Raw genomic sequence first — 121896 nt, forward strand, 5'->3', positions numbered from 1 at the left:
TTTTGTGTGCTGCTGCTGCTTTTGCTCAGGTGGCCATCCCATTGCTGTTTGTGCCTTTTCTCCAGGTGCCTTCGTAAGGCACTTGTCCCTACGTGAGTGTTGGCCTTTTCAAGGCTCAATTTTTGTTGGCAGAGCGAACAGATGGCTTTGCTCCGATCTGAGGCACACACATTAAAAAATTTCCACACCGCTGAGCCACCCTGGGATGTGGGCACTATGGGGACCTCAGCAGCTGATGCTGAAGGGCAAGTTGGCTGGCTGTACATAGGTGGCGATACATGGTGCCGGACACTGCCACCAGCTGTTTCTGACGAAGAGCTGCCCCAGCTTCTTTCAGCAACTTCTCTCCTCCTACTACTCTCTGACTCCCCCTCTGAACTGTCCCCCTCTTCATCTCCTCTATTGGGAACATACAGAGGATCCGTATCATCGTCATCATCGTAATCATCCTACCCAGCTTCGCTTGCCTCAGAAAAATCCAAACATGCACCATCAGTAGGTCCTTCATCCTCCTTACACGTTACATCCATAGTGTTGCTGCGTAACTCAGACATATGAGCTGGTGAAAATTCATCTGGCTGTAACAACAATGGCTGTGCATCAGTGATTTCCCCACTAAATAATTCTTGCGAAGTGTCAAATGCAGCGGAAGTGGTGCTAGTAGTAGCGCTGGTGGCTGAGCAAGATGAGGTGTTCTATGTCGCTAAATACTCAACCACGTCCTGACAATCTTGGGAGGTGATGGGACGTGCCTTCTGCTGAGCACTGTACTGTGGGCCAGGTCCACACGAAATTACATTTACACGACCTCGCACAGACCTGCCCGGTGGCCTTCCTCTGGCTCTGGCGCTACCTCTTCCCCTACCTGTTTTGTCCATATCGGGTATGCACGGAGTGGTATATCACACTGCGTGCACTCACGTAGGTAGGTGGGTTCACTTAACTGCACAGGTATGCGCACTGATGCGGTGGGTTCACTGAACAGAACAGGTATGCAGTGGCGGGTTCACTGAACAGAACAGGTATGCAGTGGCAGGTTCACTGAACAGAACAGGTATGCAGTGGCGGGTTCATTGAACAGGTATGCATTGGCAGGTTCACTGAACAGGTATGCAGTGGCAGGTTCACTGAACAGGTATACAGTGGCGGGTTCACTGAATACAACAGGTATGCAGTGGCGGGTTTACAGAACAGGTATGCAGTGGCGGGTTCACTGAACAGTACAGGTATGCAGTGGCGGGTTCACTGAACAGAAGAGGTATACAGTGGCAGGTTCACTGAACAGAACAGGTATACAGTGGCGGGTTCACTGAACACAACAGGTATGCAGTGGCGGGTTAACTGAACAGGTATACAGTGGCGGGTTCACTGAACAGAACAGGTATGCAGTGGCAGGTTCACTGAAGAGAACAGGTATGCAGTGGCGGGTTCACTGAACAGAACAGGTATGCAGTGGTGGGTTCACAGAACAGGTATGCAGTGGCAGGTTCACAGAACAGGTATACAGTGGCGGGTTCACTGAACAGAACAGGTATACAGTGGCAGGTTCACTGAACAGAACAGGTATACAGTGGTGGGTTCACTGAACACAACAGGTATGCAGTGGCGGGTTCACTGAACAGAACAGGTATGCAGTGGTGGGTTCACTGAACAGGAATACAGTGGCAGGTTCACTGAACAGAACAGGTATGCAGTGGCGGGTTCACTGAACAGAACAGGTATGCAGTGGCGGGTTCACTGAACAGAACAGGTATACAGTGGCGGGTTCACTGAACAGAACAGGTATGCAGTGGCGGGTTCACTGAACAGAACAGGTATGCAGTGGTGGGTTCACTGAACAGGAATACAGTGGCGGGTTCACTGAACAGAACAGGTATGCAGTGGCGGGTTCACTGAACAGAACAGGTATACAGTGGCAGGTTCACTGAACAGAACAGGTATACAGTGGCGGGTTCACTGAACAGAACAGGTATGCAGTGGCGGGTTCACTGAACAGTACAGGTATGCAGTGGCAGGTTCACTGAACAGGTATGCAGTGGTGGGTTCACTGAACAGGTATGCAGTGGTGGGTTCACTGAACAGGTATGCAGTGGCGGGTTCACTGAACAGAACAGGTATGCAGTGGCGGGTTCACTGAACAGAACAGGTATACAGTGGCAGGTTCACTGAACAGAACAGGTATACAGTGGCGGGTTCACTGAACAGAACAGGTATGCAGTGGCGGGTTCACTGAACAGTACAGGTATGCAGTGGCAGGTTCACTGAACAGGTATGCAGTGGTGGGTTCACTGAACAGGTATGCAGTGGTGGGTTCACTGAACAGGTATGCAGTGGTGGGTTCACTGAACAGGTATGCAGTGTTGGGTTCACTGAACAGGTATGCAGTGGTGGGTTCACAGTACAGGTATGCAGTGGTGGGTTCACAGAACAGGTATGCAGTGGCAGGTTCACTGAACAGGTATGCAGGTATCCAGTGGGCTCACTGAACAGAACAGGTATGGTGGGCTCACTGAACAGAACAGGTATGCAGCCAGGAACAAGCTAAGCCTAACTAATCTTTCCCTATGAGAGACAGTCTGCAGCAGCTCGCCCTACTCTCACTAACGCAGGCACACGAGTGAGCTTAATGGCCGCCGCTGCCTGCCTTTTATTAGGGGGGAGTGGCTCCAGGGGCTAGTGTAGCCTAATTGGCTACACTGGGCCTGCTGACTGTGATGTAGAGCAGTGTTTCTCAACATTTTATTGGTATGTACCCCTTTTAAAACCCTGTACTCACCAAGTACCCCCTAGCATAGTAAACATTATCACAAGTACCCCTTAACAAATATATATTTAATCATAGTACATGATAATTGGTTCTAAACAATTTCCAAGCATTTACTATTGCTTATAATTAGCTAAAATACAAATTTAGTGTTGTTTAAATGAGATTTATTATTTTCTAAAACTTTAAATTTGTTATTCTTGGTTATGTATATCAAGCGCGAGTACCCCCTGGAACCATCAGAAGTACCCCCTGGGGTACGCGTACCACACGTTGAGAACCTAGGAGGGTCAAAGTTGACCCTCATGGTGCATTATGGGGCGAACCGAACTTCCGCAAAACTTCGCCTGTGGGACGCGAACGCGAACCACTGAAGTTCGCATGGAACTGTTCGCAGGCGAACCGTTTGGCCCAACTCTAAGGACCAAAGAGGGATGGGAACTCAAACTCTGCTTCAGGGTACTTTCATACAGAGTGCTAAGAGGAGACAAGCAAGGGCCAGTCTTCCTGTTATTTAGAATTTGTTAGGATCAAGCACAGGGGTCAGCCATACTATCCCAGGAAAAAAAGACATATATTATTATTTATTAGATTTATATAGCGCCAACATATTACGCAGCGCTGTACAATAAATAGGGTTACAGACAAGGATAACAGGGGTGACAGAACAATACAGGTAATAGACAATAGATACAACAATACAGGTAATAGCAAAAGGTACACAACACAATGCAGACAGTAGTACAATGCCAGATCATAAACTGGAGTGGTAGTGGTACAAATTACAGGTTCCAAATTCTGGGTAAAGTGCACACAGTCAAGTATGATACACAAGGAGAGAGGGCCCTGCCAAAGGCTTACAATCTTGAGGGAGGGGTTGGTGATAGTGTTGGGCGAACAGTGTTCGGCACTGTTCGGGTTCTGCAGAACATCACCCTGTTCGGGTGATGTTCGCGTTCGGCCGAACACCTGATGGTGTTCGGCCTTTTAAGTTCGGGTTCGCCCCGAACTACTAAATGGCCGCCGAACAGGGCCGAACAGGGCCCCTGTTCGGCCAAACAGGGCCCCTGTTCGGCCGAACAGTGCCCTGTTCGGCCGAATACTGCCCCCCTATGGGGTCGCAGGCATAAGGGGGGAGCATGCCCCGATCGCGGGGGAGGGTCGGAAATTCCCCCCACCCCCTCCGCTAGCGCTCCCCCCTCTGCCCGCTTCCCCATACAAAAGTTTCAGGAAGTACCGGTCCGGTGGTAGTGGGTGGCTGGCAGTGGGCGGCACTGTGAAGTGTGTGACTGAGGAGGAGGAGTCCGGAGAGTGACGCGTTGAGGGAGGCCGGGCAGCGGGCGGTTCAGCAGTAGTACCGTACTACTGCTGAACCGCCCGCTGCCCGGCCTCCCTCAACGCGTCACTCTCCGGACTCCTCCTCCTCAGTCACTCACTTCACAGTGCCGCCCACTGCCAGCCACCCACTACCACCGGACCGGTACTTCCTGAAACTTTTGTATGGGGAAGCGGGCAGAGGGGGGAGCGCTAGCGGAGGGGGTGGGGGGAATTTCCGACCCCCCCGCAATCGGGGCATGCTCCCCCCTTATGCCTGAGACCCCATAGGGCCCCCAAAAGCGGGATGTTCGGGGAGTTCGGGGTTCAGCCCGAACATGCCAAACATTGCGGCCATGTTCGGCGAACTTTCCCGAACCCGAACATCCAGGTGTTCGCCCAACACTAGTTGGTGACACAAAAGGAGGGGGTGCAGCAAGAAGTTATTGTCAGAAAGGATTATGGCAGTGTTGAGTTGATGAAGGCCTCCTTGAAGAAGTGAGTTTTGAGTGCTTTTTTGAAGGCGTTGAAGGTGGGAGCGAGCCTGATGGGCAGTGGGAGAGAGTTCCACAGGATGGGGGCAGCTCTAGTGAAGTCCTGCAGTCGTGCATGGGAGTGCGAGATGCACTAAGTAGATAAGTACTTGTTCTAGTTGCATAACATATGTATTGTACTGTCCACTTTTGATTTCAGTCAATTTTATATGGTAAATAAAGAGAAACTGTTCAAGGCATTTTACATCTTTACTGCCTGTGACTGAAGTCAATCCTGATGTAATTTCCTCCATTACTCTTCTCTCTCCTCTGCCTGACATGGTGTATGCAGAACTGCATTGTCATATCTAGTTAGCTTTGTAAACACATGTGAGCAAAACATAGATCGGGTTTCAGCAGCTTCTGTAGAGGGGTGAGGTGATTTATCTTCCACTTCCCTCCTCAGCCTCCTGTCACACTGAACTGCCTTCAGCCAATCGGCAAGGAGCAGCAATGTAGGGGAAGAAGATGGCAAACTTCCCTTTCCCCGGCGATGTACGTGAAAAGAGCCAGGCTGACTGATATAAGATTCATTACAGCAGACACATTTCTGATTATATTGGAATGCTTGCAATGCAGAGTCAGAATGTAGACTATATAATAAACACAGAGCAGTGGGTAACAGGAATTAGATTTTATGGCTGCCAATCCCTTTTTAAAGTCTGATGACAGATTCTGAAACTATTCTGCCTCTGCTTTTTTTTTTTCCCACTGCACACAGCAAATTGAGTCTATTTGAGATCAGTGGTGGGCCAAGATTTCGCATATGTGAAATTTCGCAATTACACATCGTAATCGTAATGTAAAATTTCAGAGAAAGTCATAATTAATTTTGTATGTAATAGTAATATTTAATAATTTTGCAAGAATTTTCACGAAATTTCGCATAATTTGTGCTGACTTTAGCAGCTAATAGCAAAGCCCCCATACATGTGATTGCTACCAAAATTGCTAAGTATGTTAAGCAGAATAGTGGGTACAAGTAAAAAAAAAAAGAATTTTTAAAAAAGACTTTGTAGTTTTTGAGAAAATCAATTTTAAAAATGCAAAGAAAAATTATTTTTAAACGAATTTTTCAGTTTAAAAACATTTTCCTTTGCATGTTTAAAATTGATTTTCTCAAAAACTACAAAGTCTTTTTTAAAAATTCTTTTTCTGACTTGAACCCACTATTCTCCTTAATAAATGTAGCAAGTTTGGTGTAAATTTTATGCGAAATTAAGAATGACTATGCAAAATCAATTGAATTTACAACTTGTAATTACGTATAGGCGTAATTGTGAAAATGTACGCAAAATTTAGCGTAATCATACCGGCCGCATCAGCCAGTGAAAACGCTTGGCTATTGTATTTCAATGTGTAGTGCACACCGGCGGTTTGAGGTTTTTAGCAAACCGCAAACGTGCAGCAGGAGGCACGTTTGCGGTTTGCTAAAACCCTCAAACCGCCGGTGTGCACTAGCCCATTGAAATACATTAGCCAATCGGATTTGCAGGTGGATGCGGCCGGCGGATCGCATCCAAATCCGCTCAGTGTGCCCCAGGCCCGAGAGAGCAGTTTCTTTTCTCTGCCCTCTTCTCATCCTCCCGACTCTTGCTTGAAAAATAGTTTTCTTTGTTACATTTTTTTTGTTGCTCTTCCTGTGCAGTACTCACTACTCAGCACTGAAGCCAGCATCTAATTGCTCCTCTTGTCTGCTCCCTCAGGACTGGATCCAGCCGAACCCTATTTCCAGGGAACCCCAACTGACGTGAGACTGGACCCCTCTGATGCAACTTTCGTTGATGTCATCCATACGGACGCAGCTCCAATGGTTCCCAACATAGGTAATGTACAGAAAAGATCAAGGGGCTAGAAAATAGTTGAAACTACTTACATCCCATATGATACAACCACTTATCTGAACTGGTATTTATTAAAGAAAACACAAGGTGTAAATAAACAAATGAGATAAACAATTGTATCTATCCTCCTACTCCTGACGATTACTTTTTTAGATATCCCACAGTTTTATTTTATTTTTTCATCTACTTTTTAAGTTTTTATTGCTTCATTGCCTCTGCTCAATGACACATGCATTGAAGTACAGCAGAACTAAAATCTGTGAATTGTTGACCCTTTTTGGCCTTGTTCACATCTAAAACCATTTTTTTTAATCCCTCCTGGTGCTCCACTGTGCGCTTTGGTTTTTTTAAAAAGCGCTTTTCTAAGCTCTCTTTCAGAGCGATTTTTTAATTAATTCCCTGATGCAAGTCAGAAAGTGAACTCTTTGATCCAGAAAATAATAAATACAATGTATTTATTCTTAAAAACGCGAACTCAATCACTGCACAAAGTGATTTTCTGAGCATTTTGCGTTTTTCCTATACCTTCCATTAAGGCAAAATCACCTCAAAAATGTTATAGGCACCGCTTTGCAGAGCAAAAAGCAGACGAAACGCGCTGATATGAACCTTCACATATGGATTCATTGCGAAGCGTTTTGTGGGCGATTTTTACAAAAGGCCGAAACCCACCTAGATGTGAACGAGCCCAGTATCTCTTTCCTGCTCTCATTAGCTATTTTGTGCCAGGATGTAATTCCTTATCAAATGAATCATTTGGCCTATGCTTGTGAACATAGTGGGGTATGTTGACGAAGATGATAATGTACTCTTCCTGTATATTGAAGGTCTTGGAATGAGCCAGGTGGCCGGACATTTGGACTTTTTCCCAAACGGTGGAGAAGAGATGCCGGGATGTGCGAAGAACGCCCTCTCTCAGATTGTTGATATTGATGGCATCTGGCAAGGTAACACACTGTGTCCTCTGCACCATGGACAGTCATAACACAGGGATATAACACTGGACTTCTCCATGGTAGATGCAGAGACTGGCCTGATCCAACTCACTTCTCATAAGTTTTCTCAGAATAATTTTGACAACACGTTTTTACCAACTTTTTGGTACGTTTTCAATTACAGAGTGCTGGGAAGATATTTTAGACAGAAGATGATAAACTTTCTCCCAGGAGAAAACTAGGGATAAAAAATGAATTGGGTAAAAGTCCACTGCGCTATTCAGTACTTTTGCTTAGACACCAGCTGCTGTGCACTGTAGCCCGCCCTCCTGCACAGATAATTTGGGCGCAGGAATCAACAGGCATCTAATAGACATCAGTTTTAAATATCGGAAATTGGACACCCAAGCATTGATTGCAGCACATGATACGAGCAGCAGTCGATCGGCCACTACGTAGGAATCAACTAGCGGTCGTATGGGCTCCGGGACTGGGAGGAGTTTCAGTTTAAGCCCTTGGGGGGGGGGGGGGTTAGGCATTAGGTGAGTGTGTGCGTGTGGGGAGGGGGCAGTTTTGACACTTGCAGGGGTGTTAGACATTTAGTACGGAATACAGTTTTGGCACTTGGAAATAGGTTAGGCATCAAGTGTGGGTGTTTATATGGGGGGGTTGTGGATAATTAGGCACTTAAAAGTGGCGGATCAAGTGAGAATGGGTGCGAGGTAGTGCATTGTAAATATCCTTAAATTAAATTGCCAAAATTTTACTACTCGGGCCTCCACCTGGCGCCCAAAGCAGTTTTGCCACTATATGTACAGGTCTATGTTCAGGTTTATGGTAAATTGATTAAGATACAATGGGGCCCTAGGCATGGTAGTAGAATTGGAGCCCACTTGTGGTCCTTTTGGTAAGCTGAAGTGGAGAGAGTTCAGGGAAGGTGGCAGGTGGGCCGTTTGACACCCACTAGGCCCCAAGCAGCTGTCTAAATTGCCTGGTAGATAATCCTGCTCTGGGTAATTCAAAGAAATGATAGTCTGCTTAGTCGACCACACTCTGCCAAGTTCTTCAAACATATCACACATCACTCTCATAGGAAGATTGCTGACAATACGCTCCAGCCATCAATGATCATTTCAGGTGATGAAAGTCTACCATGTTTAGAAAGCTGTAGCTTTTCTGCTATTCTTAATAAATGTACTCACTTTACTGTTTATCACCGGTCTCCACGTTTGCTTCTTGCAGGAACTCGAAATTTTGTGGCCTGCAATCATCTGAGAAGCTACAAGTTCTACACAGAGAGCATCCTGAAACGTGATGGTTTCACCGGATACCCTAGCTCCGCCTACAGCACATTCTCTTCTGTAAGTTGCTGACCAAATGCTGTAGCCAATTAGATTTCATCGTAGCTGTAAAAGGGCAGAGCAAGCTGATTGGTTGTCGTGAGCAACAAAACCAATTTTTTTTTTAGCATACTTTTCATACATAAGGTATTTCTGACTCTTGGTTAGCAGTACACAAAACAGAAGGTTGCCAGAGCTTTATCCTGGATATAAGTGTAGAAAACAAGGAAAGATTGAGAGCCTCTGATGCTGTAGTAGTATGTTCAAGACACTCTTAAATAATGAGACTTACTGACAAATATGGGTTGCCACCAAGGCAGCCACTGTAGTTGCAGGTGGGGAGATTAGGCCCAACTCCACTCAGGCTTAAAGTCTGTAGAACGGAAAAAAGATGGGTTGTCCCCCTCCACCAAAGGGTAGACTTCTGAAGTAATACAAACTTATATGACAGAGGTGCCAAAATAGAGTAAAAAAAAAGTTTAAAAAGCATTTAAAAATGGAAGTAAAGGTGGACTTACCTCCCACAGTAGACTCACACAAGTCAACTTACTCATCAAAATCGCACTCGTTACCCGACTCATGATTACGAGTTACTCGAGATCACTAGTTGGTATTCGTGATTAACAACCCTCCAACTTTAGTGGTCAATAGCAAAGCCCCCTTACATGCTAGAAACACCAGTAATATGTTAAGAAGAACAGTGGGAACATGAGGATTTTTTTTTGCAAAAAGACCTTATATTTTTCGAGAAAATCGATTTTGAAGTTTCAAAGGAAAATAGTATACATTTAAATGCGGTAAATGACAGTTAATGTATTTACCTCATTTGAATGTATATATTTTTTTTCGATTTTCTCAAAAACTATAAGGTCTTTTTCTCTTGTTCCCACTGTTCAATCTTCTTAACATATCTGGCAAATTTTGTATTTCTGGCATGTAAGGGGGCTTTGCTATTAACCGCTAAAGTCGGCGGGCTTTTAATCACGAATACTTTTTTCCTTTGAAACTTAAACCATTTTAGTCGCCTGGACGTGATTGTCACATCCAGGTGGCTTCTGTATAGAGATGGCCCAAACCGTTTGCCGTCGTAATTGTTTGCACGAACAATGGTGGGCGAACCGTGAACCTTTAGCGAGTTTGACCCCCTATACTAGATCATTGGGCTAAACTTTGACCCTCTACATCACAGTTAGGAGACACATGGCAGCCAATCAGGCTGCACTCCCTCCTGGAGACCCCCCCCCACTTCCTTATATAAGGCAGGAGTGTTGGTCATGTTCTCACTCTGTGTGCTGCTGTATTAGTGAGAGAAAGGAGAGACATTGGAGAGATAGGGAAAGCGATAGTTAGGAGGTCTGTTAGCTTGCTCCTTGCTGATATTTGTTGATGAAAAGCACCCCAAAACAGCTCTTTTGAGAGCTAATGTTCTTGAGATGTGTTTTTTTTGTGTGGCCCACTGACACTGCATATACAGCCCTGTCTGTCGCAGCTGGCCCTTGCTAATTGCTATGTTGTGCCAGGCCCAGCACATTCAGTGCCTAGTGTGACTGCTGCACATTGTATTATAATACCAGTCACTGCATACCTTTCACTGCTCCTGTGTGACTGCACACTGTTTTATATACCAGTCACTGCATACCTTTTACTGCATCTGTGTGACCACACGCTGTTTTATATACCAGCAGTCAGTGCATCCATTTTCACTGCAACTGTGTGACTGCACATTGTTATACCAGCAGTCACTGCATCTGTGTGACCGCATGCTGTTTTATATACCAGTCACTGCATACCTTTTTTACTGCACCTGTGTGACTGCACGTTGCATTATACCAGTCAGTGCATACCTTTCACTTGAATGGATGGCAGACTTGCCCTCCATAACAGATTCTCATTATAGGATTTCAAGTGTATTCGTCTCATCATTATACAGCAGTCAGTGTATACCTTTCACTGCATCTGTGTGACTGCACATTGTATTATACCAGCAGTCAGTGTATACCTTTCACTGCATCTGTGTGACTGCACATTGTATTGTATTCACTTCATCCCCCCCGGTATGGACAAAACAACAGGCAGAGTCAGGACACCCGGCAGGTCTGTTCGAGGTCATGCTGTCGTGATTTTGTCTGGCCCTCGACCAAAGTACAGTGTTCAGAAGAAGGCACGTGCCATCAACCCCCAGTATTGTCAGGACGTAGTTGACTATTTAACACAGAACACCTCATCTTCCCTAAGCTTTCGCACCGAAGCGTGACATATCTTCCTCCTCCTGCTCTGATTCTGGCACCCCACTTAACACTCCATCGGCAGCCATCACCAAAGTGCCATCCTCCCAGGGCTCAGCGGTGTGGAAATGTTTTTGGTGTCTGCCTCAGATGAGAGCGATGCCATCTGTATTCTCTGCCACCAAAAATCGAGCCGTGGAAAGACCAAGACCCGTGTAGGGACAACTACCTTACGAAGGCACATGATGAAAAAGCACAAACTGCAATGGGATGACCACCTGAGGAAAAGCAGCACACAAAAGCAAATCCACACACCACAGTGGAAGATACCAGGCCGCAATTATTTCTCAAAAAAGGCGGTACTTAAACTGTACCGTGATGTTGAAAGGCAAGTGGTGTCATCTCTGGCACACAGTGTTGGGTCAAGGGTCCATCTGACCACGCCTGGTCTGCAAAGCACAGTCAGGCCTGCCCGAAGACTAAGTCAGTCCCCACACGCAGCATCTCTGCCTGCACGCTGTGTGACTGACTGCCCCAAGACTAAGTCGGTCCCCACACAGCATCTCTACCTGCAGGCCGCTTGACTGCCTTCTCCGCCACCACCAACAGGGTCCAGGACTCCAGGTGGATTTGTGAATTTTTAAGGCCGCTGCTAGTGGCGGCCGGTATAATAATTTTTCTGGTGCGTGTAAATGCCTGCCTAATTTTTCTGGCTGCACTGCGGCTGCGACAACAAAACAAAAGGCATGTACGTCTGTCAATTCCCCTTCTTGATCGTTACCTTGCCGCGGTGAAGGGGCTTGTGTATCACAATGAAGCAATGACTTATAGGAGTGTATTGGGGGGCACACCCAAGATAATAAGGTCGTTGCTTCATTGTGGACAGACCAAATTCAATCAGCTGGACAGTCACTGTTGTTCTGTCATTGAGCTACCTCAGCCCGACCATATGGGCTGGAAAGGTGCCATCGCCTGCACTCTCGCCAACGTGCGCACCAGCACGGCCATCTGTTTGCGGTGCGCTACACAGTGAGGTTGGTCTGTCAGTGTGAAGCAGTACTCTACTTACACTACCTGATCCATGTCTACACACGCAAGATGTTTTCAAGCACTTTAGGTCCCCAAATTAGGAATGCAATGTGATTTCTGCCTTTTAGGGATTATAACCCTGCTGTGTGTCAAATGTGCGTTTTATTCCCGGGGACTTTTGGCATGTATCCCACTCTGCCATGCCCCCCTCCATGTTTTAGACCCCTGGAAACATCTTTTCCATCACTTTTGTGGCCAAAAACAGCAGTGTTTGTAGTTTTCAAGTTCGCCTGCCCATTGAAGTCTATTGCGGTTCACAAAGTTTGCCGATTCCCGAACCTTTTGCGGAAGCTCGAGAACCGAAAATCGGAGGTTCGAGCCATCTCTACTGCTGTAGCACTGCTGCGCAATCCTGCAGTCCTTCTGAGAAAAAAAAGTTTCCCGTCCTCCTTATACTTCCTGGAAGCAAGAGCGTTCGCTTCCAGGATTAAAAAAAAAAATTGACTGTGGCCATCTTGTGGCCAAATAGTAAAACTACATCCACATACATTTTTTATTAAATAATCACATATTATTAAATTTAAAATTAACTGTTTACCACACACACCAAAAATTACCCAAATAAATTTTTTTATGAAAAAAAAAATTTACAATTAAAAAACAAAAACATAAATAGTAACTTAAGGGTCTGAACTTTTTTCATACATGTGAAGATGATATATTACTAATATTTTTTAAATTATAAGCTTGTAAATAGTGATTGGTGCAAAACTGAAAAAAAAACGCACCTTTATTTCCAAATAAAATATTGGCGCCATACATTGTGATAGGGACATAATTTAAATGGTGTAATAACCAAGACAAATGGGCAAATAAAATACATAGGTTTTAATCATGGTAGCATGTATTATTTTAAAGCTATAATGGCCTAAAACTGAGAAATAATGAATTGTTTCCATTTTTTTCTTAATATTCCTGTTAAAATGCAATTAGAAAAAAATAATTCTTAGCAAAATGTACCACCCAAAGAAAGCCTAATTAGTGGCGTAAAAAACAAGATATAGATTAATTCATTGTGATAATTAGTGATAAAGTTATTGGCGAATGAATGGGAGGTGAAAATTGCTCGGATACAAAAGGTGAAAAACGAGGGCTGAAATGGTTAAAATCGATTTTCTCAAAAACTATAAGGTCTTTTTGAAAAACATTTTTTCTCTTGTTCCCACTGTTCTTCTTAACATATCTGGCAAATTTGGTGTTCCTAGCATATAAGGGGGGTTTTAATCACGAATACCACTAGTGATTTGTGATTACATGCGGTTATTCGACTCAAAACTCGAGTGAGAAATCTCTTTCGACTCGTGATCGTGAGTCAATTCTTAAGTGGGCGGAGTCGAGTTCGTGATAACGAGTCAATTTGTAAGTGGGCGGAGTCGAATTTGTGATTGGGGGTATCCGAGCACCACTACTTTTACTCTATTTTGGCGCCTCGGTTATATTGTTTGTATTATCCTGGATATATGTCCTTCTGGATCATTTAAGGTGCCCATTCACAATATTTTCCTCAGATGCGATCATTTGATCAGATTTATTAGATCAAATTGAGCGGAAAACAACTCAGTATGTGGAGAAAATCGACACTGAATGATTCTACGTTCAATGGGAATGCAGAGTTTTGTTGATCAGAATGTTGGAATTTATGATCGCATCTGATGGGAGGAAGTGCCTTAATCGACACATCTATGGGAACAGTTGATAATTATCTTCTAAATACTTACGATCCTGCAAATCTGATCAAATGATAGCATCTAAGGAAAATATTGCACCATTAATGGGCACCTTTAGACTTAAAGAGAGTCTGAAGCGAACATGTTTTGCTATATTTACCTTTTAATTAGCATTGGTAAACTGCCGCATTCCCCCCAAAAAACGAGGGCAGTAGACCCCCAAATCCCCAGGGGGGGGGGGGGGGAGTCTGGCCGGCGCTTCCTGGAAGGGGCAGAGCTCTCTGCTGTAGCTCTGCCTCTTCTGATGTCAATCGCGGTGGATCGCCACCCCGCCCCTCTCACTCTTCCTTCACAGAGAGGGGCGGGAGGAGGCGGCGATCCGTGCGGCGATTGACAGCAGGAGAGGCAGAGCTATAGCAGAAAGCTCTGCCTCTCAGAGCAGCACAATCCACGACCAAGTTGGTCGTGGATGTTTGCCCGGGGGTTTGGGGGGTCTGCAGCCCTCGTTTTTCGGCGGGGATGCGGCGGTTTACCCCTGATGAGATTTCTGAAGCTAATTAAAAGGTAAATATAGCAAAAACATTGCTTCAGAGTCTCTTTAAGTTGTTGGAGAAAGTTTATGTAAGGTCACCACTGAGAGAACAATTTGGGCAGGAGCCGCCCTACCATGAAGCAGACTGAATTACTCACTCAGTGCGGTAGCTGAGCAGCTATGGGCCCCGGTGCAAGTTTTACATTGGGGCCCCCCCAGGACTCTATACATAACAATTGATACGGTGCACCAAAACCTGCCAAGGACAGCCATAGTGTCTGAGGTGCAAGAAGGGGATGGGGAACTGTTAATCATCACTACTACCGTGTTTCCCCTAAAGTAAGACATCCCCTGAGAATAAGCCCTAGCAGGAATTCCTAGCATGCTTGAAATATAAGACATCCCCGAATGTAAGCCCTAGCAGCAGCCGCCCACATGACACCAGCAAGTCACCCTCAATACAAAGCCTGGATACAGGAGAGCAGCAGTATAATGTGAGTTCTACTGTCCTGTATATGTGTCAGGCAATTTGTGTTTTTGTTGGAGCCAGCCCTCCTGATCTGTCCTGATAAACATCAGCAGTGCTTCACCCTTTCCCAGGACACACAGCTTATCCTATCATAGCTCTGGGGAGCCTGACAGAGTTCTCTGCCTGCAAGAAATAGACTTTTCCCCACATGAGCAGCAGAATCAGTTTCTTGCAAGTGAGAGCCAATATCTGCAAACCACAAGCTCTGTGCATGCTGCCTGTGTTTCAGCATGGCATGCAGTATATACATTTTGTACAGGAAAATTACCAGTGTTTCTCCAAAAAAATAAGACATACCCTGAAAATAAGCCCTAGCACATCTTTTGGAGCAAAATATGACAGTGTCTTATTTTCGGGGAAACACGGTATTCAAAGCACCTTTAGTAGTGATTATTACAAGCGCAGGACCAATAAAGAGCTAATATAGCGGTTGAGAGAGGGCCCTATGGGGCTCCTCTGGCCCAAGGGCCCCAATGCAGTAGCTACCTCTGCAACCCCTATTGCTACACCACTATACTCACTGGTAACCTTGTCAGTAATGTAAGAAGTTTATTTTTGTTTTATTTTTTTAATTTGATGTCCCATGTGTTTATCTTCAGGGCACTGGCTTCCCTTGCCCCAGTGGAGGGTGCCCCGTCATGGGCCACTACGCTGACACATATAAAGGAGTTACATCTTCCAGCCAGAAGTTCTTCTTAAACACTGGTGAAGCGTCCTCATTCGCACGTGAGTCTCAGCCATGGGGATGTAACACATCTGATGCATTTTAATCTTAAAACCCATCTACTGTGAATTAGAAGAACATCGCTGGGATAGAACAATTAGTCCAGCACAAGCAGGGCAATATGACGCGTGGCAGAAGGGATGGGAACGGAGGAAGAAGAGGCCAGGAAGCCTGCGCATGCGCAGAGAGGACCCTACAGGCTTTCTGTTCCGAGGTCACTCACAGCGCGACTTTTGGGACTGTCGCTGCTGCAATGTAATTTAGAACGAGCAAACCGTGAGGCAGAGAGTTTAACACAGGGCATGGTTAGTGTAACGACATTACCAATTATACATGGATATGTAAAGGGAAGGTCCAAGCAATTTAAAAATAAAAAATCCTCTTACCTGGGGCTTCCTCCAGCCCCCTACATCCATCCTGTGCCCTCCCCGTAACTCTGGTGGCTCCCGGTCCCCTCCGGTGCAGATGCTGACCTCGTCAAGTCGGCTTCCTGGTCGGCTTCTTTTGCGCTCCAGCATGCGGCTCAATGGTCGCTCTGACGTCATCCGGGCTGTACAGCTCAGGCACAAAACGACTTCGCCTGCGCAGTACAGTCGGGATGATGTCAGTGCGACTCTGAGTCTGAGAGCCGCTCGCGCAGGGACAGTGGACATCCTGCGCCAGAGGGGACCCCGGACCATTGGCGGTGAGCGGAGCTGCGGTGATGGCACAGGACGGCTGGCAGGGGCTGGAGGAAGCCCCAGGTAAGTGGATTTTTTTAAATTTTTAAATTGCTTGGATGTGTCCTTTAAAGGATACCCGAAGTGACATGTGACATGATGAGATAGACATGTGTATGTACAATGCCTAGCACACAAATAACTATGCTGTGTTCCTTTTTTTATTTCTCTGCCTGAAAGAGTTAAATATCAGGTATGTAAGTGGCTGACTCAGTCCTGACTCAGACAGGAAGTGACTACAGTGTGACCCGCACTGATAAGAAATTCCAACTATAAAACACTTTCCTAGCAGAAAATTGCTTCTGAGAGAAAGAAGGAGGTAAAAAAGGGCGATTTCTTATCAGTGAGGGTAAAACTGTAGTCACTTCCTGCTGAGTCAGGACTGAGTCAACCACTTACATACTTGATATTTAACTCTTTCAGGCAGAGAAAGAAAATAGTTTTATGTGTGCTAGGCACTGTACAAACACATGTCTATCTCATCATGTCACACGTCACTGTGGGTATCCTTTAACCACTTGAGGACCACAGTCTTTCTACCCCTTAAGGACCAGGCACTTTTTTTCCATTCAGACCACTGCAGCTTTCACGGTTTATTGCTCGCTCATACAACCTACCACCTAAATGAATTTTGGCTCCTTTTCTTGTCACTAATAAAGCTTTCTTTTGGTGCTATTTGATTGCTCCTGCGATTTTTACTTTTTATTATAGTCAGCAAAAAAGACATGAATTTTGGCAAAAAAATGATTTTTTTAACTTTCTGTGCTGACATTTTTCAAATTAAGTAAAATTTCTGTATACATGCAGCGCGAAAAATGTAGACAAACATGTTTTTGATTAAAAAAAAACCCATTCAGTGTATATTTATTGGTTTGGGTAAAAGTTATAGCGTTTACAAACTATGGTGCAAAAAGTGAATTTTCCCATTTTCAAGCATCTATGACTTTTCTGACCCCCTGTCATGTTTCATGAGGGGCTAGAATTCCAGGATAGTATAAATACCCCCCAAATGACCCCATTTTGGAAAGAAGACATCCCAAAGTATTCACTGAGAGGCATAGTGAGTTCATAGAAGATATTATATTTTGTCACAAGTAAGCGGAAAATGACACTTTGTGACAACAAAAAAAAAAAAAAAGGTTTCCATTTCTGCTAACTTGCGACAAAAAAAAATGAAATCTGCCACGGACTCACCATGCCCCTCTCTGAATACCTTGAAGTGTCTACTTTCCAAAATGGGGTCATTTGTGGGGTGTGTTCACTGTCCTGGCATTTTGGGGGGTGCTAAATTGTAAGCACCCCTGTAAAGCCTAAAGGTGCTCATTGGACTTTGGACCCCTTAGCGCAGTTAGGCTGCAAAAAAGTGCCACACATGTGGTATTGCCATACTCAGTAGAAGTACTATAATGTGTTTTGGGGTGTATTTTTACACATACCCATGCTGGGTGGGAGAAATATCTCTGTGAATGACAATGTTTTCATTTTTTTTACACACAATTGTCCATTTACAGAGTTATTTCTCCCACCCAGCATGGGTATGTGTAAAAATACACCACAAAACACATTATACTACTTCTCCTGAGTACGGCGATACCACATGTGTGGCACTTTTTTGCACCCTAACTGCACTAAAGGGCCCAAAGTCCAATGAGTACCTTTAGGATTTCACAGGTCATTTTGCGACATTTGGTTTCAAGACTACTCCTCATGGTTTAGGGCCCCTAAAATGCCAGGGCAGTATAGGAACCCCACAAATGACCCCATTTTAGAAAGAAGACACCCCAAGGTATTCCGTTAGGAGTATGGTGAGTTCATAGAAGATTTTATTTTTTGTCACAAGTTAGCGGAACATGACACTTTGTGAAAAAAACAATTAAAATCAATTTCCGCTAACTTGTGACAAAAAATAAAAACTTCTATGAACTCACCATACTCCTAACGGAATACCTTTGGGTGTCTTCTTTCTAAAATGGGGTAATTTGTGGGGTTCCTATACTGCCCTGGCATTTTAGGGGCCCTAAACCATGAGGAGTAGTCTGGAAATCAAATTCCGCAAAATGACCTGTGAAATCCTAAAGGTACTCATCGGACTTTGGGTCCTTTAGCGCAGTTAGGGTGCAAAAAAGTGCCACACATGTGGTATCGCCGTACTCTGGAGAAGTAGTACAATGTGTTTTGGGGTGTATTTTTACACATACCCATGCTGGGTGGGAGAGATAACTCTGTAAATGGACAATTGTGTGTAAAAAAATCAAAAGATTGTCATTTACAGAAGTATTTCTCCCACCCAGCATGGGTATGTGTAAAAATACACCCCAAAACACATTATACTACTTCTCCCGAGTACGGCAATACCACATGTGTGGCACTTTTTTGCACCCTAACTGCGCTAAAGGGCCCAAAGTCCAATGAGTACCTTTAGGATTTCACAGGTCATTTTTGTTTCAAGACTACTCCTCACGGTTTAGGGCCCCTAAAATGCCAGGGCAGTATAGGAACCCCACTAATGACCCCATTTTACAAAGAAGACACCCAAAGGTATTCCGTTAGGAGTATGGTGAGTTCATAGAAGATTTTATTTTTTGCCACAAGTTAGCGGAAATTGATTTGAATTGTTTTTCTTCACAAAGTGTCATATTCCGCTAACTTGTGACAAAAAATAAAATCTTCTATGACCTCGCCATACACCTAATGGAATACCTTTGGTTGTCTCCTTTCTAGAATGGGGTCATTTGTGGGGTTCCTATACTGCCCTGGCATTTTAGGGGCCCTGAACCGTGAGGAGTAGTCTTGAAACCAAATGTTGCAAAATGACCTGAGAAATCCTAAAGGTACTCATTGGACTTTGGGCCCCTTAGCGCACTTAGGGTGTAAAAAAGTGCCACACATGTGGTACCGCCGTACTCAGGAGAAGTAGTATAATGTGTTTTGGGGTGTATTTTTACACATACCCATGCGGGGTGGTAGAAATATCTCTGTACATGACAATTGTTTGATTTTTTTTACACACAATCGTCCATTTACAGAGAGATTTCTCCCACCCAGCATGGGTATGTGTAAAAATACACCCCAAAACACATTATACTACTTCTCCTGAGTACGGCGATACCACGTGTGACACTTTTTTTGCAGCCTGGGTGCGCTAAGGGGCCCAACGTCCTATTCACAGGTCATTTTGAGGCATTTGTTTTCTAGACTACTCCTCACGGTTTAGGGCCCCTAAAATGCCAGGGCAGTATAGGAACCCCACAAGTGACCCCATTTTAGAAAGAAGACACCCCAAGGTATTCCATTAGGTGTATGGCGAGGTCATAGAAGATTTTACTTTTAGTCACAAGTTAGTGAAAAATGACACTTTGTGAAAAAAAAACCAATAAAAATCAATTTCCGCTAACTTTTGACAAAAAATAAAATATTCTATGAACTCGTCATACACCTAGCAGAATACCTTGGGGTAGTGGTGCTCAGCAGAGCTCGAATATTCGAGTAGCTCGAATATTCGAGCTCTTTTTCAGCTATTCGAGCTCGGTATTCGAGCTCCGAATAGCTGTAGCTATTCGAATGGGCTATTCGAGAACACTCGAATAGCCCATTCACTATTCGAGCTATTCGAGCAAACCGGCGCTATTCGAGCTCGGTACCGAGCTCGAATAGCGTCATAGCCCAGATTGATGTGCTTAGAGCCAATCAGAGGGCTCCCAGGCCCTCTGACGGCAGCCAATCACAGAGGGGGACCCTGGCCAGCCCCTACCCTATAAATAGCGGCCGCCATGTTCGGGTTTTCCATGCTTGCCTGAGACTTGTACAGAGAGAGATCTGCTCCTTTGTGCTTTGGCTTAGCAAGTGCTCTATTGTGTTCATTTACCTAGCGTTTTTGCTCACCTACACCTGCCATATACACCTGTATTGTTGTTATTTAGATAGACATTGTATTTTAGTTAGTAGCTTGTGTGTTACATTAGAGACAGGCAGCTGCTGCAAGCTTACAGGTTTAGGCCTCAGGGGGGCCTTGCCTCTGTGGGCAGCTGTCCTCTGTTTATTTCTCTCATCATCTATACCAGTATTTCTGCTGTCCTTTACTAATAGTATTGTAGTTATACTGTACTAGGAGTAGGACACTCACTGACTGTCACTGTTTATAGGCTACTAGCTAGCTCCTGCGTGTGTGCACTCACTCACTGTCTGTGTGTACACACACTCTATTTCCTTCTGATTACTGATTGATTATTGTTAGTTGTACTTACTTACTACTTACTCTTACTGTACCCGTAGGGACACTCACTGTCACTGTTCATATAGGCTACTAGCTCCTGCGTGTGCGCACTCACTGTCTGAGTGTACACACACAACACACACTCTATTTCCTTCTGATCGCTGATTGATTATTGTAATTAGTTAGTTCTACTTACTGTTACTACTTACTCTTACTGTACTAGGAGTCTAGGACACTCAGTCACTGTGTTCATAGGCTACTAGCTCCTGCGTGCGTGCACTCACTGTCTGAGTGTACACACACCCACACTCCATTTCCTTCTGATCGCTGATTGATTATTGTTATTAGTTAGTTCTACTTACTGTTACTACTTACTTACTCTTACTGTACTAGGAGTCTAGGACACTCAGTCACTGTGTCCATAGGCTACTAGCTCCTGCGTGCGTGCACTCACTGTCTGAGTGTACACACACCACCCACACTCCATTTCCTTCTGATCGCTGATTGATTATTGTTATTAGTTAGTTCTACTACTTACTGTTACTACTTACTGTACTAGGAGTCTAGGACACTCAGTCACTGTGTCCATAGGCTACTAGCTCCTGCGTGCGTGCACTCACTGTCTGAGTGTACACACACCACCCACACTCCATTTCCTTCTGATCGCTGATTGATTATTGTTATTAGTTAGTTCTACTACTTACTGTTACTACTTACTTACTCTTACTGTACTAGGAGTCTAGGACACCCAGTCACTGTGTCCATAGGCTACTAGCTCCTGCGTGCGTGCACTCACTGTCTGAGTGTACACACACCACCCACACTCCATTTCCTTCTGATCGCTGATTGATTATTGTTATTAGTTAGTTCTACTTACTGTTACTACTTACTTACTCTTACTGTACTAGGAGTCTAGGACACTCAGTCACTGTGTCCATAGGCTACTAGCTCCTGCGTGCGTGCACTCACTGTCTGAGTGTACACACACCACCCACACTCCATTTCCTTCTGATCGCTGATTGATTATTGTTATTAGTTAGTTCTACTACTTACTGTTACTACTTACTGTACTAGGAGTCTAGGACACTCAGTCACTGTGTCCATAGGCTACTAGCTCCTGCGTGCGTGCACTCACTGTCTGAGTGTACACACACCACCCACACTCCATTTCCTTCTGATCGCTGATTGATTATTGTTATTAGTTAGTTCTACTACTTACTGTTACTACTTACTTACTCTTACTGTACTAGGAGTCTAGGACACCCAGTCACTGTGTCCATAGGCTACTAGCTCCTGCGTGCGTGCACTCACTGTCTGAGTGTACACACACCACCCACACTCCATTTCCTTCTGATCGCTGATTGATTATTGTTATTAGTTAGTTCTACTTACTGTTACTACTTACTTACTCTTACTGTACTAGGAGTCTAGGACACTCAGTCACTGTGTCCATAGGCTACTAGCTCCTGCGTGCGTGCACTCACTGTCTGAGTGTACACACACCACCCACACTCCATTTCCTTCTGATCGCTGATTGATTATTGTTATTAGTTAGTTCTACTACTTACTGTTACTACTTACTGTACTAGGAGTCTAGGACACTCAGTCACTGTGTCCATAGGCTACTAGCTCCTGCGTGCGTGCACTCACTGTCTGAGTGTACACACACCACCCACACTCCATTTCCTTCTGATCGCTGATTGATTATTGTTATTAGTTAGTTCTACTACTTACTGTTACTACTTACTTACTCTTACTGTACTAGGAGTCTAGGACACCCAGTCACTGTGTCCATAGGCTACTAGCTCCTGCGTGCGTGCACTCACTGTCTGAGTGTACACACACCACCCACACTCCATTTCCTTCTGATCGCTGATTGATTATTGTTATTAGTTAGTTCTACTTACTGTTACTACTTACTTACTCTTACTGTACTAGGAGTCTAGGACACTCAGTCACTGTGTCCATAGGCTACTAGCTCCTGCGTGCGTGCACTCACTGTCTGAGTGTACACACACCACCCACACTCCATTTCCTTCTGATCGCTGATTGATTATTGTTATTAGTTAGTTCTACTACTTACTGTTACTACTTACTGTACTAGGAGTCTAGGACACTCAGTCACTGTGTCCATAGGCTACTAGCTCCTGCGTGCGTGCACTCACTGTCTGAGTGTACACACACCACCCACACTCCATTTCCTTCTGATCGCTGATTGATTATTGTTATTAGTTAGTTCTACTACTTACTGTTACTACTTACTGTACTAGGAGTCTAGGACACTCAGTCACTGTGTCCATAGGCTACTAGCTCCTGCGTGCGTGCACTCACTGTCTGAGTGTACACACACCACCCACACTCCATTTCCTTCTGATCGCTGATTGATTATTGTTATTAGTTAGTTCTACTACTTACTGTTACTACTTACTTACTCTTACTGTACTAGGAGTCTAGGACACCCAGTCACTGTGTCCATAGGCTACTAGCTCCTGCGTGCGTGCACTCACTGTCTGAGTGTACACACACCACCCACACTCCATTTCCTTCTGATCGCTGATTGATTATTGTTATTAGTTAGTTCTACTTACTGTTACTACTTACTTACTCTTACTGTACTAGGAGTCTAGGACACTCAGTCACTGTGTCCATAGGCTACTAGCTCCTGCGTGCGTGCACTCACTGTCTGAGTGTACACACACACCACCCACACTCCATTTCCTTCTGATCGCTGATTGATTATTGTTATTAGTTAGTTCTACTTACTGTTACTACTTACTTACTCTTACCGTACTAGGAGTCTAGGACACTCAGTCACTGTGTCCATAGGCTACTAGCTCCTGCGTGCGTGCACTCACTGTCTGAGTGTACACACACTAAATTTACTTGTGATTACTACTACTGATTATTGTAACTGCTAGTTGTACTTCCTGACTGTTAATACTTACTTACTGTACTAGGGGACACTCACTCAGTCACCTCACCAACCAACCCACTCCATTAAAGTACCCCACTTTTCACCCGCCCTTTTACAAAACTTTTGTCTATACGCCCAAAACATTGAAGATGTCTGGAAGTGGCAGCCAGCGCGGTTTGGGCAAGGGGAAGGGCAGCAAGGGAATCAGGAAGAGAGGGAGCAGCATTGTGGCAAGCCGCGGCCGCGGGCGCGCCACCATGCACAGTTCCGCAGCAGCAGCAGCAGCGTCAGTGGCTAACATTCCTCCCATAGCCACTGGCCGTGGACGCCTTGGGCGCCGCCCAGGAGGAGCATCTGCAACTCACGCTGCAGAGACACAGCAGCAGCAGCGTGTAGCACCTGCTCCCATTTTCCTCCAGCCGGGTCGGAAACGTCCCATTGAGGAAAAGGATGCAGACACTGTGGTGCAACTCATGACGGAGGATGAGCAGCCCGCCATCAGCTCTGCATCCGAGGCCTCCACCCTCACCACCACCACCCCTGTTCGCAGCAGCCGCCCAGCAGGGCCTGGGGAGGAGGCCAGTTCACCGTCAGTCGCCGACCTGTCACTCAGCACTCTTTTGACCCCAGGCATGATGAGTCAATTGAATGCTGTTGTTGGCGATTTGGAGGAGGAGATGCTGATGGGCACTTTGGGGGAGGAGGGATTGGACAGCAAGACTGTGGCGACAGTCAAGCGTCCCATCCATGCATCAGCAGAGGAGTTTGGGGGGTCATCATCAGAGCAGGACATGTTTCAGGAGGGGCATGATGATGATGACCCGGTGACAGACAGAGACTGGGTGCCAACACATCCAGAGGATGTCGTCCTCAGCAGCTCTGAGGAGGAGGAGGAGGATGCGGTTGTGGGCCTTGCAAGGAGGCGCATCATTGCAAGCATTGGCAGCGTCCCACAGCCTGCTGGTGTCTCAGGCTCAGCAGCAGCAGCAGCAGCATCAGCCAGTACCACCACCAGCCGCACCCAAGACCCCCCCCCCCCCCCCAACCACCACAGGGAAACAGGCAGCAGCGCTTCCATGCCGTAGGGGGATGTTTTTGTCACCAATCTGGCGGTTTTTCACCATGCCCACAGTGTACAGCAAGTACGCCACTTGCAACCACTGTCAGCGGAAGTTGAGCAGAGGTGCAGACCCCTTGAAGTTCAGCACCAGCTCGCTGATCAACCACCTTTCTGCGAAACACTTCCACCAGCATGAGGAGTTCCAGAGGCTGAAGGCATCTGGTGCTGGCAGTGGCACCAATCCCATCACTGCACAGCCTTCAGCAGCAGCAGCAGCAACAGCAGCCACCCGCCCTCCTGCTCCTCCAGCAGCACCAGCAGGAGTGCGGAAACGCCCTGCTCCTCCCCCCTCTGCAACTCCTGCCGCCGACACTGAGGCCTGTTCTGGCAGCCAGTCCTCAGTGGCCTCCTCTGCTCCGTCTGCTGATTCCCGTGCCAGCAAAAAGGCACGCCAGAGCCTTTTGAGCGAGTCCTTCCAGGGGGTGGTTAGGGCTCTGCCTCCCAGCAGCCGTCGCGTGCGGCAGCTGAACGGCTTGCTGGCACGGGCCATGTGCTCCCAACTCCTGCCGTACACGCTCGTGCAGGAGGGGAGCGACATGCGGGCGCTGCTTGCTTGTGCAGCCCCAGACTGGCAGCTCCCCAGCAGACACTTCTTCGCCCGCAAGGCCATTCCTGCACTGCACCGCTTTGTGATGGCCAATGTGGAGCGAGGGCTGGAGCACGCGGTTGGTGAAAGGGTCCACGTCACCATGGACTCCTGGAGCAGCCGCTTCGGGACAGGCCGCTACCTGTCCTTCACTGTCCACTGGGTCAGCTTGGTGGAAGGGGGTGAGGATGGGAGAGCAGCAGCGGGCACAGCAGCAGCAGCAACACAGTGGGTGGTGCCACCCCGCAGGGTCAGGGGAACTGCAGCGGGTTCCTCCGATCCTCTGCCATCCTCCGCCACACCTGGCCAAACCCCCCGCCTCAGCAGCAGTGTGAAGGCCCGCCACTGCCAAGCGCTGCTGCACTTGGTCAGCCTTGGCAAGACCAAGCTGACGGCAGCCCACGTGTTGGCCAAACTCCAGGAGCAGGAGCGGATTTGGCTGACCCCCAGAGGCCTCAGAGTCGGAGAGGTGGTGTCCGACAATGGGGCCAATCTGGTTGCTGCCATAGACAGGGGAAACCTGACCCACATCCCCTGTCTTGCCCACGTGCTGAACCTGGTGGTGCAGAAGTTCCTGCGCACCTACCAGGGGATGGACGAGCTGCTGGAAACGGCAAGGAACGTTGTGCGTCACTTCCGGCGCTCGGCTGCAGCCTGTGCGAGCCTGGAAGACGTGCAAAAGGAGCTGGATCTGCCACGCCATCGGCTGATCATTGACGTTCCGACTCGCTGGAACTCCACCCTGGCGATGTTGGAGCGTCTGGTTGAACAGAAGCACGCTGTCAACCACTACCTTGCCCTGGCCACTGTTTCCGCAGCTCAGAGAAGGGACAAGACCAGCAACATCCCGTCCATCGTCCCCGATGATGACTGGAGGCACATGCAGCAGGTGTGCTTAGTGCTGGCTCCCTTCCTGCAGGCCACAAACATGGTGAGCAGGGACCATGCTATGGTCTGCGAGTGGGTGCCCCTGGTTTCTCTGCTGAACAGGGCACTCGATGCTTTGCTGGCACAGGGAGCGGCAGCCTTGGACCAGCAGGAGCGGCAAGCAGCTGCACAGTCCACCTCTGAGGGGGAGGAGGAGGAGGACTTGGTGGAGGTCCCTGACCTGGCTGCTGATGAGGGGGATCAGCGCAGTGCAGCTGAGTTGGTGCGGGGGTGGAGAGAGGATGAGGCAGCAGAGGAGGAGGATGAGGAGGACAGCACTGACGTCGATGTGCCAGCAGACGTGGCCCGCCTCTTCCCAATGGCAGCGCACATGCTGACGTGCCTGCGCAGGGACCCCAGGGTGATCCAGATGAAGCAGAGGGAGGACATCTGGATCAGCATGATGTTGGACCCACGCCTCAAGGGGAAGTTGAGCCAGTTCCTGCCGCCTGCAGGAGGAGACCCAGCGCAACAAATAAGGAGCTTGCAGCAGGCCCTTGTTGAGCGCTTGGAGGAAGCCTTCCCCCAGCCTTCCACCCCCACTGTCCAGCAGCCAGCACAGAGGCAGCAGCAGGTGCCTGCATCCAGCAGCAGCAAGCGCCCCACAGACCTGCTGTCTCTCAGCCACGAGCTCTACAGGACTGTAGAGGCTCCGGCAGCAGTGACTAGAGAGGAGATGCATGCAGCAGCATCCTCCTCCGGTCACAGCCAGCGCCTGACCCGCATGGTGGCTGACTACATGGGGTCCTACAGCGGGCTTGACAGCGATGCCCCTGTTGATCCCATGGAGTATTGGGTCAAGCGCATGGAGATCTGGAGCGAGCTGGCGCAGTACGCCCTGGAAGTGCTGTCCTGCCCCCCTTCCAGCGTGCTGTCCGAGCGCTGCTTCAGTGCAGCTGGTGGCGTGGTCACCGAGAAACGCTCACGTCTGTCTCACAAGTCTGTGGACAGACTGACGTTTCTCAAGATGAACCAGGCGTGGGTGGAAGGCGAGTTCCTGGCCCCTGTTGTCGGCGAGAGGGGGACATGAACTGGCTGCCGGAACTTAGTACCATCGTTAATGTGCCTTACCACCCTTTACCACCTCCTGGCTCCTGCTCACTAAGCCAGCCTGGTTCACTTTGACTATTACGTCGCCTGCAGCCACACATTTCACACCTACAGTGGGCTGCTGCTGTGTACTGCCCTTCTGCTGTCTGTCTGTGTTTCCCACTGCCAGGGTACACAGAATTACCTTCTGCTGCCACTCTGCCACCAGCTATTACGTCAAAACAATAGCTATATTGGTTGTAAAACCAAAACCAAAAAAAACCAATAAAAAAAAAAAAAGGTTTAATTTTTCTGAGGTGCCCGGGTTGAAAACTGTGTTGTCCCAGTTGTGTATTGGACACAATGTGGGCTGCACGACCGCTGTCTGGGACCTCCTGTTGTGTTTATTTACAGCCCTGGTATCACCGCTAGGTACCAGGGCTATTATGTCACGCTGCCTACCTGCTGCCACACTCACACTGCTCCTCCATTCCTCCTGCTGCTGCTGTCTGTCTGTGTTTCCCACTGCCAGGGTACACAGAATTACCGTCTGCTGCCACTCTGCCACCAGCTATTACGTCACAACAATAGCTGCTCACACTGCTCCTCCATTCCTCCTGCTGCTGCTGTCTGTCTGTGTTTCCCACTGCCAGGGTACACAGAATTACCTTCTGCTGCCACTCTGCCACCAGCTATTACGTCAAAACAATAGCTATATTGGTTGTAAAACCAAAACCAAAAAAAACCAATAAAAAAAAAAAAAGGTTTAATTTTTCTGAGGTGCCCGGGTTGAAAACTGTGTTGTCCCAGTTGTGTATTGGACACAATGTGGGCTGCACGACCGCTGTCTGGGACCTCCTGTTGTGTTTATTTACAGCCCTGGTATCACCGCTAGGTACCAGGGCTATTATGTCACGCTGCCTACCTGCTGCCACACTCACACTGCTCCTCCATTCCTCCTGCTGCTGCTGTCTGTCTGTGTTTCCCACTGCCAGGGTACACAGAATTACCGTCTGCTGCCACTCTGCCACCAGCTATTACGTCACAACAATAGCTGCTCACACTGCTCCTCCATTCCTCCTGCTGCTGCTGTCTGTCTGTGTTTCCCACTGCCAGGGTACACAGAATTACCTTCTGCTGCCACTCTGCCACCAGCTATTACGTCAAAACAATAGCTATATTGGTTGTAAAACCAAAACCAAAAAAAACCAATAAAAAAAAAAAAAGGTTTAATTTTTCTGAGGTGCCCGGGTTGAAAACTGTGTTGTCCCAGTTGTGTATTGGACACAATGTGGGCTGCACGACCGCTGTCTGGGACCTCCTGTTGTGTTTATTTACAGCCCTGGTATCACCGCTAGGTACCAGGGCTATTATGTCACGCTGCCTACCTGCTGCCACACTCACACTGCTCCTCCATTCCTCCTGCTGCTGCTGTCTGTCTGTGTTTCCCACTGCCAGGGTACACAGAATTACCGTCTGCTGCCACTCTGCCACCAGCTATTACGTCACAACAATAGCTGCTCACACTGCTCCTCCATTCCTCCTGCTGCTGCTGTCTGTCTGTGTTTCCCACTGCCAGGGTACACAGAATTACCTTCTGCTGCCACTCTGCCACCAGCTATTACGTCAAAACAATAGCTATATTGGTTGTAAAACCAAAACCAAAAAAAACCAATAAAAAAAAAAAAAGGTTTAATTTTTCTGAGGTGCCCGGGTTGAAAACTGTGTTGTCCCAGTTGTGTATTGGACACAATGTGGGCTGCACGACCGCTGTCTGGGACCTCCTGTTGTGTTTATTTACAGCCCTGGTATCACCGCTAGGTACCAGGGCTATTATGTCACGGCGAGCTGCCTGCCTCATTGACTGCCTGCTGCCACACACTCATCCTCCTCCTCCTGCTGCTGAATTTACCTCCTGCTGTCTTTGTGTTTCCACTGCCAGGGAGCACATACAATGGCGCTTCCAACATGCGTGCGCCCACCAGCTATTTGTTACGCTCAAAAATAGCTGCATTTCTTTAAAAAAAAATTTGAAAAGAGAAATACGTGAAGAAGAAGAAGAAGACGATATTGAAAAAGAAGGAGAAGGAGAAGATGAAGAAGAAGATGAAGAAGAAGATGAAGAAGAAGAAGATGAAGATGAAGAAGATGAAGATGAAGAAGAAGAAGAAGATGAAGAAGAAGAAGATGAAGAAGAAGATGAAGAAGATGAAGATGAAGAAGAAGAAGAAGATGATGAAGAAGATGAAGAAGAAGAAGAAGAAGATGAAGAAGAAGAAGATGAAGAAGAAGAAGATGAAGAAGAAGATGAAGAAGATGAAGAAGAAGATGAAGAAGATGAAGATGAAGAAGAAGAAGAAGATGATGAAGAAGATGAAGAAGAAGAAGAAGAAGATGAAGAAGATGAAGAAGAAGAAGAAGAAGATGAAGAAGAAGAAGAAGAAGATGAAGAAGATGAAGAAGATGAAGAAGATGAAGAAGAAGATGAAGATGAAGAAGATGAAGATGAAGAAGATGAAGATGAAGAAGATGAAGAAGATGAAGAAGAAGAAGAAGATGAAGAAGAAGAAGAAGAAGATGAAGAAGAAGATGAAGAAGATGAAGATGAAGAAGAAGAAGAAGATGATGAAGAAGAAGAAGAAGAAGAAGAAGAAGATCTAGAAGAAGATTAAGAAAGATAAAGAAGAAGAAGAACAAGTATATACAGTAACACTACACTACTGAACCAAATTAAGGACACAACTTCTCTTTCCACATTTTTTTTTAAAGGAACATCCCCACATAATCACTTGCTGTTGTTACTTGGAAAAAAAGATGTTTCTTGCATCATTCACCCTCAAAACAAGTGTTGGAAGCTATTTTGGGCCAATTCGAATAGTCAGCTCGAATAGTGAGCTCGAATACCGACTCGAATAGTGAGCTCGAAGTCCGAGGTCGAATCGAATAGTAAAAAATATTCGACTCGAATATTCGACTGACCTCGAATAATTTACTATTCGAATTCGACCAAATTCGAATTTTTAAAAGGGGTATTTGAGCACCACTGCCTTGGGGTGTCTTTTTTCTAAAATGGGGTCACTTGTGGGGTTCCTATACCGCCCTGGCATTTTACAGGCCCAAAACCGTGAGTAGTCTGGAAACCAAATGTCTCAAAATGACTGTTCAGGGGTATAAGCATCTGCAAATTTTGATGACAGGTGGTCTATGAGGGGGCGAATTTTGTGGAACCGGTCATAAGCAGGGTGGCCTTTTAGATGACAGGTTGTATTGGGCCTGATCTGATGGATAGGAGTGCTAGGGGGGTGACAGGAGGTGAATGATGGGTGTCTCAGGGGGTGATTAGAGGGGAAAATAGATGCACTCAATGCACTGGGGAGGTGATCGGAAGGGGGTCTGAGGGGGATCTGAGGGTTTGGCCGAGTGATCAGGAGCCCACACGGGGCAAATTAGGGCCTGATCTGATGGGTAGGTGTGCTAGGGGGTGACAGGTAGTGACAGGAGGTGATTGATGGGTGTCTCAAGGTGTGATTAGTGGGGGGAATAGATGCAAGTAATGCAATGGCGAGGTGATCAGGGCTGGGGTCTGAGGGTGTGGGCGGGTGATTGGGTGCCCTAGGGGCAGATGGGGGTCTAATCTGATGGGTAGCAGTGACAGGGGGTGATTGATGGGTAATTAGTGGGTGTTTAGAGGAGAGAACAGATGCAATGCACTTGGGAGGTGATCTGACTGCGGGTCTGCAGGCGATCGGATGGTGTGTGTGGGTGATCAGATTGCCCGCAAGGGGCAGGTTAGGGACTGATTGATGAGTGGCAGTGACAGGGGGTGATTGATGGGTGGCAATGACAGGGGCTGATTGATGGGTGGCAGTGACAGGGGGTGATTGATGGGTGATAGGTGATTGGCAGGTGATTGACAGGTGATCAGTGGGTTATTACAGGGGAGAACAGATGTAATTAATGCACTGGTGAATTGATAAGGGGGGGTCAGAGGGCAATCTGAGCGTGTTGGCGGGTGATTGGGTGCCCGCAAGGGGCAGATTAGGGTCTGATCTGATAGGTAAAAGTGACAGGTGGTGATAGGGGGTGATTGATGGGTAATTAGTGGGTGTTTAGAGGAGAGAATAGATGTAAACAATGGATTTGGGAGGTGATCTGATGTCGGATCTGCGGGCGATCTATTGGTGTGGGTGGGTGATCAGATTGCCCGCAAGGGGCAGGTTAGGGGCTGATTGATGGGTGGCAGTGACAGGGGGTGACAGGGGGTGATTGATGGGTGATAGGTGATTGGCAGGTGATTGACAGGTGATCAGTGGGTTATTACAGGGAAGAACAGATGTAATTAATGCACTGGAAAATTGATAAGGGGGGGGTCTGAGGGCAATCTGAGCGTGTGGGCGGGTGATTGGGTGCCCGCAAGGGGCAGATTAGGGTCTGATCTGATAGGTAACAGTGACAGGTGGTGATAGGGGGTGATTGATGGGTGATTAGTGGGTGCTTAGAGGAGAGAATAGATGTAAACAATGGATTTGGGAGGTGATCTGATGTCGGATCTGCGGGCGATCTATTGGTGTGGGTGAGTGATCAGATTGCCCGCAAGGGGCAGGTTAGGGGCTGATTGATGGGTGGCAGTGACAGGGGGTGACAGGGGGTGATTGATGGGTGATAGGTGATTGACAGGTGATCAGTGGGTTATTACAGGGAAGAACAGATGTAATTAATGCACTGGCGAATTGATAAGGGGGGGTCAGAGGGCAATCTGAGCGTGTTGGCGGGTGATTGGGTGCCCGCAAGGGGCAGATTAGGGTCTGATCTGATAGGTAAAAGTGACAGGTGGTGATAGGGGGTGATTGATGGGTGATTGATGGGTAATTAGTGGGTGTTTAGAGGAGAGAATAGATGTAAACAATGGATTTGGGAGGTGATCTGATATCGGATCTGCGGGCGATCTATTGGTGTGGGTGGGTGATCAGATTGCCCGCAAGGGGCAGGTTAGGGGCTGATTGTTGGGTGGCAGTGACAGGGGGTGATTGATGGGTGATTGACAGGTTATCAGGGGGGATAGATGCATACAGTACACAGGGGGGGGGTCTGGGGGGGGTCCTGGGGAGAATCTGAGGGGTGGGGGGGTGATCAGGAGGGGGCAGGGGGCAGGGGGGGGGGATAAAAAAAAATAGCGTTGACAGATAGTGACAGGGAGTGATTGATGGGTTATTAGGGGGGTGATTGGGTGCAAACAGGGGTCTGGGGGGTGGGCAGGGGGGGGGGGTCTGAGGGGTGCTGTGGGCGATCAGTGGGCGGGGGGGGGGCAGATCAGTGTGTTTGGGTGCAGACTAGGGTGGCTGCAGCCTGCCCTGGTGGTCCCTCGGACACTGGGACCACCAGGGCAGGAGGCAGCCTGTATAATACACTTTGTATACATTACAAAGTGTATTATACACTTTGTAGCGGCGATCGCGGGGTTAACATCCCGCCGGCGCTTCCGTATGGCCGGCGGGATGTTACGGCGGGTGGGCGGAGCCAGTTGCCGGGGGAAGCGCGCGTCATCAATGACACGATCGCTCCCCCGGCATAGGAAAAGGACGCAACACCCTAAGGCGTATTGCGGTCCTTAAGGCATCCACTTTGCCGCCGCCCATGGGCTGTGGGCGGTCGGCAAGTGGTTAAGGCTGCTTACACACTAAGACGTTACAGGCGCACCTTAGTGCGCCTGTAACGCTCCCCCAACGCACAACAATGTAACACAAGTGTGCTGTTCACACAGCCCACGTTGCGTTACATGTAATGCTGCACGTTGTTCGGAAAGTGCAGCATGCTACGGCGTTAGATCGGCTATAGCCGCGTTAGACTGTTTGCACATGCGCAGTGGGGGGTGAAAGGAGGCGGGGAGATGCTGCTACAGTTGCCGCGCACATGGCTACTTAATATTCACTGCACTGGCGGCCGCTGATTGGCCGGCGGGACCACGTGATGCGACCTTAACGTAGCATTAGGTGCACGTTATGCGACCTTAACGTAGCACCTAACGCAACGTCTTGGTGTGCAAGTAGCCTTAAGGTATACTTAAACCATGATTAAAAAATAATTTTTACTTACCTGGGCTTCTACCAGCCCCCTGCAGCCGTCCCGTGCCCTCGCAGTCACTCATGGATCTTCCAACCCCCCACCGCCAGCTAGATGCGTATTCGCCGAAAGGCTTACTGCGCCTGTGCAGACCTGGCCACGCGTAGCCTTCTTTACATTCCCCTCCGCAATAGTGTCCTGTGCAGGACGCTATTACGGATGGGAAGGCCAGGCCTGTCGGGCGAAAACGAAACTAGCTGGCGGCGGGGACCAGAGGATCAGTGACTGTGAGGGCACACGATGGCTGCAGGGGGCAGGTAGAAGTCCAGGTAAGTAAAAATGATTTTTTAATCATGGCTTTAGCATCCCTTTATATGCATGCTCAGGGTCCCTTTAAAGAAAACCTGACCTGAAAATTAAAAGTCAAAATAACCATGCACAGGTCATACTTATCTCCTGCGTCGTCTACTTCTCAATCTTTCTCCTCTCCTGTGTCCCGTTTGTCCACTGTGATCAATGGAATTCTTCATCCTCCATTTTGAAAATAGCCATTACCCCATAACAGCTTCCTGGTCAGCACACTGTTAAACTGTAACATCGCCCACTTGAGCCATAGGGAAACATGGACATTATCTGGCACATCAGTTGTCCTCTCGGCTATAACTGACAGCAACTGATATATTTCAGTTCTTACAAAATGTTGTAGGGATTGCTGTCAAAAGAAAATGTTGAGCTTCAGAGAGGAAATGATGGCAAAGTAACTATGTAATGTTTATTTGAAGTTACCTCATGTGTTTATTTTAAATAATTTTACTCACTACAGGTTCCATTTACTGTAAGCATGCTTTAAATAGGATAATATTTTATATGAGACATCCATTAAAAAGTTTTGCAAAAAGCATTGTTTTGAAAATTAGAAAAAGGAAGATAACTGCTGCCCCAGTTCACAGATCTTCATCTCCTCCTCATTTACCTGAAGCTGCCTGCTCATGCCTCCTCTTTTCTCCCCATCAAACTTAAACCATAATAGGCCAATAGTTGGCAGAGAGTCATATCTTCACCTGACAAATCAATGGCTCTTGCCTGCATGCCCAACCTGACTGAATGTGAGCAGGCAGCCGACAGTCGCTGAGAATCTATGAAATGGTACAGCCAATAGTGTCATCTTTAGTTATGCAAAATAATTTTGTTTTAAAAGCTCAAAAAAAATGTGGCTGAACTAGGGTCACTATTGTGTTATATCATTGCTTTATATAATATATTAATAGATTATCTCAAAATGATATTACACCTGTCTGGTGTTTCTAATGCTTAATAACCTTTAGATAGGCTCTAGGCCTGATTTATACTTTTTCTGCCCCTACCCCAGGTATGTGTTCATGTGCAGTAGGTGCAGTAGGGGCCCTCATTCCATGTGCAGCCCCACCATTCCATGTGTATCATCCATGAACTGTAGCCCTTCTCATTCATGGACAGCTCCCCTGAGCTTCAGTTTCCCTTTTTCATGTGTCGCTCCGCATTTTAAAGTGGACCTGAACTCCTGCACAGGACACAAGAAAAACATAACATAAATGCACCCTGTATGTATTTATAGAGTTAAGCCTGTGTAATTACCCCTCATTTGTGTCTAATCACTAGTTGTAATTTGATATCCCCCCTGTGCCACATGACTGCCTATGGCAGATAGCTGATAAGCCCATTTGAAAGCACAGGCTGTAAACAATATGTTTGCTTCCATGAATCAGGAAGTAGAAACTGTGCAGATTTATTTTAGGACTTGTATTGGCTGTAACAAAGAAGTGTTTTTTGTTTAAAGGTTATTATGATGTTGTGTAACTTTTAGAGCAGAGAGGAGTTCTGAGTTCAGGTCTGCTTTAAGGCTCTTTCCACCCAAGGCCCGGGCCTCTGTGGCCTTTCCAGAAACGTGGCCCTGCATAGGCTATTTCCGTATTATGTAAGTAACTGTAAATCGTGTTGTTCCTGCAGGTTTCCGGTATAAAGTGACTATATTGACCTCTGGCTCCCGTACTGTGGATGGATACATGAATGTTGCTTTATACGGGCCAAATGGAAACACCCGTCAGTATCGCATATTCAAGTAAGAGAGCAGCTGGGTTTGTACTGAGGATTTGGGGGAATTAGTTTGAAAGGAACCTGTGATTGAACAGTGGGTGTGTTGTGGATAGATTCTAGTTCAGAACTCCAGTGAAATTAACATAATTAATAAAATTGCTTATTTTTATGTTTGATTATTTAGTCAGTGGTTGCCCCATTGTAAAATCTTTCCTCACCCTGATATATACATTCTGAAATTTATCACCGATGGCGACATCTTTAGTCTTGCCAAGGGAAGCTCTGCGGAATGTTCCTTTGCTGTGAGTTCCAAAGCCTGTACAAACTATACCTGGTCTCACAGAATGCTCTGGAAGGAGAATTTCACATTGGCCATTACCGCCGCGAGTGATCAACCACTTTTGACCGAGATCTTTCCAACATTTCTAAACAACGCATTTCACCGACTTTGGCCCAAAATCGGTCAAATCATCGATCTGTCATGCTTGTTTTGCGGCACTGATTGTCATCTGAATCAATACAGTTATTGAATCGAATGGCCAATCGGGCCGCAATATCAGTAGATCTATAAATGGTGCCTGTACATGGTACAATTTTTTTTCTATTACATAATTTAGTTAGATTATTCTGTTAGATCGAACATAAAGATTTTCCAACATGTCTGATTGGATTTTTATTGACAAAAAACAGGATCATCGTTTTCTTGATCGAAAAAAAAAAAAGATTCTTTTAGATTTGATCCTTTTGTTCAAATAAATGGGAAAATCAAACGTTTTTATTGTACTGTGTATGGGCACAATAAGAGTTGTTTTGGAGATCACAGTGGAGTTTACCCTATTAATTGTTCAAAACATGAGAGCTGGCCACCTCTGCTGGCTGCTGTGCCGTACAGGTGTATTTGGCCCACCAGTCTTAAAGTGGATCCGAGATGAAAAACAAACTATAACAAGTAACTTGTCTATATATCTTACCTAAAGTTTAGATAGTTTACACAGCAAATCTAGCTGCAAAAAGCTTCAACAGTTTATAATTATGTATTCCTGGGATGCCATGAGAGTGGCAATGTTCTGTTTGTCACATTACACACAGGAAAACTGCTCTGCATCTCCACCCCTCAGCCTGTGAAAGCATCACTCCCCTCTCCTCCCTCACTCCTCCCCTCTGCCTCTGAAATCTCTGGCTAGTAACCTCCTCCTCCTGCCCAAACTGAGCTCCCATAAGCCCTTGCTACATGAGTCTGAGAGTGCCAAGGCTCTCTGGAGAAGCTGTGGGTGAGACTTGTTTAGTTTATAGAGAATTAGATTATTAAAAAAAAAAAGGGATTTGGCTTGAGGAATGCCCTATAAACTATATGAAAGGGACACAAATATGCAATGAGTAAAAGTTTACCACTTTAACAGCTCTAAAGTACATGTAGATGCATTTTATTTTACACGGCACCAAGTTGCAATACAGGTGGTATGATTGGCATTGTGTCTGTGAATGGGGGAGCCCATATCGTGATGGGGGAGAGGTGGCGGACAGCAGTGCAATGCAGCTTCAGTGAACAGGCACTAACAATATGAATGGGAAAGAAACATTCCACGTTGTTTTTTTAAAGGGGAACCTGGAGTGAGATGGAGGCTGCCAATGTTCATTTCCTTTTAAACACTGCACATTTCCTGGCTGCCCTGCTGGTCCTCTGCCTTTGATACTGGCCTTGCAATGGGGGCAGAGCCACAGGCTGCTTGGGCAGTGGATAGGAATGAGACACACAGTGATAGTGAAATGAACATTATTTAATTATACATTATTTATAAAAATACATTTTTTACTCAAGTGAATATTTTGTCTTTTAGAGGAAGCATTGGAGTCTCCAAATCCTTCACAGCCTTCATTGATGTAGAAACTGATGTTGGAACACTTAATAATGTGAAGTTTCTCTGGAACAATGACATCATCAACCCTCTGCTGCCCACACTGGGCGCTTCATCTATAACTGTCCAAACCGGCAAAGACGGCAAGACGTAAGTATTCAATTACCATATGTTTCTTATGCCTTAGGTTATACATATAATTGCATAACACCCACTTTTATGCACCCACATTTACTAGCACTTTTAAAAAGAGATTAAGAGTGGCATATATTACCAGGGCTGGATTTCTGTGAAGGCCACAAAGGCCCGGGCATTAGGCGGCTGTAGCCCATGAAGACACCTGGCTATGAAAGTTGCAACATTTGAAAGAGAAGCCTATAAATGGGGAGCAACAGAAATAGGGAAGCTAAGTGCCCCAGGAAGGTGTTTTTTGAAAGAGAGGGGCTGCAGTACATGGATGTTACACATAGAAGAGGGGGCTGCACATGGAAGGGGAGGGGGGATGCTGTACATGGAAGGGGAGCCACAAAATACTTGGTCTAGGGGCAGAAAACGTATAAATCTGGCCTTGAATATTACACCATGTGAATGGCCGCCAATGAGGATGACTGGATGAGTACTGTATATCGTGAATTGGAACATGAAAGTGTTTCTGTGTCAAAATGCATATATAAATGTAATGAGTAATGACACTTGTGTGAAGTCTGTTTACTTTTAGTTATAGATAAGCTTTAAAGTCATCAATTAAATCTATGATGTTTGTATCAGGTCATAGGAAGTGTGTGTCGCTGAGTTTGCTTCCCCCAGTGTATATGAGAATAGTTGTTGGTTTCCTTGAATGTGTGTCCTGTTTGTGGTATTATTAAACTTTGATTAAACAGAGTATGCATGGTAAATAAGAGCATGAACGACTTACACCTTCCGCACATGTGACCCTAGGCCTAGAGGCATTGGACATTTTGTAATATAAATTCATAGAAGAAAGAGCCCTCAACGAAATGATTCTGTCTAGTAAACTAATTAAATAATTCTAAGATATGTTTCTCATCAAAATGATGTAAATGTTATGTTTATTTTATCAATAAAGCAAAATAATGACCTTTTGAACGTTCCTTATCTCAAGCTGTTTCTCACTGTTTCTTGGCTGTTTAACCCTTTGCCAACCGATCCAGGCCAATTGGCGTGAAGGCAGCGGCAGTCCCAGGACCGCTCCACGCCGATTGGCGTGAACGGCCGTCTGAGGGGCTAGCAGGAGATCACACGTGCTCCAAGTGCGCAGTGCGCCGCAGCAAAAATAAATGGCTGTCACCATGCACTGGAACATCGGCGTGGTCATGATAAGCCATGGGCAGACTTAAAAAAAAACCACACAAAATAAGTAGCGCTTTTATTCACAGAGATTAGGTCCGACCAGATACATTGTAGATAAAATAATCAAGTAGTTACATGCCACATGATAATTCATCAAGCAGTCAAATGGCAGCACATTTTCCTACAAAATGCAATCAGATTGGCAGCAGATATCCCCACAAAATGCAATCAGATTGGCAGCAGATATTCCCACACAATGCAATCAGATTGACGGCAAATTTCCCCACAAAATGCAATCATATTGGCAGCAGATATCCCCACAAAATGCAATCAGATTGGCAGCACATTTCCCCGCAAAATGCAATCAGATTGGAGGCAGATAATCCCACAAAATGCAATCAGATTGGCAGCAGATACCCCCACAAAATGCACTCAGATTGGCAGCAGATACCCCCACAAAATGCAATCAGATTGGCAGCAGATATCCCCACAAAATGCAATCACATTGGCGGCAGATATCCCCACAAAATGCAATCAGATTGGCGCAGATATCCCCACAAAATGCAATCAGATTGGTGGCAGATTTCCCCGCAAAATGCAATCAGATTGGTGGCAGATTTCCCCACAAAATGCAATCAGATTGGTGGCAGATTTCCCCACAATATGCAATCAGATTGACAGCAGATACCCCCACAAAATGCAATCAGATTGGCAGCAGATTTCCCCACAAAATGCAATCAGATTGGTGGCAGATTTCCCCACAAAATGCAATCAGATAGGCGGCAGATTTCCCCACAAAATGCAATCAGATTGGCGGCAGATTTCCCCACAAAATGCAATCCGATTGGCGGCAGATAGCCCCACAAAATGCAATCAGATTGGCAACAGATATCCCCACAAAATGCAATCAGAATGGCAGCAGATATCCCCACAAAATGCAATCAGATTGGTAGCAGATATCCCCACAAAATGCAATCAGATTGGCAGCAGCCAGCAGATTTCCCAGTTTAGGTAGGCAGGTATATAGGTGTCCCCAGTATAGATATACCCAGGTCTAGGGGTCCCCAGTTTAGGTAGGCAGGTCACCAGTTAGTGGAGGCCCCCATGCTGGTAGGGGGGCCAGTGTAGCTGCCTCTCAGGCTGCTGAGTCACTCACTCTTGTTGTCTCCACTGAGTCTCAAGCAGCGTTCCGTTCCCCCTGCGGGCTGCGGCGTCTCCAGCCAGGCGGCGGACGCATTGATGATGCGGTGCGTGCAGACGAATGTCACGTCTGATGCCTCTTATAGGCCTGCGGACCGCACCGCACTAGCGTTGTGACATCCCCATGCAGCGCCAGGCTGGCTGCATATCTCACTGGCGCTGGCTGCCGCAAGATAAATGGAAAGAGGGGAGGGGGGCCCTTGTGTCATGTGACTGGTGACGTCACACTGCTATCAAAGGGCCTACCGATTTTTACAACGGTAATTCGGTGGGCCAGTACAACGCTGGACACGGCTGTCCCCCTGGGGCACACAGAAGCGATCTGTTGTGATAGGCTGAAGCCTATCACAGCCGATCGCAGTAATTGGCTGATGGGGAGAGGGAGGGAGTGAGGAAAAAATAAAAAATAAAAATACAAAAATGTAATTAAATAAATAAATAAATAAATACTTAGAACAAATAAACAGACATGCTAGGGGTGATCTGACCCCACCAACAGAAAGCTCTGTTAGTGGGGAGAAAAGGGGGGGATCACTTGTGTGCTGACATGCACGGCCCTGCAGCGAGGCCTTAAAGCTGCAGTGGCCTATTTCATGAAAAATGGCCTGGTCTTTAGGGGGGTTTAACACTGCGGTCCTCAAGTGGTTAAGTGCTTCAGAAAAAGGGACTGTATTCCACCCAGTGGGTCCAATAGCTCAGAGTCAGAGAAGTTCTTTTGCATAGATAACAACTGAAGTTTTTTTTTAACTCTTCCTGTACTCGAAAATAATATGAGACTATTTTCTTTGCTATTCTTAGCTGTACTACACATACAATTCATTATCTCATAAGTGTATTTTCGCTTCAGGTTTGCTTTAAGGCCTGTACACATGTTAGATGGATGTCACCCAATGTGAATTGGGACCCTGACCCCTCAGGCAACACAGCGGAGCCAAGACTGTACAGACGTACAGTATAGTTGGCCTGTAGGCCTATGACATGTTCTGTTGCAATGCGGGGGCAGAAGGCTGATGAAGTGGTGCACATGTGATGTCACGCAGAGGGCGCGACAAGCTGTGAAATCAAAGCTATAATTCGTCGCTCGGCCAGGTGGCAGGCAAACGCTGCTATACACACGCCAAATTATCAGTCGTTATTGGCTGCCTCAGCTGACTTTAATCTAGCATGTGTACGAGCCTTAACCGTTTAGTGTGTTTATCCCTAGAAGAAAGGCTAATTTGTTATCATAATGTATTTGTCACAAACTGGATTGTTTGATTCCTTTACAGGTCCACCTTCTGCAGCAGCGGAACCGTGAGAGAGAATGTTCTTCTGACGCTGAGTCCTTGCTAGAATGTGAAGACTTTCTAAAATAAAATATTGTTGTGCAAACTGTGTCTAGTCTGCCTTCATGCATATTCCACCTCTGGTCTTAAAGTGAGTCTAAGATCTTAAAGTGCACCCGAAGTGACATGACGAGATAAACATAGGAGCATATAATACTCGTCCTTCTAAGACATTTTTTGAAGTCCCCTTCTGCCTTGTCCTGTCCAGCAAGTGTAAAAAAACTAGAGCGGTTGGCTACACAAATTAGATTATTTATCAGCTTCTTAAATGTTACAGAGTACCCAGCAAGCTCATGGTAAACCAGAACGTGTGTAAGGGGTTACAATGGACCAAAAAGCCCTCTTAGTAAGTATTTTAGTAAGAGGGCTTTTTGGTCCATTGTAGCCCCAATGTGTTCTGGTTCACCATGAGCTTGCTGGTTAGTCTGTACCTCTGGGTGTTTCAAGTCCTGCTCCCTAGAGCCACATTAATCCATGGCATGCACTGATGAGGATCAATCACTACGTAACAGATTCTATGCATGTTGGATTATTTCAGCTCTGTAATATTAATAAGCTGACACATTATTGCATTCGAGCAGATCTGGAGGTGTCACAGCTCCATGACACTTCATATAAGTTCTCATTTGCACAATTAATATTGCTCTAAAACCAGTCTCTCCAAAAGTCTCGATATCTTTTCAAACACCTAATGGATGATACAATTCTTCACCACATTAGCTTCACTTTAAAACAATATACGCTCACCAGAAAGCTTGGCTGACCAAGTCACAGGTCAGCATCAGCGCTTGTTGGGGATCCTCCCCTTGTACACTGGCAGTCTGCAGCTTTAGCTCCTTCATACAGGGAAAGAACTCCACATAGCGTAATACTGTTACACATTTAAGTCACCTCCTGTGCTTAAACATGAAAATAGGTGATAGCAGCCCTCCACCATAAACGCTCTGAGCCGCTCACCAGATCTAGTGGCGGACCCTCTGTGGAACCAGCAGACAGCGCTCAACTCCTCTGGGCAGATTCAATGATCACCAGTACCTTAAACTCAAAGATAAGCCTCCATAGCGCAATACCGTTTTTATGAAAAAATAATAAGTTAAAAGATTCCACTCACAAATAGCTGTTCAAATGCGTATTGTAAAAGTCCACGTGGGGTTGTTGTCTCACAATGTTAGAGGTACAGATAGCTGGGGACAAAAAGGTTTTTTTCCCTGTAGAAAATGCACACCATGTGAAAAATTCTGTGGAGTGAGAATGGGGAATATTATTACCAAATGGGAAAAACGTATGATATTAAAGATTTCATCAACTGCTGCAGTACCCACGTGGTGTACCTACTGTGGTGCCCATGTGGGCTGCAGTATGTGGGAAGAACTAAGAGGAAATTAAAAGAAAGAATAAATGAACATGTTAAAAATATAGAGAGAGGCTTCCAGGGACACAGTGTGTCCAAACATTTCAAGATTAAACATGGTAGTGACCCATCCCATTTAAAATGTTGTGGTTTTCAAAAACTTGTGCCGGGATGGAGGTGATGCCATAAGATTCAGGAGATATCAAAGTTAGAAACAAGATGGATATTTGAATTGAAAACTCTTACACCAAGAGGGTTAAACATGGAGTTGGACTTATTCATTTTAGGTCCCTTGCACACTTGATGTGTTGCGTCACATCGTGGTAGCTGATCAGAGAGAGATCTGTGGCTTCCATAAACCGTAGGCTGATTCCCCATCATTTTCAGCGTGAAATCTTTTGGGAATTGGCCTAGTGATGCTGCCTCACCACCTCATCATTCCTGGTGCTGTCCTCCCTATTGTAAAATGTGCCCATGCATGAATACTTTACCTGTCCTCCTACTGCTCTCTCCTCCCTCTTCCTCACACACACATGTCCCACTTGCTTGCCGGCGTACTGCACGCAGGAGCTTGTGTGATGTCACACAGGCAGCCAATGTTACACCGCCAACCACGCTGCACGCATGTGTGTGAGGAAGAGGAAGGAGACAGCAGTAGGACGACGGATAAAGTATTAATGCATGGGCACATTTTACAATTAAGGGGGGACAGCGCTGGGGGTTCTATCACATTCATCGCTCATCCTGATATCGCACACCAGTACTGCCAGAGATTTTGCAGCATGTCGCATTGATACATGCAACTAATTTCGGCCCCAAAAGCCGCCTGATTTATGGCCACCTTTAGCAAACTATGCTTTATAGGATTCCTATACACAACTTCCAGTCCATCAACCATTTATGCCTTGCGAATCTGAGCTTCACGTCCGCAGCGGCAGCTGCTACAGCCGCAGGGATGCGCTAGTCATGTCCCTGAAGTTTGGGGTGCTGTGCCGGCGATCCTGCGGGCAGATGCCCGCAATTGCAAAAGTCACCTGCGCCAATCCGAGCATGTCTGCCGAGAATAAATACTGTTATTATTCAAAAACAGTGTTTATTCTTTATTCTCCCGCTGGTTTCCACCGCCCAATCATTACATTTATGAATGGGAACAAAGTTCCCATTCATTAATGTCCCCGCAGGCACTGTGATTTCAGGCTTCCAATGGAAGCCTGTGTCCCTTCCCTAGTTACAATGTGGCAATACATTGTTTCCTAAGTGGTGTACTTTGTACGCTAATAAGATTTTGCTCAGTGGGGACATCTTGTGGCCAAATACTAAAATTACACCTACACCTTTAGGGAATAAAAAAAAATATCTATGTCAAGATGGCATATTATTATTATTATTATTATTAAATAATGGACTAAAAATTAGTGATGTAAAACTGAAAAAATTCACCTTTATTTCCAAATAAAATATTGTCACCATGCATTATACTAGGGATATCATTTTAACGTTGCAATAACTGGGACAAATGGCCAAATAAAATGTGTGGATTTTAATTATGGTAAGCATGAATTATTTTAAAACTGAAAAATGAGAAATAATGTATTTTTTCCATGTTTTTCTTATTATTCCGCTTATAATGCATTTAAAATAAAATCATTCTTAGCATAATTTACCACCCAAAGAAAGCCTAATTGGTGGCGGAAAAAACAAGGTTAGATCATTTTGTTGTGATAAGTACTGATAAAGTTATTGGGGAATGAAAGGGAGGAAGGCTGAAATGTGAAAATTTCTCTCGTCCTTAAAGCGGATCCGAGATAAACGTTTACTCATTGCATAATTGTGTTCATTTCATATAGTTTATAGGGCGTTCCTCAAGCCAAATACTTTTTTTTGTTTTGTTTTAATACTGTAATTCCCTATAAACTTAACAAGCCTCGCCCACAGCTCCTTTTGTGCCTTGGCACTGTAGCAAGGGCTTATGGGAGCTCAGTCTGGGCAGGAGGAGGAGGTTACTAGCCATGGATTTCAGAGGCAGAGGGGAGGAGGGAGGAGGAGGGGGGACTGAATTTCCACATAGGCAAGCTGATAGCATCTCCAGCCCTAAGCCTGTGACAATGTGACAAACAGAACATGGCTACCCTCATTGTATCACAGGAATAAATAATCATAAACTTTTGAAGCTGTTTACAGCTAGATATGCTGTATAAACTATCTAAACTTTAGATAAGATATATAGACAAGTTACTTGTTATAGTTAGTTTTTCATCTCAGATCCGCTTTAAGGTGAAAAATACCCGCGGGCTGAAATGGTTAAGAAAGTTATGGATGGCAATCTTAACTTCTAAATGGACACTGCTTATTAGCATAACAAATTAGGCCTGAATATCAGAACAATTATAGTGCTAACCAAGCTTTAATTGTTTAAGATTTGGTCTGTATTGACTGCAGCAACTCCCTTGGATTTCTGGGACAATATCCTGACCTGTAAAGTCCCTGGCTTGAAATAAGCATTATCATTTCTTGTAAAGTGGCCACACCCCCTCATATCAGTTATAGGAAGGATTCAGGTTCAGCGACTTTAAAAAGAACCCAAGGTGTGAGACCTAAGGAGGATGCCATATTTATTTCCTTTTAAACAATACCAGTTGCCTGGCAGTCCTGCTGGTATTTCTGGCCATTAGAGTCACACACCTGAAACAAGCATGCAGCTAATGTTGTCTGATTTGTCATAGACACCTGATCTGCTGCATGCTTGTTCATGGTTCGCGGCTTAAAGTGTTAGAGGCAGAGGATCAGCAGGCCAGCCAGGCATTGCACATTATCTAAATGGAAATGAACATGTCAGCCTCCTTATCCCTCTCACCTCGGGTTCCCTTTAAGCCAGTGAGGTGCATCTGTGTATCCTTTGAAGACTTATTTTTTTAGTGATGATCTTAGCGTGCTAATTTCACGTATGCAAAATTGAATGTATAATTTCATAATAATGATTTTGAAATTAAATTAATTTTGTGTAATCCATTCCTAAATTTCCCATTTTTTTTTTACAAAATTACAAACTCAGCCGTCATAAACAAATTTTTTTGCGTAAATTGTGAAAAAAAAGTTTTCGCAAACCAGAAATAAGTGGGAATAAGTAAATTATTTTTCAGCAAGACCTTGTAGTCGTTGAGAAAATCAATTTTAACCACTTCAGCACCACAGGATTTTTTGCTTAAAAACCAGAGCAATTTTCACATTTCAGCGCTCCTCCCATTCATTCACCAATAACTTTATTGCTACTCATCAGATGTAAATGATCTATATCTTGTTTTTTTTGCCACAAATTATGCTTTGTGAGGGTGATATTTGCTTTTAGTAATTATGCTATTATCTGTGCATTTTAAAGGGAAAAATGAGGAAAAAATACACTATTTCTCCATTTCCATGCACTATAGTTTTCAAATAAACAATGTTACCATAGGTAAAACCCACACATTGTATTTGTTAATTTGTCCTGGTTATCTCAACATTTAAATAATGTTCCTAGTACAATGTATGGCGATAATATATTAGTTTCTGGTTTGTGTTTTTTGTTTTCTCATTGTACTCTATCAGTAATTAAAAGCCCTTATCTTCATGATTTACAGTAATACACTCTCATGGCATACATATTTTAAAAGCTAAGTCCCTAGGGTAACTATGTATTCTCTTTTCAATGCTGTCACTTTTGTTTTTTTTTACAAGTATTTATTTAGGGGTACAGAGTACATGAAAATAACAGTTTTATTGCTTTTCATTCAGTTTTCCGGTAAAAAAAATCACATGACTAAGCCCTCAGTTGTCAAACAACACAAAATCTATTCTCTCACTTGTCACGGTTAAAATGATACCCTATATACATAATCAGATAGCTTATTGGGCATACAGCACACTGTTTACCACAAGTACGCCTATCTACTCCCCTGAGCTTCAAGTAAAGTTTTGTGGGGAGTAGATAAGCGTAGCAAGGGAGGTAAAGTGGTTAAAGTATTCAAAGAAAAAAATATTTTTTAAACTCGGTAAAATGACCTTTTGCTGTAGAACACTTAAATGCACTTAAATAGATGCATATTTCCGAGATCTCCATGCACATTTTATACATTTTAAAATCACATACTTACCTCCCGAGTTTCAGACAGTCCAGTTAGCTCATGGCGAACTAGAAATCCTAGGAGTGTGCAAAGGACTAAAAAGGACCAAAAAGCCTCCTTACTACAATGCTATGCAATGTGCCTTCTCAAAACAGTAGCTATTTGCGATTACTCAGGTTGGAGTGAGTATATGAGGTATCCCACAATGCATCACCGCTGACTATGCAAATTGACCTTTTGTTGTCGCTGATAACTAAACACGTCTCCAGAACCGCTAGAATGCAATTATGTTTCAGCTTGTTAATTGTACAGAACATTTTGGATTAGTGTGCATTTTTTTTAAACTGCCTCTCCTTGCCCTGAATCTGCGCTGAATCTGTCTATTAGTCTTTCTAAACAATCTATTTAATTGCCACAGCTTAAAAGAACTTCAAGAAATGGTACACATGCAGGCTTTCTGATGTGAAATTTATCTTAAAACAGGTACCCAAGGGGTTAAAAAACACAGCCGTGGTATTCTGGGGTGCCTTGTTTGCTCTGCTCTCACTGCTGCTGTCTGGGAGGTCTGTCTCTATTAGCTTGGCTGTTATCCGCTGGTGTATCGCATTATCTAAACAGTCAGGATTCTCCGTTCACATTCCGCCTGTTCTAATCTTTATGAATTGACATTAGTGACATGTGTTGTGATAATCACCGCATAAGGCGGTAATTTCCCACACTGCACAGGAATTGTAACTTTTCATGCGGAAACAGCTTTTATGAATGGGCACTTTGCTAGATGGTCGGTAAAGTCAGCTGTTTTGAGCATTACCGCATGCGGAAATGCTTTATGAATAGAGGCCAAAGTGTCTATTGAGCTGTATTTTTCCTCTGAGTGGTTCCATTTATGTATTGTGAAGTTAATATTAACTCAGAGCAACTATATAGGTGTCTTTTACCTCACAGTGTTGTTGTTTTTTTTCATGTGGAGTGAATTTTTACCTTAGAGCGATTACAATTGACTCTATTAACTAACAGGAAGAAGGCCAAAATTGTATTTGCATTTGCATTGTACCTGTGGACTCTCCTTGATGAGTACAAACTTACTTTACTTAAGTAAAAAAAATATAATTATAATAAAATGATAATAATCATACACATACTTTAATATTTAATCTTGTTATGAAGACAATGCAAATAAAGATTACAGTCTTTGAAACAATTTTTACAATTAGGATCTAAAAGATCTTTTCATAGAATTTAACATACATGATACAATTACAACACACAATCATCAACATTTTTCCAGCATGTCCGATCAGATTTTTCTCGAAAAAAAACAGGATAATCGTTTGAATTTTTTGATCGTAAGAAAAAAAAATTGTTTTCGACTTTCATTCGATTCTATCGTTTAGATCGGAAAAACAGGGAAATCAAATGTTTTTTATTGTAACGTGTATGGGCACCATTAGTGTAATAGCAATCGGTGTGTGACAGCTGGGGTGGGAGGGATGGAGGGGCGCACTTTGGTGTCTCAGCCTTGGGTGCTGGAGGACCTTGTCCCGACTCTGCTAATCGTGTATAAAAGCTACAATTCTCCTATACATGCCTAGAGGATACTCATACTAGGGTATACCTGGCAATTTTGTTGCAAAGTGGTATATCTTGAATTGAGAAGCATAACATGATAGATTAGAACATTACAGCCACAGTGACTGACTTGCCTTCTTAAAACAGAAGGTATTTACAATAATTCAGCTTTAAGTGAGCGACTGGTTTCCCATAATGCATCACTACTTTATATGCAAATTATTTATTTATGCTACTGAAGCCACACTCACATCCAGAACCACTGGTGTATAGCTAGCATATATAGCTTTGCATTTTACAGAGCCACATCAACCCAACGTGCATACAGCCTGTTTCGAACTATAGGCTTGCTAAATGCCAATGGTTCTGGATGTGAGCCTGGCTTTAGGGGCATACAGCGATAATTTGCATAGTCAGTAGTGATGCATTGTGGGAAGCCACAGTTGCTCACTTAAAGCTGAATTATTGCAAATACCTTCTGTTTTAAGAAGCCAAACTACACAGAGCATTGTTTTTTTTAGTAGGAGGGCTTTTCGGTCTCTTTTAGACCCCTATACTTTCCTTGTGGTTCTGGGTCACCGTGAGCCGCTTTGGTATTCTGTAGTGACATACAGGGAATCCCTGACAGCTGCTGTCTATGGTGCTGAAGTGGGAGTTATATTGGAAGTATTTGTTACATCATTTATACTAACAGAGCATCTAAGAAGGAACCCTGAGTGCTGCTGTCCATGGTGCTGAAATGAGAATTACACAGGAAAGTCTCTGCTGCATCAGTACAGAAATAATGCACCTTTTACACTGTTGGTAATCAGAATGTTCTGAAAATTTCATTCCGGAGTTTCCAGGTGTACAGTACGCAGTGTGTAGCAAAGCTGGAATCACTGTAGGATTAAACGTTACAGGCGCTTCACACAAAAACCATTAGTAGCTGCCAGAGGATCCCTAATCCACAAGGAACAATATTCCTCAGCTCTCTTATCAGCAGTGATCTGTAGCCACCCAGTGCAACAACAGGTGACTACCTCCAAATCAACCAACACAATGGGTCAGATCACATATAATCCAATTTTAATGCAATAAAAACATCTGCATAAAAAGGTAGTAGGTAACAGATACAGTACTCACATTCTGGGTCCTTGCACACAGGACCCAGGTGCATATATGCACCTTTAAAGTGAACCGAGCACCATTTTTAGCACACAGTGTATCTCAATAGCACATAAAAAATGCACGCCAACAATATGTCTCATTGTTAAAATAAACTTCCATTTTACCTTTTATTTTACATTTAAAGTAGTTTTATTAGCCTACTTCAGCAGGCCTGCCCATCTGTCCCAGGCCACAGAGATTTCAGGAAGCTAAGGACTTGGTAATTGTTTAATTGTAGTCATTACCAAGAAGTAAACAAGACCTTTTTTATCAACAGAGGGGGTGGATAATTAGGACAATTTCTTCAAAGAGATTATCTAGAGTGAATGTGTCAAGATAACATCTCTGGTGCATACTTCCCTTTAAGTAGTATGCACCTAAAGTGCAATGTGCAATCCTTCTCAGAGAGTATATGCCCACGTCTTCACTCCCTACCAGGTTTTGGCGACAGCCATCATCAAGGGCATCCTGGTAGGGAGTGGAGACGTGGGCATAGACTCTCCGAGAAGGACTGCACATTGCACTTTACATGCATACTACTTAAAGGCGCATATATGCATTTGGGTCCTGTGTGCAAGGACCCAGAAGGTGAGTATCTGTTACCTACTAGCTTTTTATGCAGATGTTTCTATTGGATTAAAATAGAATTTTATGTGATCTGACCCATTGTGTTGGTTTATTTGTTGGTGCTCACCTGTCAAGCTGTTGTTGCACTGGGCGGCTACAGATCACTGCTGAGAAAGCTGGAGTCCCCCCACCAGAGAATTCACATAAGTGAATCTCTTTATTCCTATTCAGAGTGTGAGAAATGTTTCAGTTGGAGAGATAGGCTTCTTGCACACCAGATAAATCACACAAGTGAATGTCCTTATTCCTGTTCAGAGTGTGGGATATGTTTCAGTGATAAAGGAGAGCCTCTAAAACAGCAGATAATTGATATGGGTGAGGATCCTTTTCCCTGTTCAGAATGTGAGAAATGTTGTAGTAGGAAAGGAAGCCTTATTCACACCAGAGAATGAACACCTGTTAATGTCCTTTTTTCTGTTCAGAGTGTGGGAAATGGTCAATAAGAAAATGTACCTTGTACACCAGAAAATCCACACAGGTGGGAATCCTCATTCATGTTCAGAATGTGGGAAATGTTTCAGTAGCAATGGCATCCTTGTCAAAAACCAGAGGATTCACATAGGTGAGCATCCTTTTTCCTGATCAGAGTGTGGGAAATGTTTAATGTATTAAAAAGACCTTGTTAGGCACCAGAGAGCTTCACATCAACAGCTTATTTCTGTATAGGGTGTAGCAAATGTTTACACTCTAAACAGGAAATGTGTGCATCCCATTCCCTTTCCTTCTCCATTACGTGACTTCTCTGTTGTTTTGTCATTTAAACATTTGCTGCCCACAGATCAGTAGAGGGATGTTCAATGTGTGGAACAAAGCTCTCCTTCAGAGTGAAACATTTCTTACACTCTGAACAGAAACACGCTGATGATGTGTGTGAGCTCTCTGGTCCCTAAGAAGATACTATTTATAACTGAAACATTTCCCACACTCTGAACAGGAAAAAAGGATACTCACCTGTGTTAATTATGTGCTGTTTCAGAAGCTTAGTTATTTCTGTTCAGAATGTGTAAGTAGAGTTTTTGAAACAGCATAATATTCATATGGGTAAGTATCCTTTGTCCCATTCAGAGTACGGGAAATGTTTCAGTAGCAAAGGAAGCCTTGTTAAAACCAGATACGTTGCATAGGTGAGCTACCTTTTCCCTGTTCAGAGTGTGGGAAATGTATCAGTTACAAAAATATCTTCTATCTTGTTCCTTGGGCAGGAAATGTTTAAATGAGAAAACAACACACAGTGGGGAAGGAAAGGAAAGGGGATGCTTCCCTTTTTCCATTCAGAGTGTGAGAAATTCTTCAGTGGTTTTAAACACTGTGCACATAGAAAAACGTGTTCCTGCAACATTTCTTCAAGAAATGTTTATTTATAAATGAAACATTTCCCATAATCTGAACAGGAAAAAGGATGTTCCCACGTGCAAATACTCTGGGTTTTAACAAGGATTCCTTTGCTACTGAAACATTTCCCACACGCTGAACAGGAAAAAAGATGCTCACCTAAACATGTGTGTAAACATTTGCTACACCCTATACAGAAATAAGCTGTCGATGTGAAGCTCTCTGGTGTCTAACAAGATCTTTTTAATACATTAAACATTTCCCACACTCTGATCAGGAAAAAGGATGCTCACCTATGTGAATCCTCTGGTTTTGACAAGGATGCCATTGCTACTAAAACATTTCCCACACTCCGAACATGAATGAGGACTCTCACCTGTGTGTATTTTCTGGTGTACAAGAAGGTTATTTTTCAAATTGACCATTTCCCAAATGAACATTTTTGACAGTCTGAACAGGAAAAAGGATGCTCACAGGTGTTAATTCTCTGGTGTATAACAAGGTTTCCTTTGCTACTGAAACATTTCTCACACTCTGAACAGGAAATAGTAGTCTCATCCCTATGCATTTTCTGTTTCAAAAGCTCTCCTTTATAACTGAAACATTTCCCACACTCTAGACAAGGATAAGGACATTCACTTGTGTGACTTCTCTGTACAAGAAGCCTGTCTTTCTGACTGAAACATTTCCCACACTCTGAACATGAACTATGACTCTTATCTATGTGCATTTTCTGGTGTACTAGAAGGTTACTTTTTCAAATTGAACTTTTCCCACACTCTGAACAGGAGTAATGATGCTCACATGTGTTAATTCTCTGGTGTATAACAAGGTTTCTTTTGCTACTGAAGCATTTCTCACACTCTGAACAGGAAAAAGGATGATCATCTATATGCATTTTCTGGTATTTCAAAAGCTCTCCTTTATCTCTGAAATATTTTCCACACTCTAGACAGGGATAAGACATTCACTTGTGGGACTTCTCTGGTGTACAAAAAGCCTGTCTTTCTGACTGAAACATTTCCCACACTCTGAACATGAACTATGACTCTCATATGTGTGCATTTTCTGGTGTACTAGAAGGTTATTTTTCAAATTGAACTTTTCACACACTCTGAACAGGAAAAAGGACGCTCATGGGTGTTAATTCTCTGCTGTATAACAACTTTTCTTTTGCTACTGAAACATTTCTCACACTCTGAACAGGAAAAAGGATGCTCATCCATATGAATTATTTGCTGTTTCAACAGCTCTCCTTTATCACTGAAACAATTCCCACACTCTGAACAGGAATAAGGACATTTACTTGTGTGACTTCTCTGGTGTACAATATTGCCTGTCTTTCCAATTGAACCATTTACCACACTCTGAACATAGAAAAGGAAGCTCACCTGTGTAAACCATTTGGTGTCTATTTAGGCTATTATTCTAAGTGACACATTTCTCACTCATTGAACAGGAAAAAGGATGCACACCCGTGTGATGTATCTGGCATTCTGCCCCAAGGCACGCAGGACAGGGAACCCACAGTACCCTACCCTGTGACACCCCTGGCCACCCCTGCACTGTCGCACTGCTGCACATTAACCCTGAAAGGATTTCCAATGGTCTGAGAGGATATTGGCGTGAGACATTTCCAAGGATACTGTGGTGGGAGTAACCAAAGGTACATTTTTATGGTTAATTTATTCTAACAAAGGACTTTTTCATGGTTTCATTGTTATTTCATGTTTAACACTTTGTGAAAATTGGTAAAATGTACATCAGTACCTCTATACTCACGAATTCACCAGGGGAGGGTAGTAGAGATGTGGCGAACGGTTCCCGAACCGTTCGCCGGCGAACATCTCTAAATTCATGGGCCTCTTACTACTTCCGGGTCGCAATGACCCGGAGTAGTACGCCTGCGCTGCCCGGCGGAGCGCGTCCTAGATCGCACTCCCGTTGCCGGGCACTCTCTGCGCATGTGCGTGACGTCATGAGTGACATCACGCTCATGCGCAGAGAGCGCCCGGCAATGGGAGCGCGATCTAGGACGCGCTCCGCCGGGCAGCGCAGGCGTACTACTCCGGGTCATTGCGACCCGGAAGTAGTAAGAGGCCCAGAGAGGTTCGCCAGGCGAACTGTTCGGCCCAACTCTAGAGGGTAGTTGGTCAGACCACCGGGATGGTCCCTCCACACGGTTGGGCGTCCCTGGACCTGTAGGTTTAAAGAGAACCTGTACTATAAAATTCTTACAATAAAAAGCATACCATTCTATTCATTATGTTCTCCTGGGCCCCTCTGTGCTGTTTCTGCCACTCCCTTCTGCAATCCTGGCTTGTAGTTGCCAGTTTTAGGCAGTGTTTACAAACAAAATACATGGCTGCTAACCAGATTGTGATAGGCTGAGAGGAGCTCAGGCTGTGATTCACACAGAACCTGGAGGGGGCTTGGAGAGGGTGTGTAAAGCTTCTGCCTATCACAATAGAGCAGCACATTCCTGCCTGAGCCGACAAAGCCGTCATATCTGGTATAACAGAGTGTGCTGCCAGTGGTGAGACTACAAATCCCAGCTGGCCTGGCTTGCAACTGTCTGTGGGTTTAGTAAGTTAAATCACAACTACAGTGAAAAGATATGCAATTGTATGGTAATACGGTGTGGGACTACAAATCCCAGCTGGCCTGACTGGCAACTGTCTGTGGGCTCTATTTATACAGTGTCACCCACAAAGACAGCTATGCTTTAGTAAGTTAAATCACAAATATCAGTGACAAGATATGCAATGGTAATACAGAGTGTGGGCCTGGCACAGTACAGCAACTAGGCCCAGCTGCAACAGGGACTGGTATAACGGCATAGGTTTCTCTTGTCTATATAAAATGAAAAAGAGGCAGCTTACCTTAATCATGGAGTCATATTAAGTATATAATGTTCTTTATTCCTAACAAATAGATATAAGTGTAGACAATGCATTTCACACGTCTCTGCCCACTTCCTCAGGTCAATAAACACCTTTAAAAGTTGTGTGCGTAGTGGGTGTGCCTGTCTATTGACCTGAGAAAGCGGACAGAGACCCGTGAAACACGTTGTCTACACTTATATCTATTTGTTAGGAATAAATAACATTTTATACTTAATATGACTCCATGATTGAGGTAAGCTGTCTCTTTTTCACTTTATATAGACAAGAGAAACCCATGCCGGTATACTAGTCCTAGGGCGCCTCCCTGACCCTATACCGCACTTCGGGAGGGGGCAGGCATCTGGGGTCCCCTTGTTAGTAAAGCCAGTAGAAAATATAACTGGTCTCCCAGAATGCTCTGGGAGGAGAATTCCACATATCTAATTAGCCTAAGCTAAACATCACTGGGAGGGCGGGGCTACATAAAACATATAGAGCACTATATGGATAAATTAGGGCCCTAAAGATCCCAGCCAGCAGCTATCAACATCCAAATCTTTACAATTGTCCATAAAAAAGACAATTTAGAATCGCTCAAATCTTTTATTAAGAAAACTGTGTTTAAACACGGTACTAGTAAAATGCTGCAAATACAAAGATTAAGATAGAAGAATGTAAAACACAAGCAGAGTGCATCTCAAATAATATTTCAAGACTACCTCTAGTCACAAAAAGGTCTGAATGGCAATACATATATGTAGTCTAGGCACAGTTAGATGAACATATAACATTGATATCTGGTACATCTTATTGGATAGAACAGACTCACATTTATATCTGTATGTAGCACTTCCTTATTCCTCCTGAAGCTGAAAGCATTGTGCCCACCTCTTCAGCCTGGTTCCCTCCCCTGCCCCTCCCTCCCCTGCTGCTGTCTGCCTGCCTGGATCAAATTACTTCTCTTTTCACAAACTGTAGCACAGAGAAAAGACAGGGAAACTGGAGCAGCCTTATGTCTGTTTGCTATAATTCTTATTTCAGATGTCTGTCTGCCTGCCTAGATTAGATCACATAGACATGAGGGGTGGAGTTATGACATCAATCCCCCAGCATCCCTTGCACCTATAGTTTGGAAAGAAAAAAAATGCCCTGAGCCCAATTTCACACTGGGAGCAGGGATTTCAAGATTATATGTGGAATACGGACCCTGGGGGTGAGAAAATCAGACTGTTTCATGGGTGATTTTTTATATCTTGGCAACTTATTAGGTTTAAAGCAAACTGTAATTTATAATGTACAGTAGGTACTCTTTAAACGCCACGACAACCCCACTTGCATGCAGACACGGAGTTCCCCTTTAATTCTCAACACCACTACTGCTAAATGGTGTAGTATCTCTTGAAATTGTTAAGGAGCCCATACATCTACCAAATTTGTGGCCTGATCCACCAACCGATTTAATAATTTTATCCAATCGGATTAAAATCGTGCTACAATAAGCATGCCCGATCCCTGATCTCGTACCAAAATTGGTCAAATATATGGGACGTGCAAGCAGGAAAACCTCAGACTGATGTGGTTTATCAGGTGCGCAACTGTAGTGGCGTGCGATATCGGGACAAGCAACAAATGTGACGAAACTCCTGGGCCGCTGCTCTGTCCCCTCAAATGTTAATGTGCTTCCCCGGTGCTGTGCATTAACATCTCTCACCTATCCGGTCGCTGCAAGTGTCCAGCTGCTCCTTCTTGTGCATATCACATCCCGTAACATTAGTGTCCGCCACAGGGGTTAAAGGACCACTATCATGAAATCATAACATTTCAAATACATGTAAACACATACAAATAAGAAGTATGTTTCTTCCTGAGTAAAATGAGCCATAAATTACTTTTCTCCTATGTTGCTGTCACTTACAGTCACTGACAGAACCAACAGGTTTTGGACTAGCCCGCCTCCTCATGGGGGATTCTCAGGGTTTTCTTTATTTTCAAAAGCACTTAGTAAATGGCAGTTGCTCCATCCAACTGCCAAAAAAAGTGTGCATAGAGCAGCTGCCTATCATTTTTTTAATAACTCCTCTTCAGGGAGTGCCTTTATAAAGAACTAGTAAAAAGGCCCGCCCCTTTAAAATGGGCGCTAGGCCACGGCTGCGAAACCCCAGCACAGCGCATACCGATGCTTCCCGCTCACCCGTCCCCCACCGCTGTCCGAAGTATATGCACACAGGGAGATGTTGCTTGCTTGGCAGTTGGAAAAAGCTGTTATTTCCCACAGTGCAATGAGGTTCTCAGACAGAAAACTGTGAAGTCTGGGAGCAGGGACACAGGAGGATGCAGAGACATAGGGTTTGTATTATATAGGATAAAAGCCATGCTGAGAATCCCCCATGAAGAGATGGACAAGTCCAAAACCTGTTGGTTCTGTCAGATTTTTACTACCTACCATAAGTGACAGCAACATAGGAGAAAAGTAATTTTTAGATCATTTTACTCTGAAAAAAATGTACTTCATATTTGTATGTGTTTACATGTATTTCAAATTTGACATTTTTTTTGTGATAGTGGTCCTTTAGGCTTGTATATATGTCTAAGTGAAATTGTTGAAAACTAACGATCAATAATCAAGGACGGCAACCAACATTTTGTACCTCCCCATCATGTACAGGATTTTGTGCATATATCATGTTCAGCACATGTGATAATTAAAGGGAGAAAGTGCGTGCGCAGGCGGAAGTGAAATTGATGTAGTTCATGATCTGCTGATTTGTCTGTACACACAGTAGATTATTAATGATTGTCGGCCGAAATGATCGGCCAGGCAAATCGGGCAAAGTAAGCAATAATCATCTTTTATTGACAGACAAACAAAAATGACAGCGCTCACAGGCTGCAACTGGCTTATAAACCATCAGGGGCACGTACAGACCCCCAGGGGCTAAATACACGCCTTGAATCCAAATCAGATGCAAAATTATGCAAATTAAGTGCAAATTTATGTGCTAGTCCCTAATCTAAAATTTGAATGCAGATTGGATGCAGGCTACCACAAGTATACTTAGAACATTTTACATAGAGAAGAGGGTGTAGGCAGCGCTTCCAAATACAGAAGGCTGCACCTGAGTTGACTTAGCTGCAAAGAAGTGCAGAGCTCCAATGGACTATATTACACAACATGCATTCAAACAGGTACAGCAATGGAGGGCGTTAGCTTCAGCAATAATGTGTGCACAAATCATTCCTACTAGACTTCCCCACGGCGGTGACGTGCCCCCTCGGAGAAGACCTAACCACTAACCTAACATTAGAAGCATAACTTACCTGGTGCGACTTATCATACAATGGTATACACATTTCTTCAAGACAGACAAACAAAAATGACAGCGCTCACAGGCTGCAACTGGCTTATAAACCATCAGGGGTGTGTACAGACCCCCAGGGGCTAAATACACACCTTGAATCCAAATCAGATGCAAAATTATGCAAATTAAGTGCAAATTTATGTGCTAGCCTGCATCCAATTTGCATTCAAATTTTAGATTAGGGACTAGCACAAACATTTGCACTTAATTTGAATAATTTTGCATCTGATTTTGATTCAAGGCGTGTATTTAGCCCGTGGGGGTCTGTACACACCCCTGATGGTTTATAAGCCAGTTGCAGCCTGTGAGCACTGTCATTTTTGTTTGTCTTGAAGAAATGTGTATACCATTGTATGATAAGTCGCACCAGGTAAGTTATGCTTCTAATGTTAGGTTAGTGGTTAGGTCTTCCCCGAGGGGGCACGTCAACGCCGGGGGGAAGTCTAGTAGGAATGATTTGTGCACACATTATTGCTGAAGCTAACGCCCTCCATTGCTGTACCTGTTTGAATGCATGTTGTGTAATATAGTCCATTGGAGCTCTGCACTTCTTTGCAGCTAAATCAGCTCAGGTGCAGCCTTCTGTATTTGGAAGCGCTGCCTACACCCTCTTCTCTATGTAAAATCATCTTTTATTGTTCATCTCTAATGGTCATTGGGGAAAGTTTTTTTTAAATAATCGTTGTGGGAAGAGTAGTTTATAGTTAGTTTTAAACTATTTAGATCTGACATGTATTTTTTTTTTTTTGTAAATCTGATACAGATAAAATAATCTTTATCTCCAGTGACAGTTCCTCCCAATCAGGCCCTTATTTCGTTTTTTTTTTCCTTCTCCATTTTCTCCTAGGAAATCATTTTTCATCTTCTGTTTAAAATAACTTTTCAGCACTCTGCAATTGAAAAAGTACTAAAAAGTAGGTGAAAAAGTACTATCAAAATTATTCCTAGTATTTTCTTGCTTGTTGGTGGCTTAAGTATTGACAGATATAGCCGTCCATAAAATCATGCTGTGAACAGTATAAACGTGCATACACATCAATACTCTCCTGCACTGTATACTAGACCCTTGCTTGACACATTTTGGCAAGTTACAGGAAAAAAAAGTTTTAAAAATACATTTTATCACTATTTGCACAGAAATCCTGGGGAAATTGAACGCCAGGGAGGTTAAAGAGGAGCTGTCAGTCACACTATCTCAGAAAAAAAAAACCCACATACATAAGTAGATAAATACTTGCTCTACTTACATAACAAATGCATTGCACTGTCCACATTTTGATTTGAGGGGATTTTTTTACAGTAAAAAAAAGAAAATCCTTCTTAGCATTTCCCATTTTAACTGTGGCTATTTTGAAGCCAATCCTGATGTCATTTCCCCCCTTCCTCTCCTCTGCCTGATTGTGTATGCAGTGCCCACCCTTCACCATAGAAAGTGCATTGTCTCAGCATGAGAAATATTGGCCAATCAGAGAGGAACAGAGGTGTCGAGGGGTAAACAGGAGGGAAAGAGGCTTCAGCCAATAAGGCTGCATTAGTTAAGTCTGAGGGGAAGAAGAGAAGCAAAAAAGGACAACCCAGCATGCCCTGCAACTTCCTTTTGTGTACCAAATAAGAGTCAGGTAAACTGGGGAATGATCATTTATAAACAAGAAAAGTAATAGAGATTTTAACTTTTGGATTGCCTGATTAGCATCCTTATTACTTGTTTACCAGATAAAAATAAAGAATTGATTTTTGATTTTATGTCCAGCAGTTACATTTTAAAAGGCATTTTAAAGATATGGCATGAGAATATCACCTAGAAGAAAACTAAGGGTCCCCATACATCTAGCGATGATGGGCAGATTTGAGCAAGAGACAAAACTCTCTCTGATTGAATCTGGTTAGAGAGAGAGCTTTCGGCTGCCCATACACCGCAGGCTGATTCCTCATTGATTTCAGCATGAATTGCCTGAGTCTGCCGCATTTGCCACCTTGCTGCTGCCCCCCTAGTCTATAAATATACCCCCTGTTTGTTCATTTATACATTACCTATTCTGGTCACCCACAGCACAGTGCCCATTCATCTTCGGAATCCCCACTCTTCCATTAGCCCTATACATGCCACCAGCTTATAGCATGTCGCGAGTTTGTGACGTCACACATGAGCCATGCCGGCGGTTTGTATACCATTAATGGAAAAGTGGGGGATTCCCGAAGACGGGTACTGCGCGGTGGGCAATGCAGAACAGGTAATGTATAAATGCACACAAGGGGGTTACCTTTATACAATGGGGGAACATCGTCGGGGGTTTCAGCGCACTAGTTGCTGGTCCTGATATTGCTGACTGTTACCAGCATGCATCCAATCCAATCACGATGGCCCGACTTCTTGCAGTGTGTCCGATCAATACATGCAACCAATTCCAGCCCAAAATTGGTCACATCGCTGATTGGGAATTTTGGCGGCACCGATTTTCATCCGACTCGATAATTATCGAATCTGATGGTCGATCGGCTGCCAAGTCGATAGATGTATAGCCACCTTAACCCTTCCCATCAAATCTACTTGCTAATAAATCTCCCTCTAAATTTTGATTGTTCTGTAATGTATAGATATAGGAAGTATTACTGGTGTTGAAACCAGGAAAGTTACTGTAAAAGCGTGCATCCTGAATCATTTACTGCATTCTACTATATGTCATCACAGGGCCTCTTTACAGGGAGCCCAGTAACTTTTGCTTTTCCAAGAACTGTGATGAGGTTTATCTACTGGAAAAACCAGTAAAAGCTCAGGAAGATCGTCACGCAATTCCAGTGCATGTGGCTTGAACAAAAGAAAGTGTTAGTTCACATTCTAATGCAGATAAGACATCAGTGGTGACTTTCAGTTGACGTCATTCATTACTGGAAAAGCAATGCTGCGATGCTAATAGCAGTGGTAGTTTCCTGGTTTACTCAGGAGTGTAGAGTTGGGAAATACCTGTCTTTTTGGGTTCTATTATGTACCCACTGTGGCTCACACATAATGAGGTTTTATCCAAATTATACAAAAATATGCCTATCATAAGGGAATCAAGAGATGTGGGCGTTTTGAGAATTAGTGCTTTGAAAAATATTGTTTTACCTTTAATATTGTTCCTTTTGACAATTATCATTTTGTAAATTATCGTTTTACCTTTTTTTTAAGTCGTTTTGAAATTTGTTTTGAGAATTATAGTATCGTAAATGATCATTTTGAAAAGTATTATCTTAGAAATAAATCGCTTATAGTAATAATGTTATTTCCAGCTCACAAATGGAGTTTTAGGGTTAGGCACCACTGGGCAGGTTTAGGGTTAGACATCAGTAGAGGGAGGGTTCTGTGTGAGAGTAGGGTTAGATATCATAGTAGTAAAAAATCTGTAATGTTTAACAATGTTTTACTGTGCTTATTACGACTGTAAATATGTTTTTGTTATAATTGTTATAGACGCCATTTTTTGATTTTATTACTGTTATTTTAACATATTTCATATTCTGTATCGGATAAAGATTAAAGAGAGTCTGAAGCGAGAATAAATCTCGCTTCAGACCTCATAGATAGCAGGGGCATGTGTGCCCCTGCTAAACTGCCGCTATCCCGCGGCTTAACGGGGGTCCCTGATCCTGTCCAGAAGCAGGCAACTGTTGTGCAGTAAGCTGTTCACACAATGCAGCAATAAATTAAGGTAATGGACTGGCAGAATCCCAGGATGGTATAATATCAAAGTTCCTGTCCAAAAGCAGGCAACTGTTATGCAATAAGTTGTTGACACAATGCAGCAATAGATGGAAGTAGAAAGGATGGCAAAATGTCAGCGAAAGGCTGACCTCAAGTTCCTGTCCAGAAGCGGGCAACTGTGTGCAGATGTAGTAATTAAATGCTGCAGCAGTGTAAATGCTTCACACTCATCACAGGCAATGTAGAACAACAAATTTCATGTAGGCCTCTCCATGCAGTATAGCGAAGTTAAAGCATCCACAAAGTCAAAAATAGGACTCAATATGAGTAAGAGTTGTATAGTCCCAATGTGAGGCAAATGGTGAGCCTCAACATTATGATGAAAGAATATATGTAATTGCAGGCTTACGTCTCCTGTGTACTGTATATGTATCAGCCGCCATGGATGTCCTCCATAGAATAATTTGTCAGTAATGCTGTGATGGTTGAAGTCCTTGGGGAAGGTGAAGTAATGCGTCTCCCAGCTGCCCAGACCTTGTCTACCGGTTTCGCCGAATGATTTGGCTCCTCAGGACACAGACCGCCAGGTAGGTATGTCAGAAGCAGTCTCCGTGCCCCTCAAATGGCGCCTACGCCGAGGGTCAGCCCGCACCACTTCCATAGGCGCGGCTTCTGTGCTCCCGTGTGGTCCGTCCTCCCGGAAGTGACGCAACCGCGCATGCCCAATGCGCGCATGTCATTACGGGAGGTAGCCTGGCAACAAATGGGGGCAAGGCAAGGGGCGGACTAGTGCTGTCCAGCGCCGCCTGTCTCCCCGCCAGGCTAAGTTCCAGATACGGAGGCAGTGAAGGGGCAGGCCAGGAAAGGAAGGGAAAGACTAGGACAAGGGAATAAGGGGAAACATAAAGAAGGCACGCCACCAAGCCGCATTCACATCCAGCACAACGGATTCTTAAGGGGAAACTGTTCTGAAAAATACAATAAAGTTAGAAAACAATAAACCAAATCATATAATTAATTAAATTCAGTACAAAAGTACTATAGTATATCACATAATGAGAAAACTTTTTTATTGTGAAAAAATAATATGGAAAAGGAAAAAAGAAAAGATAACAAAATACATTTGGCTGCAAAAATATATATAAATTCAAACCTATATTGGGAAGACTGCCAGTGACCCCCACACCCCCAGATCAACCCCAAACATGACAAGCGGAGGGCAAGCCCCGCCTTACCACCACTAAAAGATATGCGATTAGATGGATTCAGTTTGCATGCATCCCATTTGTTGCCAGGCTACCTCCCGTAATGACACGCGCGCATTGGGCATGCGCGGGTGTGTCACTTCCGGGAGGACGGACCACGCGGGAGCGCAGAAGCCGCACCCACGGAAGTGGCATGTGCTGGGCCTCGGCGTAGGCGCTATTTATGGCGCACGGAGACTGCTTCTGACATACCTACCTGGCGGTCTGTGTCCTGAGGAGCCGAATCATTCGGCGAAACCGGTAGACAAGGTCTAGGCAGCTGGGGGGCGCATTACTTCACCTTCCCCAAGGACTTCAACCATCACAGCATTACTGACAAATTATTCTATGGAGGACATCCATGGCGGCTGATACATATACACAGGAGACGTAAGCCTGCAATTACATATATTCTTTCATCATAATGTTGAGGCTCACCATTTGCCTCACATTGGGACTATACAACTCTTACTCATATTGAGTCCTATTTTTGACTTTTTGGATGCTATAACTTCGCTATACTGCATGGAGAGGCCTACATGACATGTGATGTTCTACATTGCCTGTGATGAGTGTGAAGCATTTACCCTGCTGCAGCATTTAATTACTACATCCGCACACAGTTGCCTGCTTCTGGACAGGAACTTGAGGTCAGCCTTTCACTGACATTTTGCCATCCTTTCTACTTCCATCTATTGCTGCATTGTGTCAACAACTTATTGCATAACAGCTGCCTGCTTTTGAACAGGAAGTTTGATATTACAGCATCTTGGGAAATTTGTGCATCTTGCACTTTGTCTGTGGAACTTTCTGGAATTCCATGTACTAATAGTTGCCTGCTTGTGGACAGGAACTTCAATATAGCTTTATGCCATCACTATATTTTTTTTGCATCCCTGCATTTTTCCCATCAAGGACTCACAGGTTGTCTCACAGCCTTCATGGGCTGCATTTTTTGAATTATTGGTGATTTATATGGGATTTGCTTTTGCTCTAGGATATGTCATGCAGATATTATGTGCTAAGAAGTTATATTGTTAATGCGCTATAACATCTTTTTCCCTCAGCTGCCCAGACACTCAGACCCTTAAATTGTATGTTTTATATACATGTTTTAATACAGATCAATAAATGAATATTTTTTATATTTTTGACAATCTTTTGACTCATTGAGTTAGGACTTGGGTTCTGCTTCTTTTTTTTTTTGTTTAACCCAACTCACTCTGAGTCATACATTCTTTATGTATATCTGTATAGCTTAGAGTGTATTGGTGTTGGATGAGTCACATATAGTATCTTAGTAATATATAAAATAAACTAATGAGATGAACAACTGTATCTATCCTCCTTCTTCTAAATATTGTTTTTTTTAGTCATCCAACAGTTTTATTTTATATTTAAATCTACTTTTTAAGTTTTTACTGTTTCATTACCTCTTCTCAATGACACATTCATTGAAGTATGCCAAAGCTAAAATCTATGAGCTGTTTCCCCTTTTTATCTCTTTCCTGTTCTCAGAAGTCATTTACTGCTAGGAAAGGATTTTACGACTGCAATTCTTTATCACTTAGGGTTACACTATAGTCTGACCTGCATACCTGATTTTTAACTCTTTCAGGCACAGAAAGAAAAAAAGGAACATAGCATAGTTATTTGTGTGCTTGACATTGTACATACACATGTCTATCTTATCATGCCACATGTCACCTTGGATGCCCTTTAAGAAAAATAAAACACATACTTGCCTAACAATATGGGAGTCTCTGGATCCTGTAGAGGCCTCCTGTGTCCTCACAGCTGCCATTGCATGAAAAGATCTTCTGAAAGATCTGAGCAATGATCCTCTTCATGCATGAGCACAGTTGTGCACACGCGTAAGCACGGTCAGGCTTGCAGGAGCACGGAGCTTGGGCTTACTATGCCGCCATATTCGTGCAAGTGCAATACTGTACCATTCCTGTGTAGGCGCGACCATACTTGTGCAGGCGCAGTACCATGCTTGTGCAGGCGTGGCCATACTCGAGCAGGTGCAGTGCTGTACCATGCTTATGCATACTTGTGCAGGCCCAGTATTTACCTGCACCTTTAAACAAAAACATGGAACAGAGATTTGGAATGTGGTAAAGAGATAACTCCAGTGGTGTTTAGAGATACAAAAAACCCGCCCAACTGATTCAGTTTAAAGCGGACCTGAACTCCTCTCTGCTCTAAAAGATACAAAACAGAATAATAACCTTTAAACAAAAAACATTTCTTTGTTACAGCTTATACAAATCCTGAAATAAATCTGCACAGTTTCTACTTCCGGATTCATGGAAGCAGACATATTGTTAACATCCTGTTCTTTCAAATGAGCTTATCTGACATCTCTGCCATAAGCAGTCATGTGACACAGGGGAGGAATCAAATTACAAATTGTGATTATACACAAATGAGGGGGAACTAGACACACTAAACTCTCTAAATACATAAAGTGGGTTGCAAAAGTATTCGGCCCCCTTGAAGTTTTCCACATTTTGTCATATTACTGCCACAAATATGAATCAATTTTATTGGAATTCCACGTGAAAGACCAATACAAAGTGGTGTACACGTGAGAAGTGGAACAAAAATCATACATGATTCCAAACATTTTTTACAAATAAATAACTGCAAAGTGGTGTTTGCATAATTATTCGGCCCCCTTTGATCTGAGTGCAGTTAGTTGCCTATAGACATTGCCTGATGAGTGCTAATGACTAAATAGAGTGCACCTGTGTGTAATCTAATGTCAGTACAAATACTGCTGCTCTGTGAGGGCCTCAGAGGTTGTCTAAGAGAATATTGGGAGCAAAAACACCATGAAGTCCAAAGAACCCACCAGACAGGTCAGGGATCAAGCTATTGAGAAATTTAAAGCAGGCTTAGGCTACAAAAAGATTTCCAAAGCCTTGAACATCCCACGGAGCACTGTTCAAGCGATCATTCAGACATGGAAGGAGTATGGCACAACTGTAAACCTACCAAGACAAGGCCATCCACCTAAACTCACAGGCCGAACAAGGAAAAGGCTGATCAGAAATGCAATCAAGAGGCCCATGGTGACTCTGGACGAGCTGCAGAGATCTACAGTTCAGGTGGGAGACTCTGTCCATAGGACAACTATTAGCCATGCACTGTACAAAGTTGGCCTTTATGGAAGAGTGGCAAGAAGAAAGCCATTGTTAACAGAAAGCATACGAAGTCCCGTTTGCAGTTTGCCACAAGCCATGTGGGGGACACAGCAACCATGTGGAAGAAGGTGCTCTGGTCAGATGAGACCCAAATGGAACTTTTTGGCCAAAATGCAAAACACTATGTGCGGCGGAAAACTAACACTGCACATCACTCAGAACACACCATCCCCACTGTCATATATGGTGGTGGCAGCATCATGCTCTGGGGGTGCATCTTTTCAGCAGGGACAGGGAAGCTGGTCAGAGTTGATGGGAAGATGGATGGAGCCAACTACAGGGCAAACTTGGAAGAAAACCTCTTGGAGACTGCAAAAGACTTGAGACTGGGGCGGAGGTTCACTTTCCAGCAGGACAACAACCCTAAAGATAAAGCCAGGGCAACAATAGAATGGTTTAAAACAAAACATGTCCATGTGTTAGAATGACCCAGTCAAAGTCCAGATATAAATCCAATCGAGAATCTGTGACAAGATCTGAAAACTGCTGTTCACAAACGCTGTCCATCTAATCTGACTGAGCTGGAGCTGTTTTGCAAAGAAGAATGGGCAAGGATTTCAGTCTCTAGATGTGCAAAGCTGGTAGAGACATACCCTAAAAGACTGGCAGCTGTAATTGCAGCAAAAGGTGGTTCTACAAAGTATTGACTCAGGGGGGCCGAATAATTACGCACACCCCACTTTGCAGTTATTTATCTGTAAAAAAAGTTTTAGAATCAGGTATGATTTTCGTTCCACTTCTCACATGAACACCACTTTGTATTGGTCTTTCACGTGGAATTCCAATAAAATTTGCATGTTTACAGGGTACATTTCTCTCTGTTTTTCTTCTGTCCTGTGCAAGAGTTCAGGTCCACGTTAACAGAACAGTTTCCTGTCCTTAAAGTGGACCTAAACTCTTGCACAGGACATAAGGAAAACATGTATGTATTTAGAGCGTTTAGCCTGTTTAATTCCACCTCATTTGTGTCTAATCACAAGTTGTGAGGTGTCACATGACTGCCTATGGCAGAGATAGCAGATAAGCTCAATTGAAAGCACAGGATGTTAACAATATGTCTGCTTCCATGGTTCAGGAAGTAGAAACAGTAAAGATTTATTTTAGGATTTGTATCAGCTGTAACAAATTAATGTTTTTTTGTTTAAAGGTTATTATGCTATTTTGTATCTTTTAGAGCAGAGAGGATGTTCTGAGTTCCAGTCTGCTTTAAACTGGTCATATTTTATTTAAAACTAACTGTTTATACACCTTAAAGGGCAACAGAGCTTCACAAATACTTCTGACTGTGTAAGAACTCATTCATTCTACCTTCAGAGATAAGAGTATAAAAATAAGATACAAACTGCATCTGACCCAACTCCGCTTGCCTAGGTTTGCCAGCCTCCACTTCCTGCTAAACTTACCTTAGGGGGGAGATAGGCTTTAACTTGATGAAAAGAATTATTTCAGCCAATTCGCTCCAAAAAAGGGAGGTGAGATCTGCAGAGGGGGTGGAGTTATGGAGATAAAATACTCTGAGCAGGAGGTGAGAGAAGGAACTTTTGGTTGCTCTGCTGTCTCCTGGCTGGCTAAGGTAACCATGGGAATGGGTCTGTAGAGTTACCTACTTTAGAAGGTGCATTAAGGTTAGGTGTTAATGAATTCATTTTGTGTAATTGGATTGTTTCCTGCGGTTTATGTCTTATGTTTATATTATTATGTTTATGTCTTAGATTATATTTTTATGTTTTATATTGTCTTATGATGTTTGTGTAAATGTTATCCGCAGCTCATCACCTTCTCTATATGCATTACAGTCTGTCTTCCATGCAAAACAAAGTTTATTTATATATATTTTTGGTCAGGGGTGTAAAAGTAGCCCCTGTGAAGAGCAGGATTATCCACCAGGCAAACTAGGCAGGTGCCTGGGGCCTAGTGGGTGTCAAGGAACCCACAACTTTTTCTTACCTCTCTCCACTTCAGCTTACCAAAAACACCACACAGGCCTTACCTCCTGTGTCTGCTGTATTTGCCTTACCTCCTGTGTCTGCTGTATCTGCCTTACCTCCTGTGTCTGCTGTATCTGCTTTATCTCATGTGTCTGCTGTATTTGCCTTACCTCCTGTGTCTGCTGTATTTGCCTTACCTCCTGTGTCTGCTGCATCTGCCTTACCTCCTGTGTCTGCTGTATCTGCCTTACCTCCTGTGTCTGCTGCATCTGCCTTACTTCCTGTGTCTGCTGCATCTGCCTTACCTCCTGTGTCTGCTGTATCTGCCTTACCTCCTGCACCTGGTGCATCTGCCTTTCCTCTTGTGTCTGCCTATCTGCTTTACCTCTTGTGTCTGATGTATCTGCCTTACCTCCTATGTCTGCTGTATCTGCCTTACCTCCTGTGTCTGCTGTATCTGCCTTACCTCCGGTGTCTGCTGTATCTGTCTTACCTCCTGTGTCTGCTGCATCTGCCTTACTTCCTGTGTCTGCTGCATCCTTACCTCCGGTGTCAGCTGTATCTGACTTACATCCTGTGTCTGCTGCACCTGCCTTACCTCCTGTGTCTGCTGTATCTGTCTTACCTCCTGTGTCTGCTGCATCTGCCTTACTTCCTGTGTCTGCTGTATCTGCCTTACCTCCTGTGTGTGCTGCATCACCCATACCTCCTGTGCCTGCAGCATCTGCCTTACCTCCTGTGTATGCTGCATCTGTCTTACCTCCTGTGTCTGCTGCATCAGCCTTACTTCCTGTGTCTGCTGCATCTGCCTTACCTCCTGTGTCTGCTGCATCTGCCTTACTTCCTGTGTCTGCTGCATCTGCCTTACCTCCTGTGTCTGCTGTATCTGTCTTACCTGCTGTGTCTGCTGCATCTGCCTTACTTCCTGTGTCTGCTGTATCTGCCTTACCACCTATGTCTGCTGTATCTGCCTTACCTCCTGTGTCTGCTGTATCTGTCTTACCTCCTGTGTCTGCTGCATCTGCCTTACTTCCTGTGTCTGCTGTATCTGCCTTACCTCCTATGTCTGCTGTATCTGCCTTACCTCCTGTGTCTGCTGTATCTGTCTTACCTCCTATGTCTGCTGTATCTGCCTTACCTCCTGTGTCTGCTGTATCTGTCTTACCTCCTGTGTCTGCTGCATCTGCCTTACCTCCTATGTCTGCTGTATCTGCCTTACCTCCTGTGTCTGCTGTATCTGTCTTACCTCCTGTGTCTGCTGCATCTGCCTTACCTTCTGTGTCTGCTGTATCTGCCTTACCATTTCCTTTTGGAGGCGTGGAGCTCCGCCCCGCCTTCAGTCTCCGAGCGGCAAAACCACCGTCTTTTTAGTACTACAGTGCTGCGATCAGCAGCAGCGCTGTACTGGGGACAGCCATGTGCTGAAGCCTATGAGAGCTGATCGCCATGATTGGCTGGCTGGGGGAGGGAGGGTTTTAAAAAATAAATAGTAAAAAAAATGTAAACAAAAATTAACATAAATATAAAAAAAAAAAGCCTGATCAGACCCCACCAACAGAGAGCTCTGTTGGTGGGGATAAAAAAAGCGGGGGGGGGGGGGGGGTGGTATGGGGGCTTTGTGGAGATATCTAGTGTGCTGTGTTGTGCGGCCCTGCAGCTTGGCCTTAACGCTGCAGTGGCCAATTTAACAAAAAATAGCCTGGTCTTTGGGGGTTTAGCACTGTGGTCCTGAAGTGGTTAAAAATTCACTTTAAGGTACAGTTAGCCATCAAGCGACATTTTAAGATATGGATGGAGTTTATTAAAGTGGACCTGAACTCTTGCACAGGACAGAAGAAACACATAAAGAAATGCACCCTGTATGTATTTAAAGAGTTTAGTTTGGTTAATTCCCCCTCATTTGTGTCTAATGACAAGTTGCAAATCTGATCTCCCCACTGTGTCACATGACTGCCTATGGCAGAGATGGCAGATAAGTTAATTTGAAAGCACAAGGTGTAAACAATATGTCTGCTTCCATGAATCAGGAAGCAGAAACAGTGCAGATCTATTTTAGGATTTGTATCAGCTGTAACAAAGATATGTTTTTTGTTTAAAGGTTATTATTCTGTTGCGTATCTTTTAGAGCAGAGAGGAGTTCAGGTCTGCTTTAAACTGAATCAGTTGGGCGGATATTTTGTATCTCTAAACACCACTGGAGTTATCTCTTTACCACATTCCAAATCTCTGTTCCATGTAATAGTAGATAAAGGGAAAAGGGGATGGGACAAAAAGGACATAAGTATAAACCTCAAAGTCACCTTCCACATAGGATTGGTCCCAAACCAAAAAGTCTCAAAAACTCTCAAAAAAGATTCCTAGGGACAAATGTTGTACAAAGAGATAAACTTGTATTGACTAATACATGAATGTATTCCATTCCAGCTATGAATGTTTGTACAGTCTAATAACAGTTTAGTTCTGTAAAGTGTTTTTTCCCCCCTTAGATGATTGGCAAGCTGCTTCTTGTGCTTTCCCTAGCTGTTACTGTAGGAGGGTGTAAGTATTCATTAATTATGTTCATATATTTGCTTATTTCTTACATAAGTTAATTGACTTCTGTTGCTCTGTAAAAAAGTAAGTTACAAAGATCGGCACATAATACAGGCATTGCAAAATATACAAGTTAGACAGACAAGTGGCTAGAGAAAATAAATGGCAGCAATAAGGAACGGTCCAAGCTAACAGTTTAGAAGGATAGAGGAGGAGGAAATAGTCGTTTCTGTCCTTTTACTCCTAAATAGTGATGCTCAAATACCCCTTTTTAAAATTCGAGTTTGGTCGAATTCGAATAGTAAATTATTCGAGGTCAGTCGAATATTCGAGTCGAATAATTTTTACTATTCGATTCGACCTCGGACTTCGAGCTCACTATTCGAGTCGGTATTCGAGCTCACTATTCGAGCTGACTATTCGAATTGGCCTTAAATAGCTTCCAACACTTGTTTTGAGGGTGAATGATGCAAGAAACATCTTTTTTTCCAAGTAACAACAGCAAGTGATTATGTGGGGATGTTCCTTTAAAAAAAAATGTGGAAAGAGAAGTTGTGTCCTTAATTTTGTTCAGTAGTGTTACTGTATATACTTGTTCTTCTTCTTCTTTATCTTTCTTCTTCTTCTTCTAGATCTTCTTCTTCTATATCTTCTTCTTCTTCTTCTATATTGTCTTCTTCTTCTTCTTCTTCATCATCTTCTTCTTCTTCTTCTTCTTCATCTTCTTCATCTTCTTCTTCTTCTTCATCTTCATCTTCTTCTTCTTCTTCTTCATCTTCATCTTCATCTTCTTCATCTTCTTCTTCTTCATCTTCTTCTTCTTCTTCATCTTCTTCTTCTTCATCTTCTTCTTCTTCATCATCTTCTTCTTCTTCTTCTTCATCTTCTTCATCATCTTCTTCATCTTCTTCTTCTTCTTCTTCATCTTCTTCTTCTTCATCTTCTTCTTCTTCATCTTCTTCATCTTCTTCTTCTTTTTCATCTTCTTCTTCATCATCTTCTTCATCTTCTTCTTCATCTTCTTCTTCATCTTCATCTTCTCCTTCTCCTTCTTTTTCAATATCGTCTTCTTCTTCTTCACGTATTTCTCTTTTCAATTTTTTTTTTAAAGAAATGCAGCTATTTTTGAGCGTAACAAATAGCTGGTGGGCGCACGCATGTTGGAAGCGCCATTGTATGTGCTCCCTGGCAGTGGAAACACAAAGACAGCAGGAGGTAAATTCAGCAGCAGGAGGAGGAGGATGAGTGTGTGGCAGCAGGCAGTCAATGAGGCAGGCAGCTCGCCGTGACATAATAGCCCTGGTACCTAGCGGTGATACCAGGGCTGTAAATAAACACAACAGGAGGTCCCAGACAGCGGTCGTGCAGCCCACATTGTGTCCAATACACAACTGGGACAACACAGTTTTCAACCCGGGCACCTCAGAAAAATTAAACCTTTTTTTTTTTTTTAATGGTTTGTTTGGTTTTGGTTTTGCAACCAATATAGCTATTGTTTGACATAATAGCTGGTGGCAGAGTGGCAGCAGAAGGTAATTCTGTGTACCCTGGCAGTGGGAAACACAGACAGACAGCAACAGCAGCAGGAGGAATGGAGGAGTAGGCGAGCAGCTATTGTTTGACGTAATAGCTGGTGGCAGAGTGGCAGCAGAAGGTAAATCATCTGTGTAGTGTACCCTGGCAGTGGGAAACACAGACAGACAGCAGCAGCAGCAGCAGGAGGAGGTATGGAGGAGCAGTGTGAGTGTGGCAGCAGGTAGGCAGCGTGACATAATAGCCCTGGTACCTAGCGGTGATACCAGGGCTGTAAATAAACACAACAGGAGGTCCCAGACAGCGGTCGTGCAGCCCACATTGTGTCCAATACACAACTGGGACAACACAGTTTTCAACCCGGGCACCTCAGAAAAATTAAACCTTTTTTTTTTTTTATGGTTTTTTGGTTTTTGGTTTTACAACCAATATAGCTATTGTTTGACGTAATAGCTGGTGGCAGAGTGGCAGCAGAAGAAGGTAATTCTGTGTACCCTGGCAGTGGGAAACACAGACAGACAGCAGCAGCAGGAGGAGGAATGGAGGAGTAGGCGAGCAGCTATTGTTTGACGTAATAGCTGGTGGCAGAGTGGCAGCAGAAGGTAAATCATCTGTGTACCCTGGCAGTGGGAAACACAGAAAGACAGCAGCAGCAGGAGGAGGAATGGAGGAGTAGGCGAGCAGCTATTGTTTGACGTAATAGCTGGTGGCAGAGTGGCAGCAGAAGGTAAATCATCTGTGTACCCTGGCAGTGGGAAACACAGACAGACAGCAGCAGCAGGAGGAGGAATGGAGGAGTAGGCGAGCAGCTATTGTTTGACGTAATAGCTGGTGGCAGAGTGGCAGCAGAAGGTAAATCATCTGTGTACCCTGGCAGTGGGAAACACAGACAGACAGCAGCAGCAGGAGGAGGAATGGAGGAGTAGGCGAGCAGCTATTGTTTGACGTAATAGCTGGTGGCAGAGTGGCAGCAGAAGGTAAATCATCTGTGTACCCTGGCAGTGGGAAACACAGACAGACAGCAGCAGCAGCAGCAGGAGGAGGTATGGAGGAGCAGTGTGAGTGTGGCAGCAGGTAGGCAGCGTGACATAATAGCCCTGGTACCTAGCGGTGATACCAGGGCTGTAAATAAACACAACAGGAGGTCCCAGACAGCGGTCGTGCAGCCCACATTGTGTCCAATACACAACTGGAACAACACAGTTTTCAACCCGGGCACCTCAGAAAAATTAAACCTTTTTTTTTTTTAATGGTTTGTTTGGTTTTGGTTTTGCAACCAATATAGCTATTGTTTGACGTAATAGCTGGTGGCAGAGTGGCAGCAGAAGAAGGTAATTCTGTGTACCCTGGCAGTGGGAAACACAGACAGACAGCAGAAGGGCAGTACACAGCAGCCCACTGTAGGTGTAAAATGTGTGGCTGCAGGCGACGTAATAGTCAAAGTGAACCAGGCTGGCTTAGTGAGCAGGAGCCAGGAGGTGGTAAAGGGTGGTAAGGCACATTAACGATGGTTCCGGCAGCCAGTTCATGTCCCCCTCTCGCCGACAACAGGGGCCAGGAACTCGCCTTCCACCCACGCCTGGTTCATCTTGAGAAACGTCAGTCTGTCCACAGACTTGTGAGACAGACGTGAGCGTTTCTCGGTGACCACGCCACCAGCTGCACTGAAGCAGCGCTCGGACAGCACGCTGGAAGGGGGGCAGGACAGCACTTCCAGGGCGTACTGCGCCAGCTCGCTCCAGATCTCCATGCGCTTGACCCAATACTCCATGGGATCAACAGGGGCATCGCTGTCAAGCCCGCTGTACGACCCCATGTAGTCAGCCACCATGCGGGTCAGGCGCTGGCTGTGACCGGAGGAGGATGCTGCTGCATGCATCTCCTCTCTAGTCACTGCTGCCGGAGCCTCTACAGTCCTGTAGAGCTCGTGGCTGAGAGACAGCAGGTCTGTGGGGCGCTTGCTGCTGCTGGATGCAGGCACCTGCTGCTGCCTCTGTGCTGGCTGCTGGACAGTGGGGGTGGAAGGCTGGGGGAAGGCTTCCTCCAAGCGCTCAACAAGGGCCTGCTGCAAGCTCCTTATTTGTTGCGCTGGGTCTCCTCCTGCAGGCGGCAGGAACTGGCTCAACTTCCCCTTGAGGCGTGGGTCCAACATCATGCTGATCCAGATGTCCTCCCTCTGCTTCATCTGGATCACCCTGGGGTCCCTGCGCAGGCACGTCAGCATGTGCGCTGCCATTGGGAAGAGGCGGGCCACGTCTGCTGGCACATCGACGTCAGTGCTGTCCTCATCCTCCTCCTCTGCCGCCTCATCCTCTCTCCACCCCCGCACCAACTCAGCTGCGCTGTGCTGATCCCCCTCATCAGCAGCCAGGTCAGGGACCTCCACCAAGTCCTCCTCCTCCTCCCCCTCAGAGGTGGACTGCGCAGCTGGTTGCCGCTCCTGCTGGTCCAAGGCTGCCGCTCCCTGTTCCAGCAAAGCATCGAGGGCCCTGTTCAGCAGAGAAACCAGGGGCACCCACTCGCAGACCATAGCATGGTCCCTGCTCACCATGTTTGTGGCCTGCAGGAAGGGAGCCAGCACTAGGCACACCTGCTGCATGTGCCTCCAGTCATCATCGGGGACGATGGACGGGATGTTGCTGGTCTTGTCCCTTCTCTGAGCTGCGGAAACAGTGGCCAGGGCAAGGTACTGTTTGACAGCGTGCCTCTGTTCAACCAGACGCTCCAACATCGCCAGGGTGGAGTTCCAGCGAGTCGGAACGTCAAGGATCAGCCGATGGCGTGGCAGATCCAGCTCCTTTTGCACGTCTTCCAGGCTCGCACAGGCTGCAGCCGAGCGCCGGAAGTGACGCACAACATTCCTTGCCGTTTCCAGCAGTTCGCCCATCCCCTGGTAGGTGCGCAGGAACTTCTGCACCACCAGGTTCAGCACGTGGGCAAGACAGGGGATGTGGGTCAGGTTTCCCCTGTCTATTGCGGCAACCAGATTGGCCCCATTGTCGGCCACCACCTCTCCGACTCTGAGGCCTCTGGGGGTCAGCCAAATCCTCTCCTGCTCCTGGAGTTTGGCCAACACATGGGTTGCCGTCAGCTTGGTCTTCCCAAGGCTGACCAAGTGCAGCAGCGTTTGGCAGTGGCGGGCCTTCACGCTGCTGCTGAGGCGGGGGGTTTGGCCAGGTGTGCCGGAGGATGGCAGAGGATCGGAGGAACCTGCTGCAGTTCCCCTGACCCTGCGGGGTGGCACCACCCACTGTGTTGCTGCTGCTGCTGTGCCCGCTGCTGCTCTCCCATCCTCACCCCCTTCCACCAAGCTGACCCAGTGGACAGTGAAGGACAGGTAGCGGCCTGTCCCGAAGCGGCTGCTCCAGGAGTCCATGGTGACGTGGACCCTTTCACCAACCGTGTGCTCCAGCCCTCGCTCCACATTGGCCATCACAAAGCGGTGCAGTGCAGGAATGGCCTTGCGGGCAAAGAAGTGTCTGCTGGGGAGCTGCCAGTCTGGGGCTGCGCAAGCAAGCAGCGCACGAATGTCGCTCCCCTCCTGCACGAGCGTGTACGGCAGGAGTTGGGAGCACATGGCCCGTGCCAGCAAGCCGTTCAGCTGCCGCACGCGACGGCTGCTGGGAGGCAGAGCCCTAACCACCCCCTGGAAGGACTCGCTCAAAAGGCTCTGGCGTGGCCTTTTGCTGACACGGGAATCAGCAGACACAGCAGAGGAGGCCACTGAGGACTGGCTGCCAGAACAGGCCTCAGTGTCGGCGGCAGGAGTTGCAGAGGGGGGAGGAGCAGTGCGTTTCTGCACTCCTGCTGGTGCTGCTGGAGGAGCAGGAGGGCGGGTGGCTGCTGTTGCTGCTGCTGCTGCTGAAGGCTGTGCAGTGATGGGTGTGGTGCCACTGCCAGCAGCAGATGCCTTCAGCCTCTGGAACTCCTCATGCTGGTGGAAATGTTTAGCCGCAAGGTGGTTGATGAGCGAGCTGGTGCTGAACTTTAAGGGGTCTGCACCTCTGCTCAACTTCCGCTGACAGTGGTTGCAAGTGGCGTACTTGCTGTACACAGTGGGCATTGTGAAAAACCGCCAGATTGGTGACAGAAACTTCCCCCTACGGCATGGAAGCGCTGCTGCCTGTCTCCCTGTGGTGGTTGGGGGGGGGGGGCTTGGGTGCGGCTGGTGGTGGTACTGGCTGATGCTGCTGCTGCTGCTGCTGAGCCTGAGACACCAGCAGGCTGTGGGACGCTGCCAATGCTTGCAATGATGCGCCTCCTTGCAAGGCCCACAAGCGCATCCTCCTCCTCCTCCTCAGAGCTGCTGAGGACGACATCCCCTGGAGGTGGTGGCACCCAGTCTCTGTCTGTCACCGGGTCATCATCATCATGCCCCTCCTGAAACATGTCCTGCTGGGATGATGACCCCTCAAACTCCTCTCCTGATGCATGGATGGGACGCTTGACTGTCGCCACAGTCTTGCTGTCCAATCCCTCCTCCCCCAAAGTGCCCATCAGCATCTCCTCCTCAAAATCGCCAACAACAGCAGACAATACCCTGATGGTGCCTGGGGTAAAAAGACTGCTGAGTGACAGGTCGGCGACTGATGGTGAACTGGCCTCCTCCCCAGGCCCTGCTGGGCGGCTGCTGCGAACAGGGGTGGTGGTGGTGGTGGTGGTGGTGGTGAGGGTGGAGGCCTCGGATGCAGAGCTGATGGCGGGCTGCTCATCCTCCGTCATGAGTTGCACCACAGTGTCTGCATCCTTTTCCTCAATGGGACGTTTCCGACCCGGCTGGAGGAAAATGGGAGCAGGTGCTACACGCTGCTGCTGCTGTGTCTCTGCAGCGTCAGTTGCAGATGCTCCTGCTGGGCGGCGCCCAAGGCGTCCACGGCCAGTGGCTATGGGAGGAATGTTAGCCACTGACGCTGCTGCTGCTGCTGCGGAACTGTGCATGGTGGCGCGGCCGCGGCTTGCCACAATGCTGCTCCCTCTCCTCCTGATTCCCTTGCTGCCCTTCCCCTTGCCCAAACCGCGCTGGCTGCCACTTCCAGACATCTTCAATGTTTTGGGCGTATAGACAAAAGTTTTTTAAAAGGGCGGGTGAAAAGTGGGGTACTTTAATGGAGTGGGTTGGTTGGTGAGGTGACTGAGTGAGTGTCCCCTAGTACAGTAAGTAAGTAGTAACAGTCAGGAAGTACAACTAGCAGTTACAATAATCAGTAGTAATCACAAGTAAATTTAGTGTGTGTACACTCAGACAGTGAGTGCACGCACGCAGGAGCTAGTAGCCTATGAACACAGTGACAGAGTGTCCTAGACTCCTAGTACAGTAAGAGTAAGTAGTAACAGTAAGTAGAACTAACTAATTACAATAATCAATCAGCGATCAGAAGGAAATGGAGTGTGGGTGTGTGTACACTCAGACAGTGAGTGCACGCACGCAGGAGCTAGTAGCCTATGAACACAGTGACTGAGTGTCCTAGACTCCTAGTACAGTAAGAGTAAGTAGTAACAGTAAGTAGAACTAACTAATTACAATAATCAATCAGCGATCAGAAGGAAATGGAGTGTGGGTGTGTGTACACTCAGACAGTGAGTGCACGCACGCAGGAGCTAGTAGCCTATGAACACAGTGACTGAGTGTCCTAGACTCCTAGTACAGTAAGAGTAAGTAGTAACAGTAAGTAGAACTAACTAATTACAATAATCAATCAGCGATCAGAAGGAAATGGAGTGTGGGTGTGTGTACACTCAGACAGTGAGTGCACGCACGCAGGAGCTAGTAGCCTATGAACACAGTGACTGAGTGTCCTAGACTCCTAGTACAGTAAGAGTAAGTAGTAACAGTAAGTAGAACTAACTAATTACAATAATCAATCAGCGATCAGAAGGAAATGGAGTGTGGGTGTGTGTACACTCAGACAGTGAGTGCACGCACGCAGGAGCTAGTAGCCTATGAACACAGTGACTGAGTGTCCTAGACTCCTAGTACAGTAAGAGTAAGTAGTAACAGTAAGTAGAACTAACTAATTACAATAATCAATCAGCGATCAGAAGGAAATGGAGTGTGGGTGTGTGTACACTCAGACAGTGAGTGCACGCACGCAGGAGCTAGTAGCCTATGAACACAGTGACTGAGTGTCCTAGACTCCTAGTACAGTAAGAGTAAGTAGTAACAGTAAGTAGAACTAACTAATTACAATAATCAATCAGCGATCAGAAGGAAATGGAGTGTGGGTGTGTGTACACTCAGACAGTGAGTGCACGCACGCAGGAGCTAGTAGCCTATGAACACAGTGACTGAGTGTCCTAGACTCCTAGTACAGTAGAGTAAGTAGTAACAGTAAGTAGAACTAACTAATTACAATAATCAATCAGCGATCAGAAGGAAATGGAGTGTGGGTGGTGTGTGTACACTCAGACAGTGAGTGCACGCACGCAGGAGCTAGTAGCCTATGAACACAGTGACTGAGTGTCCTAGACTCCTAGTACAGTAAGAGTAAGTAGTAACAGTAAGTAGAACTAACTAATTACAATAATCAATCAGCGATCAGAAGGAAATGGAGTGTGGGTGGTGTGTGTACACTCAGACAGTGAGTGCACGCACGCAGGAGCTAGTAGCCTATGGACAGTGACTGAGTGTCCTAGACTCCTAGTACAGTAAGAGTAAGTAGTAACAGTAAGTAGAACTAGCTAATTACAATAATCAATCAGCGATCAGAAGGAAATGGAGTGTGGGTGGTGTGTGTACACTCAGACAGTGAGTGCACGCACGCAGGAGCTAGTAGCCTATGGACAGTGACTGAGTGTCCTAGACTCCTAGTACAGTAAGAGTAAGTAGTAACAGTAAGTACAACTAACTAATTACGATAATCAATCAGTGATCAGAAGGAAATGGAGTGTGGCTGTGTGTACACTCAGACAGTGAGTGCACGCACGCAGGAGCTAGTAGCCTATGGACAGTGACTGAGTGTCCTAGACTCCTAGTACAGTAAGAGTAAGTAGTAACAGTAAGTACAACTAACTAATTACGATAATCAATCAGCGATCAGAAGGAAATAGAGTGTGTGTTGTGTGTGTACACTCAGACAGTGAGTGCAGTGCGCACACGCAGGAGCTAGTAGCCTATATGAACAGTGACAGTGAGTGTCCCTACGGGTACAGTAAGAGTAAGTAGTAAGTAAGTACAACTAACTAACAATAATCTATCAGTAATCAGAAGGAAATAGAGTGTGTGTACACACAGACAGTGAGTGAGTGCACACACGCAGGAGCTAGCTAGTAGCCTATAAACAGTGACAGTCAGTGAGTGTCCTACTCCTAGTACAGTATAACTACAATACTATTAGTAAAGGACAGCAGAAATACTGGTATAGATGAGAGAAATAAACAGAGGACAGCTGCCCACAGAGGCAAGGCCCCCCTGAGGCCTAAACCTGTAAGCTTGCAGCAGCTGCCTGTCTCTAATGTAACACACAAGCTACTAACTAAAATACAATGTCTAAATAACTAACAACAATATAGGTGTGTATAGGAGGTGTATGTGAGCAAAAACGCTAGGTAAATGACCACAATAGAGCTCTTGCTAAGCCAAAGCACAAAGGAGCAACTCTCTCTCTGTACAAGTCTCAGGCAAGCACGGAGAAACGGAACATGGCGGCCGCTATTTATAGGGTAGGGGCTGGCCAGGGTCCCCCTCTGTGATTGGCTGCCGTCAGAGGGCCTGGGAGCCCTCTGATTGGCTCTAAGGACATCAATCTGGGCTATGACGCTATTCGAGCTCGGTACCGAGCTCGAATAGCGCCGGGTTGCTCGAATAGCTCGAATAGTGAATGGGCTATTCGAGTGTACTCGGATACCCCATTCGAATAGCTCCAGCTATTCGGAGCTCGAATACCGAGCTCGAATAGCTGAAAAAGAGCTCGAATATTCGAGCTACTCGAATATTCGAGCTCTGCTGAGCACCACTGCTCCTAAATATGATTTTTTGTTTTGTTTTAGAATTCCACAATTTTCTTTTGTGTTTAAAAGCTAAAATACCAGTAGTAGGTATAATGTTTTAATGTCTCAGCTTGATGACGCAGTATTTTGTGTTTCAGAGCCACAATCTAGGAACTTTTGACTTTATTATCTATCACTGCACTCATAAGCTGTTCTCTTCTAGAAGAAGAAGAAGAAGAAAATCTTTATTGTCATTGTAACAACCGAAATTGTACAACGAAATTCTTAAGTGCAATTTTCCAGCAAAAGCAAAGACAGCATAACATTCCATTCTTACATACATTGCATTGCACACACCCCTTATCAACATGGCCACTTAGCAGCATTTAACATAGAAATGGCTGAAGGATAAAAACTGTTCTTTAGTCTATTTGTCTTAGTTTTTATAAGTCTAAGACGTTTTCCAGAAGGGAGATTTAAATAACACATGTCCTGGATGTGAGGCGTCGCTTAAAATTTTCTTTTCTAGCAAAGAGCTTTATGTCTGTAATTAGGTATCACTGAGGTTTATGCTGTAGTCCAACTAGATCCCGCTATAGAGAAACTGTAATTTACATACCTGAAATCTTAACCCTTCCAGTGAAAAGAAAATTGAACAACCCCTTGTTATATACATGCTTGGCACTATACATACACGTTTATCTCATCATGTTTCATGCCAGTTCAAGTACCCTTTAAGCCAGGCAATAAACTGCATTTCAGATGGCAATAGATTTTTTTTTATTTTGTCAGATTCTGCAGGAAAACCAGATTGAGGAATTCTGCCGGAGGTACTAAAAAGTAAACAGAAGCCAAAACGGTTTTATCTGTCTGCAGAAACACTACTTATAACATTTTAGAGTTGAAAAGTTGAAAGGGTAATTACTTCTGTCTTGCAGCTGAATGAAGCAGATTTTACATCAGGCTCTCATGGCTGCTGTTTAGAATGCAATCCTAAAAATGCAGCCCTTAAACTGAACAGGCAGCAGACAATTTTGGTCAGTAAACAGGCATAGGTCGAGGCAGGAGGCAGACAATCTTCTCGGAGTTGCCAAACTGAGTCGAGCATAAAGATGGATCAGTAATGAATATTAGCAGAACAGACTGTAGGGTATATAGTAGCTAAATTTGAGCTTCTGGAAACTAAGGAATATGTTGACTGAAGTGTCTTTTTTTATTTGGTGACAACATCAGTCTGCACTTTGCTTGAAAAATCTACAAGAGGTGTGTCTGAAAGCAGTCCTGAGGATGGCTTGCAGGAATATGACACGTGCAGCTTTACGCCTTGCACTTGGGTATGCAAAATTGCAGGAAACCTGGTGGTGTAATTGTGCTTTTATTGGAGATGACAGACAAATGTGCAAGTTTAACCACTTCATGCCACACTTTATTTTACCCTTCCTGCCAAAAGCCATTTTCACCTTTCAGCGCTCCTTCCATTCATTTGGCCATAACTTTATCATGGCTTATCACACCTAAATGATTTATATCTTGTTTTTCTTTTCTCCACAAATTAGGCTTTTTGTGGGTGAGATTTGTTTTCAGTAATGACTTTATTTTCTATGCATTATAAAGGGAAAACCAAGGAAAAAAAGAAGAAATGCACTATTTCTCCAACTCCAACTGACATCGTTTTCAAATAAACAATACTATTGTAGATAGAACCCACACATTTTAATTGTCCATTTGTCCTAGTTATCACACCATTTAAAGGGAACCTGAAGTGAGAGGTGTATGGTGGGTTCCATGTGTATTTCTTTTTAAGCAATACCAGTTGCCTAGCTATCCTGCTCTGCCTCTAATACTTTTAGCCATAGACCCCGAACAAGCATGAAACAGATCAGATGTTTCTGACATTATTGCCAGATTTGACTAGATTAGCTGCATGCTTGTTTCTGGTGTGATTCTGACACTAATACAGTCAGTCAAATAGACCAGCAGGGCTGCCTGGCAACTGGTATTGTTTAGAAGGAAATAAATAAGGCAGCCTCCATACTTCTACCTTCAGGTTCCCTTTAAATTATGCTCTTAGTATAATGTATGGCGACAATATATTATTTGGAAATAAAGGTGCATTCTTTCTGTTTTGCGTCCCTAAGGTAACTATTTATGTATTTTTTAAATGCTGTCACTTTGTCTTTTTTGGGGTAACTATAGGGGAGGAGACGAAGGGGTTAATAAATATTGGGGATGTATTTTGTAAATTATTTTTATGTTAATTTCCATTTTTGTCCACTAGATGTCGCTACACTTTATTGTTAACAGGAAGTGTTTGTAAATTGTTTTACTATGGTTTTTCTTTATACTTAATTAATAATTCAATTTTACTTTAATTTTAATGATTGAACATGGCTTCTGGCTGAAAATATGATCATTCATTCACTTTGATTGGCTTTGGGAACACATGTTTCTATTCACCAATCACTGCCGAGTATTTCCTGCAGTGAACGAGCGTCAGGAGCATGCGCAACCACTGCTGATGGACAGGATGTGCTTGTACATCATACGTTTGCCGGAACAAGTTAAATATATATTTTTGCTTCAAGCTGATATTGTTCATTCTATGTACAGCTTGCTCCAAGATATGCTTCGATGAGTTGGGATGTTTCTCCAATTGTCCTCCTTATGGCTTCACCCTAGAGAGGCCCATCAGTCCTTTTCCATTGCCACCAGAGGAGATCAAGACCCGTTTTCTGCTCTTTACCAGAGAGAATCCTGAGCACTTTCAAGTAAGTTTGCTCCATGGGCAGCATGGTAGCGTAGTGTTTATTTTTCTTTCCTTGCAGCACTAGGTCCCCCGTTTGAAGCCCAGCCAGGACACTATGTGCACAAAGTTTGCATGTCCTTCCCGCATCTGTCCGGTTTTCCTGCAGGTACTCTGGTTTCCTCCCACATCCCAAAAACATACAAATAAGTTAAAGGGGAACTTCAGCCTAAACCAACATACTGTCATTAAGTTACATTAGTTATGTTCATTAAAATAGATAGGAAATAAAATCTCTTACCCACCCTGTTTTCATGGGGGCAGCCATATTTTTGGTTGAAAGAAGGTGGCAGGGAACATGAGACACAGTTCCAACTGTCCTGTGTCCTGATCACCCATCCCAGCTGTGCGCGCTAGGCTTCAAATCTCCAATTAAAAAAAAAAAAATAAAGTGCGCCAAAACAGCAGAACGAGAACAACAACATCAGAAATCCCATCATGCTTTGCACAGCATCAGGGGGAAAATGCTCAGATAGAGTTCTTTGCTGGGCGGAGCTTAGCTTTTGTGCTGCTAAAAAGCAGGCTTGGGTAAGAAAAGCAAAGTTCTGATGCTGTGAAACTGTTAAAGAAACACCAAGCCTTTTCAGTGCTGCTGAGTATATTTTTAGTCTGGAGGTTCACTGTAATTGGCTTCCCCCTAAATTGGCCCTGGATTACAATACTTACATTACATGATACATAGACATAGGACTATGGTAGGCATTAGATTGGGAGCCCCTCTGAGGGACACTTAAGTGACAAGACAGTGAAGTCTATACAGCACTGCAGAAGATGTTGGCACTATATAAATACTAAATAATAATAATAATTTGATTGCTTGGCTTAGAAGGAGGTATGTGACATGGTGAAGTTGGTTATTAGCAGGCTTGCCTTGCATTACTAGGATGTCAGATTAATTCACAGCTTAGGCAGCGACTATGTGGAGCATGTATGTTCTCGTCATTTAGGCCTGGCTTTCCTCTGTCCTCACGGCTCTCTGGCTTCCGTTCACATTCTGAAAACATAGCTGGTTCTCCAAAAACTCTCTCTAGACTGAAATTAGGCATTTGGTTTCCCAGTTAGTGATGGGATTTTGGGTGGTCATATACTGTAAGGTACTTGCAGTTGTTTAGACATTAGATTTGATATAAACATTGGATCTATGATTGGAAAAGGATGTTGGATTGCAGAAGGATGATCCAAAGGCTTCTATGATCCTCCTACAGCCAAACGTTCAGCACTGGGTCCCTCTATACCAGGCATGTCCAATTCCAGTCCTCAAGGGCCGATGTCCTCACACATTTTTGGAGCCACTCAAATGATTTGATTGGCCTGAACCAGGAAAATTGTGGTTCATCAAGTAGAGCGCATTTCTCAGTCCATCCTAAACACTGGCCTGGATATGGCCTTCGAGGACTGGTGCTGGACATCCTTGCTCTATACTTATTCAGCTCAGTGAAGGCCCCTATACTTTTAAATACAGTAGCCTTGTGTGAAACTTGACAGTGACCCTTCAATAACAACTGAAACCTCATATCGAAATTTGGTAAACCGGAAGGGCTTAGATGGCCAACATGGAGCTGGTGATGCGAGAAGTTCCTGTTCCGGTGTTCATTTAAAGTAAAGGATGGACAGCTCAGCCAGACAACATCAGCTTCTGAAGTTGTCTGTGGCAGTGACAGACTGTCACGCCATGAAAGGTTAAATTTTAAGAGCGGTATAAATGGTTTTCATTTTTTTTCCATTTTGGCTTAATTTTTTTTATATTTTATTTTTTGGCTCTTCCAGGTGGTCAGGGCCTCCAATGTTTCCACCGTCGATGCCACCAACTTTAATAGCAGCCGGAAGACAATCTTCATAATCCACGGCTTCCTGGAGATGGGTGACAAGAAATGGCTGGTGGATATGTGTAAGGTGGGTGTCACGTGTGTAGGTGTATCTATGCTGTGTAGATGAACTAGAGTTCTCACCCTCTGTTCCTCTGTGTTCCAGGCTCTCCTGCAGGTGTCTGATGTGAATTGTTTCTGTGTGGACTGGAAAGGAGGCTCAATGCCCCCCTACTCACAGGCAGCCAATAACGTCCGTGTGGTGGGGGCCGAAATAGCCACATTTTTTAAGTATCTGGTGGTACGTGTTGCATTTTTTTTTTACTCTGGAAAGTTGTGACTTGGCATAAATACTTCTGTAAGGCTAGGAACACACTAGGCCGAATCGCTAGCATTGCAGAAATCGCTGGCGTTTTTGCTGGTAATAAAAGTACTTCCTGGGTGGTGGCTTAGCTTCCGATTAAAGGAAGCTTACAGAGGTGGGGAGCGAGGGGACAGAGGTGGGAGCCATGAATAAAGGAGACATGGGAGGAGCACACTGATTGACAAATAAATGGTAACCAGCAGGCTGGCGACAAACAGATTGTCGCCAGCCTGTCGCTAGTTGTAAGGGGGACAGCAGAGCCCGGGGGGGGGGGGGGGGGGGGGGGGCTTGCGCAGGCATTAGAAGGACACACAAGCAGGTCATTGTGCATAGAATATGCCTCTGTGTCCTATAAAGATTTATAAACTCTGCCTCGGGTTCTCTTTTAAACAATATCTACAGTACATGTAAAGTAGAAGTGAGTGTATTTATAGAATGTCTAGGAATCTCCTTCACTGATAAGAACTGCAGTAGTTGCTCCGTCGAGATAAGAAAACACGAACAGAAAAGGGTGTCTAGCAGAAACCTTTTACTTATTAATATAATTTAGCATCTACCGGATAGCAACGGATGAGGCAAAACATCCTAAGGATAAGTAGTGATGAACACAAATTTCACATATTCGTAATTTCACATCATAATTTGCAAGTACAACGTTAAACTGTAAGGCAACATTTTGGGAAAATCATAGTTAATTGCATTTGTAACCTTAATCAGGAACAGTAACAGTAATGTTGTGTCATTTAGTGCAAATTTCAGCAGTTAAAAGCAAAGCCCCATACATGCTCTCGTTACCAAAATGACGACGTATAGTAAGAAGAATAGTGGAACAAGTCCAAATTTTTTCACTGAAAGATCTTGTAGTTTTTGAGAAAATTGATTTTAAAAATTCAAAGGAAAAATGTTTTTTAAAATTGGTAAAAATAAAATTTTGCTTTTAAAAACCATTTTTTTTCATAGAAATTTTAAAATAAATTTTTTGGGAGTGACAGCAAAATGTATGGAGGCTTTGCTATTTACCGCTAGAGTCGGCACGAAATTACGCGCAATTACACATAATTACGAATGGAGTACACAAAAACAATTAAACTTCCAAATTGTAATTACGTGTCGGCCGCAAATGCAAAATGTTATGCAAAATTTTGCGTAATCGTAATTAGCAGATTAAGATCATCAGTAATCATGAGACAATCCCACCTCTGTGGTGGAGGACAAGGGGCGGCTGAGATACTTATTTGTAGAAAATCAGCCTATTCCAGAAAGGTGCCATGGCTGCAAATTCAGGACAGTATACTCTGATTTTATTACCTGCACCCACAGAAATGTTCACTTCTTCCCTAAGGAAACGATTGACTACACACTTAGTGATGTCTATCTGATTGGCCACAGTCTGGGAGCGCAAGTTGCTGGGGAGGCTGGAAAAAGACAAAGAGGAATAGGAAGAATTACAGGTAGGTGATGAAGAGATGGAGACTGTTTTCACTCTGTTGACATTACCATTGCTTCCCGATAATGACCTTCTCTGCTGAGAATCCAGCATGTGTACAGCGTCCCGCAATGCCTCTGCCAGTGATCAGCCGGCCGAAACCTTTGTTCTCTACACTCACCCCGCCCCCTGCATGATGTCACATCCGCACCGCTCTGTTGACGCTCCACCCCGCGTATCGTGCTTGATAGTTTCTGTACAGCATCGGCCCTATAATCTAGTCTGAGAGATCGATACTGATCCCCACCAAGTGACATTCATCGTACATGTGTACTTATTAGAGACATGGATATGGGGCCACATTTGTATTCATAAATCTACTCCCTGTGCTGCTCCACCTACTCCCCCCCCCCCCCTTTTTTTTCCTTTTTCTCTTTTTTTTTTTTTAATCCACTTTTGTCTTCACTGCGATCACCGTGATCTGAAGTATGCGAGCCCTTGATTGGCAATTGCACAGTTGTAGTAAGTGATAATTTGGAAGTTCCTCCTCCCCAAAAAAAACTTGAGGTAATAATGCACATATGTATTTAATAGAGCTATTAAAGCGGACCTGAACTCAGAACTTCCAATCCTCTCTGCTCTAAAAGTTATGCAACAGCATAATAACCTTCAAAGAAAAACATTTCTTTGTTACAGTGCTTAAAAGATAAATATCTTTAATGATCCAAATTCATAAAACAATGATAATTGATCCTAGGCCACAAGAAAACTTATAGCACCTTCCCCACTCTATACAAACATTCAACTCTCACACCACTCGCTCTGTCTCACTGCAGTGAGTGCGTGAAAAAATGCCGTAAAAAAATAGGGATCCCAGTAAAGAATCAAAAAAACCAAAGTTCCACAGGCACATGAATAAAAGGTTCAAGTTGTAGGCGTCGCACTGATTCCAATGCAAGTCCCAGTCAGCCTGCCTGCCCAGCAAGATCACGGCTCCACGTTCTGCCTCAATCCGTCACCCTTCAGAGCTCTGAGGAAGAGGGGCGTACCCCTTGAAACGTCAGCAACCCTGCGCCGCACGTTAGAGTGACGTCACTGAAAACTAATCCACCGCTGTGGAGCGTTTCACTTCCGCATCTATCCGGAATCTAGCCCCGACAGTGCTATACAACTAGCCTCTCCGTAACCACGTAACTGGCCAAACGGGTGACGGATTGAGGCAGAACGTGGAGCCGTGATCTTGCCCCAACTCAGGAGGGTAACGTATGAGCAACATTATTGCCAATTTGACTGAAGATTGAACTTTGGGTCAGCTACTGCTGGGCAGGCAGGCTGACTGGGACTTGCATTGGAATCAGTGCGACGCCTACAACTTGAACCTTTTATTCATGTGCCTGTGGAACTTTGGTTTTTTTGATTCTTTACTGGGATCCCTATTTTTTTACGGCATTTTTTCACGCACTCACTGCAGTGAGACAGAGCGAGTGGTGTGAGAGTTGAATGTTTGTATAGAGTGGGGAAGGTGCTATAAGTTTTCTTGTGGCCTAGGATCAATTATCATTGTTTTATGAATTTGGATCATTAAAGATATTTATCTTTTAAGCGCTGTGGACATTTTCATAACTATTTAACATTGAGGTTTTTGGGGATCGCCTGGTCCAATCAGCTGCTGAATTAAACCAATTGGCGCAAGCTGCAACTCACAGTTTAAAATTTCTTTGTTACAACTGATACAAATCCTGCAATACATCTGCAGTGTGTTTACTTCCTGCTTTTATGGAGCAGACATATTGTAAATAATCCTGTGTTTTTAGATTAGGTGCTCTGCCGTGGCAGATGAGATTCCTGAGGTGACACAGCTGAGAGTTCAAATTACATTTGGGATTAGTCACAGATAAGGGGGAATTAGACCGGCTAAACTCTCTAAATATATACTGGGTGCAATCCTCTATGTTTTCTTTATGTCCCGTGCAAAAGTTCAGGACCACTTTAATGAGGAATGATCATTTATTAACAAGAAAAGTAATAGAGATTTTAACTTTTGGATTGCCTGGTTAGCATCCTTATTACTTGTTTACCAGATAAAAATAAAGAATTGATTTTATGCCCGACAGTTACACTCTAAACCCTGGTAATGTCTTGCAGGTTTGGATCCGGCTGGGCCGTACTTTTCCCGCACCCCGCCAGAGGTGTGCCTGGACAAAACAGATGCGCTGTTTGTTGATGCCATTCACACAAATGCTGTATCCATTGGCCCTCTTGGTAGGCGTCACTTTCTGATGCTCATGCTTACTTATAAATTGGTCCTTTACATGGTGTTGAAGTAGCTGGTAACTCCCCAATAAGCAAGACTGGATTTCTGGACAGGCCACAAAGGCCCGGGCCTTGGGAGGCTGAAGCCCAAGACATGAAATAGGGGTTTCTACATATGAAAGAGAAGCCGGAAAATAGGGAGCAAAACATGAAAAAGAAAAGCTGATGCTCAAGGGAGCTGTGCATAAAAGACAGTGGTTGCAGTACATGGATATTACATATGGTAGAGTGTACTGTACACATGGAAGGGAAACAATACACTTAATCTAGGGGTGGAAAAAGTATACATTTGGCTTTGCCAATAAGTGCGGTATACAAAGGTTACAGATACACTGAAGGTGTACTGAAGGTGTAGGACCATACTCCCCAGCTGTCCCGATTTCACTGGGACAGTCCAGTTTTTGCAGCTCCTGCATGCCCTCTGGGGGGCACATGCAGGAGCTGCAATAGGAGCAGTACCAGCTTCCCCCTAGCCAAAGCTGGTGCTGCTAGTGTCCATCCAATAAGAAAGGAAGGGAGAGGCATCAGGCTCAGTGGAGTTTCAGAAGCTGGCGGTATATCCTCTTGTGTAGCTGTAAGTACTGTTGTAGGGGGAGGGCATTGTGTTCAGGCTTGCTTACCAATGAAGGCACATCTGAATTACAATGCAGTTCGTGCAGATATGAAACATTAGCACCTACCAGTAGCAAGTACTAGAGAGAGTGTGACCCCTTCACTGCCAGATGTACTAGAGGGAGCATCTCCTGTTATGGGCTGTATTGAGGACAGCACCCTTATCAAAGATCAAGAATTCCTCATTCATCCTGATGGGGATATTCCTGCTCTTTCTCTAAGCCAGGGGTGTCAAACTCAAATACAAAGCAGGCCGAAAAATTAAACACTGGGACCAAATCATGGGCCAACCTCAATGTCTAGTGGCCACCAAACTCCCTTACAAAATTCCATGTTGTTTAATGGCTCCCCTCCCTCCCCTATGCAGTTCCCTTGTGTCTAGTGGCTTCCATCCCTCATACTGTTCACTGGTATCTAGGGGTCCCCCTCCTTGCCTCCCTCCCTTATACAGTTCCCTGGTGTCTAGTGGAGTCTAGTGGAGTCTAGTGGAGGCTTTGTGTGGAAGGTGTGTGTGTGTTGGGGTGAAGGGGGTATCATGGGAAGGTTGAGGGATCTGCTACACATGGCAAGCAGCACATGGTAGAGGAGAGGCTGTACATGGAAGTAGTCTTAATGCAGCACATGGGTGTTGCTATATTTGTAAGAGGTGGGTGGCTAGCAGAAAAGAACTGGTCACAAGTCTAGACCTTGCAAGTACCTGTTATCTTTGCGACTGTATCATCAACTTGTAATGGTTATCCGTTCTCCATTCGATTTGTTTTACCATCAGGTTTTGGTGGGTTTGGCGTGGACCATCCGGATGGCAATGCTGACTTCTTCCCAAGCGGTGGTAAACATCAACCTGGCTGTGGGAAGATCTCTGTGATTCATGGTAATCTTGACAAACTCGTAGAAGATGCCATGCAAGGTAGCGTAGTGTTTGAGAACATTGTATTACAACGACTCATAACTATTTTCTGTAATGAGCTAACAGACTTTCTGATCTATCCACCTTTTGCTTCAGCAATTGATATAATCTGTAATCATCATAGAAGCGTGGAGTTTTTCACAGCCTCCATTCTGAACCCTGGTGGCTTTATTGCGTACCCTGCTCCTTCATACCAAGCTTTCCAAGAGGTCAGTCTCTGTACATGTTGTCCTTGTCTTCCCATACCATGAGCTGGCAGTGCTATTAAAAATTCTGGCTTAGGGCTTTTTCCATTGCTACACACGATCGCAAATGCAATCATGCTGCAATCGGTCGGTTCCACTAGCTAGCCGAAACTGCAGCATATATCCGTTGGGAATAGAGCGCAATCATGACAAGAAACCGCGCAAGCCAGCGTTTGCATGCGGGGACGTGTGCTTGTGGGAAATGATGGTGTGTTATTGGAATTGGCAAAATGGCTGTGATCTTCTTTTTAAAGGAGGTTTTAAAACTATAATTTTACATAGAGGGAGGATCAGAGTGCATCTGCAGGGGAGCATGCAGGCACATGTGAACGTGCGTGCCTGTGGCCAATGGGCTGGAGTTATCTTTAAAATAACTCCAGAATTCTAAAGTTAAAGACAGGCCGTTAATTAACTGCGTGTGTAAATAACTACAGAGGAGGTAACTTAAGAAATGAAGAGATAAGATAACTCTCTCAATGTGTGGTGACAAGCTTCCTCTTGCCTTATTATCTCCAGCATGATCTTAGTGATTTGAGGGCTTTGTGTTTTGTTTTTTTTTACTAAAACTCCATGTAAAACACAGTTCATCAGAAAAGTGTATTATTTAGTGGGCTGTGTGCAAAATGAAATCACCATTTCTAAAAACCTCTTATGACTAACAAATATAGATAAAAAAAAAGTTTTTCAATATGCCCTTACATTAGCAGAAACCAGCAGCTCCTCCCATCTCATCACAGCTCTCTGTGATGCTGCAAATATACAGAACAGGAAAGCAGAGCCTGAAGGGGGCAGGCATGGGTTTGAAAAGACATAAGAGAAGACAGACTCAGCTATAATGATTTCTGAGCAAAGCCAGACTGAATGCTCAGTCGAGATTTTATCAGGGCTGATAACAAGCAGGCTGAGCAGTGAAGGATGAAACGGAGAGCAGGGTAGATGTTTTCTCTAATGTTCCCACTGATATATATGGTAAAATACATGAGTGTGCGTCATCTCTGGTTCACTTTAAATGCTGATCTGACCCCTCAGAAATAACACTATTATTAATATTTGTAATACAAATATGCGGCAGGATTTTGTCTCGGTTTTGGTTGTTTCAGCATGTCGGACAGAAAGAGATGCCATCTGATCATAGGCTTAATAGAGAGAAATGTAACCTGTACACTGAAGCTGATTATGGATGTTACCAAAATTGCCTATTCTTCCATTCAGGGTGCTGGATTGCCGTGTGTCCAAGGAGGCTGTAATGCCATGGGGTATTATACACAGTATGAAAGGAACACTGATATTACCACCAGCCAGACTTATTACCTGAACACTGGAGATCCTTCCAACTTCTACCGTAAGTTCAGTCTGAGAATCACAAGTTGGGGGAAAATTTGTCAGATAGGAAGACTACTGGGGACAGTCTGAAGCTTTGGCATTGGGCCCCTCCCTTCACATATGTTGCACAGAGGCTCATCTGTGTCCTAACTCTGGCCCTATAACTTGCATAATGCAGCATGCAAGCATACAGTGCATCAACCTATAAAAGAGATTAGGAGTACATATTCTTATTGCTCCTCTCATGGGGAAAACAGAGAGAAATCTGTCTCTTGGTAGAATCTTCCCATCATCGCTAGATGTATGGCCAGCTTGAGAGAATTTTTAATTAATCCAGTCCAGGTTTCCTGACTCCCTCAAGATTTTCAAGAGATGCTTTGAGATTGCTGGAGATGTCTTAGTAAAGGGCTTAGTAAGTTAGCTATATAGTCCTCAATTCACTAAGCATTAGCGAATTCGGTAATGCAGAAAACAGTTGATTTTACAGATCACCTTGCCAAATTCTAATTTACTAAGCCTATTACCAGACTCAAAAGTAAAATTACCGACTAGTGAGGTCAATTATCAACTTGTGCGGTAAATACCTCAAGAAGTGTCAGGAAATTGCAATTCACAAAGATTAAAGCATTCGGTAAATCAAGTAAAATTGTTCGCCAAAGAGCCCTGCTTCCTACCCCATTTGATTCGATACTCTGGAGGGCGGGACTTCAGAAAGGCAGAGCAGGAGAAGGAGACATTTTAAAAGGCTTTTCTGTATCCCTTTGATGTGCATATCTGTATACTGATGCACAGAAAAGCTCCCTCTAGTTAGCATAGATGCACATCTAAAGAGAAGCTGGGGATGCACTGGACAGAAAATAGAATGCCTCATGCACAGACTTGTAAGAGAAGACTGATAGGCTGCTGCCTGATCTGCTCCATAGCTTGTGAGACTACCCAGGAGGGCTTAGAGAATCGAATCATGTTTTTTTGGCATATTACCAAACTTCTACCGTGAATTTTGTAAAATAAAAAGTGTAAAATACCAATACCAGTATTTTACTGAGCTAAATTAATTTACAGAGCTGCCTTTAGTGAATTGAGGAAATAGAGCCCTTAAGCTGGTTACTCGGGTTTGTTTACCTCTGTTTAACTCTGGCCTACCTCAGACCTACAAAACATTGCTAATTAGCCAGTCAACACTGACCACAGAGCAAACAGGAGGCAAGAGTTGCAGCACTTGCACGGCCATTGGGAAGAGGGGCAAATGTCTGTTTACATCTATTTCTCACATAAATTCTAGTGTCTATATTAGAATTTAGGTAACAGTCCAAGGCATGACAAAAGATTGAGTGTGTTATCTTGGCCACTCAGAGTGCCAGTGGTTGTGTAGGTAAACCAGATGCCTCAAGGAAGGAGTCCTGGTGCCTGTGAGGTGAAGGAAAAACCAGGAGCCAAATGGCGCATGACCGTTTGATAAGGAAAATGACAAAAAATTAGGGTAATGGATAGTCACAAAGGAAGGTTGAAACTTGCAACCACTTTGTTCACCTATGGGGAAATAACTGTCCTCGCTCAATATCCCAGATTCTCCAGAATCTGGTCGGGCTCTCTCTCGCTTTTCCTCTTTGTAGGTAACTACAGATTTGGAAAATAACACTATCACCTCCTGAGGAGGTGCCTAATATCTAGTCAAAAAGAGTTTTTTTTCGGAGGCTCCCAATGTGTGGTGCTAGGTGCTATATACTCTATATATTCACTCTATTCACACTAATTGTATATTATAATTCAGTGCTGTCTTGTGTTATAGGCTGGAGATATCGGGTGATGGTCAATTTGACTGGCTTATGGCCTTTGAAGGGTGGTTTTGGAGTGTCTCTGTGCAAAAATGGCAAATGTACTCAACATCATGAAATTGACAGGTACATGATCACCCTATCATAGCTCTAACTGTCCCTTTTCTGGAGGAACAGTCACTCTTTGGGAGCCAAATCCCTCTGTCCCTTTTTCTCCCTCATTTGTCCATCTTTCTGGATTAGTGTACAGATCTATGTAAATATATGTATTTTTCTACTGAAAAATGTGTTTAATGGGAACCTAAACTGAAAAGAAAAAAAAATTCACTTACCTGGAGCTTCTACCAGCCCCCTGCAGCCACCCTGTGCCCGTGCCGTCACTACGCTATCCTCCAGTTCCCCACAGTAACCCTCATCCAGCTGGCCGACTCGGCGAGTCCATGGCCACTGTGCATGCATGGCCGCAGGTGTCCTCGAAGAAGCTCCCATCACCGCGAGTGTTCTGAGCATGCACAGTGGAGATTTTCGTATACTGCACATGGGCAGAGCAATCAGGAAGCGCGTGGACCAGGGCTACGCATCCAAATGACAGAGGGTCAATGCAGGAACCGGAGGATTGCTTTGTCACGGTGCGGACAAAGGGCGGCTGCAGGAGACTGGTAGAAGCCCCAGGTAAGTTAAACTCTTTCTTTTTTTTCCCCTTCAGTTTACGTTCACTTTCACTGACTCTAAACGTTATGCCTGTCAATTGAATTGATATATTTCATATTTTATAATGTTAAAATGAAGAAAAACTAATGATGATAGAGAGGACCAGTGTGGTTTGAATGATAAAACGACATCTTTTGATCATTAATGCTTGATATGCATGGCGAAGGGGTAGTGGGGCATGGATGGAGGAGTGAAAGGGGCGTGTCTTAAAGTGTCCCTTTTTCTTATTTCAAAAAGTTGGGAGTTATGCCCTATCGTGTCTGTTCTCCAATACTGTAAGCTTTAGATTTAGTAAGTCACCCTTATTTTCCATTGCAGGGGGTTCATCCTGCCTGGCAAGTCATACACGGCGTTCATTGATGCTGACGATAATGTTGATCCTGTAGAGAAAGTGATGTTTTCCTGGACCAAAGACCTGTTGGATATTCTTCACCCAACACTGGGCATCCCAAAAGTAACTGTACAGTTCGGGCCTTCTGGAAAAATGTATGTATACGCTGCGCACAGTTCTCCCCACTGTAAAGCTTTCATAGCCAGTCCAGTTTCTGGCAAATCAAAATATTCCTTATATAGGAATCAGGGCCGGATTTACCATAAGGCAAGGTAGACAGGTGCCTACAGGCGCCTGATGTTAGTAAGGCGGCTCACTCACTCTTTCCCTATGCCGAGTCCTGATGAAAGCGTAAATGAGAGGTTACTCACCCTGCTCTCAGGATTCCACTGACGAGATCTCCCTTCAGTCAGGGGCACCTCTAGCTACATAGAACTAGGGGTACCTGTAGCTACTTAATATTGAGGATACTTCTGGCTACCTAATACTGAAGGGCACATGTACCTTAGCGTACGTTAAAAAAGGGCGTCGGAGAAAAAGGGCGCGGGGTGTAAACAATAAAATATTGTACTGTATTTCGTTTACAAATAATGTTTTACAAATTTATAAATCGTTAAATAATGTGTATGAAATTGGCAATTGTGAAAATGTTAATCTTCCCTGTTTCAAAAGTGAAACTTATAATTACGTTTCTTAAAAAAACGATAATACAGTGGTGTGAAAAACTATTTGCCTCCTTCATGATTTCTTATTCTTTTGCATGTTTGTCACACTTAAATGTTTCTGCTCATCAAAAACCGTTAACTATTAGTCAAAGATAACATAATTGAACACAAAATGCAGTTTTAAATGATGGTTTTTATTATTTAGTGAGAAAAATAACTCAAAACCTACATGGCCCTGTGTGAAAAAGAAATTGCCCCCTGAACCTAAGAACTGGTTGGGCCACCCTTAGCAGCAATAACTGCAATCAAGCGTTTGCGATAACTTGCAACGAGTCTTTTATAGTGCTCTGGATGAATTTTGGCCCACTCATCTTTGCAGAATTGTTGTAATTCAGCTTTATTTGAGGGTTTTCTAGCATAAACCGCCTTTTTAAGGTCATGCCACAACATCTCAATAGGATTCAGGTCAGGACTTTGACTAGGCCACTCCAAAGTCTTCATTTTGTTTTTCTTCAGCCATTCAGAGGTGAATTTGCTGGTGTGTTTTGGGTCATTGTCCTGCTGCAGCACCCAAGATCGCTTCAGCTTGAGTTGATGAACAGATCGCCGGACATTCTCCTTCAGGATTTTTTGGTAGACAGTAGAATTCATGGTTCCATCTATCACAGCAAGCCTTCCAGGTCCTAAAGCAGCAAAACAACCCCAGACCATCACACTACCACCACCATATTTTACTGTTGGTATGATGTTCTTTTGCTGAAATGCTGTGTTACTTCTACGCCAGATGTAACGGGACACGCACCTTCCAAAAAGTTCAACTTTTGTCTCGTCGGTCTACAAGGTATTTTCCCAAAAGTCTTGGCAATCATTGAGAAGTTTTTTAGCAAAACTGAGACGAGCCTTAATGTTGTTTTTGCTTAAAAGTGGTTTGCGCCTTGGATATCTGCCATGCAGGCTGTTTTTGCCCAGTCTCTTTCTTATGGTGGAGTCGTGAACACTGACCTTAATTGAGGCAAGTGAGGCCTGCAGTTCTTTAGATGTTGTCCTGGGGTCTTTTATGGCCTCTTGGATGAGTTTTCTTTGCGCTCTTGGGGTAATATTGGTCGGCCGGCCACTCCTGGGAAGGTTCATCACTGTTCCATGTTTTTGCCATTTGTGGATAATGGCTCTCACTGTGGTTCGCTGGAGTCCCAAAGCTTTAGAAATGGCTTTATAACCTTTACCAGACTGATAGATCTCAATTACAGTACTTTTGTTCTCATTTGTTCCTTAATTTCTTTGGATCTTGGCATGATGTCTAGCTTTTGAGGTGCTTTTGGTCTACTTCTCTGTGTCAGATAGCTCCTATTTAAGTGATTTCTTGATTGAAACAGGTGTGGCAGTAATCAGGCCTGGGGGTGACTACAGAAATTGAACTCAGGTGTGATAAACCACAGTTAAGTTATTTTTTTAACAAGAGGGGCAATCACTTTTTCACACAGGGCCATGTAGATTTGGAGTTTTTTTTCTCACTAAATAATAAAACCATCATTTAAAACTGCATTTTGTGTTCAATTATGTTATCTTTGACTAATAGTTAACGGTTTTTGATGAGCAGAAACATTTAAGTGTGACAAACATGCAAAAGAATAAGAAATCAGGAAGGGGGCAAATAGTTTTTCACACCACTGTATATGTTTAATCGTTATAATTGTATATTATTGTGAATAACTAACGATTGGTGTCAGCACACAGAGAGAATCTGATTATTGATGATCTGCAGTATCACCAAGAATGCAGATATATACCTGATTATTGATGATCTGCAGAATCACCGATAATACAGATATATTGCTAACCTCTAGACACCTTTTGGTATGTGAGTGTTTGGTGCAACAGTAGTACTTAGAGTAATGCACCTGCTGAGCAGGTGATAATAGACAGTAAAGAGACACTGCTCTGAGAGCACAGGAACCTTCCAGCAGCCTGAGATTCCTCAAGGGGTGGAGTCAGGCTGAAGATAGGGAAGGCCAGAGAGTGAGTGACACCTGAAGGTGGATGTCACTATCTGGTCTGGAGACTATCTCTTAATAGGAGAAATAGCTCTCGAGGTCGGACTCGCCAGGTCGGCAACACACTGACAGATAAGTACAAAGACAGAAGGCTGATTTGGTATCCAAGGCAAGCAGGGTCTGGCAACGGAATATCAGATATGCGAGGTACCGAATAAGAAGACAGAGGAGTAGTCAGAAAAGCAATAAGTCATAACAGATATCAAACAATGCCTAGTCTGGGTGCGAGGTCCGTGGTCTCAGCACCCTGGAATTAGTCTGAAGAATAACACAGATGATAATAAAGTTCCCTAGTCTGGGTGCGAGGTCCGTGGTCTCAGCACCCTGGAACTAGTCTGAAATATAACACAAATGAAAGTACAGTTCCCTAAGCTGGGTGTGAGGTCCTTGGTCTCTACACCCTGGAACTAGTCTGAGAATAAACAGAATGACAGTTCAAGTAATCTGGCTAAGTGTGAATTCCAAGGTCCACCTGGTTCAAACATACTGTAGGATCTGACTGAGGTCTAAGTGCTTCCACGTAGTGATCGCAACGGCAGACAACTTGCAACTGGCCAGCAGAAACTATATATGGAGTAGTGCTCTCCAGCACCACCCCTAATTGCTCAACCAATAGTATCCTGCTCAGGAGTCAGCTGATCGGCGTGGTCAGCTGACTCTTCCTGCCTAGTATAAGAATTCTGCCTCTCAGCACGCGCGCGTGTATTCCTAAGCCTGTGTGCACTAACAGACCCAGCCATACCAGACACACGCTGCCGCGTGCAAACCGCCGCGCTGGATGGGGAACCAGCCACCTGACTGTTGTTGCATGCGGCGGCTTTTCTGTGTTCCGCCCTGCCACTAGACACACGCTTCCGCGTGCAAACCGCCGCGCTGGACGCCTGCTCAGTAGCACACGCGGCGGCTTTTCCGCGATCTCTCACAATAACCTTCATTTATAGTTTCTTCTTATAATAAAATCTGAAAATATTTTTTTAACGATGATATAAATATAACTACATTCGTAATAAGTGTTGTAAAACATTAGTAAGTATTATTAAAATTTTACTGAAACTATACCTAACCCTACTCTCACACAGAACCCTCCCTGTACCTATCCCTAACTAGAGTTGGGCCGAACCTCCGATTTTAGGTTCGCGAACCCTGTTCGCGAACTTCCGCGAAAGGTTCGGTTCGCGAAAAAGTTCGCGAACCGCAATAGACTTCAATGGGGAGGCGAACTTTGAAAGTTTAAAAAAATTCTATCAACTGGAAAAATGATAGAAAACATGTTTCAAAAGCTCTAATACCTGGAGCCACACCTAATTGAGTGAAATACACATCACTGCTGGAGGAATCCCTCCCTCCTCCAAGCAAGGTCCTTTATACCATTTGCCTGCCTACACTAATTAGTTATGGGACAGCTGCTACACACTCTGCTAGGGAGATTTTAATTGGCCTCCTCCCTCCACCCTCCTCCCCTTCTACTTATTCCCTCCTCCCTCCTACCGGAGGGAGGAGGGTCTCTTCTGCCAGGGAATTATACTATTTTAAAAACCAGTATACATCATACCATAGCTGGGAATACATACATGAGTATACATCATACCATAGCTGGGGATACATACATGAGTATACATCATACCATAGCTGGGAATTGAACCCAGTTCTCACTGTGTGGTGGGCACGTCACCCTAAGCACTGTACCACTACAGAAGTAAGTGAAGCTAGCCTAAAATTTAACATTTATGCTCAATGCAATAGAACCATTAGGTTGCTTAAAGGAGAACTGTAGTGAGAGGTATATGGAGGCTGCCATATTGATTTCCTTTTAAGCTATACCAGTTGCCTGGCAGCCCTGCTGATCTATTTGGCTGCAGTAGTGTGAATCACACCAGAAACAAGCATGCAGCTAATCTTGTCAGATCTTACAAAAATGTCAAACACCAGATCATACCATAGCTGGGAATCGAACCCAGATCTCACTGTGTGGTGGGCACGTCACCCTAAGCACTGTACCACTACAGAAGTAAGTGAAGCTAGCCTAAAATTTAACATTTATGCTCAATGCAATAGAACCATTAGGTTTCTTAAAGGAGAACTGTAGTGAAAGGTATATGGAGGCTACCATATTGATTTCCTTTTAAGCAATACCAGTTACCTGGCTATCCTGCAGATCCTCTGCCTCCAATACTTTTAGCCCTAGACCCTGAACAAGCATGCAGCAGATCTGGTGTTTGACATTTTTGTAAGATCTGACAAGATTAGCTGCATGCTTGTTTCTGGTGTGATTCACACTACAGTGGCTGGATAGTGTACTGGTTAAGGGCTCTGCCTTTGACATGGGAGAACAGGGTTTGAATCCTGGCTTGGTCAAGTACCTATTCAGTAAGGAGTTCAAGGCAAGACTCCCTAACACTGCAGGGTGGCCTCTTGAGCACGTCCCTGTGGCTTGCAGCTCTTGAGCGCTTTGAGTCCGACAGGAGAAAAGCACTATACAAATGTTTGGATTATTATTATTACTGCAGCCAAATAGATCAGCAGGGCTGCCAGGCAACTGGTATAGCTTAAAAGGAAATCAATATGGCAGCCTCCATATACCTCTCACTACAGTTCTCCTTTAAGCAACCTAATGGTTCTATTGCATTGAGCATAAATGTTAAATTTTAGGCTAGCTTCACTTACTTCTGTAGTGGTACAGTGCTTAGGGTGACGTGCCCACCACACAGTAAGATCTGGGTTCGATTCCCAGCTATGGTATGATGTATACTCATGTATGTATCCCCAGCTATGGTATGATGTATACTCATGTATGTATTCCCAGCTATGGTATGATGTATACTGGTTTTTAAAATAGTATAATTCCCTGGCAGAAGAGACCCTCCTCCCTCCGGTAGGAGGTAGAAGGGTAGAAGGGTAGAAGGAGGAGGGAGGAGGAGGGAGGCCAATTAAAATCTCCCTAGCAGAGTGTGTAGCAGCTGTCCCATAACTAATTAGTGTAGCCAGACAACTGAGTCAAATGGTATAAAGGACCTAGCTTGAAGGGAGGGTGGGCGGGTTCTCAAGCAGTGTGTTTGACAATAACATGTCTGCTGACAGTGAAATGGAGGCTAAAAATTTTGCTCAATACAGCATTATGGGGCGAATCGAACTTCCGCAAAAGTTCGCCTGATGCAGGCGAACGCGAACCCCCAAAGTTCGCCTGGAACCGTTCACCGGCGAACCGTTCGGCCCATCTCTATCCCTAACCCCTAGACCCCCCTGGTGGTGCCTAAACCTAAGACTTCCCTGGTGGTGCCTAACCCTAACCACCCACCTTAGTGATCACTTTATTATGTGGATAATAATGTTTTAAAAATAGTGACTGTAAAAAATATATTGCAATTTACATTGCGTACTGATCGCTTTATTTTGTGAAAAATAATGTTATACAAACAGTAAGGGAAAAAAATTTAAATAATGTTTTAGTTAAATAGGATAAATATGTTTAGTATTTTTATAAACGTTATTCGTGCATTTTCTAAACGTAAATCATCACAAGCACAGTTATAAAAAATTAAAAACCTCCGGGCGCCGTTTATAAAACGTTATTAATCTCCGGCGCCCTTTTTTCCTGTTCGGCGCCCATTAAATGATATTTACTATAGGAGTGAATGGCGGCACCCTTTTTGTCCACTAGCTGCCTGTGCCCTTTTTTCCTGTTACTGTACCTCCCTATGACAGGCAAGGAAGTAAGAGGAAGGGAGAAGTAACAGCTGGAACTGCCAGCACACTTGCAGTGCAGTTTGGTGAGCTTTGTAGTTTGATAGAGGGTGAAGTCTAAGGTGCTGGGACCTCTGTGCCTATAGGCTCCTGTGAGGTAAATCCAGGCCTGATAGGCAATGTCAATACCTTCAAAAATTCTGTTGTGAATCTCGGTGGTTTTAAATATCCTCCAAGATTCTGGAATTAGTACGACCAGGAGCCCAATGGTGAAATATCGTTTTTGAACAAGGTGGTGTTTGAAAAGTAGCGTATTATACTCACAAGGGTGGGTTGCAGCACTTGTAACCACTGTCAGAACTTGCAGGAAAATTAACTGTTTCCATTCGGTATTCCAGGTCTGCAGTTTAGGTATTGGTCTGTAGAGATGGCCCGAAGGGTTCGCAGGCGAACTTCCGGTGGTTCGCGTTCGAGCAGAACCGCAAACTTTTCCGGAAGTTCGGTTTGCCCCCATAATGCACCATTAGGGTAAACTTTGACCCTCCACATCACAGTCAGCAGGCACATTGTAGCCAATCAGGCTACACTTCCTCCTGGAGCCACTCCCCCACTTTATAAAAGGCAGGCACCGCCGGCCATTATACTCACTCGTGTGCCTGCAGTAAATAGAGAAGGGACAGCTGCTGCTGCTGCATACTCTGATAGGGAAAGATTAGTTAGGCTCTTGTAGGCTTGTTAGCTTGCTCCTTGCTGATTCTTATTGCTAAAATAGCACCCCACAACAACTCTTTTGAGAGCTAATCTTGTTTTTTTTTCTGTGTGTCCCACTTAAACTTGTGTTGCATAGACAGCCTTGATAATGCGTACTGTGTGTGTGCCACTGCCAGGCCCAGCACATTCAGTGACTACCTGTGTGTGTGTGTGTGTGTGTGTGTGTGTGTGTGTGTGTGTGTGTGTGTGTGTGTGTGTGTGTGTGACAGGCAGCTGCACATTGTAATACCCAGTACTGCATATACCTACCTACCTGTTGTTCACAGTGCACCCACCCACCTACCTACGTGAGCTGAGCGCACGCAGTGTCACTGTGCCTGTCTGCTACCTGTCTGTGTGTGACAGGTGCACATTGTAATACCCAGTACTGCATATACCTACTACCTGTTCACAGTGCACCCACTTACCTACGTGAGTTGAGTGCAAGCAGTGTCACTGTGCCTGTCTGCTACCTGTCTGTGTGTGACAGGTGCACATTGTAATACCCATCACTGCATATACCTACCTACCTGTTGTTCACAGTGCACCCACCTACCTACGTGAGTTGAGCACACGCAGTGTCACTGTGCCTGTCCGCTATCTGATGTCTGTGTGTGACAGGTGCACATTGTAATACCCATCAATGCATATACCTACCTACCTGTTGTTCACAGTGCACCCACCTACCTACGTGAGTTGAGCACACGCAGTGTCATTGTGCCTGTCCGCTACCTGTCTGTGTGTGACAGGTGCACATTGTAATACCCATCACTGCATACGCTTACGAATATACGCGTAGCAAAGTACTGCTACGCGTAGCTTACGCCCACTATGCATAGTTAACATGTGTGTTGTGTAGTGAAGTACGAATGCGTTTCTCTCGGCTAATTTACTGCGTGCGATTGTATGCTTACAAATTTACGCATTGAAAAGGGGAATGTACGCATAAAAGAATTCACGGTATAAGCAATTAAAGAGGAATTCATGCATAAAATTTTCTCCATGCGGCCATAAGCATCCGCATACACTAAGCTTCGCACTACGCGTAAATGCGTATTTTAACGCGTAGTCTACGAAATGCATACAAAGCGAATATTTGATTTCGAAGCCGTAGTTTGGTGAAGCGTAATTGCGTAAAACTACACGTAGTGCCAGCGTAGCGAAGTTGGCTGACCACGACCATCTCTGATTCACAGCCATTATTGTTATTACCAGATGAAGGCGCTAAGCAAGTTACACCACCGCATATGTCTGAGTTAGGCGGCGATACTATGGATGTAACGTGTGAAGATGATGAAGTACCTGCTGTTGGTGCAGTTTTGGAGGTGTCTGAGGCAAGCAAAGCTGGGCAGGATGATTATGATGCTGACGATGATACGGATTCCACGTAGGTTCCCAATAGAGGAGATGAACAGGGGGGCAGTTCAGAGGGGGAGTCAGAGAGTAGTAGGAGGAGATGAGTTGCTGAAAGAAGCAGGGGTAGCTCGTCGTCAGAAACAGCTGGTGGCAGTGTCCGGTGGCATGTACTGCCACCTATGTACAGCCTGCCAACATGCCCTTCAATGTCAGCTGCTGATGCCACCATAGTGCCATCACCCCAGGGGGGCTCAGCGGTTTGAATTTTTTTTAATGTGTCTGCCTCAGATCGGAACAATGCCATCTGTTCTCTCTGCCTTCAAAAATTGAGCTGTGGAAAGGCCAACACTCACGTAGGGACAAGTGCCTTTACGAAGGCACATGCAGAAAAGGCACAAACTGCAATGGGAAGAGCACCTGAGCAAAAGCAGCACACAAAAGAAAAACCACCCTCCTTCTCCTCTTCCTCCTTCAGGTGCAGCATCTTCAGCTGCTTTCTCCCTTGCACCTTCACAGCCACCCTCCACCACTCCGCCTCTGCCCTTGAGCAGTTCCTGCCCCTCTGCCCACAGCAGCCAGGTGTCCGTGAAGGTAATCTTTGAGCAGAAGAAGCCAATTTCTGCCAGTCACCCCCTTGCACGGTGCCTGACAGCTGGCGTGGCGGAACTGTTAGCTCGCCAGCTGTTACCATACAAGCTGGTGGACTCTGAGGCCTTCTGTAAATTTGTGGCCATTAGGATACCGCAGTGGAAAATACCAGGCCACAATTATTTCTCTAAAAAGGTAATTCCCAAACTATATCGTGAAGTTGAGAAGCAAGTGATGTCATCTCTGGCACACAGCGTTGGGTCAAGGGTCCACCTGACCATGGATGCCTGGTCTGCCAAGCACTGTCAGGGCCGCTACATTACTTACACAGCTCATTGGGTCAACCTGGTGAACGATGGAAAGCAGGGAGTACATGGCTGTGACATTTCCACGGCTTGCAGGCAGGCCTCCTGCCACCTCCTCTCCTTCTGCTACATCTTCTTCGTTGTCGTCCTCCTCCTTGGCTGAGTGGCAGTTCAACTCTACTGGTGCTGCGATCTCCTCTCCAGCTACACAGACCCAGCTCCCCAGGGCCTATGCTGCATGCCAGGTACGATGGTGTCACGCCATCTTAGACATGTCTTGCCTCAAAGCGGAGAGTCACACTGGACCAGCTCTCCTGGCTGCTCTTAACAAACAGGTGGATCAGTGGCCGACCCCACACCAGCTGGAGATCGGCAATGTGGTGTGTGACAACGGCAGCAATCTCCTTTCCGCTTTGAATTTGGGAAAGCTGACACATGTACCCTGCATGGCACATGTGCTGAATCTAGTCATTCAAAGATTTGTGTCAAAGTACCCAGGCTTAGAGGATGTCCTGAAGCAGGCCAGGAAGTTGTGTGGGCATTTCAGGCTTACGCAGCCATGGCACGTTTTGTGGACATTAAGCGGAGAAACAACTTGCTGGTGAGACGCTTGATATGTGATAGCCTGACTCACTGGAAATCAACCCTGGTCATGTTCTCTCGCCTACTAGACCAGGAGAAAGCCGTCACCCAGTACCTGTACAATTAAAGTAGAAGGACACAATCTGGGGAGATGGGGATGTTGTGGCCCAACAACTGGACACTGATGTGAAATACATGCAGGCTCATGCGGCCGTTTGAGGAGGTGACCAACCTGGTGAGTCGCAGTGAAGGCACCATCAGCGACTTGATCCCATACACTTACTTCCTGGAGCGTGCCGTGCGTAGAGTGGTGGATCAAGCTGTGGAGGCACGTGAAGAGGAACAGCTACGGCAGGAACAGTTGTGGGAGCAATTTTCATCAGATTCGAATGTTTCCTCAACATCTGCGGCAGCACAGAGGTGGGAGGAGGAGGAAGAGTTGTGTGGGGAAGAGGAGTCAGACTCGGATGATGAGGAAGGTGTTTCTTTGGAGGAGGAGGCAGCAGAAGAAAAACCGCATCGCAGGGGACTTGTGCTGCTTAACGTTCCCGTGGTATTGTTCGTGGCTGGGGGGAGGAGGAGGACTTACCTGACGTCACTGAGGAAGAGACAAAAGGAAAACGAGAGCCCCAATAGTGTAATACTGTTATTAAACCAAGGTTCCCAAGAATGAAGAAATGTTACTCACAAGTGTTGCCAAGTCTAGGCAAAGACTATTCTCGCATGCGGGGAATTTAGGCCTGTCCCCACTCAGGCTAAGAAGTCGCTCTCTGTAGAAAAGAAAGGGGTGATCACACCCATCCAGCCAGTGGATGCAGATATTCAAGACCATTACAGAGGTGCCAAAAGGATAAAACCACCATATATTAAAACCATAAAATGGGGGGTACTGGATGACTTACCTCCCCAATGATGACAAATTCAATTGTTCAAAAATAAATACAGTTTATTCTTACTACATAAGCACAATCTGCAACGCGTTTCATGGGTCTATAGCCCGCTTCTGCAGGCAACATAAAACTGGGAGCAACTGAAATACAAACATATATGGACCATTTTTATAAAAACCATCAGTAACATCTAAAACTGACCAAATGTCAATACCTTCTAGATTAAAATGCCAAAAAGCAATATTTATCACAGTCCTATCTGAATATTATAATATTGAAAGAGGATATTCATCCATCTCGCTGTGCCAACTGATCATGTAAATTAAATCATCATTCATGCCTTAAAGAGACTCTGAAGCGAGAATAAATCTCGCTTCAGAGCTCATAGTTAGCAGGGGCATGTGTGCGCCGCTAAACGGGGGTCCCTTCACCCCCAAACCCACCCCCGCAAATCTTGGTCGTGGATTTGGTCGTTCCTGGAGGCAGGGCTAACGGCCGCAGCCCTGCCTCCAGTCGCGTCTATCAGCGCCGCATCGCCGCCTTTCCCCCGCCCCTCTCAGTGAAGGAAGACTGAGAGGGGCGGGGGAGAGGCAGAGATACGCGCTGACAGACGCGCCCCAACCAGGAAGAGGGGATGCGCTGCACGGAGGGGGATTTGGGGGTGAAGGGACCCCCGTTTAGCGGCGCAATAGCGGCGGTTTAGCAGGGGCACACATGCCCCTGCTATCTATGAGGTCTGAAGCGAGATTTATTCTCGCTTCAGACTCTCTTTAATTCCCTGCTAGCCATATGAACCTCCCTTATATATAAGATCAATTATCCCAAGTTATTGCATATATTTCCTTATATACATAGCTTATTAATATCATCCATCGGTATCTGTAAAACAAGAATTATGATACCCAAGATAGAAATCTAGTGAGTGTAGCAGCTTTATATTGAAGTCCCCTGGTGGCCGTAGCGTTGTACTGGAATCGCCTGGTGACCGCAGCGTTATACTGAAACAGGAATATCATAAAAACAGTGACTTACCTAAACTTGTCAAAGAGCTGGTTTAGTGCCTCTGTGTGTTGCTGGCGCCAAACCTCGCTCCTAAATAGTCAAAAAGTCTGCCGGGAATGGAGGACGAAGGGCGCGGGATCACTCCACGCCTGGCCTGCAGTGTGTATGTAGACACTGTGAGCAGTAATGAACCCCTGGACTACTGGGTGCACAGGCTTGACCTGTGGCCAGAGCTGTCCCAATTTGCCATCCAACTTCTGTCTTGCCCTACCTCAAGCGTTCTGTCAGAAAGGACCTTCAGCGCAGCTGGAGGCATTGCCATTGAGAAGAGAAGTCGCCTAAGTCACAAAAGTGTTCAGTACCTCACCTTTATCAAAATGGATGAGGCATGGTTCCCGAAGGGCTACTGCCCACCCGAAGACTAAGTCAGTCCCCACACACAGCCTCTCTGCCTGCACGCCGTGTGACTGGCTGCCTGCCCCAAGACTAAGTCGCTCCCCACATAGCACCTCTGCCTGCAGGCCACTTGACTGCCTTCTCCGCCACCACCAACAGGGTCCAGGCGGATTCCTGAATTTTTTAGGCCGCTGCTAGCAGTGGCCGCTATAATAATTTTTCTGGTGTGTGTACATGCCTTCCTAATTTTTCTGGCTGCACTGCGGCTGCAACAACAAAACAAAAGGCATGTACATGTGATCATTACCTTGCCGCGGTGAAGGGGCTTGCGTATCACAATGAAGCAATGACCGCCGGCTATATGAGTGTCTCAGGGGGGTGGGGGGGTTGGTTGGCACACCAAAGATAATAAGGTCGTTGCTTCATTGTGGACAGACCAAATTTGATCAGTTGGACAGTCACTGTTCTGTTATTCAGCTACCTCAGCCCGGCGACCATATGGGCTGGAAAGCCGCCATCACCTGCACTCTCGTCATGGTGCGCACCAGTCCAGCATGGCCGTCACTACACAAACAGCTGTTTGCAGTCACTGCATACCTTTCACTGCATCTTTGACTGCACATTGTATTCTACCTGGCAGTCAGTGCAAACCTTTCACTTGAATGGATGGCAGACTTGCCCTCCATAGCAGATTCTTGTTAAAGGACTTACGAGGCCAAGAATTGAGAAAAAAAATAAAAAAAAGTTAGCTACCTGCGTCAGCTTGTCAGGCACGGAGGACGCCGTCCGCGCCCTCCGTGCCGTTCCGCCGGGTCCCGGCCACTCAATAGCCCCCCGAAAGGTCCCCGAACGCGCGGCCCGGGTTGGGCTCTCCAGCCTGTACAAAGATGGCGGCCGGAGCTGGCCGCGGCTGCGCAGTACGCATAGCCGCGAGTGCGGCTGCGCAGCTCTAAGGCCACCCCCCGATCCACGCTACTGTTACATGGATCGGGGGGTTGGCCTTAGAGCTGCACAGCCGCACACGCAGGTATGCGTACTGCGCAGCCGCGGCCAGCTCCGGCCGCCATCTTTGTACAGGCTGGAGAGCCCGACCCGGGCCGCGTGGTCGGGGACCGTTCGGGGGGCTATTGAGCGGCGGGGACCCGGCGGAACAGCACGGAGGGCGCGAACGGCGTCCTCCGTGCCTGACAAGCTGACGCAGGTAGCTAACTTTTTTATTTTTTTTCTTAATTCTTGGCCTCGTAAGTCCTCTAAAGGATTTAAAGTTGATTCATCTCACATATACAGCAGGGCCTCAAAAGTCCTGTATTTTTATTTTTGGTCACTACCTCGGGACGTGCAGGCATGGCAGCCTTCCTTGGATGTGTGGTGGTAGCCGTTCCTGCTCCTTTGCGCACAGCGTGCCTGCTGCCTTCCTGGGATGTGTGGTGGTGGTAGCCATTTCTTAGGCTCCCACTCCGGACCGGAATCGAACCAGGATTTCCTGACCATTACCCGTGGTCACTCGCAATGGCAGACTTGCCCTCCATAAAGGATTCTCAATGCAGGTACTGAACAGCAAGCAGAACAAGTATTTAAAAAAATAGATGTAAGCTTTAACAATGGTAGAGAAAAAAACATCGAAGTCAGACATTACCTGACATCACTGAGTGAGGAAGAGCAATCTCGCCATGGTGCGCACCAGTCCAGCACGGCCGTCACTATGCAAACAGCTGTTTGCGGTGCGTTACACAGTGAGTTTGGTGTGTCAGTGTGAAGCAGTACTCTAATTATACTCCCTGATCCATGTATACACATGCAAGATGTTTTAAAGCACTTTAGGCCTGCAATTTAGCATTCAATGTGATTTCTGCCCTTAAAACGCTGCTTTGCATCCAATCCGGATTTTTCCCGGGACTTTTGGCATGTATACCACTCCGCCATGCCCCACTCCAGGTGTTAGAACCCTTGAAACATCTTTTCCATCACTTTTGTGGCCAGCATAAATCTTTCTAGTTTTCAAAGTTCGTCTCCCCATTGAAGTCTATTGCGGGGTCGCAAAAGTTCGAACTTTCACGGGAGGTTCGCGAACTTAAAATCCGAGGTTCGGGCCATCTCTATTGGTTGGTCCCACTCCTTGAGTTATTGGAACCATGAGGTTTGCAATACTAGACCCCAAAGGGTTTGGTTAGTATTAAAGAACACTGTTGGAGGCACCCTGAGATATCTATTATACAACTAAGAAGTATAGGTAGGAGTAATTTGATCTTACCTCCTTCAAAGAACAAACCATATAGAGTAGGTATAGTATTTATCAATGCGCATACGACAAATCGTTTCATGTGTTCTGGCCCGCTTCCTCAGGTCAATACAAAGTGCCTTGGTAGCAGAAGTCACGAGTGTGGATGCCTCTATTAAAGAGGATTTAAAGCGCATGTGATCAGTTTGTTTGATCAGGTGACATATATGCAAGTCTCTGATTAGCTAGTCGTGATCATGTGCTACAGCAGGAAGTGATCACAGCAATCAGAGCTTTGCAAATCCATCAGCTGATCAAACAAATCACATGACATGACCATCACTACTGTCCACTACGCCATTGTGCTGCTGTGATGCCTGCAGAGCCCGGATTACCGACCAGGCAAATGAAGCATTAGCTTGGGGCCCCAGTAAGAGGCTAAGGGCCCCATCAGCCAACCAAGGAGCCAGCATATTACATTCCATCAGCCTCTCCCTGGCTGGAGCCCCTCCGTGCCGCAACTCCTCTCTGCACTCTGTTGACTCTGCATCAGCATGTTATCCAGCCCAGACGAACGAGCGAGCAAGCAGCGGCCGTTGCTATGGTGATGGGGCCGCATGCCAGCTCTGCTCACTCCAGCCCAGCCTGTGCAGTCAGCGTGCATCACATCAGTGTGCGCAACGTGGCTGACGCTGCTGACATCATCAGTCCACGTCTGATTGCACAGGCTGGGCTGGAGAGAGCGAGGCTCGCATGTGGCCCCATCACCAAAGTAACGGCCGCTGCTTGCTCGCTCGTTCATCTGGGATGGATGTGTAATGATCGCTGCTGCAGCAGCTATTGCTGGAAGTAGTAGTGCTGCAGCTCAGGCAGTTCTGATCTATTTCCATGCAAGCTGCATAGCTTTGTCTGTCTTTCCCTGCTGTCAGCTTGTGACTGATTGTCATTCACCTGTGTGGGAATCTGCATGTCTGCTCCCATTGGATGACCTCAGTATAAAGATCTGCTTCCTGCAGGGTTTCCTTGGGTTTTCATAGCTTCAGTTTAAGCCCGTCTTGCTGTCGCTTCAGCCCCCGATCGTGTTTCTTGTTCTAAAGATACTTTGCTGGTTTTGCATCATATATTGGTTCATTGCCAATATATATGCATACCAGCACGTTTATTATTTTCCTTGTATTCGTGTTACGTTGATACATCAGTGTCGCTGATATATACGTACACGAACTGTTTATTTCCTGTGTTCAGTCAGTCAGTTTTCCAGCACGTTTTGGTAGTTTGCGCGTACCGTGAGCACCCGTGCTAAGCTAGTTATCCTGTTCCTGGTCCTGTTTGTGGATTGCGTTCATCTCTGCGAAGAGATAACGAATCCTTCTGAATCCTGTTCTGTTACTGTTTGTGGATTGCGTTCATCTCTGCGAAGAGATAGCGAATCCTTCTGAGTCCTGTTCCCTGTATTACTCCAGTCCTAGTCAGCGTTCCTGCTTATGTCATATATCGGTTCATTGCCGATATATACATATGTTAGTCAGACGTTACAAATAGTTTCATTGATAGCTGTAATTGTAATACGCTAGGAAAACATACTTATTGTATATTTATCTGTGTTACGTTCATCTATCTCGATCCTGCTGTTTCCTGACTGTCCTGTCCTGTCTTTGTGAGGCACGCCATCGCCGCAGCGCATTGGCTGCCTCATTCCAGTCTGTCTGGTTTTGGACGCTTGCTAGCGCTAAGTAGCCGCTAGCTAGCAAGCGTTCATTCTGTCTACCTGTCCTGATCTCCTCAGTTCTGGTTTGTGCGCTCAGCGCTACTTTGCGCTGAGACGTTATAACGAAAGCATTGTTTGTGGCTGTCAGATCTGCACCGGCTCTGTGCGCCACAATCTCCTATTGGAGTCAGTCCTCCCCTCCACTATACTAGGGATAGCCTGTTTCCTGGTGCTAGTGTGTGTACCTCCTCCACGCCAGCTCATGCGTTGCATGCTGACTGTGGAGAATACACCACCAAGCCTGACATTATGAAAACCCCATTACCAATCCCCATTGTGGGGGGGATTCCCAGAAAGTATGACACTGTTAATTATGGTTCCTGTTCCTTTAAGAAATTTGAAGAACTTAGCTCTGAAACAGAAAATGAGTTTTTCTCTGAATGTGCCAGGTTCCTGACCAATCCTGATCTCCAAGCGACTCCTGTTTCAACCTGGGCACTCCAACTAAGTTATATTTTGTTTAAAGGGGAATTATTCCAGTGGGCATTTGATGTTCTCAATCATTCCGATTTGAAAGATAGACCGCTGGAATTTCTAGCGTTTGCGATCCATAACTGGTTGCGCATAGATCCATTGCCTTTTCCTCTTAACCTCCCTGGCGGTTTATTTATTTTGCCAGGGAGGCTGCAATGGGTTTTTTTTTAAATAATAAAAAAAATATTTCATGCAGCCAACTGAAAGTTGGCTGCATGAAAGCCCACTAGAGGGCGCTCCGGAAGCGTACTTTCGATCGCCTCCGGCAATCGAAAGTAACAAGATAGGCCGCAATGAGCGGCCTATCTTGTTTCGCTTTCCTCGTCGCCATGGCGACGAGCGGAGTGACGTCATGGACGTCAGTCGACGTCCTGACGTCAGAGCCGCCCGATCCAGCCCCTAGCGCCGGCCGGAACTGTTTGTTCCGGCTGCGCTGGGCTCGGGCGGCTGGGGGGACCCTCTTTTGCCGCTGCACGCGGCGGATCGCCGCGGAGCGGCGGCGATCGGGCAGCACACGCGGCTGGCAAAGTGCCGGCTGCGTGTGCTGCTTTTTTCAGAATGAAAATCGGCCCAGCAGGGCCTGAGCGGCGACCTCCAGCGGCATACCCCGAGCTCAGCTCGGGATTACCGCCAAGGAGGTTAATGAACTCCTGGCAGCAGGCCAATCAGCTACTCCTTCAATTGCTTGCAAAAATGTTCAGCAAGCAGAAAGTGTTACTGATAATTTTCCTGCAGCCTTGAATAAATCACCAAAAACAGCAGGGTCTAAGGCCAAACGCAAACGTTCTAAGAAACGTGTCCGATCTGCAGAGTCGTTATCCTTAGCGACTGAGACCTATAATGAGATTCTGCCATTAACAGATAATGAAATGCAATTGTCTTTCAGGGGAGTTAAATGGACTTATGAAACTATTAATGAACTTTCATCACTGGCTAGGGAAAATAAAGATTTTTGTTTAAAAGAATTATCTGAGTATGATTATGAGGAGATATTACAGAGTATTGAACAAATCAACTTATTTGTGAAGCAAGGAAAGTTTGCATACACTACAGTTCAGCACTTGCTACAGGTATTGGAGATTCTTAGGAATAAGGAATCTGCCAATCACCTGCTAATTAACCCAATATATGTCCCTGCCACTATCATATCTGCAAACCATGATCTGCCTGTTAAGTATGCTTGGAATCCTCCATTTGAGAAAGGAGAGATGAAAGCTCTGGTCAATGAATGGAAGAATGATTCAAGTTCATTTTGTCAATTTTACAGTGCAAAAAGTGAATTGGTATTGAATGCATGCATTAAGTCTGCCTATAACCTAATAAAAACTGGTGTGTGTGAGTATGACTTTATGGCTCCATTGATTGATGTGTGGGAACTGATTTTGGATGATTTTTTTGTGACTCCGAATTCGCAAATTTGGCGTTCTGACCCGCCTGCTTCAGCACCTTTGGCTGATTCAGCAGGTGATTCGGAGCTCTTTTTGTGTGAAATTGAAGTTCCTGCAATTCCACCCTGTACCATGGATAACTCAGTGTTACTTCCCAGTAAAACAGAAGCCACTGATACTTTCTTAACTTTGCCCTGCACAAATTTCTCAGCAGAGAATCCAGAGGTCCTGCTGACTTCTGAGTCCAGCCTAGCCAGTACTCATGAGTCTTTGTTCAGTGAAACAGACACCAGAAAAATCTTGCCTGTCTCTGCAAACACTTCTGCAGAAATTACCCGTGTTAATAAGGTTCAACTCCTGTCTGATCCAGCAGATGCCAATAGATGCACTACATCAGTTTCCGAGTCCCAGCAATCCTGTCCAGAAACCTCAGAACCCCAGCATCTGAATTTTCCAATTTTACAATTGAATGGTGATTCAGATGCGCAAACATTGTGTCTTGATCTTCCTGTTTCTACACCTCGCTCTAGTTTCGTGAATAGCTCAGAGCATCTGCTCTGTGAACCTGAAATCGCAGAATTATTACCTTGTTCAGAAAATGTTCCAGTAAATTTGCCCTGTACCATGAATTGTGCAGTAGATCTCTCCTATGAAGCTCAGGTCACAGAATCATTATGCTGTCCAGCAGGTGCTTCCATGGTTTTGCCCTGCAATATGGACTGTTCAGTGATCCTGTCCAGTGAAGCTGTGGTCGCAGAGTCTTATGCTTCACCCAGTACTTTGGATATTTCAAACCCTCTAGCAGGGGAGTCTGAGGTACTGCTTACCTCAGTTGGTGTTGCAGTAATATTCACTTGTCTAGCAGCTGTTTTGGAATTACAGTCTGCTCTAATAAAACTTGATGAATTTCTGCCCAGCAAAGCAGAAGCCATTGAAATATTGTCTTCGTCAGCAATTGTGTTAAATACCTTGCCCTGTACACAGTCTGATTTAACCAATGTTGTTGAGTCCCTCTCCAGTGTTGTAACAGCCGAGGAACTCCAGCCCTGTCCTCTGAATGTTTCAGAAGTCTTGCCCTGTAACATGGATCATTCTGATTCTCTGGTCAAAATAATAGAAATCTCAGAATTTCAGTCCGGTCTGATGAGTGTTCCTGAAACCCAGCCCTGTATCCTGAAAGATTCTGGTTCTCTGGCCGCTGTGGCAGAGGTTCCAGAGTCCCCTTCCTGTCCAGGGAATTCCTCAGTTTTGCCTAGTCCAGTGGGGGTTGCTGCAATACTGACTTGTTCTGTAGCGTCTCATGAGCTCCAATCCAGTGTATTAAATGAGTCTCTGTCCAGTCCAGAGGTAGTTGTGGAGTCCCTATCTGGTTCAGTGCATACATCAGAAGATTTGTCCTGTCTTGTTAGTGCCCCTGAATCTGATTTGTTACTGACTTTGCTGGAATCAGCGACATCTAAGTCCGATCCAGCATTCTCGTGTAAAAGTCCAGTAGTTGCGAAGTTTAGTCATGATGATTTTTTTTGGCCAGTCCTGGTTTTGGTCCTGTCTTGGCTGACCCTGAGGCTCACAGTTCCTTGACATGCCCAGAGGTTTCTCTTGTGCCGGTGTGCCCAGATGTTCTTTGTGTGCCAGAATGCCCAAGTGTGTCTAAGGTGTTAGCGTGCTCTGATGCTTCCTTAGTGGGAACACGTTCTGATGTTGCCAGTCTGCCTGCATGCCCAGAGATGGTTCTGGTCCCTGAAAGCCCTGATATTGATGTTTGTCCTTGTGGCCCTGACTCGGGAATTGCCCTAGGTTCCATAGGGGTTCTTGATAGTTCTCCATGTGAGCCTAAGGGGCATTCTGACCTATGGGGATCTCTTTGGAGCTTCAAGGTGTTCTGGGAGGTCTCTGAGAAAACTTGTCCTGGTGCCTTGGACTGGTTCAACAGTGGGTTTTGTGTTGGTAAAGACAGTACCGGTGGGCATTGCAAAGGCTTTGGCGTTTCTGAACGGTTCCTGGAAGGCGGTGGGTATCGCTCAGGGAATTTCGGAGGGCTTTCTTCTGGAAATCATGGTTCTGATGGGTGTCACACTGGGGCTTGTAGTACTGATGGGCATGGTTCTGTAGGTTCTGGTTCTGATGGGTCCAGTCTTGTGGGGACTGATTCTGGAATTCGGTCTTGCCGGGCTGTCCCGGTCATCATGAATTATCAGTCAGACTGTTTTGTTGGGAATTTCAGTTTTGAAAAGCGTCTGGAATCCGCTTTTAAAGGTGGGGGTACTGTAATGATCGCTGCTGCATCAGCTATTGCTGGAAGTAGTAGTGCTGCAGCTCAGGCAGTTCTGATCTATTTCCATGCAAGCTGCATAGCTTTGTCTGTCTTTCCCTGCTGTCAGCTTGTGACTGATTGTCATTCACCTGTGTGGGAATCTGCATGTCTGCTCCCATTGGATGACCTCAGTATAAAGATCTGCTTCCTGCAGGGTTTCCTTGGGTTTTCATAGCTTCAGTTTAAGCCCGTCTTGCTGTCGCTTCAGCCCCCGATCGTGTTTCTTGTTCTAAAGATACTTTGCTGGTTTTGCATCATATATTGGTTCATTGCCAATATATATGCATACCAGCACGTTTATTATTTTCCTTGTATTCGTGTTACGTTGATACATCAGTGTCGCTGATATATACGTACACGAACTGTTTATTTCCTGTGTTCAGTTAGTCAGTTTTCCAGCACGTTTTGGTAGTTTGCGCGTACCGTGAGCACCCGAGCTGAGCTAGTTATCCTGTTCCTGGTCCTGTTTGTGGATTGCGTTCATCTCTGCGAAGAGATAACGAATCCTTCTGAATCCTGTTCTGTTACTGTTTGTGGATTGCGTTCATCTCTGCGAAGAGATAGCGAATACTTCTGAGTCCTGTTCCCTGTATTACTCCAGTCCTAGTCAGCGTTCCTGCTTATGTCATATATCGGTTCATTGCCGATATATACATATGTTAGTCAGACGTTACAAATAGTTTCATTGATAGCTGTAATTGTAATACGCTAGGAAAACATACTTATTGTATATTTATCTGTGTTACGTTCATCTATCTCGATCCTGCTGTTTCCTGACTGTCCTGTCCTGTCTTTGTGAGGCACGCCATCGCCGCAGCGCATTGGCTGCCTCATTCCAGTCTGTCTGGTTTTGGACGCTTGCTGTCGCTAAGTAGCCGCTAGCTAGCAAACGTTCATTCTGTCTACCTGTCCTGATCTCCTCAGTTCTGGTTTGTGCGCTCAGCGCTACTTTGCGCTGAGACGTTATAACGAAAGCATTGTTTGTGGCTGTCAGATCTGCACCGGCTCTGTGCGCCACAATCTCCTATTGGAGTCAGTCCTCCCCTCCACTATACTAGGGATAGCCTGTTTCCTGGTGCTAGTGTGTGTACCTCCTCCACGCCAGCTCATGCATTGCATGCTGACTGTGGAGAATACACCACCAAGCCTTACAGGATGACGTGCTGCTACAGAGTCAGCAGAGTTCAGAGAGGAGTTGCAGCACGGAGGGGCTCCATCCAGGGAGCGGCTGATAGTAAGTAAGATGCTTGCTCCTTGGTTGGCTGCATGTTGGGGGGGAGTCCGCTTAGGGCCCCATTCAGTCTTAATCCGGGTCTGGATGCCTGTGCTGTAGTTTAGGAGCCGCCCAAGTTACTCTGCTAATGAATCATGACAAATCTCTCAACACAAATAATGGCAATATTTAGAAATAGTATTTGTTATATTTAATGTACAGACTAACCAGCAAGCTCATGGTGACCTAGAACTCATTGGACTGTGTAAGGGACTACAATGGTCCTAAAAGTTTGCTTTCCTAAAACAGAAAGAATTTGCGATAATTCAGGTTGGAGTGAGCTTGAGATGTCTCCCAGGGCACCACTGCTGAATATATGCAAATTAACCTCAAGAAAATAAAAGCTGCATTGTAATCAGCATTTTCCTTCCAGATACAAGTTCTGCGGCTCTGGTGTGATAAATGGAAGAACCAATCAGTCTCTGAATGCCTGTCCTCCTCAGCTCCCTACAGACACGTAAAAAGCCTAATAAAATGCTCTTGTGATAAAGTATTGGCTTGTTTTTTCAGTCTCTGATTTCTATAGCTACATGGGTAGCACACACTAACTGACATTCTCTTATCACTCATGTCAGAGAATCTACTTGTCTAACATCAGACTCTTTTGCGAGCAATGGGCGGGGCTTACCAGAAAGCAATACTGATCTTCTGCCGATTGAGTGTTGATTCTCTAGTCAAGAATCAATGTACAGACCAGACGTTACATCTCTTTCACACCACATCCACACCCATGGAGGCAAAGCAGAGCTGAATCATCCACAAGGCAATTCTAGGCAGTTGCCTAGGGCCTGGAGAGAGTATAGGGGCCAGGTGGATGCTAGCTCCCACCAAATCTAATTGGTGACCATCAGGGCTGGGCAGAAAGTGCTGTCTTGCCTAGGGCCCCATTTCATCTTAATCATTTTCTGAGGCAAAGTGCTTACTTTTGACGCAGGTGGCAAGCGCTGTCCTCCGCGGTACCTTAGCCTGCAATGTCGATTGCGGTTATGGTGTGCTTGGGTGCTTAGATTCTGCACACTCTGCACATTCAATGCTATTGGCAGCACAAAGCTTTGAGGATCGTAAAGCACCAGAGAAAACGTTACGATGATCGTCAAGCAGACAAGATTAGTTTTAGGACTGGCAACAGCGAAGTTAGCTTGAGGTGTAGCAACAGTGAAGTTAGTGTTGGTGTAGTTGCAGTGAGGTTAGTGTTAAGTGTAGGGACAGTGAGGTTAGTGTTCAGCAGAGCACAGTAAGGTTAGCGTTGTGTGTATCAACAATAGTGTTTGTGTTAGGTGTAGGGGCAGTGAGGTTAGTGTTCAGCATAGCACAGTAAGGTTAGTGTTGTGTGTATCAACAATAGTGTTTGTGTTAGGTGTAGGGGCAGTGAGGTTAGTGTTCGGCAGAGCAGCAGTGAGGTTAGTTTTAGATCAGATGTATTGGCAGTGAGGTTAGCGTTGGGTGTAGTGGCAGGGAGTTTAGCGTTGGGTGTAGTACAGTGGCTAAACAATAGGGGCTGCAAGGCATGCAGCTGCTGGTGGACCGGGGCCCATCTGGGGCCCACCCTGGGCTGTTTTGGGGGGCAGGAGGGGTCGCAGCGCATGAGGAGAGAGCAAGCATTAGCCACCCACATCAGTGAGGAGGGGGGCACTGCTCTCCCTTCATGCGCTGCGACCCTGGGGCACTCATGCCTGGCTATACTGGGGGCACCTATACCTGGAAATACTGTGGGCACCTAAACCTAGCTATACTTTGGGCACCTATACCTGGCTATACTGGGGCAGCTATAATGAGGGCACCTATACCTCGCTATATGGGAGGTACTTATACCTAGCTATACTAGGGGCACCTAAACATGGCTATACTGATAACACCTATACCTGGCTATACTGGGGACGGGGACCTATACCTGGCTATACTGGGGACGGGCACCTATACCTGGCTATACTGGGGACGGGCACCTATACCTGGCTATCTGTACTGGGGGCACCTGGTGGTCAGCTCCGTGCACTGAAACTACCTGCATCGGCAACTATACCAGGGGTGGGAGGGCTCCATATAAATTTTCACAGGGGGCCCAGTGATTTCTAGTTAAGCCCTGGTGTAGTGGCAGTGAGGTTAGTGTTAGGAGTAGTGACAGTGATGTTAATGTTAGGAATAGCGACAGTGAGGTTAGCTTGAGGTGTAGTGGCAGTGAGGTTAGTGTAGGTGTAGTGACAGTAAGGCTAGTGTTGGGTGTAGAGGCATTGAGGTAAGTATTAGGTGTAGCAGCAGTGAGGTTAATGTTAGGAGTAGTGGCAGTGAGGTTAGTGTTGTGTAGCAGCAGTGAGGTTAGTTTTAGGAGTAGCAGCAGTGAGGTTATTGTTAGGAGTAGCGGCATTGAGGTTAGTGTTAGGTGTAGTGGCAGTGAGGTTAGTGTTAGGAGTAGCGGCAGGGAGGTTAGTGTTGAGTGTAGTGGCAGTGAGGTTAGTGTTGGGTGTAGCAGCATTGCATTGAGATTATTGTTAGGTGTAGCAGCAGTGTGGTTAGTGTTAGGGGTAAGCAGTGAGGTAAGTGTTGGATGTAGTGGCAGTGAGGTTAGTGTTAGGTGTATCAGCAGTGAGGTTAGTGTTAGGCATAGTGGCAGTGAGGTTAGTATTAGGTGTAGCAGCACTGACATTAGTGTTAGGTGTTGCAGAAGTGAGGTTAGTGTTGGGTGTAGTGGCAATGAGTTTTGTGTTAGGAGTAGCAGCAGTAAGGTTAGTTTAGGTGGCGTGGCTGTGAAGTTAGTGTTAGTAGCAGCAGCAGTGAGGTTAGTGTTAGCAAGGTTAGTAGCAAAGTGTAGCAGCAGTGGGGTTATAGTAGGTGTAGTTGCAGTGAGGCTAGTGTTAGGTGTAGTTGCAGTGAGGTTAGTGTTAGGAGTAGTGGCAGTGAGGTTAGTGTTAGGTGTAGTGGCAGTGAGGTTTGTGTTAGGTGTAGTGGCAGTGAGGTTAGTGTTAGGTGTAGTGGCAGTGAGGTTAGTGTTAGGTGTAGTGGCAGTGAGGTTAGTGTTAGGTGTAGTGGCAGTGAGATTAGTATTGGGTGTAGCAGCTGTGAGGTTATTGTTGGGTATAGTGGCAGTGAGGTTAATGTTAGGAATAGCGGCAGTGAAGTTAGTGTTAAGTGTAGTGGCAGTGAGGTTAGTGTTAGGAATAGTGGCAGTGAGGTTAGTGTTAGCTGTAGCAGCAGTGAGGTTAGTGTCAGGAGAAGTGGCAGTGAGATTAGTGTAAGTTGTAGCAGCAGTGAGGTTTGTTTAGGTGTAGTGGCAGTGAGATTAGTGTTGGGTGTAGCGGCAGTGAGGTTAGTGTAAGGTGTAGTAGCAGTGAGGTAGGTTTGTGTTAGATGTAGCGGCAGTGATGTTAGGTGTAGCGGCAGTGAGGTTAATGTTAGGTGTAGCGGCAGTGAGGTTAGTGTTAGGTGTTGTGGCTGTGAAGTTAGTGTTAGAAGTAGCAACAGTGAGCTTTGCGTAAGTGTAGCTGCAGTTAGGCACAGTGGTACTAGAAAGGTGTTAGGTGTAGCCGTAGTAAGAGGGATAGTGTTAGGTGTATCGATAGTAGGTGGGTTAGTGTTAGGTGTAGCATGAGTAGGAGGATTAGTGTTAGGTGTAATGGTAGTAGGAAGGTTAGTGTAAGTTGTAGCGGTATTTGGAGGGTTAGTGTTAGCTGTAGCTATAGTAGGAGGGCTAGTGTTAGGTGCCTCTCCAGATTTACCTCACAGGAGCCTATTGGCACAGATGTCCTAGCACCTTACACTTCGCCCTCCGAAACCTACAAACCACCACTCAACTGCATTGCAAGTGTGCTGGTTTGCCCCGCTGTCACTAGAGTTGGGCCGAACGGTTCGCCGGCGAACGTGGTTCGCGCGAACTTAGGTGGTTCGCGTGCGGGTGTCGCACGCGAACGTTTTGCGGCAAAAGTTCGCAAAAAATCGGTTCGCCCCATAATGCACCTGAGGGTCAACTTTGACCCTCTACATCACAGTCAGCAGGCCCAGTGTAGCCAATTAGGCTACACTAGCCCCTGGAGCCCCACCCCCCCTTATATAAGGCAGGCAGCGGCGGCCGTTATGGCCACTCGTGTGCCTGCATTAGTGAGAGTAGGGCGAGCTGCTGCAGTCTCTCATAGGGAAAGATTAGTTAGGCTTAACTTCTTCCTGGCTGCATACCTGTTCTGTTCAGTGAGCCCTCAGCCCACTGCATACCTGTACTGTGATCCTGCCACTGCATACCTGTTCAGTGATCCTGCCACTGCATACCTGTTCATTGATCCTGCCACTGCATACCTGTTCAGTGATCCTGCCAGTGCATACCTGTTCATTGATCCTGCCACTGCATACCTGTTCAGTGATCCTGCCAGTGCATACCTGTTCATTGATCCTGCCACTGCATACCTGTTCAGTGATCCTGCCAGTGCATACCTGTTCATTGATCCTGCCACTGCATACCTGTTCAGTGATCCTGCCAGTGCATACCTGTTCATTGATCCTGCCACTGCATACCTGTTCATTGATCCTGCCACTGCATACCTGTTCATTGATCCTGCCACTGCATACCTGTTCAGTGATCCTGCCAGTGCATACCTGTTCATTGATCCTGCCACTGCATACCTGTTCATTGATCCTGCCACTGCATACCTGTTCAGTGATCCTGCCAGTGCATACCTGTTCATTGATCCTGCCACTGCATACCTGTTCATTGATCCTGCCACTGCATACCTGTTCAGTGATCCTGCCAGTGCATAACTGTTCATTGATCCTGCCACTGCATACCTGTTCATTGATCCTGCCACTGCATACCTGTTCAGTGATCCTGCCACTGCGTACCTGTTCAGTGATCCTGCCACTGCATACCTGTTCATTGATCCTGCCACTGCATACCTGTTCAGTGAACCCGCCACTGCATACCTGTTCTGTTCAGTGAACAGTTTGGTGTGTCAGTGTGAAGCAGTACCTTAATTACACTACCTGATTGATGTATACACATGCAAGATGTTTTAAAGCACTTTAGGCCTGTCATTTAGCATTCAATGTGATTTCTGCCCTTAAAACGCTGCTTTGCGTCAAATCCAGATTTTTCCCGGGGACTTTTGGCATCTATCCCACTCCGCCATGCCCCCCTCCAGGTGTTAGACCCCTTGAAACATCTTTTCCATCACTTTCGTGGCCAGCATAATTTTTTTTTTCTTCAAAGTTCGCATCCCCATTGAAGTCTATTGCGGTTCGCGAACTTTAACGCGAACCGAACCTTCCGCGAAAGTTCGCGAACCCGGTTCGCGAACCTAAAATCGGAGGTTCGGCCCAACTCTAGCTGTCACTTCTCTCTTACATCCCTTGCCCGTCATAGGATGCTAGAGGTATTTTTTAGTATTGGATAGCCAGAAGTACCCTCAACATTAAAGTAGCTAGAGGTGCCCCTGACTGAAGGGAGACTTCTGCATAGGGAAGGATAGAGAGAGGCGCTTGTGCTGCTTGAGAAGGGGCTTGAGCCGCCTTTCCATCACCAGGTGCCTATAGGCACGTGCCTACAGTGCCTTATGATAAATCCGGTCCTGGTTAGTTGTAATGGGAGTAGGAAGGTTAGTGTTAGGTGTAGTGGTAGAAGGTGGATTAGTGTTAGGTGTAGCAATAGTAGGAGGGATAATGTTAGATATAGTGGTAGTAGGAGGGTTAGTGTCAGGTGTAGTGGGAGTAGGAGGCATTATGTTAACAACTGTATAATATTGTCAATATGAAATTACTGATATTAATACTGTTGGCAGCTAAAGCCAAACGCATTAGTGTCTATGCTAAATGTGCCACATGGAAGGGCTATCCTATCAGCAGGCATCCTAGGGAAGAATAAAAATATCTCTGCTAAATCTACTGAAAAAAAGCAATACAATGTTCAGGTCCAATTCCAACATGTTATTTTAGATTTGGATGGAGAAAGTGACTGATGACCAGCAGGGGGTGGTGTTGCATTATACTCAAGCTTTCAGGTGTCCCTGCTATCAGTATATTGATTTTTCACCTATTTTCTACCTGGCATAAGTGTGTGGAGTTGTTTGACCTGCATACTAGCTTGCAAAATAACACATGCAATACCAATGAAACCTGAATTCCAAAACAAAACACAAAAGGAGAAAATAAAAGAGGTAGACCAGTGTTTAGCTATTCGCTATTTTCAATCTTAAGAAAATATTCACGAAAATTCATTGGGGCTGATTCACTAAACTGTGCTATGACAAATAGCGCACCTTATCAGAGATAGCACACCTTATCAGAAATAACACACCCTATCAAAGTTAACACCCCTTATCAGAGTAGTATAGCGAGCGCTACGAAC

At 45.2% G+C, this 121896-nt stretch overlaps 3 protein-coding genes across 6 annotated transcripts in view; 2 read left to right on the plus strand and 1 right to left on the minus strand.

Moving 5' to 3' along the window:
- The window catches only part of LOC137536676 (pancreatic triacylglycerol lipase-like), a 72722-nt gene extending 31886 nt beyond the window's left edge, over positions 1–40836 (plus strand). The window contains exons 7-13 of the mRNA XM_068258912.1: positions 6318–6437; positions 7283–7402; positions 8633–8751; positions 15372–15498; positions 35051–35162; positions 36976–37143; positions 40773–40836. Coding sequence (XP_068115013.1) covers positions 6318–6437; positions 7283–7402; positions 8633–8751; positions 15372–15498; positions 35051–35162; positions 36976–37143; positions 40773–40836 — 830 coding nt within the window. The remainder of the gene's footprint in view (positions 1–6317; positions 6438–7282; positions 7403–8632; positions 8752–15371; positions 15499–35050; positions 35163–36975; positions 37144–40772) is intronic.
- Positions 40837–51369: 10533 nt separating this feature from the next.
- LOC137536677 (gastrula zinc finger protein XlCGF17.1-like) lies at positions 51370–51687 on the minus strand. Its single transcript, XM_068258913.1, has one exon. It carries the CDS (start codon positions 51685–51687, stop codon positions 51370–51372), a length of 318 nt encoding a protein of 105 aa, XP_068115014.1.
- A 749-nt stretch (positions 51688–52436) lies between these two features.
- LOC137536358 (pancreatic lipase-related protein 2-like) lies at positions 52437–116035 on the plus strand. 4 transcript variants are annotated; one of them, XM_068258542.1, is made up of 13 exons: positions 52437–52623; positions 69754–69805; positions 81869–82026; positions 83829–83954; positions 84033–84167; positions 85573–85681; positions 87802–87918; positions 89351–89488; positions 89585–89697; positions 90946–91075; positions 92846–92957; positions 93861–94028; positions 115948–116035. In XM_068258542.1, exons 2-13 carry the CDS (start codon positions 69754–69756, stop codon positions 116033–116035), a joined length of 1446 nt encoding a protein of 481 aa, XP_068114643.1. In that variant the 5' UTR covers positions 52437–52623. The 4 variants fall into 4 exon arrangements, with proteins under 4 accessions (XP_068114643.1, XP_068114641.1, XP_068114644.1 ...); XM_068258540.1 differs by lacking the exon at positions 52437–52623 and adding an exon at positions 56146–56188; XM_068258543.1 differs by lacking the exon at positions 52437–52623 and adding an exon at positions 66872–66912.
- The last annotated feature ends 5861 nt before the right edge of the window (positions 116036–121896 follow it).

The sequence above is a fragment of the Hyperolius riggenbachi genome, chromosome 10, assembly GCF_040937935.1.
Source record: "Hyperolius riggenbachi isolate aHypRig1 chromosome 10, aHypRig1.pri, whole genome shotgun sequence".
Classification (NCBI taxonomy): domain Eukaryota; kingdom Metazoa; phylum Chordata; class Amphibia; order Anura; family Hyperoliidae; genus Hyperolius; species Hyperolius riggenbachi.

Bases quoted from the DNA above. Each gene is read 5' to 3' on its own strand.
- LOC137536358 (XM_068258540.1), top strand. The intron at 84,168-85,572 runs GTACGTGTTGCA...TTCTTCCCTAAG, and splicing joins CATTTTTTAAGTATCTGGTG to GAAACGATTGACTACACACT. The intron at 85,682-87,801 runs GTAGGTGATGAA...AATGTCTTGCAG, and splicing joins AGGAATAGGAAGAATTACAG to GTTTGGATCCGGCTGGGCCG.
- LOC137536677 (XM_068258913.1), bottom strand. From the start codon at position 51,687: ATGCACATAGATAAGAGTCATAGTTCATGTTCAGAGTGTGGGAAATGT.